The 120087-nt window shown below is 42.2% G+C and overlaps 3 protein-coding genes across 5 annotated transcripts; all 3 read right to left on the bottom strand.

The window, feature by feature from the left end:
- Positions 1-27631: 27631 nt before the first annotated feature.
- Positions 27632-82704, bottom strand: LOC134480535 (uncharacterized). 2 transcript variants are annotated; one of them, XM_063268068.1, is made up of 6 exons: positions 82211-82704; positions 39162-39430; positions 34905-35064; positions 33442-33573; positions 32590-32772; positions 27632-28419 (listed from the first exon to the last, which is right to left on the bottom strand). In XM_063268068.1, the coding sequence occupies exons 2-6, from the start codon at positions 39250-39252 to the stop codon at positions 28254-28256; spliced, it is 732 nt and encodes a 243-aa protein (XP_063124138.1). In that variant the 5' UTR covers positions 39253-39430; positions 82211-82704; the 3' UTR covers positions 27632-28253. The 2 variants fall into 2 exon arrangements, with proteins under 2 accessions (XP_063124138.1, XP_063124137.1); XM_063268067.1 differs by lacking the exons at positions 39162-39430; positions 82211-82704 and adding an exon at positions 35790-36351.
- On the bottom strand, positions 61594-80160 carry LOC134480542 (uncharacterized). 2 transcript variants are annotated; one of them, XM_063268089.1, is made up of 5 exons: positions 72577-80160; positions 68319-68478; positions 67350-67481; positions 66497-66680; positions 61594-62381 (listed from the first exon to the last, which is right to left on the bottom strand). In XM_063268089.1, the coding sequence occupies exons 1-5, from the start codon at positions 72665-72667 to the stop codon at positions 62376-62378; spliced, it is 573 nt and encodes a 190-aa protein (XP_063124159.1). In that variant the 5' UTR covers positions 72668-80160; the 3' UTR covers positions 61594-62375. The 2 variants fall into 2 exon arrangements, with proteins under 2 accessions (XP_063124159.1, XP_063124158.1); XM_063268088.1 differs by lacking the exon at positions 72577-80160 and adding an exon at positions 69207-70382.
- A 10579-nt stretch (positions 82705-93283) lies between the features above and the next one.
- On the bottom strand, positions 93284-101621 carry LOC134478914 (uncharacterized). The gene is made up of 5 exons (XM_063268073.1): positions 101399-101621; positions 100400-100559; positions 99281-99412; positions 98428-98611; positions 93284-94323 (listed from the first exon to the last, which is right to left on the bottom strand). Exons 1-5 carry the CDS (start codon positions 101526-101528, stop codon positions 94318-94320), a joined length of 612 nt encoding a protein of 203 aa, XP_063124143.1. The 5' UTR covers positions 101529-101621; the 3' UTR covers positions 93284-94317.
- Between the last annotated feature and the right edge of the window lie 18466 nt (positions 101622-120087).

The following is a 120087-nucleotide window of genomic DNA, read 5'->3' as shown; positions in this document are numbered from 1 at the left end:
ATGGTACACAAGAGGCAATGGTTTTGTCAATGGGTCCATAAGTTCAGGAGGGAGTCCATTTGGCATTGTGATATGTGGATTCTGTCTTCTTATCCTAGGTGTTATAATTCCACCTGAATGTGTGCTATAATGCCACCCAACCTCACAGATGTAAGAGTGAAAATCATGTTTGACCTTTCTGGGAAGAACTCTGCCTTTTACTACCATCTGGAGTTATACAACATCACTATGCAAAGCTCAGAAGAGAGGGGTGCAGATGTGTGCGTCTTAGAAGTTGAGGATCTTTTCTTCTAATTAAGGCACTTGTTTTTCCTATGTAATTTTCCCCTTGCTCTTTTACTAATGGTGGCTGACTTCTTTCCTGGCCTGAGGTAAACTGGAGTCCAATCTTTTGGATTACCGAACCTTCTAATTTTGAGATGACAGGCCCACCAAGGGTCCTACTGCATACAGAAGGTATGAATAAGTCTCAGGGGCTGGAGTAAGTTAAAAACGTCTGTGACAACAAAGAACTGATTAAGAAAACAAGAGACCAGCTGCTCATGAAGATCACAGTTGTATGATAGTAAGAAAATGTGAATAGGCATCAGGTGAGAAGATAAATTAATTAGGAGGTCATAGGCCTAGAAGGGTTATCCTTTGCTCTCAGTGGAGCTGCCATTCTTTCTGCCATTCCTCGCCCTCTGCCACAGGACCAGAGACTTCCCCAAACAACTGGCTGGCCTTGCCAAAGACCTGGCAGGGCTTCTCCCTGTAGAATAGGAAATGCAGAGTCCATGAGGACTCACCAAGAGGTCTCCTCCACACAGGTTCCTTGTTGTCAAAGGGAAATGTTCCTGCAGAATCCTGCCATGGCAGCAGGAATTTCAACCTGGCTGCTCTTGGTCCAGCTCACTGGGTGCAGGCCTGTGGCCCACGGGTATCTGGGGAAAGAAGCAGCACGCACTACCTCACAGCTCTCTCTTTGTTGGATGCAACTGCTAGGACTGTGGTGGGATTTTTGTTTCTTTGTGTGTTTATTAGAAATACCTACAAAGCTGATTAAAGTTGTAACATGTCTTCATACCCAGCATGCAGAATGTTTTTAAATCGTTGTGGTTCCTGTTTTATGTTTGGATTTTGTTTTTTAATCCCCTCAGGAAATTTCCCTGTGCTTAGAATGTTAAGCATATGCTCGGGAGGGATCGATTATTCAAGTTAGCCAAAGCTTTTGTTCTCTTTTTTTTTTTTTTTTTTTTTTTGGTTCTTTTTTTCGGAGCTGGGGACCGAACCCAGGGCCTTGTGCTTCCTAGGTAAGCGCTCTACCACTGAGCTAAATCCCCAGCCCCGAAAGCTTTTGTTCTCACCATCCACTCCACAGATGATGCCATTTCTTACTTTGAAATAAGAAAACAGTCATAGAGAAGTAAATTAACCTGTAAGTTATCACAGAATAAACACATCATGATTGTGGAGTGGCACCCCAGTATTTTGTATTTCCTAAGTTATTTTTATTTTAAACTTTTTTTCTTTTTCTTTTTTTTTCTTTGTTTTTTTTTTTTTTCTTTTTTTCCTGGAGCTGGGGACCGAACCCAGGGCCTTGCGCTCGCTAGGCAAGCACTCTACTGCTGAGCTAAATCCCCAACCCCTATTTTAAACTTTTTTATTGGATTTTTTGGGTACATTTCATTTTTTTTAAATCCTTAAAGATATCTTTTATTCCTCTCCTCCCATTTACAAGGTGGAATTTCACCTGTGATTGTTAGTCCAGATAGTTTGGTCAATGGCTTAGATATCATCTTGGCCTAGTTTCCTTGGCATGAGCTGTGTTAGAAGCAGGCTCAAAGGTTCAGGACTCAACAAATAATGAATTCCAATACATCTGGTTCCCTAGCCTCACAACCAGGAAGGGACTGTATTTCCATTCACTATTTAAAAAAAGATGCAGTTCATTAACATGTAAAAAAATTACTCAAGTATATTAAAGTGTTTACCATGGTCATACAGTTTTTCAAATACCTGGCATTCATCTTTTTCCAAATCCTAAAATTTCTTTCTTATTCACATTTTCTTTTTTTATTTCTTAGTAGTATTATCATATTTTTAAATTTTAATAGATATATACTTTTTATTTACATTTCAAACCTTATTCCCTTTCCCAGCTTTTGGACCATAAGCCCCCCTCATGTGCCCTCTCATATGTATGGTCCCCCAATCCATGCCCCTTAGAACCCCCTTCCCGGACATTCCCCTGCACTGAGTGTCCAACCTTGTTAAGAACAAGGGCTTCCCCTTCCACAGGTGCCCCAACAAGGATATTCTCTCCTACATATGCAGTTGGACGCCTGCGTCAATCCACGTATAGTCTTTTGCTAGTGGTTTATTTGGTTGGCATGACTGTTCTTATGGGGTTGCAAGCCCTTCAGCTCTTTGAATCCTTCCTCTAATTCCCATAAAGGGGGTCCTGTTCTCAGTTCAGTAGTTTACTGCTAGCACTGACCTCTTTATTTGACATGCTCTGGATGAGTCTCTCAGGGGAGATGTATATCTGGTCCCTTTGACTAAGCACTTTTTAGCTTCATCAATCTTACCTAGTTTTGGTGGCTGTATATATATGGGCCACATGTGGGGCAGGCTCTGAATGGCTGTTCCTTCAGTCTCTGCTTTAGATTTGGCCTCCATATCCCCTCTTATGGATATTTTTGTTCCCCATTTTAAGAAGGAGTGGGGGCATCTGCACTTTGGTCATCCTTTTCTTGAGTTTCCTGAGATCTGCAGATTGCATTGGGTAATTTGAGGTTTTGGTCAATATCCACTTATCAATGAGTGCATACTGTCAATGAGGGGTGCTGAGTACCTGGAAGAGAAAGGGGGACAAGAGTTGTGAAGAAGGACTCCAAGACAAGAGTCTGATCAAGGCGACAATTTTATTTTTCCCCAAGGCTGAATTTGTACCATAAAAAGGGTAACAGAGAGAGGAGAGAATTAAGACACATTTACGCAAGCCAAGGACACAATATTCATGTGGTCAGGGAATTGGCTGATGTTGACAGGATGTCAGAAAGGTCACAGGTTTGTCATATCTATTAGAAAGCAGGATGTTGGTTTTTCAGAAAGGTTACAGGTCATGACATTGGGTATCTTAAGGTCACACGTTATCATATGGTTATTCATATTGACCACCACATTTGTATTAGTCTTCTGCAGCTGGCTGGGGATTTTCCATGAACCCAGTCATACTTAATGCTAACCATAATAATAACATCAATAATGGAGGGCTTCAAGGCCATCGCTCCCAATAGCATACCAAGTGTGTTTTTCTGTGATTGGATTACCTCACTGTGTATGATATTTTCTAGTTCTTTCCATTTGCCTATGAATTGAACGTAGTCATTGTTTTTGATAGCTTAGTGGTGCTCCATTGTGTAGATGTACCACATTTTTCAAATCAATTCCTCTGTTGAAGGGTATCTGGGTTCATTCCAGCTTCTGGCTATTATGAATAAGGCTGCTATGAACTTAGTGCAGCATGTGTGTTTGTTGTATGTTGGAGAATCTTTTGGGTACATGCCCAGGACAGGTATACCTGTGTGCTCAGGTAGTGGAATGTCCAATTTTCTGAGGAACCTTCAGACTGTTTTCCAGAGTGCTTGTACCAGTTTGCCATCCCAGCAACAATGGACGAGTGTTCCTCTTTCTCCACATCCTCGCCAGCATCTGTTGTCACCTGAGTTTTTGATCTTAGCCATCCTGTCTGGTCTGAGGTGGATTCTTAGGGTTGTTTTGATTTGCATTTCCCAGATGACTAAGGATGTTGAGCATTTCTTTAGGTGCTTTTCAGCTGTTCGATATTCCTCAGCTGAGAATGTTTTCTTTAGCTCCGTACCCCATTTATTAACAGGGGTGTTTGGCTCTCTGTACTCTAACTTCTTGTGTTTTGTGTATACTTTGGATATTAGCCCTCCATCAGATGCAGGATTGGGAAAGATTCTTTCCCAATCTGTTGGTTGCCTTTTTGTCCGAATGACACTGTCCTTTTCCTTACAGAAGCTTTTCAGTTTTATGAGGTTCCCCCATTTGTCGATTCTTGATCTTAAAGCATAAGCCATTGGTGTTTTGTTTAGGAAATTTCCTTAGTGCTCATGTCTTCGAGACTCTTCCCTACATTTTTTCTATTAATTTTAGTGTATCTGGTTTGATGTGGAGGCCCTTGATCCACTTGGACTTAAGCTTTGTACAGGGTAATAAGAATGGGTCAACTTGCATGCTTCTACATGCTGACCTCCAGTTGAACTATTTGTTAAAACTGCTATCTTTCTTCCATTGGATGATTTAACTCCTTTGTCAAAGATCAAATAACCATAGGTGTGTGGGTTCATTTCTGTGTCTTCAATTATGTTCCACTGATCTGCCTGTCTGTATGCCAATACCATACAAACTATTGCTCTGTAATACTGCTTGAGGTCAGAGATGGTGATTCCCCCAGAAGGTCTTTTATTGTTGAGTATAGTTTTGCTATCCTGGGTTTTATGGTATACCAAATGACGGCAAATTGCACTTTCTACCTTTATAAAGAATTGAGTAGGAATATTGTTGGTGATGGCATTGAATCTGTAGATTGCTTTTTGCAAAACGGCCATTTTTTACCATATTCATCCTGCCAATCTATGAGCATGGGAGATCTTTCCATCTTCTGAGACCTTCTTCAATTTCTTCAGAGATTTGAAGTTCTTGTCATACAGATTTTTTACTTGCTTGGTTCAAGTAACAGCAAGTTATTTTATATTATTTGGGACTGTTGTGAAGGGTGTCATTTCCCTAATTTCTTTCTCAGCCTGTTTACCCTTTGAGTAGAGGAAGACTACTGAATTGTTTGAGTTAATATTATACTCGGCCAGTTTGCTGAAGTTGTTGATCAGGTTAAGTAGTTCTCTGGTGGAATTTTGGTGTTGCTTAAGTAGACTATCATATCATCTTCAAATATTAGTGTTTTGACTTCATCCCTTCTAATTTTTTCCCTGTGACCTACTTTCATTGTTTGATTGCTATGGCTAGGACGTTAAGTACCATATTGAAAAAGTAGGGAAAGAGTGGGCAGCCTTGTCTAGTCCCTGATTTTAGTGGGATTCCTTCAATTTTCTCAGTTTAGTTTGATGTTACCTACTGGTTTGATGTATTTTGCATTTTCCTATATTTAGATATGGGCCTTGAATTCCTGATATTTCCAGGACTTTATTAATGAAAGGGTATTGAATTTTGTCAAATGATTTCTCAGCATCTAATGAAGTGATCATGTGTTTTTTTTCCTTTGAGTTTGTTTATATGGTGAATTTCGTTCATGGATTTCTGTATATTAAACCATCCCTGCAGCCTTGCCATGAATCCTACTTGATCATGATGGATGATTGTTTGGATGTGTTCTTGGATTCAGTTTGTAAGAATTTTGCATCAATATTCATAAATCAAATAGGTCTGAATTACTCTTTCTTTGTTGTATCTTTGTGTGGTTTAGGTATAAGAGTAATTGTGGCTTCATAGAAGGAATTTGGTAGTGCTCTCTCTGTTTCTATAACTGGTAAGCCTAAAACACCCTGTTCCTGAAAGTAACAGAACTTACAGAAAATACATACTTTCTTATCATTCCTCCTCCCCGATGGTCAGTGATTTATTGAGCACCTACTACGATCCTAGCACTGTGCATCTAAGGGTGTAATGGTGAATAAAAAACTTAATAAAAAGCTTCATTAAGGAATAAAGAAAAATGAAACATAATTTTGAAACTCAGAGTTAAATATAAGCAATACCACCATTTCTTTAACTGGTGATTTCTGAAAAATTCATCATTTTTTCCATGGGCTCCTACAGTAATGACACTAAGCCTTGATTTTGTAAGACACAAATAGGCAACTCACACTTCATTCTTGACTCTCAAAACTGTCAAAGGGAACAACACTGTTGCTGTCCATTGTGCTTCCCTATCAATCCTGCTATGGATGGTAATACATTCCAGTCTTTTTAATGTGTAAACAGGCCACCACTTGAGGGGAAAGGTTATTACAATTACCCAAACCGGTATATTCTCTAAAATTTTCACATAGCATTTTACTGATATCACAATGCAAATTCACCACAGATATTTAACCAATGAAAACAGAAATATTGAATAGCTCTGCAAATAGGATCAATGATTATATACACTTGAAAAGAACTATCATGGAAACAAATGATGTTATAGTAGAAAAGATACATCATTAAAAGGTACAGAAGCAGCAAAAAAGACACTACATTTCTTGGTTTAAAAGTTAGGTGATACACTTGATTTTTAAAGACAGGCAATGTTTTTGATCTTAAAGCCCTTAAACTGTGCCCTGTCCACATAGAAACTGCAGTAGATGACAATCTTTTGTAAGATTTATTTATTTATATGTGAGTCAATGCATCTGTCTTCAGCCACAACAGAAGAGGGCATCAGTACTCATTACAGATGGTTATGAGCCACCATGTGGTCGCGGGCATTTGAACTCAGGACCTCTGGAAGAACACTTGGTGCTCTTACCCACTGAGCCATCTATGCAGCCCTCACAATGGCCTCTTACACAGCATCACAGTGGTCTATTTCACTAGATGGCTCCAGGGTGATAACAGAGAAACTTTCACAGTTCCTGAGCACTTCTGAGTTCAAATACCACCAGTGCCCACTCTGTGCTGTTGGCACATTCTGACCTTCTCCTAAGGGTTGTCAGCCACAAAAGGGACGGGTTAGCCCCAGACAGCATTCACTGCCCAATCCTAAAAACCCCCTCGATTCTGAAAAAGCGACATTTCATGCTTGCTCCATATTTGAGGAAGCCAAATGGTTGATCTGGCTCAAGGCTCTACTTTTCTTAGCTCATCAACTTTCTTTTTCCACTTCTTGTCACAAGAAGTATTTTTTTTTTTGTGGTGCAACTACACTGCAATGAGTGAAGGAAACCACCATCAACTCTGGGTGTCACCTCTTGAAATTTAAAATTCACAAAACAATTCATGGCTTTCTAATCAGCACCATGGAAAATAAACAAAAACAAGCAAAACCATTCCAAAGGAACTTGCTGATCTGGAGGCCTGCTCATAGCAGGCAGGAAAGAATTAAATCATGCAGAACTGTAATCTCTCAGAGCTTTGGAGGCTAAAAAAGAGGAAATCTCTGTTTATGTTCCCTTTCTCCGAGTAATTGAAGGAGGGTATTTTACATCCTCCAAATACAATCTCTTGCAAGGGGCCACCAATTACAAAGTAGATCAGAAGAAATCTATTAAATAATAATTCATTGCCTGAGGTTTTAAGGAAATATTTTCCCATGATCCCTGTCCTTTAACACACAATGGAAACATTACAGGGAGTGTGCCACCAGGCTAAGCTGCCTCTGAAAAGCCTGTCCTGCCCTGGCAGGTACAGGCCATTTAATTCCAAGTCATCTGGAGAGAGGTGACAGCCCCAAGTTGTTCTGGGGATGTCAGAGCACAGCTCTCATGCACACTCCAGAGCACCTCTCCACTCTTTCCCAATGCCATAGGCTTTCCAATCCCTGCTTCAGTTCTCCATCCATCCCTGAACCCTCCCTTCCCCTACCCAATGGGCTCACTTTGCATTGCCTCCTTTGCCACTGCTTTCCCAGGGCGGGGCGCCCAGAAGGAGCCTAAGGAGGGACGCGGGTCTCCTACCTACCCTGATGATGCTGCTCTTAAGGTGCAGCCCGCCCTGCTTGCTGCTTGCTGTCCCTGGGGAGCAGACCAGAGTTCGGGCCAAGGTTCCGCGCGGGCGCCAGGCCTCCAGGTCCCCTGGCAGGACTAGCCTCTGCTTCTTCCCTGGAAACTTCAGGGTGGAGGCGCCATTGGAAACCCCGCCACTGTCTTAGCGCGCCCTCCCTTGGCCGAGGTGACCCCTAACCCCGTTACCGCCCCCTTCTCTGTCGGCTTCTTCTGATTTTTCTTTTCTTTTTTTTCTTTTCTCTTTTTGTTCGCGACGTGGCGCCTGCGAAGAGCTCGTCTCCAGGAAGGAGGACATCGTGCAGGCAGAATCACCTCTGGGCCCTGCCGGGGTTGGAGAGGGAGAGAGAGGAGTCAGCTTGGGCGGCGGCGCCCTGGCTGCCGGCACCCGCGGAAGGAAAACTCGCCCAGGCACACGCGCTGCTGCCGGCGCCAAATATAACGCGCGCGCCCCGTCCCCTCAGGCCTGCGCTCACCCACGAGCTCCGCGTGCCCTGAGGCCCGGCTCGGGCGCGGTCGAGCTGCGGGGTGGGAAGGACACGTGTGCCCACTCCGTGGGGCAGACAACACAGGGAGGCGCGACACGGGGAGGCGCGTGGTGCGGAACTCCGGGCTCCGCTCAAGCCCGTCAGTCCCCTCTCAGGGCTCGGCGGAGGCCGGGGCGGCTTCTTCTGGCCTCCAGGCCCATGGTGACCAACCCGCGGCCATCACCTCTGGAGCTTCCAGGTGCCCCAGGCTGGAGGCTTGGGCATGGCGATTGTGGTTGCCACTCTCCTAGGCTGGCTCAGCAGGGCACAAGCCACCACCTGCTGTCCTCACCTGAAGGCATCCTGATGGGGCTGAGAGCCCACATCCAGCAGGCGAGCCTCAGGGCACGGGCCATGGTCTTGGCTCTGCACCTTGTTGCCAGCCCCTCACACATATGGCAGCATCACACATATGGCTCCTTCTACCAACCGCCACTAATTACCATTTGGACATTCCATTACAGTGTTCTCAAGAAGAAAGATTGCAAACAAACACGAAAAGAATGAAATTTAAAATCTTTTTTATCAGGCTGGAGAGATGGCTTGGTGGTTAAGAGCACTGCTTCTCCAGTGCTCCCAAGTTCAATTCCCAGCAACCACATTGTGACCCACAACTATCTGTAGTGGGATCCAATACCCTCTTCTGTCTGAAGCTCTCTTCTGAGATGCAGGCACACTCGCAAACAGAGTGTTCATGTACATAAATAAATAAATCTTTAAAAATAAAACCTTTTAATCAGTTAATGTATCTACATCTAGAAGCTAGAAAAGGGTCACAGCAATATTAAAAGTAATTCAGAAATGGTAAAGGGGTGTACAAGAGTCACAAAATTCACTGGGCAACATGGTGTATGCCTGGAATCCCAACACTCACAAGGCTGAGGTAGGTGGATTGCCTTGATTTCAAGATTAAAGTGTGAGACCTTATATTAGAAAACAAAACAGTTGCGGAGGGGATGGAGAGAGAGACAGAGAGACAGAGAGACAGAAGAGACAGAGAGAGAGACAGAGATGGAGACAGAGACAGAGAGACAGAGATAGAGAGAGACAGAAACAGAAAGAGAGAGAGAGCTCGATGTCATTTCCTGCACTGATGACAAGCTACTGAAGAATGTGAATGTCTCCTACCAAGCACAGAGAGTGCTAATGACAGAATGGGTTTCTTATTAAGATATCATAAACTATAGATGGAAAAGTAAAGGAATGTATAATAATTAAAAGAGAAATCAGACATTGGAAATCCTAAATTTAGAAGACTGTATATGTTGAAGTCATAGGGGAGGGGATGAGACAATGTGGGGAGAGAAAAATCAGAATAAATTATATATGCGTATAAAAATGTTAACTAAGAGCAACCAATTGAAAGAGAAAAGCAGGTTTATTTTATAATGAAATTGAGTTCCCATATGACATTATGTAACATTTTGTAAATTGATTATATGAATTATCTGCAATAAAAAATCAATTGTTATTAAAGATGTGGTTGTGTTCATATTAATTAGAAATGTTTTAAATTATTTTTATTTATTTGCTTATTTATTGATTGATTTTTTTTAAGATAGGGTTTTCCTATATAGACCAGGTTGACCTCAAAAAACAGATTCACCTGCTTTTGCCTTCAAAGAGTTAGGATCAAAAGTGTATACTCACACATGAAAGTTACATTCTTAAAGTGATAAAAAAGAAAGTACAGTTATCAACTTGGTACAATTATTGAACAGTGATCAAGTGAATGGAAATATCAGAAACACATTTAAGGCATTAGGTCACTGTTGTTAAAAGGATCTCGAGCAGCATATATAATTCAAATCATCCAGGAGACACATTTCGAAATAAAACAAGAAACTGGGTAAAGATGGTTTAAATTTTTTAATCTATTAAAAATTTTAAAGTGCATTCGATATGAAAGCTGTAAGTGATATACTTCACATTTTTGCTTATATACCATCTTCAATTTTATGTGCATTCTGCAAATATTGTCCATGTTTATTCAGGCTCTTAATATTTCCCCATGACTGATAACATTCACAGAAATCATATTGAGCAAAATGTATATGTTGACGTATAATAGAATTGTATTCTACACAGTACAGCATAGAAATATGTATACATAACTTTCCATATGTGTGTATATACATATGTAAATGGCTCAAGAAAATGAGTATCCCTTTATCATTGTGGTATTATTGTCATCAAAATCCTGAGAACATTGAAATGGCATCAAATAGTGACCAGATCGGCAAAAAAATCCACAAAATAAAACTCTTATAAAGAATCTAACAATACTAGCAAAAGATGCAAAAATATTAAAGTCTCAATGTAATAAAAAGCCCAGATGAAATATTGTATAATATTTTCTCAACTCTAGGATAATGTATTTTTGTAAAACTATCAATAAAAGGCCTGAATTTTGAAGAAATCAAAAGTAGTACAGTATAATTATGCAGTGGTCAATATTGATACATACCATTTTTACATAACTGCATAAACTGTCTTTCTTTTGTTCCGTGGTCTACCGTCGAACTCGGATAGATTTATGGGGAACCATTACATTGTAGACTTAAACTGGATTAATTTCGAGGTGAGTAAGTCATATTTTGGTAAAGTTGCTTTAAAAATAAACCTTTTGATATTAGTACCGCAAATAATTCTCCCTGAAGGAAAAACCAGACACCAAGAACCTAGACCACTGCTGTCCAGGAGAAATTTCTAGATGATAGAAATATTCTATATCTGCTGTGCTTCTGGCTATGGATTCTGGCTGGCTGTTTGCCTCCTGGTTTGCCTGCTGTGACTAAAGAGGCAGATTTTAGTTCTAAGTTTAGTTCATCTCAAATAGCCATGTGTGACCAGTGGGTGCCATTTGGACAGTGTAGCCACAGAAAACTGAAGCAGTGTAACCAAAGACTCACCTAGGAGTCAGTTGACCTCCTAGAAGTGACTTGGGAAAACGTTGGCAATGATAGCCTCTTGGGGAGCTCAGCTTCACCAAAATCAAACTGTGAATCCTTTACTCTTCTGCAATACTCATAATGCAACTGGTCTCACACCCACCCCAACTCTCACCAAAGACACTTGAGAGGGAGCTGAACCCACTGTGTGCTTTAGATTTCAGTTTAGAAAGTACTTCCTTCAAAGTGGAGCAGACTTAGATTGCCAAGTCCTTTGTGTGGCTCCAGGGACTTGGGCCTGACCAGTGGTGAGGAGGAAATGAAGAATGACATTGGACACACATACATGGGGAAGGCTGGGTCCGTGGGCTGGAGAAAATGCAGCATCCCAGAAACTCAGCATGTTTATTGTATAGAGCTGGCCAGGAAGCAGGGCTGTTGCTCCAGGCAGCAAGGAGGTGGGCATTACATGCAGATAAACAAGGAGGGGAGGACTATGCATATGCAACTGATAAGGGGCAGATTTAGCTAATCTCAGTAGGAGCAGTCTCTGCAGGGAGCAGTCTTCAGGCTATAAATATCCAGATGGGGCCAGGGAGAAAGGTAGAGTAGACTTTTTCTGCACACACTATCAACACCATCCTGAGAAGGCATTGTCATGTCTCTGAGCCTCAACGGGTATGGGGGCCTTTGCCTTTTCCCCATGGATAAATGGCTTTGGGTCCATGGCATGGTCATATCATGTTTACAGCACACATCCACTTAGGGCTGTACTTCCTCAGGGCTTCCTCTGCTCCCACAGTGAGATCTCAAAAGAAAAACAGAAACCAAACAAAGAAAAAATGTGCTCAGTGAACTGGTTAATTCCCTTAACTGTACAGATCCAGTGTCCTAAGTCTAGGACTTCCTCCAAGGCTACAGAAAATCCTATGGACCTAAAATAAGCAAACAAACAAACAAACAAACAAACAAAAAGAAAACCAAAAAACAAAACAAAAACAAAAACAAACCAAGACCCTTGCGCCCCCCCCCAAAAAAATGAATGGGAGAAAAAATTATTAAAGGTTTTCATAGAAAAATGTCTAAGAAAAACACACGGGAATTTACTTAATATAGTTAGTGTCCTGAGATATGAGGCCCACTCACATCATGCAGCATTTGGAAGTCTCAGACAACTTAACAGAAGAGGACTCCTAAATATTCTTTGTGACCACTCTCCACATACTACTCACAGCTTAATACTAACCTTCATAATTGAGTTGGGGACAGTATTCACCATAGCAGATAATTGAAGCCTTAGTGCACACAGACACAGACACAGACACACACACACTCATACACACACTCACACACGCACACACACACAAAACACACACACTCACACGCATACACACACACTCACACCTGCATACACACTCACACACATACACACACAGACACACAGACACTCACACACACAAGTACACACACATACACACACACTCACACCTGCATACACACTCACACACATACACACACAGACACACAGACACTCACACATACAAGTACACACACATACACACACACTCACACATACACATAAAACACACACAAAACACATACAAAACACACACACTCAGGAGCACACACAAGAGAAATGTATATTCTATGAAGTTTCTTGGCATATTTTTATTTGTAATCCTCAATGCTTTAGTATTCTTGGTTTTGCTTAAAGGGGGGAAAAGTCAGGCTTCATTTTCCCCCTTTTGAAATGACAGATATCTGTGTGTTAAACATACTCTGATGGCTGTCCAGGCTGCCTTGGCCTATTTGACAGCATCCAGGTCACCTTGGTCAGGACAGTGGTTGTTCTTCTTATTGGCAACTGGTTTGCATCACAAGAGTTTTCCACATCCTTACCAATATTAGAAGTTTGGTGACACAAGCAGCTTGACAAACAGTAAAATTATTGTGGTGTTGTCTTTCTGGAGGACATTAAAATTTACATGGTTTGGATATCACTTTTTTTTCTTAGCATTTAGTCCTGCTTTAGTGTTGTTCAAATGTGGCCATGCAGCCAGCATCCCTTTGCTCCAGGCTTTCAGCACCCCATTCCTGTCACTGATCTGATGCATACTTGGTCCCAGAGATGGACAGCAGAGGGATTTGACACACAGCGTCCACTCTGCTCCACTGCTTTGCTTTTTGTAAATTCTTTACAATGGCTATTTCTTGATTTATTATTAAATAATAATAAATCTTGACTTTTCTTGACATTTTGAGATAGGATCTTATTAGGCAGGGTAATTCTGTACCCTAAGGTCTGGTTGCTTCAAACAAGGAGACCCTCATGTATACTAGATTTTTTTTTTTTTTTTGCCTCCTAAGTTATCCCTGATTGGTTAATAAAATCCCTACAACACGGGCTGGGCAGAAGAGAGGGGAGAGAGCAAAGTTGCCCTTGGCTTGGGGGCTCAGGCAGGGTCCACGAGGAGAGGGAAAGGACATGGGAGGAGAAGGAAGGAGACACCACCCCATAGGGTAGTTGGATCATGAGTGTATTGCCATGTGGGCCAGTCTGTTAGAACAGGCGTGGCCCAGGCAGAGCATGGCAAGCAATACCTCAGGGTTATTGACAGGGAAGCAGAAAAAGTAGCACAGAGGGTTGATGTCTGCCCAGTTCTAGTATTTTAAAGCTTATTGTAGATCTAAAAGTTTTGTGTCTTTTATTTGGGAACTAAATGATCTACGGTCGGGTAGAAACCCCCTTATAATATTTACTGTAGCAATGGCCACTCAATTATTGTGGTATTTTAAATATAACACACATTGAATTTTATAATTCAGATGCAAGGTTTTGTATATTTCCAATGTGAATGTACACCTGAGGTCATGTGTAGGTATAGAGACATAACATGGCAGAAATACCTAGTACATTTTAATGTCACCACACCGACCAAATGAAAGCCACAGGCTATAAAGACTATGATGGATGAGGAGAAGGCTTAGTGCTCTCTGGAGTCCCCTTCCCTAGTCTTGGGATAAGACTACCAGTAAGTCAAGACCATATTCCTCTTTCATTTCTCAAGGAGCCAGGGGTAGACCCAGATACATGATTTATTGCCTGCAGGGTTTTTTTTTTTTTTTTCTGCAAGCGCTGCCCTGTTTGAGGACTTGTCAATGGTAAGCACTGTCAGAGGAAGGCCAGCATATGAATTCTGTATAACTCTGCTCTGACAGCATGTAGCACAATCCTATCAAGTACTGGAAGCCTTGCTGGAAAGATTAATCAACCTCTAGGATCAAAAGGAAGCAACCCGAGGGGCACATGGCTGTAAATCAAGTCTGAAACCATAGCCCATTATAGAAGTTCATCTTTGGATCTTATATCAAACAGCGTTAGCCTCTAAAAGAAACACAAAATTAAAATGGCAAGGTGACGGGTAATGACCCCATAGCAAGGATATCTAAGTAATGTGGAAAGATCCCAGTGCAAAGACATCTAGCAAAGATACTGAAAGAGTGTACCCCAAAATGGGGAGCCCCGTCTCTCGCTCCGATCGCGGGCTTGGGTGCCCTCAGGAATCACGAGTAGCCATTCTTGATGTAACAGCAAGAGGTAGCTTTAATTAACGAGATCCCGGGTCTTAGCGGGATCCCGGGTCGAGACATATCTCACACAGGAGACAGAGGAATCGACCCCGAGACTCCAAACTCGGGGGTTTATATAGGGGAGGTTAGGGGCATTCGCAAGGTTACACATGATTGGTCAATTCAAATGGTGCACAGTTACTTTCAGTGTGAAATTACATCAGCAAGGCGTACGTGCTCTCTAGCAGCTCGGCAGGCAGGTAGGGTGGCTCATCTCACTCAGGGGGATGAAGGAAGGGGAGGGGGTGGCTATAGATGGTCAATGTCCTTGGGGCTGATAGCTGGTCCGGCAAGTCCTATCTCTGGCTCTCCCTCAGGCACGTCCGGCCCTGAACATCCGGACTCTGACAATGATTAACCTTTTTAAAACTCTAGTTCTACATTCCCTTCTCCTTTTTTGTTAATAGTCCTAATCTTAGAACTTCATGGAGAACTCAGCTTCATCTAGCATAACAGCTTGGTATTGTGTCTTAACATGAGGATTCTAATCTGGACACTATCTAAGCCTATACACCAAGGTCATGACTAGCTTTTAGAGCTTCTAAGCTTATACAGACTGTGATCCCTGAGGCACGGTCCCAAGAAGTATTAAGAGTAGTAACATATGCATTGTTACATCATTTGTAATGGAAATCAAGCCTATCCCACACCTATCTTGATAGAACCCAGGACAAAGATGACTGAATTTCCCTCTAGGTCCCAGCTCTCAGCCCCAACATATAGTACACGACTGGTGAGGGCTGAGAATTGACAGCTGTCAGGGTGGTCAGCAGCACCAGGTATGGTCCTTTCCAGCGAGGCTCGAGTGTCTGGGCTCAGTGTAGCTGCAGTCTCCGACCTGGAACTGATGGGATGTCTCAGGGGTCTCCAGGACATAGGCTGCTGTCAGCTGTGAGCAGATTTCTTTCTGTATCACCTGTAGGTCTTTTAGCCTTGCACACAAATCATTATTACTATGGCACTATGACGTGTTGGTTCAGTAACATCATCTAATACAGTCAGGGGGGCTGAGGCCCCATATAAGATCTCAAAGGGGGTAAGGCTGAATCTGGAAGGGGTATTTCTTGCTCTGAAGAGAGCAAGAGGGAAGGAGTGTCACCCAGTCTGCGCCAGTCTCCATGGTTAATTTAATTTGGTCAGGGTCTCTTTTAGAGTTTTATTTATTTACTCTACCTGTCCTGAACTTTGAGTTCTGTAGATACAATGTAATTTCCAATCGACCTCTAAATACTTGGCCATACCCTGGCTTACCTTGGCAACGAAAATAGGGCTGTTGTCTGACCAGATCACCTTGGGTACTCCAGACTGGGGGAAGATTTCTTCCAGTATCTTCTTGATGACTATCGAGGCCATCTCTTGCAGTTGTTGGCTTCACCAGGGCATCCAAGAGATGGTAAAGGCATCTGAAGTGTTGATGTGATGGGGGGTAGAAGTTCAGCCATCCCAGATGACATCGTGTTGTCCACCATGGCAGCACCCACTTGTCTCTGACCTTCATTCATGAAGAGAACTGTTCCCGTTTGTGGACAAGGTCCTCGGCTTTCAGCAGGGGTCAATCAGCCAGTTGCAGAGGTCTTTCCTCCACCCATGGGCTTCTGTCAGTGCTTGCACTCGTGCTGTGGTGGCTCCAGGTCTGGATTGGGCAGCAAGGTGACCAAATTGTCCCCAACCGGTGGAGAACCTAGTCCATGGCAGCTGACCGTGGTCCCATCTTTTGGGACACTCTATTTAAAGGCAAAACATCAGCCACTCTATCACAGTTTAAGTCCTGGATTGGGTGATAATTGCCAGTGCCCGGCTGGCAGGAACGGTGTGTTCCAAGCAGAACAGCGCTAAGCCACACACCTCCCAGCATCAGGTACTGGTGCACTGAGACAGGTCTTAAGCTCCACATTCACAGTCTGTAGATATGCATACACATGGCCTCACCCAGCGATTTCAGCCCACGCAAGCCAATTTGGAGAGCAATTTTCTCATGAGCAAGGGATAGGGGCAGTCAGGGATGACCATGAATTAGTGGGTGGGTTACCCGGCCCACGCCAAGGTCCACTGTTCTTCGGGCAGTCCATAAGTATTGTTCGTTGCCAGGAACCCCTTGCACTCAAGGTCTTTGGATATTGGCCCACTGGGGGGCATAGGAGCACAGAGCATTGGGTCCCTGTCCAGCACTCTAGGACCAAGAAACTCTCCAGTGGCCTCTCTTGTTCTTTCTTGGGCAGTCCCTGCCCCAGTGCCCTTTTTCTTGGCATTAGGCACACTGATCTTTAGCCAGGAATTCTCTTCTGTTGCCAGGTACTATCTTCCTAGGTTCCCTAACTACTGTGGCCAGTATATGTTCCTCTCTCATCTTTTATCTAACTTTAGCTCTCTAACTTCTTCTTCTTTTTGTCTCTTTTCTTCCCTAGCTTCCTGCTCTTTTTATCCTCTTTCTTTCTTTCTTTTTTTCAATCTCTCTGTCTGCACCTTCTTCTACAGCTATTTTTCTCTGCAACTTACAATAACTCTCTCAGTGACTTAGCTTAACCCTTCAAGTTTCTGTAACTTTCTCTTCATATCCTTTCCTTATCTTAGCCAAATTGGTGGGGCATTTTCCAGCCCCCCAGAGACCCACCCTTGGAGCCTGGCGGCAGACCTGGAGCACTCCCTACCTTCAGGCGTCTGAAGAGAGCAGGCAGAAGTGAGGGCCTTCTATCCGTGTCTGGAACATTGTTTCTGGCCTCTAGTAGGATCCCGTCTTTCCTCAGTGGTAAAGAAAACCTGTAACAGTTACTAACAAGCATGAAGAGGGCAAACAGCATTTAGTCACACAGCTAAACCAGGAGGCCTTCTTGGACAAAAAGCCATTGTACAAATAAGCACAAGCTTTGTCTATGAAACAGAAAGGTGAGCAGAGAGGCAGCAGATCTGTTATCGACTATCTCTCTAGACTTAGATTTTTCCCTCAAGGAGTATAACCAAAGGATGGAGAGATGGTTAGAACCTGGGTGCTAGATGCCAGGTGGCTGACAAAAGAATCGTAACCAATTCACCTGGGGCTATCAGGACCTCAGTAGCAGCCCTTTACCAAACTGTCTCACTGGGTTTAAAGGCCCATGGAAAAGAAAACATTAATCCTGACCTTGGCCACCGCCTGATAAGGCAGGCTCCCTTAAAGAACTTCTCTAAATGAGCACTCTCCTACTGTGAGCAAATGTCAGAAATTCCTTTCTTGTTCTTGTTTTCCTTATAGTCCTCTCCCACCTCGCTCTCAGCCTTTTCAGATAGTTCCTCCTGTAGCATTTCTAACACAGCCTGTCTCTCTCTTTTTTTTTTTTTTTGATAGCCTGTTGACAGCATTTCTGATCTTTTAGGCAGCTGCGCACTAAGTGTCAAAATGGCTGAAACTCTGCCTTTAAGATTCCTTACTCCCAAGCAAAATTTAAATCTTTCTCTAGCTTATCTCAGCTGGCTGTGAGCACAAGCACAGATAAAACACTGTTTTAACAATTAACTTTGGCTATCAACCAACACACCGCCACTAGAGCAGGGTCCATAAGATTAAGTTTCTTACTCACTAAGCATTAAGGGGACCAAGTAAAACTCTTCGACGAACAAAGCAAAACATGATTTCAAACACAGTCGTCGGTCCAAGATTTTAAACACAGTCAGATCTTTTTGACTGTCAGTTGCCGGGTCCTCCCTGCAAAATTCAGCTCGTGGAACGTTCTCATGCGTCCCAGATCCTGCGCGATTGGGGCGTCCCCCTGTGTGCTTTCTAAAAAGGAAAAAGAAAAAAAAAAGACTATTTGGAGTAGGAATCCTTCATCTACTCACAGGCGCCTATTCGGGGTGGGGAACCTTCTTCCACCCGTGCACAGGGCAGGAATCCTTCATCTGCCCAGACAGTGCACTCTCAAGCTAGCTTTCTACGGGGTGGGAATCCTTCTTCCACCCGTGCACAGGGCAGGAATCCTCCTTCTGCCCAGACAGTGCACTCTCAAGCTAGCTTTCTACGGGGTGGGAATCCTTCTTCCACCCATGCACAGGGCAGGAATCCTTCATCTGCCCAGACAGTGCACCAAGACCTTAAACCGGTACTGAAAAACACAGACTACAAGACTTAATTCACACAAACTCACACACAGCAGCCGCTTTCCAGCACTCACACTAACGTACCTCCAAGTGGCATTGGTGGTTCCGGGGGGGTCACGCTCAGATCCCGGACGAGCCCCCAAATGAAAGAGCATACCCCAAAACGGGGAGCCCCGTCTCTCGCTCCGATCGCGGGCTGGGGTGCCCCCAGGAATCACGAGTAGCCATTCTTGATGTAATAGCAAGAGGTAACTTTAATTAACATGATCCCGGGTCTTAGCGGGATCCCGGGTCGACACGTATCTCACACAGGAGACAGAGGAATCGACCCTGAGCCTCCAACCTCGAGGGTTTATATAGGGGAGGTTAGGGGCATTCGCAAGGTTACACATGATTGGTCAATTCAAATGGTGCACAGTTATGTTCGGCGCGAAATTACATCAGCAAGGAGTACGTGCTCTCTAGCAGCTCGGCAGGCAGGTAGGGTGGCTCATATCACTCAGGGGGGTGAAGGAAGGGGAGGGGGTGGCTATAGATGGTCAATGTCCTTGGGGCTGATAGCTGGTTTGGCAAGTCCTATCTCTGGCTCTCCTTCAGGCATGTCCGGCCCTGCACATCCGGACTCTAACAATGAGTAACCTTTTTAAAACTCTAGTTCTGCAATACATGTCCATGAAGCTTTCACCAAGAATCCCAATTCTGTGTTCTAAAATACTATATATATACACTCACACACACAGTGAATCCTCATTTATGGTCAGCTATGGGGATTGATTCTCTGGGAACCTGACTTTGAGATAGAGATAGATGTATAAATGTGTTTGACAAGTGCTCTTGGGGACCATGGCTGTGACAAAGAGGAGAGAAGAGGATAGGGTGGAGAGCACTCTGGCTCTAATGCAGTCACAAGAGTATGCAGGCAGCCCTGTGTGGGGCTCAGGAGCTGGCCTGACCCTGAAGTCTTAGCCTGCACTGGAACAAGCAGGAGGCCCGGCCTTAAAGTCCCCATTGGCTAAGGACGAGGTTCCTGGTCAGAAACTAGTTACCACATTGTAACCACATAGCCATCCCTTCTCCAATATCATTCTTCCTGAATTTCCAAGTCCTATCATGAGGATATTTGGGGGTCCACTCTGATCTTTTACTCAGAGCAAACATAAAAATCAGGTGGATGGGCAGGGAGTGGAATGGCCTAAGGTTAGGCTAAACCTCAATTTTAATGGGTCCATAAGTTCAGGAGGGAGTCCATTTGGCATTGTCATCTGTGCCTTCTGTGTCCTTATCCCAGGTGTGCTGACTCTGTGATAAGATGCCACCTCAACTCACATATGTCAGGGTGAAAATCATGTATGACTTTTCTGGGAAGAACTCTGCCTTTTCCTACCATCTGGAGTTATACAACATCTCTATGCAAAGCTCAGAAGAGAGGGGTGGAGATTGTGGAGGCCTTAGAAGTTGAGGATCTTTTCTGATTAAGGCACATATTTTTTCCTGTATAATTTTTCCCTTGCTCTTTCACTAATGATGGTTGACTTCATTCCTGGCCTGAAGTAAACTGGATTCTAAGGTTTGGATTAGGGAAGCCCCTCTTTTTGAGATGATAAGCCCAGCAAGGGATCCCACTGCATACAGGTTCCTATTCCCAAGGAAGTTGTTGCTGCAGAATCACAGCATGGGGGCAGCAGCACAGGATATCTCCCAGCTTTCTCTCCTGCACCTGCTGCAACTGTAATAAGGCTGTTTGTTTGTTTGTTTGTTTGCTTTTTATTGGAAATACCTAAAAGGTGGTCAGAGTTAATACATGCCTTTAATACCAGCACCCACAAGGTATTTTTTGTTTTTGCTTTTGTTTTTGTTTTATTTCATTTCATTATTTCTGTAATTGTTGTTAGGATTCTTATTGTTTTCTTTGGTAATTCCCTCTACCTCTTCACTCTGTACCTAGAATGTGAAGCCCATGCTCTGCATGGTCCTATTATTCATGTTAAGAATTTTATTCTTACCACCAACACCACAGATGATCACATTATTTACTTTCAAATCAGGGAAACAGGCATAAAGAAGAGAGCTATGTTGTTTGGTCTCAGGTAAGCAGGCAATCAGGAGTGTAGGATGGCTTCCCAGTGTTTTGGATTAGGTAAGCTTCTGTTATTGAGATGAAAGGCCTCTGTTGAAACCTCCAGTTGAGTAACAGAGAGCCTGGAAAGACTGAAAGAGAGGTTGCACCTTGAAGGTGAAGGCTGGCCCTTCAGTGCCTCTGCAGCCTGAGGCAGAGTTCTGTTGTGAACACAGGAGCACTTGGCCAGAGATCATAGGGGACTGCATTTTGGTTGAGCCCTGAGACCTGGATGAGCAGAGGCCTCCACAGTCCTGATAAAGGGAAGCAGAGGCACATAGATGTGAGGGAACAATGGATCTTTGAACTGCATGTTCTCCACCTCATTTATCTTGTATACATAATATATGTAAATGACAAGGGCATCCTACTTTATCACATCTAGTCTCTCTATCTGTTAAAGCATGTGCAAATGTAAACACAGTAGAGTTAGTTCAGCAATACATTGTATCCCATTTTGTTAAAGAACTTTGTTTTATTTCTATTTATATATTTTTTCTTTTTCACTTTACGTTCTGCTCACTGACTACTGATACTTAATTCCTCTCCCACAATCCTTCCCCAATTCTCCTGGCACAGTCTTCTCTGAGTGTATGAGGGCCAACTGTCTCAGTACCTCCCTTCTTTTACCAAAGCCTTTTCTGGTTGCATTGGTGAGGATGCTGGTTTTGAATGCCTTGGACTTGGCTTTCTTCATGCTCCAATTTGCTGGCTTTGGGAAGTTTGTGAAGAAATGTCTGTGAACTTGGTCCTTCATCCAGATGGTACACAAGAGGCAATGGTTTTGTTAATATTTTTGAGAGTATATTTCAATCAAACCTCTCCTACTAATATCCTAACAATGACAAAGGTAATGGGAGGCTACACATCTATTTCATTAGTTTTCAGTTCTTCTCAGAGCAGCAGTGTAGAAGCCCACAAAGCTGGCAAAGTGAAGTGAGGTCACGCAGGGGTCTTAAGAGCACAGTCCTACATTCTTAGAGTAACTCCTAGGGATTTACCATATCCATACACCCGTAGCTCCATATGCACTGGACCCCAGGGAAGTGCTCAACATTCATTGCTTTTGCCACGCAGTTTGCCACAAATGTTAGAAATCTGAAAAGTTCAGGAAAATTGAGGTGTGAATAAGTCCCAGTGACTGGAGTAAGCTCAAACAGTCTGTGACAACAAAGAACTGATTGAGCATCCAAGAGACAAGACGCTCACCAGGATCATAGTTTTATACCAGTAAGAAAATTTGAATAATAAGTCTTCAGGTGAAAAGATAAATTAGGAGGTCATAGACCTAAAAGTTTTATCCTTTGCCCTCAGGGGAGCAGCCATTCTGTCAGCCTTTCCTGGCCCTTGGTCACAGGATCAGAGTTCTCACCTGGAAGCAGGGTTATCTGGAAGGCACATAATACATATCCACAGACTCCTCTTTGGGTACAAACTGATAGGCAACTTCAAGGCTTAAAGTCATTCTCTCTCTCTCTCTCTCTCTCTCTCTCTCTCTCTCTCTCTCTCAGCTTGAGGCTGCACACACGCTGCATTCTTTTGTACATTCCGGTGTTTTTATTGCAGTTTTCTTTTCTCAAACTCCCACAATCATGTACACGTCTGTTCATTACCCTTTCATTCTCACACACACTCTTCATACACACCTCACACATATCTCACACACACCACATGCACTCTCCTGTCACATACACACACATAATCTTCACACACACCTCACACATATCTCACACACAGCACATGCACTCTCCTGTCACGTACATACACATAATCTTCATACACACCTCACACATATCTCACACACACCACATGCACTCTCCTGTCACTCACACACACAATCTTCACACACACCTCACACATATCTCACACACACCACATGCACTCTCCTGTCACTCACACACACAGTCTTCATACACACCTCATACATATCTCACACACAGCACATGCACTCTCCTGTCATGCACACACACAGTCTTCATACACACCTCATACATATCTCACACACAGCACATGCACTCTCCTGTCATGCACACACACAATCTTCACACACACCTCACACATATCTCACACACACCATATGCACTCTCCTGTCAGGTACACACAATCTTCATACACACCTCATACATATCTCACACACACCACTTGCACTCTCCTGTCATGCACACACACAATCTTCACACACACCTCACACATATCTCACACACAGCACATGCACTCTCCTGTCACGCACACACACAGTCTTCACACATACCTCACACATATCTCACACACAGCACATGCACTCTCCTGTCATGCACACACACAGTCTTCACACTCACCTCAAGTTCTCTCCTCACTCATTCTCAAATGCTCTCCTCATGCTCTCTCCCTGGCTCTCACATTTGTTCTCAGACTTGCTCCCTCATTAGCTCCCTCATTAGCTCCCTCATTCACTCTTCACATTCTCTCTCCTCTCACTCTTCACATGCTCTTCTCATGCTCTCTCATTCGCTCTCACATTTGTTCTCACATTAGCTCTGTCATTTACTCTCTCATTCACTCCCTCATGCTCTCTCTCATTTACTCTTCACATGTTCTGTAGCCTTTCTCTTGCCCCAGTCCTTTATTAATAATCCAAAGGCGGGTAGAAAAACAAGATTTTATAATCATTGCCAAATCAAATGCAAAGAATGACTACATCTCACCAAGAACTAAGAATTACAACTGTTCTCCAAAGTTTCAGGCTTGCCCTATACCCAGGCCTGTGGCCAATATAATAATAATAATTGTAAACTTATCATGATTTAAACTTTAACCATTTACTTTTATACTTCAGAGTCCAAAGCTCCGAGATCAGCTAATTGCATTTTCCTGTGACACTCTAATGATAAATGACATAGGCAAAACTGCCAGGCAGTGGCCAGAAAGAATCAAGGTAACCCTTAGCACAGTAATTCCACTAGCGTTCTGTTCCTTGCACACAATGACTCTCATAAGGGTTCCAGTAGTTAGACTTAGTTTACTAGTATATTATTTTATATATTCTATACTTCCTTAACCAGTCTATAATATTATGTAAAACTTACTTCCTAACTTCAATAACTTTTTCCTTTCTTAGGGTCCCAATGTTGGCTCTAATTCATTTTCTCTTATTTTCTTCAAGCTGTCTTTGCAAGTCAAACCCTAATCTAGACCTACAATTCTGCAGTTATTACATTTTTTCCAAGATGAGAATACACAGTATCCACCTGGGCCACTAGGGCTGTGCTCTGCTGTGCCCCTATGCATCAATTTCCAATTGTCTAAGAATCATAACATCAAGGAACATCTAGTTTCACAGAATTCACCAGAGCAGGAGGAGAAAGAAGTAGGAAAGTCAGATATAATACAATAATTGTGCACACCAAGGCCAACTGATAGGCAGTCACACACAAATGAAATCTATAAAGCCGTTGTCCAGGGCTAAGGTTTTGAGAAATGGAAACAACCAGTTTTTACAAAAAGCTACTGCGGTCTACTGAGATGTCTCCATTGTATGTTGTCCCCAGCATTAGCCAGAACTCAGACAACAAAGGGAGGTCAAAGGGATACAGATTGGAAAGGAAGAAGTCAAAATATCACTGTTGCAGAGGATAGGGTAGTATACATCGGACACCCCAAAAGTTACAACAGAGAACTCCTAAGCCTGATAAACAACTTCAGCAAAGTGGCTGGGTATAAAATTAACTCAAACAAATCAGTAGCCTTCCTCTACACAAAAGATAAACAAGCTGAGAAAGAAATTAGGGAAATGACACCTTTCATAATGGTCCCAAATCATATAAAAATACCTCAGTGTGACTTTTATCAAACAAGTGAAAGATCTGTGTGACAAGAACTTCATGATCTGAAGAAAGAAATTGAAGAAGATCTCAGAAAATGCAAAGATCTCCCATGTTCATGGCTTGGCAGTATGAAGATAGTAAAAATGGCCATTTTCCCAAAGTGACCTACAGTTGCAATGCACTCTCCATCAAAATTCGATTGCAATTCTTCATAGGGTTAGACAGAACAATTTGCAAATTCATTTGGAATAACAAGTAACGCAGGATAGCTAAAACAATCCTCAACAATAAAAGGACTTCCCTGGGAATCACCATCCCTGAACTCAAGCAGTTTACAAAGCATTAGTGATAAAACTGTATGGTATTGGTACAGAGACAGGAAGATAGACCAGTGGAATAGAACTGCAGACCCAGAAATGAACCAGCACACCTATGGTCCCTTGATTTTTGACAAAGGAGACAAAAGCATCCAGTGGAAAAAGGATAGCATTTTTAGCAAAGGGTGCTGGTTCAAATGGAGGTCAGCATATGGAGGAGTACAAATCATCCTCTTCTTATTGCCCTGTGTAAAGCTTAAGTCCAGGTGGATCAAGGACCTCTACATCAAACCAGATCACTCAAACTAATTGAAGCAAAAGCGGGGAAGAATCTTGAACACAAGGACACTGGAAAAAATTTCCTGAACAAAACACGAATGGCTTATGCTCTATGATCAAGAATAGAAAAATGGGACCTCATAAAGGTACAAAGCTTCTGTAAGGCAAAGGACACTGTGGTTAGGACAAACCAGCAACCAACAGATTGGGAAAAGACCTTTACTAATCCTACAACTGATAGAGGGAAAATATCCAAAATATACAAAGAACTCATGAAGTTGGACTGCAGGGAGACTAATAACCCTATTGAAAATTGCAGTTCAGAGCTAAACAAAGAATTCATAGCTGAGGAATATGGAGTGGCTGAGAAGCACCAAAAGAAATGTTCAACATCTTTAGTTATGTGGGAAATGCAAATCAAAACAACCCTGAGATTCCACCTCACACCACTCTGAATGGCTAAGATCAAACACTCAGGCTATAGAAGACGCTTGCAGGGATGTGAGAAAGAGGAACAATCCTCCATTGTTGGTGAGATTGCAGACTGGTACAACCATTCTGGATATCAGTCTAGAGGTTCCTCAGAAAATTAGACATTGCACTAGCGGAGGACCCAGCTATACCTCTCTTACACATATACCCAAAAGATGCTCCAACATACAACAGGGCACATGCTCCACCATGTTCATAGCAGCCTTATTTATATTAGTCAGAAAATGAAAAGATCCCAGATGCCCTTCAACAGAGGAATGGAAACAGAAAGTGTGGTACATCTACACAATGGAGTACTACAGAGATATCAAAAACAATGACTTCATGAAATTCATAGGCAAAGAGAATGAACTAAAACATATCATCCTGAATGAGTTAACCCAATCACAGAAACACACACATGGTATGCACTCATTGATAAGTGGATATTAGCCCAAATGCTCAAATTCTCCAAGATTCACAGACCAAATGAAACTCAGGAAGGATGACCAAAATGCTGATTCTTCACTCCTTCCTTTAAAGGAGAAGAAGAATCCCTATTGAAGGGATAGGGATGCAAAGTTTAAAACAGAGCCTGAAGGAATGTCCATTCAGAGTCTACCCCACATGTGGCCTATACATATACAGCCTTCAAACTAGATAAGGTGGATGAAGCTAAGACGTGCAGGCTGATAGGAACTGGATATAGATGTCTCCTGAGAGGCACAGCCAGATCATGTCAAATACAGCGGTGAATGCTAGCAGCAAACCATTGAACTGAGAACTGGACCTCAGTTGGAGGAATTACAGAAAGATTGAAAGAGCTGAAGGGACTTGCAACCCCATAAGAACAACCATGGCTGCCAAGCAGAGATCCCAGAGACTAAACCAGTACCCAACCACTATACAGGGACTGTGCCATGGCTCCATCTGCATGTGTATCAGAGGATGGTCTTTTTGGGCACAAATGGAATGAGCAGCTCTTGGTCCTGCCTAGGCTGGGAAAGTGGATGCCTGGTGAAGGGAATATTTTATAGCAGAGGTGGAGGGCGATGGTATTCGGACTTATTTCTGGAAAACAAGGAAGGAATAATATTTGAATTCGAAATGAAAAATATCCAACTAAAAATCAACAACAACAAAATGGTATTTTGAGCTTCGAATCAAAAAAAGCCACAGTCAGGAAACAGAGAATTGTATGCCTCTGGTTTTCTTCAAATATGCTTGAGGCCCAGGTAGGTTCTGGGCCTAGGCTGAACCAAGAGGGTTCCTGCCACTGACTGCTCCTCTATTCCTGTTTCCAGAGGCACCATGCAGATTAATATTGGGCCAGAGATGTGGGAAGAGCTGGTCAGAAGTGGCTTTCTGTCCTGTGGTCTCAGGATAATCTGCATTCCAGGGTGTTCAGCATTTTCAGCCCCAGGATTTGGGTGCAGGGTTCCGGATGGCTTTAAACTCCCTTATACCATGTTTATATGTCCTGGGAGGTATTACAGAAAAATTAATGTTTATCCTACTAATTTGGTCAAAACTCTCATCGACAGAGTATAATTTAGAGGTAACTATATATTTGACAGCAAGCATACACAGTGGGTAATGTATGCATGATGAAGTTGAAATTCAGAGTTGGAAACACAGTGCACAGTGACTGTATAAATGCCTGTGAATCTCAGTCTGACTGGGAAGTGATTTGATGCCCAGTCCCCATGAGAATGCAGAGATCCATCCCTCCCTGATAGCTGTGGGACTTCAGATGTTGACACTAATGATCAATAAAGAAGGTTCTTAAGAGTGAAGAGTTTGAGATTACCCCTTTATTGACCAGAATACATCCAATTTACTGGATAGTAACCAGATGCAGGTAGTCAATATATACAGTCTATATCCTTATCAAAATAGAAAAGCAAATGAACAAAACAACAACAGATAAATAACAAATCTTCAAATGAATAGAAGGAAAACCAAATAACCAAAACAATTAAAAATAAACCAAACTTTAAATAGAGGAATTGCACTAAGCATTTTTTGCTGCTCCTTTTGCAGAATAGACTTATAGCCTGTGGCTTGCCTTGGAGACATAGTAGACAAGCAGTTAGTGATGGTAATCATCTTTTCAAGAGGAGTGGAAGTAGGTCTGTTTTGTTGGAGTGGGGGTATTAAGGAAAAAGCCATCCAACATTGAGTATAAATGATATTACAGACTTTGTCACAAAGTCTTTCCAATATTGTGAACTGATCTCCATGAAACTCTTCTGGGTGACCCATCAGGACAAGTACAAATTTACACGTGCACGGTCTTTCTGGATGACCAGCAGCTCTTGATTGATGTGCATCAGCACTTCTCTGAGTCCCTCAAAAAGTGCACACTTGCTGGAGAGAGGCAAGGTGAAAATACAGCGTATTCAATCCAAAGAAGTTAAACTAAAGGAGGAAAATGCAGTCCACAATTGCTATGGACATTACAGATGAGACGCAATAGTGGTGTATTTGCTGTGCACACTTAGTTCTCCTCCTGTAGCTCTTCTCTCCAAGGGAGATCTTGTCCTGGTCTGTGTCATGTTCGAGTTTCTGCTGGAGAATTTCAGACCTAGCAGAGCAAGGGAATAAAGATTTAGTGAGTGGTTGTCAATTCAGCTCTCCCTCTTACATCAGCTCTATTCAGTTGGATAATCCAGCATGACCTGTCAGCTGAGGTCAGTCCCTGCATCCCCAAGTGTCCTAGAGTACCTGCGCTTGGATTTATATCTCACCTTTCAAACTGCTAGAATTTGAACTGTGGACTATGCACTGTACTGGGATTAAGAGAAAAATGAGCATTTTTCCCACTGGTACAGGTATATGACACTGAATAATAACATTGTAGCTATGTCTGAATCTGAGTTCAAGAGAGGTATGAGCAACCTAGAATACCATGTGGATTCCTTCTGGAGAACATGCCCAGAATTGAGGTGAAATTTCTGATTATGTCAGCACTGAAGGAACCCGTCTAGTTTCCATTCGTAACCACTGAATCTGCAAATACACAGAGAAGCCATCTCACTTCAAATTCATGCTCACCGCACAGATCTTGTAATCACTGAGAATGTGCTCCATGCAAATCTTCCCAGCGTACACAGGGAACATTAAAGGTGATTGTGATGTAGAAACAGAACAGCACCCCTGTAAGTCTATGGCTAGTGCAAGGCAGTTTGTGAGAGGACAGAAGAGAAAATGTCCTCAGATCTTTCCGGAGAGATCACAGGAAGAAAGGAGTAGAACATAGCAAGAAATCCAGAGGATCATATATATATTGTTTCATGGGCAAAATTCACATGAACTGTACCAGAACAATACTCTGAGTAGCTCTTTAACTGCCTGAGGCTGAAATCCAGGTGGGTTGGTCATCCACCCAAAAAGGGTATTTATATAGGGAAGGATATTCAAATGGCCTCTTCCAGCCTATGTTCCTACCTGAACATTAATGCTTAATGTAAAGATTCCCCAGGATTCGCTGGAGGCATAAAAAAAAATGTTGAGTGGAATATGTACATAGTGGCCAGAGCCAATAGACAGCTCAGTCAGTGATGTGCTGTCCTCCCATAAACCGTCATAGACTCAGGGTTCTTTCTCCATTAACAATCTGGCTTAGCAAGTCCCAAAGGCTGTGTAGAGCTGTCTTGTTGCTCAGCAAAGGATCATATGTTGGTGGTGGACTAGACTCTTGTTCTTGTTCACTCTTTCAGACTTTCCCCAAAGTGTGCAACTTCTTCTAATCGGAGCTGTCTTTACCATAGCCTGAGTGACTTCATGCCCAAAGCTAGAATCATAGGAAATCTCCATAACCAGGATCCAAATCAACAAATTTTCTCCCCGTAATGTGATTGTTCCACAGATAATTTGAATAAGTAAGTAAAAGCTTGCATGGATTATCTCACACTGAATCAGAATCTATGGAAGGGCTCCATCGTATGTACACTTTTACTCCTTGGCTGATGGACGTCTGGATAGATTCTCCTTCAAGGTTACTCTGGGACCACTACAACACTGATGTGCCCTAGTTGCAATGGCAATACCTACTCCTTGTTGTGGAATCACTGGGTTAACTAAAACTTCTGTTCCACTTTCTGAACATGGCTTCTCATAGGGCTACCTGTTCTTACACTGTCAGACCCATTTGAAGCTCATCATTTCTCCTAACCCACTGAGGCTGAAATTAACTGAGAGAAAATGATGTTGATCGACAGCACTTGCAGAATGCTACACAGATAACATAGAGGAGCGCTTTGGATTATCTGTGCACCTAAAGGGGTTCCTGAAACTGCCCTGTTCTTGCACCACAGCATAGCTATGGGACTTTTTCTGGATGACGATACAATTCCAAGCAACTCAAATTCTCAATGAATAAAATCCAAGCCAAACTCCTAGGGGAAGTTGTAGTGTGCCAAGGTAGCTCGAAAGAAATGGTAGCAGGCAATGTGGAAAGCAACCTTGGAGAAGACACAGTGAGTGACATAACCTTACAGTGGGCTTTCACAATTCACAAAGAACAGAGAAGCAGAATAAACTCATGGATTTTTCTAGAGAAGCCTTGCCCTTACCTCCCAGTACTCCATTCCTTTGATGTGCTCCAAAGGATTTCAATGCAGATCAGTAGTTTTGCCCCTAATCACTTGAAAATCTAACTTTAGAGGTGTTTTTGTGTCCTCTTTTTGGGGGTTGCATATCTAATGGATTTTATTGTCCTGCTTCTACACCATAACAAAAAGGGACCTGCAAGCTCTAGGCCTGTACCATTTGTTACCCCTGTGAAACATGATTCACTTGAACATATTTCCACTCCTCCCCCAGACTTCACACGATAATTCATTCTGAAATTTTTGGAAAGAATAAATTAGTAATTTAAGTGTCCTTTTGCTGTACAGAGCTAGATGGAGAAACCAAATGACTGGGCAGCTCTATTTCATGTTTCATGGATGTAAAGTGAACGCTTAGAGTACTTTTCTCATGAAACTTGGAAATAGAGGGAAACACACGTTCACTACTGCAAACACACACACACACACACACACACACATATACCCACACACACATATACCCACACACACACCACACACACACACACACACACACACACAAACACACACACAAACACAGACACACAGATACACACTTGCATGCACAAATGAAAACTTTGCTCTTATGCAGCACATTTCCTGTTGAGTGAGGAATTAGTGGGAACAATGCTGTGTACAAGTCTCTTAGACACAAGCAAGATGTGCTGCCCTGGCCTGTACTCATTTCCACTTCAGGAAACCTTTCTATACAGATACTTGCTGGTCCGACAAGTAAGTTACATGTTTTGCACAGATAGCCTAAACAACACAACATCAAATCCCCAAGAGAGATTTCTAGGAAAAGACTCCATCAAGCTCTATGCTGACTCATCATAGGCCCCTCACTAAAACTACCCTGTTTCAGTCATAGAAGACTTTGGAAGCATCAGAGAAGGCAGTGACTCATTGTCAGTTCCCAGGAACATTTCATCACATTAGAGTTCCTGTGATATTAAAACAACCTCAATGTCAGTCAGAAAAAGGCTAAATAAATAACATACAGTGAATTTTCTGAAATGCAGCACTGTGTACAATATTGAGAGGGTATCTATCCTGAAAGAATGCAGTGCCCATGATATAGTCAGCAAAGCAATGTCAGCAGAGGGTTGCACTCTAGGATTCCATGCAAGATCATGGTGAAGCCAATAAGACAATCCAGAAACTTCCCGGGGGATAACTCTGTTCAGGTAAAGTGAAGAAATCTAATCCTTATTTTTGAAATAGCTGAATGGTTTAAGAATGTGTTGAGACAAATAAGAGAGGGGGCTCCACCTGGAACTGGACGAATGATGCAAAGACTGCTGGCAGGCACAAAACAGGAAGCTTCATGTTTGTTGAGAGACCTAGGCTTAAAGGATTAAGTTAGATAATGACTGGACAAAACTGCATGTCATGAACTGGCCTCCCCGCATGCTCCCTAAGATGCAGGTCAGCACAGCAATGCAACTTTCTTGGTGAGAATTGGGGGTACATATGGATAACTTTGTTCTTGAAGCCTCAAGTCTCTCATGCCAACCCTCAGCCTTTGAGAAACCTTTTCCACATCCTTGCTCTTCTAACCAGCTTCAGGTTGTAAGGCCCAGTTATGAACTCTCCAGGAGCACTCAAATAAGACAGGACTGACATGCTGATACACAGGCTCTGTAGTTACCCAAGATCTATGAAGCATGAAGTCACCATCTTCATATACAGGGACATGAGGGGAGGAAGAACAAAAGCCACCACAAATGACAATGAGAACCATTTCTTTGGCATTTCCACCAGGCTCTCCTCCTTGAAAACTACTTACTTCCTGAGTCTCACACGATCCCTGTAAAGAAAATGGGCTCTGGGCTTTTGCTTCATCCCTCAAAGCCCTGCTCTATTCTAAAGAGGGGCTCCCACATAGCACCCTCCATACATAATGGCATGTAGTGCTGTGCTGTGTGATCAACCTATCTCCCTTAATGAAGTGCAGATTCTCAAAGAGCAGGAGCATTTGATTTCCAAACATGCAGTTTCTTGAAAAGGGGCTATCTCCACAGAAAGCCTTGTAAACCATCACATGAATGAACACTTGGATGAGACCTAGGTCAGGACATGGATCAGTCAATAGACAGTTACATTGGTTTGCCTATGTTTATGGTAAGACATGAGGACAACCTGACCCTGAGCCCTAACCCTACCTGCTGTTGGTGGCACTGGGGTCACAGATGTTCATTCCGGCCTCTTCCCAGAGCCTCTTTGTCTCCACAGAGTATGCTGGCAGTTCAGTCTGCTCCACCAGCAGTTCTCTCTTCTCATTCATCAAAATCTGTATATTGTTCTTCAATTGAGCTTGTTCACGCAGGAGCTGGGAGTGCCTGATGCTGAACCACAAACAAAAAATGGTAAATCCCAGCCAGCTTCTATTTGCCTGTCACTCCTGCAAGTACAATCATCCCTTCAAGGGTCCTCATCCTCAGAAATCCCCAGAATAGAGCCACACTATGCAGGTTAGCACCAATTAGAGGAGGTCAAATCCAGAATCCACATTCCACATGAATCAAAGTACTTCTGAAAATCCTGACACTAAGACGGTTTATATAAATCAAGGAAGAAGAGATGGTCCATAAGGGAGCTCGTATGTCCATGGTATGGTGAAACCATCTTCATGTTGTGGGGAAAGCCCCTCTGAGGGGTAGTTGAAGACCCAATAGCTATACAATCTTTCCATGTGTTTCTCATGGATCACAGATCTTTAAATCTCCTGTCAGAGTCCTAGAGATTCAGAGTTGATTAATATTCCCATCATGGTCCAAACCTTTTCTATCTAGAGGAACTTTAACTGGGAAAATAACAATTGGAGGGTCTTCTACACCCCTCACATGTACGACAACTGAGTCCAAGAGCTACAAATCTAAGACCCTTGCCAGGAGGCAGCCTTCTTGTTAAGAGTCAGACACTACAGAACCAGAGCCCTGAATTTTGTTCAAAGTCATACAGGACAGAAGCATTCCCTGCCTAGTGCTGTGTTCTCATCTCTGTCAGCGACTCACCGGTAGGAACTGTTCACTTGTATGAGCTCCTTGTACCTCTCCATGGCATCACTTATTGAGTTGGTCATCATTTGCATAGCCATCATTCTCATCTCATGTTCAGATTGAAGGACTGGCAATTCGACATGCAGCCTGGGTTAGGTCATGGCCAAAGGAACAAATAATGTTTTGAACTCACGATTTCAGAATAAGGTGAAATGTAAATAAAAATATATAATAAAAAATTTCAAATTCAAGGAATGGTGGAAGGGAAGAAAATGGCAAACTCAAAAACCAGACCAAAACCCAACAGTGAGACTCAATCCACAGAAAATATTTCTATGTAAATAAGCAAACATTTGTTTTGAAATAAGGACTCCTTGGAATCCTGAGAGATATGGTTCTGCAAAGACTCACTATATAGGAGGGGGCAGAGCCTGAGAGCTGCCTGTTTGGGAATAACAACTGTCAAGACCACAGTTACCATTTCTAGGTCACAATAAACAATCCCTGGATAGTTAAAAAAATAAAAAACTAAAGATCAAAGCAGGTGAAACGAATTAGGTAAAATCAGACTGTTCTCTCTATTACTTAAACTCAGTATGTTCCACATACTTGCTCCTTCAAAGTATTTGTACTGGTTAAGTTTATTATCCTGGGCACAGGAAAACAGAGTCACGGTACCAGTTGGAGGGACCTGACCTTCAAGAGCTGGCCAGGTGAGCATGATGGAATTGACTAGTTTAGGAAGAAGATTCCTCCAGTCTGTGCCACAGCTTTGGGCCCAAGAGAAAGCTGTGATGACATTTCTCTTGTTTTGAAAGCAGGTATACTCAATCCTTGGTTTCTATCATTACATGAATTCCCAGAGGGTATAACTATGTTTGACAGGGAAGAGGATTTATAGCACCTCCTCCCCTCAGGAGAGTCCTGTGTGCCACCAATATATACAGAAGGAGCAAAGTGCTGTGTTGATCAATGTGGGCCTCCACATACTCATCACTATCATGACCTGCAAAGTGTTGATCAAACAAATCCTCAGACCCCATCAAAGGTCCCAGACGTCCTGATCCAGAGTAAACCACCAACAAATACTGCCACATACATACACACCAACCCATATCCAAACACACTTAGAATGCCAACTACATTCATGGAGGTGCCATAGAATCAGTGTATAATGAACAAATTCAGAGGAAAGAGTGATGACGTGCAGGCATTTCATTCACACACACAGTTGCAGCAAGTGTGACCAGGTCCTTCCAGCTGTTGACAGGACCAAGGCTAATCCAAGAGGCTCAGGGTCAAGTACAAAAGAGGTTGACCCTAAACACACAGCACCTAGCTTATCTCCCAAGCTAATGCCTGCCAACTCTACTTAAAATCCAGGATGAGAGGTGAAACTTTCTCGTGCTATGAGGAAATCTTGAGGTAGCAGAGAGAGAGCTCAAGACAGTGAACAGGTTACTGGGCATAATGACTACCTGTGGTCCCACTCATCATAGATATAAAGATCCAGGATTTGATAAAGTTCATCCCTCTCGAATTGACACTTCTGGATTTCGAATTTGAGTTCCTCCAGTTCCTTTAGACACTCCTCTTGCTTACTGATGACATTTTGGGATGATGCCTTCCTACCAAAACCTGTAGACAGATAAACCCAAGTGAATTTGCATATTTGATGGCCCATGGGCAGAATAGATCATTCTGAATCCGAAAATGAGGTTGAGGAAGGGGAAATGGTAGAGACTGGGTGAATCCGTGAAAGAGCAGAAAAGCTTTCTTAAAGGTTGATTCTTAAGCTATGTCCCTGTTCCCAACCTTTAAAGCCATACACGTGCCACACTCACTATTAAACAACCCGCGGCACTGAAAGTTATAATATGACTGAGACATAAACATCTGCGACATTGTTATATCAGATGTGGTGCAGATAATCCTGGAGTTCATAATGACTTCATAATGTTTAGCACCATCAAGCTCTAACCAAGTGTGGTCCAGCCCAAAGTGTCTGAGAACTCAATTCATGACTAGGGGTGCATCCTTCCTTGTTCTCGCCATCACACACTCATGTAACCTACAGTAATTTAGAGGATGAAGTGCTTCAACTCCCAAACATGGATGGTCACATTGTTAATCTCACAGTGCCTCCTCCTGCAAATCATTGACACTCATAGTTAAAAAGCTTCAAGAAAAGACACTGAAGTCTTACAACTTTATGGCTTTCTCTCAAATTAAAGATCAGGAACTCCTGACTCTTGGTTTGCCTTTGAAAAATCCCAAGGCTCCTGATTGTAAGGCCTAGTCTTAGAAGGCACATCTCAAACCTACCTCCTTGAGGATGTTCCCCAACTCTGCCCACGACTCACCAAGCCTTCCCAAGAATGATTTCCTCCTTCCTGTTTCACTAGAGAGGGGGTCAGCTTCCCTCTGACCTGGTGCGGTCTCTCCTTGATCAACACTTTCCTTCCGAAATAGCCTGAGCAGCTGGCGAAACATGCCTGCTTGTGAACCCAAAGGGAACTGAAGTAATATCCCAAAGGCAGTTGGTGTCACCACAACACTGGTGACATCACAGAAGATTCTTGGGATCTCTTAGATACAATAGAGTGTCCAGTGAACGGCTTACTGGTGATGTCACTGGAAAATTCTATGGCCTACCTACTAACCAGCTCTCCCCACACTGATGAATTTCTGTGGGGACCCTTTCCTCCAGTCTCCCATGTGTCACTGGGAATACCATTTGGCAACCTCTATTTCAAAGCTACATATGTCTCTCTGCTTCATTAGAAGTCAACAATGCAATTGCTGGGGAGGGTTTCTTACAACCCTGAATTGGAGAACAGATTTTTCTTAGCACCCAAATCTCTAGGGACCAAGGAGGAGGGAGATTTTTCTTAAAAGTAAATCTACTACTCGAGACAATGCATGTGACATGTTTTTCGATTTCTAAGCTTTTCCCTTTTTGTGGAGGCCAATATATTTCTTCTATACCTCTGAGTGTATAAAACCTGGAAATAATTGCTTACTGTGCAGTCCTTGAAAGCCGACATTGTTTCCATTTACATATCCATGTATTTCACAAAATCAATGGTCTACAATCCTATTTTTTTGCAATAAAAACTCCTTTTCCTTGGGATCATAGGGATCAACTACAGGGCATATATAAAACAATAAATTTCTGTCTGTTTTATATATTATGTAGGACATCCTCCCTTTCTCAAATATAACAAGAGAATTAAATTGGACATCAGTGAGCAAATGTCAACCTGGACCTTGTGTTACTACATTGTAACTACATAACCATCACTTCTCCAATATCCTTCTCCGTGAATAGACAAGTCTAGGCATGAGAATATTGGGGACTACACCATGATCTTTTACTTGTAGCAAACATAAGAATCCGGAGGACGGGAAGGGAGTGGAATGGCCTGAGTTCAGGTTGAACCTCAATTTTAATGGGTCCATACGTTCAGGAGGGAGTCTATTTGGCATTGTGATATATGGATTCTGTCTTCTTATCATAGGTGTTATAATAATTCAACATGAATGTGTGCTATAATGCCAGCCCACCTCAGAGATGTAAGAGTGAAAATCATGTCTGACCTTTCTGGGAAGAACTCTGCCTTTTACTACCATCTGGAGTTATACAACATCACTATACAAAGCTCAGAAGAGAGGGGTGCAGATGTGCGGGCCTTAGAAGTTGAGGATCTTTTCTACTGATTAAGCCACTTGTTTTTCCTATGTAATTTTACCCTTGCTCTTTTACTAATGGTGGCTGACTTCTTTCCTGGCCTGAGGTAAACTGGAGTCCAATCTTTTGGATTACCGAACCTTCTAATTTTTGAGATGACAGTCCCACCAAGGGTCCTACTGCATACAGAAGGTATGAATAAGTCTCAGGGGCTGGAGTAAGTTAAAAACGTCTGTGACAACAAAGAACTGATTAAGAAAACAAGAGCCCAGCTGCTCATCAAGATCACAGTTGTATGATAGTAAGAAAATGTGAATAGGGCTCAGGTGAAAAGATAAATTAATTAGGAGTTCATAGGCCTAGAAGGGTTATCCTTTGCTCTCAGTGGAGCTGCCCTTCTTTCTGCCATTCCTCACCCTCTGCCACATGACCAGAGACTTCCCCAAACAACTGGCTGGCCTTGGTCAAAGACCTGCCAGGGCTTCTCCCTGTAGAATAGGACATGTAGAGTCCTTGAGGACTCACCAAGAGGTCTCCTCCACACAGGTTCCTTGTTGTCAAAGGGAAATGTTCCTGCAGAATCCTGCCATGGCATCAGGAATTTCAACCTGGCTGCTCTTGGTCCAGCTCACTGGGTGCAGGCCTGAGGCCCAGGGGTATCTGGGGAAAGAAGTAGCAGGGACTACCTCACAGCTCTCCTTTGTTGGATGCAACTACTAGGACTGTGATGGGATTTTTGTTTCTTGTGTGTTTATTAGAAATACCTACAAAGCTGATTAAAGTTGTAACATGCCTTCATACCCAGCGTGCAGAATGTTTTTAAATCGTTGTTGTTCCTGTTTTATGTTTGGATTTTGTTTTTTAATCCCCTCAGGAAATTTCCCTGTGCTTAGAATGTTAAGCACATGCTCAGGAGGGATCGATTATTCAAGTTAGGCAAAGCTTTTGTTCTCACCATCACTCCACAGATGATGCCATTACTTAATTTGAAATAAGAAAACAGTTATAGAGAAGTAAATTAACCTGTAAGCTATCACCGAAGAAACACATCATGATTGTGGAATGGCACCCCAGTATTTTGTATTTCCTAAGTTATTTTTATTTTAAACTTTTTTATTGGATTTTTTTGGGTACATTTCATCTTTTTTAAATCCTTAAAGGTATCTTTTATTCCTCTCGTACCATTTACAAGGTGGAATTTCACCTGTAATTGTTAGTCTAGATAGTTTAGTCAATGGCTTAGATATCATCTTGGCCTAGTTTCCTTGGCATAAGCTGAGTTAGAAGCAGACTCAAAGGTTCAGGACTCAACAAATAATGAATTCCACTACATCTGGATACCTAGACTCACAGCCAGGAAGGGACTGTATTTCCATTCACTATTTAAAAAAAAGATGCAGTTCATTAACATGTAAAAAATTTCTCAAGTATAGTAAAGTGTTTACCATGGTCATACAGTTTTTCAAATACCTGGCATTCATCTTTTTCCAAAACCTAAAATATCTTTCTTATTCACATTTTTTGATTATTTTTTGGTACTAGTATCATTTTTTTAAATTTCAGTTTTTTTAATAGATATATATGTTTTATTCAAACGTTATTCCCTTTCCCAGCTTTTGGTACATAAGCCCCCCTGCCGTGCCCTTTCCCATATGTATGCTCCCCCAATCCATGCCACTTAGAAACCCCTTCCCGGACATTTCCCTGCACTTAGGGTCCAACCTTGTTAAGAACAAGGGCTTCCCCTTCCACAGGTGCCCCAGCAAGGCTATTCTCTCCTACATATGCAGTTGGACCCCTGGGTCAGTCCATGTATAGTCTTTTGCTAGTGGTTTATTTGGTTGGCATTGCTGTTCTTATGGGGTTGCAAGCCCTTCAGCTCTTTGAATCCTTCCTCTAATTCCCATAAAGGGTGTCCTGTTCTCAGTTCAGCAGTTTACTGCCAGCACTGACCTCTTTATTTGACATGCCCTGTATGTGTCTCTCAGGGGAGATGTATATCCGGTCCCTTTCAGTAAGCACTTTTTAGCTTCATCAGTCTTACCTAGTTTTGGTGACTGTATATATATGGGCCACATGTGGGGCAGACTCTGAATGGCTGTTCCTTCAGTCTCTGCTTTAGATTTGGCCTCCATATCCCCTCCTATGGATATTTTTGTTCCCCATTTTAAGAAGGAGTAGGAGCATCTGCACTTTGGTCATCCTTCTTCTTGAGTTTCCTGAGATCTGTTGATTGCATCTTGGGTAATTTGAGGTTTTGGTCAATATCCACTTATCAATGAGTGCATACTGTCAATGAGGGGTGCTGAGTACCTGGAAGAGAATGGGGGACAAGAGACGCGAAGAAGGACGCCAAGACAAGAGTCTTATCAAGGTGACAATTTTATTTTTCCCCAAGGCTGAATTTGTACCATAAAAAGGGTAACAGAGAGAGGAGAGAAGTAAGAAAATTTACCCACGCCAAGGACAAAATATTCGTGTGGTCAGGGAATTGGCTGATGTTGACAGGTTGTCAGAAAACTCACAGGTTTGTAATATCTATTAGTCAACAGGATGTTGGTTTTTCAGAAAGGTTACAGGTCATCACATTGGGTATCTTAACGTCACACGTTATCATATGATTATTCATCTTGACCACCACATTTGTATTAGTCTTCTGCAGCTGGCTGGGGTTTTTCCATGAACCCAGTCATACTTAATGCTAACCATAATAATAACATCAATAATGGAGGGCTTCAAGGCCATCGCTCCCAAGAGCATATCAAGTGTGCTTTTCTGTGATTGGATTACCTCACTGTGGATGATATTTTCTAGTTCTTTCCATTTGCCTATGAATTGAACGTAGTCATTGTTTTTGATAGCTGAGTGGTACTCCATTGTGTAGATGTACCACATTTTTCGAATAAATTCCTCTGTTGAAGGACATCTGGGTTCATTCCAGCTTCTGGCTATTATGAATAAGGCTGCTATGAACATAGTGGATCATATGTGTTGTTGTATGTTGGAGCATCTTTTGAGTATATGCCCAGGACAGGTATAGCTGTGTGCTCAGGTAGGGCAATGTCCAATTTTCCAGGAACGTTCAGACTGATTTCCAGAGTTCTTGTACCAGTTTGCAATCCCAGCGACAATGGACGAGTGTTCCTCTTTCTCCACATCCTCGCCAGCGTCTGCTGTCACCTGAGTTTTTGATCTTAGACATCCTGACTGTTGTGAGGTGGATTCTTAGGGTTGTTTTGATTTGCATTTCCCTGATGACTAAGGATATTGAGCATTTCTTTAGGTGCTTTTCAGCTATTCTATATTCCTCAGCTGAGAATGTTTTCTTTAGCTCCGAACCCCATTTATTAACAGGGGTGTTTGGCTCTCTGTACTCTAACTTCTTCTGTTTTGTGTATACTTTGGATATTAGCCCTCCATCCGATGCAGGATTGGTAAAGATTTTTTCCCAATCTCTGGGTTGCCTTTTTGTCCTAATGACACTGTCCTTTGCCTTACAGAAGCTTTTCAGTTTTATGAGGTCCCATTTGTCGATTCTTGATCCTAAAGCATAAGCCATTGGTATTTTGTTCAGGAAATTTTCCTTAGTGCTCATGTCTTCTAGACTCTTCCCTACTTCTTATCCATTACTTTTAGTGTATCTGGTTTGATGTGGAGGTCCTTGATCCACTTGGACTTAAGCTTTGTACAGGGTAATAAGAATGGGTCAACTTGCATTCTTCTACATGTTGACCTCCAGTTGAATCAGCACCATTTGTTAAAAATACTATCTTTCTTCCATTGGATGTTTTACCTCCTTTGTCAAAGATCAAATGACCATAGGTGTGTGGGTTCTTTTCTGTGTCTTCAATTATGTTCCACTGAGCTGCCTGTCTGTATGCCAATACCATACAAACTATTGCTCTGTAATACTGCTTGAGGTAAGAGATGGTGATTCCCCCAGAAGGTCTTTTATTGTTGAGTATAGTTTTGCTATCCTGGGTTTTATGTTAACCAAATGACGGCAAATTGCACTTTCTACCTTTATAAAGAATTATGTAGGAATATTGTTGGTGATGGCATTGAATCTGTAGATTGCCTTTGACAAAATGGTCATTTTTTACCATATTCATCCTGCCAATCTATGAGCATGGGAGATCTTTCAATCTTCTGAGACCTTCTTCAATTTCTTCAGAGATTTGAAGTTTTTGTCATACAGATTTTTTACTTGCTTGGTTCAAGTAACAGCAAGTTATTTTTTATTATTTGGGACTATTGTGAAGGGTGTCATTTCCCTAATTTCTTTCTCAGCCTGTTTACCCTTTGAGTAGAGGAAGACTACTGAATTGTTTGGGTTAATTTTATACTCGGACAGTTTGCTGAAGTTGTTGATCAGGTTAAGTAGTTCTCTGGTAGAATTTTGGTGTTGCTTAAGTAGACTATCATATCATCTTCAAATATTAGTGTTTTGACTTCATCCCTTCTAATTTTTTCCCTTTGACCTACTTTCATTGTTTGATTGCTATGGCTAGGACGTTAAGTACCATATTGTACTTAAGTAGGGAAAGAGTGGGCAGCCTTGTCTAGTCCCTGATTTTAGTGGGATTCCTTCAATACTCTAAGTTTAGTTTGATGTTAGGTACAGGTTTGATGTATTTTGCATTTTCCTATATTTAGATTCAGGCCTTCAATTCCTGATCTTTCCAGGACTTTATTAATGAAAGGGTAATGAATTTTGTCAAATGATTTCTCAGCATCTAATGAAATGATCATGTGGTTTTGACTTTGTTTATATGATGAATTTCGTTGATGGACTTCCGTATATTAAACCATCCCTGCATCCTTGCCATGAGGCCTACTTGACCATGATGGATGATTGTTTGGATGTGTTCTTGGATTCAGTTTGCAAGAATTTTATTGAGCATTTTTGATCAATATTCATAAATCAAATAGGTCTGAATTTCTCTATCTTTGTTGTATCCTTGTGTGGTTTAGGTATAAGAGTAATTGTGGCTTCATAGAAGGAGTTTGGTAGTGCTCTGTCTGTTTCCATTTTGCGGAATAGTTTGGACAGTATTGGTATGAAGTCTTCTATGAAGGTCTGATAGAATTCTGCACTAAATCCATCTGGTCCTGGGCTCTTTTTGGATGGGAGATGTTTAATAGCAGTTTCTATGTCTTTATGAGTTATGGGGTTGTTTCGATGGTTTATTTGTTCCTGATTTAACTGTGGTACCTGGTATCTGTATAGAAAATTGTCCATTTCCTCCACATTTTCCAGTTTTGTTGAATATATGTTTTTGTAGTAGGATCTGATGATCTTTTTAATTTCTTCAGATTTTGTTGTTATGTCTCCCTTTTATTTCTGATTTTATTAATTTGGATACACTCTCTGTGACCTCTGGTTAATATGGCTAAGCGTTTATGTATCTTGTTGATTTTCTCAAAGAACCAGCTCGTGGGTTTGCTGATTCTTTTGATACTCGGTTTTGTTTCTTCTTATTTGATTTCAGCCCTGTGTTTCATTATTTCCTGCCTTCTACCTCCCTAGGGTTTATTTAATTTTTTCTAGAGCTTTTAGGTGTGCTGTCAAGCTGCTGACATATGCTCTCTCTTGTTTCTTTTTGCAGGCATACAGAGCTATGAGTTTTCCTCTTAGCGCTGCTTTTATTGTGTCCCATAAGTTTGGGTATGTTGTATCTTCATTTTCATTAAATTCTAAGAAGTCTTTAATTTCTTTCTTATGTCTGCCATGACCAAGTTGTCATTGACTTCAACTTCCATGTATATGTGGGCTTTTTGTCCTATTTGTTGTTATTGATCAGCAGCCTTAGTCCGTGGTTTTTTGATACGAGGCATGGGATTATTTCTACCTTCCTGTATCTGTTGAGGCCGGTTTTGTGACCGATTATATGGTCAATTTTGGAGAAGGTACAATGGGATGCTGAGAAGAAGGTATATCCTTTGGTTTTAGGGTGGAGTGTTCTATAAATATATGTTAAATCCATTTGTTTCATAACCTGTTAGTCTTTCTGTGTCTCTGTTTAATTTCTATTTCCCTGATCTGTCCATTGATGAAAGTGGCGTGTTTAAATCTCCTACTATTATTGTTTGTGGTGAAATGCATGATTTTTTGAGCTTTAGAAAGGTTTCTTATTGTTTAGAGACACAACTGCTATATACTTGACAAATATAGCAATCGGCCAGAATAGAAAGCATGTGACTGTTGGCCACATGAGGATGAGTTTCTTTCAAAGATCATCATGATTTTTGGTAAGATCTTCCTTGTAATTGGTGGCATGGCTTCTCACAAACATGGTCCAGTTGTCTAGAATCTCCTCCTTGGTCAGCATCTCATCCTTGTTTTTATCTGACTCATACACCAGATGCTGGGCCTCAGCCTGTGCATGGTCATAGTCCTGAGGGAGGATCCAATGGTGAATCTCATCCTAATCCAGTTTCCCATCCTTGTTCAGATCTGGGAAATCATTGAACTGCTCCCCAGACAAAACCCAGTAGGTCTCAGGGCAATTGTCCTCGTGAGAAAAAGATGTCCACAATGTACTCATACTCGTCCACAAAACCATCCCCGTTCTTGTCGATATTCTCCAGTGTTTCCAGAACTACAATCTCCTTCATATGTTCTAAATCCTCTTAGTGCAGAAAAGCAATGAACCCGTCCTGAGTAGCTGTCAGGTCACCGTCAAGGCCTTAAACCTCCTCTCATCTCGTGGAGGCAACTTTTTAAAGTTGTGATGATCAGAGCTATCTTGGAATTCAGCAAGGTTTCCCAGGTAGTAGCCATATGTAGCCTGCTTGTATTCTTCCCAGGAGATTTTTCATCTATGTCCCTATCATAATCCTTCCAGAGTTTAGCCACATTTTGGTTGATGTATCTTTTCTGTACCTGTTTGATCCAAACTTTCAGATCCTCAGTAGTAACAAGGCTGCCTTCATCACTGTCAATTGGATCAACAATTTTCCCCAGCCTCTCCTGCTCTCGTCCAGGATTAGCTATCAAAGGTCTTGGAGTCCTCTTTGCCCAGGAAGACCTCATGATCGTACAGGAAGCTGTGATTATTCTCTGGTGGCCACCCGCCCTGCTCTGAATCGGGACAAACCATGTGCTCCTTGCTCATCATGCTCTTGGCATGAACGCCAGGACCAGTGCCAGCAGCAGCCCATGGAGAGTCCCAGGCTGACACCATGCACCACAGTCGCGATCAAAGGGAGGCAGCAGGGAAGTAGGGGCTCAGAGCAGCTTAACCGCTGTCCCTTCCCCAGAGAGGGCTTTTGTTACATTTCGAATGTTATCCATTTTCCTGGTTTCCACAAAACCCCTTATAAAACCCCCTCCCCCTTCTACTGTGAGGGTGTTACCACACCCACCCAAACACCCAGGCCTATCTGCCTCCCTGTTCTGGTTTCCTCTACACTGGGGCATCAAGCCTTGACAAGACCAAGGGCTTCTCCTCCCATTTGTGCCCAAGAAGGCCATCCTCTTCTACATATGCAGCTGTAGCCATGGGTCTGTCCATGTGTACTCTTTGGATGGTGGTTTCGGTCCTGGGAACTCTGGGTGTTTCTTAGTGTTGTTCTTATGGGACTGTAAACCCCTTCAGCTCCCTCAATCCTTTCTCTTACTCCTCCATTGGGGACCCTGCTCTCAGCTGAATGGTTGGCTGCAAATATCTGCCTCTGTATTTGTCATCCTCTTTACCCCACTCTTTTGAGCAGATCACCACAGAGCAGCGAAGATGTATTGTCTTGGCCTGATGATGTACAGACAAATAGATGATTTCTTAATTCTTATGATGGTTCTATAAGAATTCCTAAAATTAGATTAGTAATTTTAAGCTCCTTTATAATGGGACAGCTATTATGTTTTCTCTGGTAATCAAAATTGCATTGAGAACTCTTCCTTCTTAAACTTTCACGAGTGAATTGCTTCTGCAATACCAAGCAGGCATCTACAAATTAGAACCCAATCTAAGAGGGTATAAAGCAATTAACAAATGTTCATTAAAAGAGAACTAATGATTTACTATAGGTGCAAGGACTGAACGTAAATAATTGACTGGATTTGCCTATAGGCAATTTCACTTATTCTTTTCTCATAAAAATTACAGCTTTTAACTCTCCATGAACATGCAGAGCCAGTGACAGATGGTGACAGTTTATCCTGATGATTACTCTTCATGGATATGCATGTAAACATTCTCTGTCGTAAACTGATTATCCAACTTATGATTTGAATTCCTGTGCAAACTTGTGGTGAACTTTTCACCATGTGATGCTGTGTTCAGAAAGATATACAAATGCTGAGGACAAAGAGACAGAAAGCTTTTTAGACAGAACTGAACTGAAGAGAACAGAACTCAAGAAGAACTTAGAAGTAAAGGCATAGCGTTGAGAGTAAGGCATTGAGAGTAAGGGAATTATTGTGTCATAAGAGCAAGAGGAAAGGAGATAAGAAGAAGAGAGCAAGGAGAACCTTATAAGTCAAACTTTATGGCGGTAAACCTTTGTAGAAATTCTAGGAAAACGGAAGAACTTATAAATAAAGGTTAAAATCACTACTCTTCAGTCTTCAGCCTGGCTCACTGGCTAGCCTCTGCTCTTCAGTCAGGCTCACTGTCTAGCCTCTGCTCTTCAGCCTGGCTCACTGGCTAGCCTCTGCTCTTCAGTCAGACTCACTGGCTAGCCTCTGCTCTTCTGTCAGGGTCACTGGCTAGCCTCTGCTCTTCAGCCTGGCTCACTGGCTAACCTGTGCTCTTCAGTCAGGCTCACTGGCTACCCTCTGTTCTTCAGTCAGCCTCACTGGCTAGCCTCTGCTCTTCAGTCAGGCTCACTGGCTAGCCTGTTCTCTTCAGTCAGGCTCACTGTCTACCCTGTGCTCTTCAGTCAGGTTCCCGGCTAGCCTCTGCTCTTCAGTCAGGCTCACTGGCTAGCCTCTGCTCTTCAATTAGGCTCACTGACTAGCCTCTGCACTTCAGTCAGGCTCACTGGCTAGCCTCTGCTCTTCAGCCTGGCTCACTGGCTAGCCTCTGCTCTTCAGTCAGACTCACAGGCTAGCCTGTGCTCTTCAGCCTGGCTCACTGCCTAGACTCTGCTTTTCAGCTGGGATCACTGGCTAGCCTCTGCTCTTCAGTCAGGCTCACTGGCTAGCCTCTGCTCTTCAGCTAGGCTCACTGGCTAGCCTCTGCTCTTCAGCTTGGCTCACTGGCTAGCCTCTGCTCTTCAGTCAGGTTCACTGTCTAGCCTCTGCTATTCAGTTAGGCTCACTGGCTAGACTCTGCTTCTCAGCTGGGCTCACTGGCCTATGGGGCCCTAGCACATCGCTTAACCATCTGCTCATGACTGCCTGACCACACTGACCACCTGACCCGTCGCCCTGACTTCTTAAAGTCATTCTCTAGAAAGAGCACAAGAAACCAAAGAGAAACACCACAGCAAACTTTTCCCATGGGCTCCTCTTTAACCTTAAGTGCTTTCATTATTTCTTTAAAAGAGTGAAATATAATTTCGGCTATTCATATGGCCAAGAGAGCTGTGCAGTAGTCATTGCTTTAGGGAATTTGGTGCTAAATCAAAAGATTCCTTTATTCTATCACGATGTTATCTGTATGCTGTAAGATGTATGTTTGAAAACACAACACCAAATTCCTAAAATCTAGATGTTTTAAGACATCAGCTCATGGAGAAACATACCTGCTTCCTATCTAGACTGGGCTCTTTTGCTATACTGCAGGTACAATCAATTTTCCACACTACTTCCATGATTTTCAAGAATGATTAAGAGAAAAATAAGTTGAACATAATGGCCAGAAAGGGGGTTCTGTCAAGTTGTCTTATGTGGGACAAGATACCAAAGTATGATGGTAAGCCTAAAACCACCTGTTCCCAAAACTAACAGAACTTACAGAAAATACATACTTTCTTATCATTCCTCCTCCCCAATGATCAGTGATTTAATGAGCACCTACTACGATCCTAGCACTGTGCATCTAAGTGTGTAATGGTGATTAAAAAACTTAATAAAAAGCCTCATTAAGGAATAAAGAAAAATGAAACATAAATTTGAAACTCAGAATTCAATATAAGCAAAACCACCACCATTTCTTCAACTGGTGATTTCTGAAAACTTCATCATTTTTTCCATGGGCTTCTATAGTAATGATACTGAGTCTTGATTTGGTAAATCACAAAAAGCAAGTCACACTTCTTTCTTGGCTCCCACAACTGTCAAAGAGAACAACACTGTCGCTGTCCATTGTGCTTCCCTATCAATCCTGCTATGGATGGTAATGAATTCCAGTCTTTTCAATGTGAAAACAGGCCACCACTTGAGGGCAAAGGTTATTAAAATTACCCAAACCGGTATATTCTCTAAAATTTTCACATAGCATTTTACTGATATCACAATGTAAATTCACCACAAATATTTAACCAATGAAAATATTGAATAGCTCTGCAAATAGGAGCGATAATCATATATACTTGAAAACAACTATTATGGAAACAAAGGACGTACTAGGAGAAAAGATACATCACTAAAAGCTACACAAGCAGCAAAAAAGACACTACATTTCTTGGTTTAAAAGTTAGATGATACACTTGATCTTTAAAGACAGGCAATGTACTTGATCTTTAATCCCTTCAACTGTGCCCTGTCCACATAGAAACTGCAGTAGATGACAATCTTTTGTAAGATTTATTTATTTATATGTGAGACAATGCAGCTGTCTTCAGACACACCAGAAGAGGGCATCAGTACTCCTTACAGATGGTTGTGAGCCACCATGTGGTTGCTGGCATTTGAACTCAGGACCTCTGGAAGAACACTTGGTGCTCTTACCCACTGAGCCATCTCTCCAGCCCTCACAATGGCCTCTTAAACAGCATCACAGTGGTCTATTTCACTAGATGGCTCCAGGGTGATAACAGAGAAACTTTCACAGTTCCTGAGCACTTCTGAGTTCAAACACCACCAGTGCCAACTCTGTGCTGTTGGCACATTCTGACCTTCTCCTAAGGGTTGTCAGCCACAAAAGGGACAGGTTAGCACCACACAGCACTCACTGCCCAATCCTAAAAACCCCCTCGATTCTGAAAAAGCCACATTCCATGCTTGCTCCATATTTGAGGAAGCCAAATGTTGTTCCGGCTCAAGGCTCTTCTTTTCTTAGCTCATCAACTTTCTTTTTCCACTTCTTGTCACAAGAAGTATTTTTTTTTTATGCTGCAACTACACTGCAATGTGTGAAGAAAACCAACATCAACTCTGGGTGTCACCTCTTGAAATTTAAAATTCACAAAACAATTCATGGCTTTCTAATCAGCACCATGGAAAATAAACAAAAATAAGCAAAACCATTCCAAAGGAACTTGCTGATCTGGAGGCCTGCTCATAGCAGGTAGGAAAGAATTAAATTATGCAGAACTGTAATCTCTCAGAGCTTTGGAGGCTAAAAAAGAGGAAATCCCTGTTTATGTTCCCTTTCTCCGAGTAATTGAAGGAGGGTATTTTACATCCTCCCAATACAATCTCTTGCAAGGGGCAACCAATTTCAAAGTAGATCAGAAGAAATCTATTAAATAATACATTCATTGCCTGAGGTTTTAAGAAAATATTTTCCCACGATCCCAGTCCTTTAACAGCATACTCCAGATTACCTCTCCACTCTTTCCCAATGCTATGGGCTTTCCAATCCCTACTTCAGCTCTCCATACATCCCTGAACCCTCCCTTCCCCTACCCAATGGGCTCACTTTGCATTGCCTCCTTCTGCCACTGCTTTCCCAGGACAGGGGGAAGGGGGGCGGGGGGGCAGGGCCAGAACCAGCCAAGGAGGGACGCGGGTCTCCTACCTACCTTGATTCTGCTGCTCTGGCGGTGCAGCCCGCCCTGCTTGCTGCTTGCTGTCCCTGGGGACCAGACCGAGGTCCGGCTAGGGATCCGGGCAAGCGCCAGGCCTCGAGGTCCCCTGGCAGGGCTGGCCTGGGCTTCTTCCCTGGACACTGCGAGGCTGCAGTCTCTGTTGGAAACCCCGCCGCTATCATAGCGCGCCTGCCCCAGGCGGAGCTGACCCCCAAAGCCGCTAAGGTCCCCTTCCCTGGTCTCTTCTTCTGCTTTTTCTTTTCTTTTTTTCTTTCTCTTTTTGTTCGCGACCTGGCGCCTGCGAAGAGCTCGTCTCCAGGAAGGAGGACATCGTGCAGGCAGAATCACCTCTGGACCCTGCCGGGGTTGGAGAGGGAGAGAGAGGAGTCAGCTTGGGCGGCGGCGCCCCGGCTGCTGGCACCTGTGGAAGGAAAACTCGCCCAGGCACACGCGCAGCTGCGGGCGCCAAATATAACGCGCGCGCCCCGCCCCCTCAGGCCCCGCGCTCACCCACGAGCTCCGCGTGCCCTGAGGCCCGGCTCGGGCGCGGTCGAACGGCGGGGTGGGAAGGACACGTGTGCCCACTCCGTGGGGCAGACAACAGGGCGAGGCGCGACACCGGGAGGCCTGTGGTGCGGAGCTCCGGGCTCCGTCCAGGCGGGTCAGTCCCCTCTCAGGGCTCTGAGGAGGCGCAGGGCGGCTTCTGTGGCCCCCAGGCCCAGCGTGACCTAACTGTGGCCATCGCCTCCGGAGCTCCCAGCTGCCCCAGGCTGGAGGCTTGGGCATGGCGATTGTAGTTGCCACTCTCCTAGGCCGGCTCAGCAGGGCGCAAGCCACCACCTGCTGTCCTCACCTGAAGGCATCCTGAGAGCCCACATCCAGCAGGCGAGCCTCAGTGCTCAGGGCCATGGTCTTGGGTCTGCACCTTGTTGCCAGCCCCTCACACATATGGCAGCATCACACATATGGCTCCTTCTACCAACCGCCACTAATCACCATTTGGACATTCCATCACAGTGTTCTCAAGAAGAAAGATGCAAACAAACACGAAAAGAATGAAATTTAAAATCTTTTTTATCAGGCTGGAGAGATGGCTTGGTGGTTAAGAGCGCTGCTTCTCCATTGCTCCCAAGTTCAATTCCCAGCAACTACATGGTGACCGACAACTATCTGTAGTGGGATCCAATGCCCTCTTCTGTCTGAAGTTCTCTTCTGACATGCAGGCACACTCGCAAACAGAGTGCTCATGTACATAAATAAATAAATCTTTAAAAATAAAACCTTCTAATCAGTTAATGTATCTACATCTAGAAGCTAGAAAAGGGTCACAGCAATATTAAAAATAATTCAGAAATGGTAAAGGGATGTACGAGAGTCACAAAATTCACTGGGCAAGATGGTGTATGCCTGGAATCCCAACACTCACAAGGCTGAGGTAGGTGGATTGCCTTGAGTTCAAGGCTAGACTAAAGTGTGAGACCTTGTATTAGAAAACAAAACAATTGGGGAGGGGATGGAGAGAGAGACAGAGAGACAGAGAAAGACGGAGAGGGAGACAGAGACAGAGAGCCAGCGCCAGAGAGAGACAGAGACAGAGAGAGAGAGAGAGAGAGAGAGAGAGAGACCTCGACATCATATCTTGCACTGATGACAAGCTACTGAAGAATGTGAATGTCTCCTACCAAGCACTGAGATAATGCCAATGATAGAATGGGTTTCTTATTAAGATATCATAAAATGTAGATGGAAAAGTAAAGGAATGTACAATAAATAAAAGAGAAATCCTAAATTTGGAAAGCCTAAATTTAGAAGACTGTATAAGTTTAAGTCATAGGGGAGGGGATGAGACGATGTGGGGGAGAGAATAATCAGAATAAATTATATATGTGTATGAAAATGTTAACTAAGAGCAATCAATGAAAAGAGAAAAGCAGGTTTATTTTACGATAAATTGAGTTCCCATATGACACTATATAACATTTTGGATTATATAAATTATCTGCAATAAAAAAATCAATTGTTATTAAAGATGTGGTTGTGTTCATATTAATTTCAAGTGTTTTAAATTCTTTTTTTATTTGCTTATTCATTGATTGATTTTTTTAAGATAGGGTTTTCCTATGTAGACCAGGTTGACTCAAAAAAGAGATGCACCTGCCTATGCCTCCAAAGAGTTAGGATCAAAAGTATATGCACACACATGAAATTTACATTCTTAAAGTGATAAAAAATTAGAGCTATCAACTTGGTACAATTATTGAACAGTGATCAAGTGAATAGAAATATCAGAAACACATGTAAGGCATTAGGTTACTGTTGTTTAAAGGATCTTGAGCAGCATATATAATTCAAATCATCCAGGAGATACATTGTGAAAAAAAATGAAACTGGGTAAAGATGATTTAAATCTTTTTAATCTATTAAAAATTTTAAAGTGCATTCGATATGAAAGCTCTAAGTGATATACTTCACACTTTTGCTTATATACCATCTTCAATTTTATGTGCATTCTGCAAATATTGTCCATGTTTATTCAGGCTCTTATTATTTCCCCATGACTGATAACATTCACAGAAATCATATTGAGCAAACTGTATATGTTGACGTATAATAGAATTGTATTCTACACAGTATAGCATAGAAATATGTATATATAACTTCCCATATATGTGTGTATATACATATGTAAATGGCTCAAGAAAATGAGTATCACTTTATCATTGTGGTATTATTTTCATCAAAATCCTGAGAACATTGAAATGGCATCAAATAGTGACCAGATCGGCAAAAAAATCCACAAAATAAAACTCTTATAAAGAATCTAACAATACTAGCAAAAGATGCAAAAATATTAAAGTCTCAATGAAATATAAAGTCCAGATGAAATTCTGTATAATATTTTCTCAACTCTAGGATAATGTATTTTTGTACAACTATCAATAAAAGGCCTGAATTTGAAGAAATCAAAAGTAGTGCACTATAATTATGCAGTGGTCAATATTGATGCATACCATTTTACAGAACTGCATACACTCTTGTTCTTTTGTTCCGTGGTCTAGCGACGAACTCGGGTAGATTTATGGGGAGCCATTGCATTGTAGACTTGAACTGGATTAATTTGGGGGTGAGTAAGTCATATTTTGGTAACGTTGCTTTAAAAATAAACCGTTGGATATTAGTACAGCAAGTAATTCTCCCTGAAGGAAAAACCAGACACCAAGAACCTAGACCACTGCTGTCCATGAGAAATTTGTAGATGATAGAAATATTCTATATCTGCAGTGTTTCTGGCTATGGATTCTGGCTGGCTGTTTGCCTCCTGGTTTGCCTGATGTGACTAAAGATGCAGATTTTAGTTCTAAGTTCAGTTCATCTCAAATAGCCATGTGTGACCAGTGGATGCCATTTGAACAGTGTAGCCACAGAAAACTGAAGCAGTGTAACCAAAGACTCACCTAGGAGTCAGTTGACCTCCTAGAAGTGACTTGGGAAAACGTTGTCAATGATAGCCACTACTTAACTACTAAATATATTGACTCATCAGTCCCAAAGACAACTCTGTGAATTTAACACTCATTATCATCCTCACTGTGCAGATAAGGGAATAGAGTCACACAAAGGTAAAATAACTTCTCCACCATTGAACATCTAAGCGGTGTGAGAGCCAAGCTTTGAGTCCAACTACAAAGTAGATCGGCCTATAATAGGTTGGTCTGTGCTGCTGTATATTCAAATGCTAAATTCTGTACCCTAACGCCTGGTTGCTCCAAGACAAGGAGAACCTCAGGTATACCAGATTTTTTTTTTTTGCCTCCTATGTTATCCCTGAATGGTTAATAAAATCCCTACAACATGGGCTGGGCAGAAGAGAGGGGACAGAGCAAAGTTTCCCTGGGCCTGGGGACTCAGGCAGGGTCCATGAGGAGAGGGAAAGGACATGGAGGAGAAGGAAGACGACTACACCCCATAGGGTAGGTGGATCATGAGTGTATTACCATGAGGGCCAGCCTGTCAGAACAGGAGTGACCCAGGCAGAGCATGGCAGGCAATACCTCGGTGTTATTGACAGGGAAGCAGAAAAAATAGCACAGAGGGTTGATGTCTGCCCAGCTCGAGTACTTTAAGGCTTATTATAAATCTAAAAGTTTTGTGTCTTTCATTTGGGAACTAAATGATCTACGGTGGGGGAGAAACCCCCTAATAATATTTACTGTAGCAATGGCCACTCATTTATTGTGGTATTTTAAATATAACACACATTGAATTTCACAATTCAGGTGCAAGGCTTTTTATGTTTCCAATGTGACTGTACACCTGAGGTCATGTCTAGGTATAGAGACATAAAATGGCAGAAATGCCTAGAACATTTTAAGGTCATCACACTGACCACATGAAAGCCACAGGCTATACAGACTATGATAGATGAGGAGAAGGCTTAGTGCTCTCTGGAGTCCCCTTCCCTAGTCTTGGGATAAGACTTCCAGTAAGCCAAGACCATATTCCTCTTTCATTTCTCAAGGAGCCAGGGGTAGACCCACATATATGATTTCTTTGCCTGCAGGGTTTTTTCTTCCAAGTGCTGCCCTGTTTAAGGACTTGGCAAAGATAAGCACCATCAGAAGAAGGCCAGCATATGAATTCTGTATAACTCTGCTCTGACAGCATGTACCTATCAAGTACTGGAAGCCTTGCTGGAGATATTAATCAACCTCTAGGATCAAAAGGAAACAACCCGAGGGCCATATGGCTCTAAAGCAAGTCTGAAACCATAGCCCAGTATGGAAGTTCAGCCTTGGATCTTACATCAAACAGCGATAGCATCCAAAAGAAAAATGAAACTGAAATGGCAAGGTGACTGGTAATGACCTCATGGCAAGGATATCTAAGTCATGTGGAAAGATCCCAGTGCAAAGACACATGTCCACGAAGCTTTCACAAAGAATCCCTATTCTGTGTTCTACAACATTATATATACACACACACAAAGAATACTCATTTATGATCAGCTATGGGGATTGATTCTCTGGGAATCTGACTTTGAGATTGACATAGATGTATAAAGGTGTTTGACAAGTGCTCTTGGGTACCATGGCTGTGACAAAGAGGAGAGAAGAGGATGGGGCGGAGAGCACTCTGGCTCTAATGCAGTCAGGGTATGCAGGCAGCCCTGTGTGGGGCTCAGGAGCTGGCCTGACCCTGAAGTCTTAGCCTGCACTGGAACAAGGAGGAGGCCCGGCCTAAAGTCTCCATTGGCTAAGGACGAGGTTCTTGGTCAGAACCCAGTTACCACATTGTAACCACATAGCCATCCCTTGTCCATTATCATTCTTCCTGAATTTCCAAGTCCTATCATGAGGATATTTGGGGCTCCACTCTGATCTTTTATTCATAGCAAACATAAAAATCAGGCGGATGGGCAGGGAGTGGAATGGCCTAAGGTTAGGCTAAACCTCAATTTTAATGGGTCCATACGTTCAGGAGGGAGTCCATTTGGCATTGTCATCTGTGGCTTCTGTGTTCTTATCCCGGGTGAGCTGACTCTGTGATACGATGCCACCTCACCTCACAGTTATCAGGGTGAAAATCATGTATGACTTTTCTGGGAAGAACTCTGCCTTTTCCTACCATCTGGAGTTATACAACATCTCTATGCACAGCTCAGAAGAGAGGGGTGGAGATTGTGGAGGCCTTAGAAGTTGAGGATTGTTTCTGATTAAGGCACATATTTTTTTCCTTTGTAATTTTTCCCTTGCTCTTTCCCTAATGATGGCTGACTTCATTCCTGGCCTGAAGTAAACTGGATTCCAAGGTTTTGGATTAGAGAAGCCCCCATTTTTGAGATGACAGGTCCAGCACGGGATCCCACTGCATACAGGTTCCTATTCCCAAGGAATTTGTTGCTGCAGAATCACAGCATGGGGGCAGCAGCACAGGATATCTCCCAGCTTTCTCTCCTGCACCTGCTGCAACTGTAATAAGGCTGTTTGTTTGTTTGTTTGCTTTTTATTGGAAATACCTAAAAGCTGGTCAGAGTTAATACATGCCTTTAATACCAGCACCCACAAGGTATTTTTGTTTTTGCTTTTGTTTTTGTTTTATTTCATTTCATAATTTCTGTAATTGTTGTTAGGATTCTTATTGTTTTCTTTGGTAATTCCCTCTAGCTATTCAATTTGTATATAGAATGTAAAGCCATGCTCTGCATGGTCCTCTTATTCATGTTAAGGATTTTATTCTTACCACCAATGCCACAGATGAACACAATATTTACTTTCAAATCAGGGAAACAGGCATAAAGAAGAGAGCTATGTTGTTTGGTCTCAGGTAAGCAGGCAATCAGGAGTGTAGGATGGCTTCCCAATGTTTTGGATTAGGTAAGCTTCTGTTATTGAGATGAAAGGCCTCTGCTGAAACCTTCAGTTGAGTAACAGAGAGCCTGGAAAGACTGAAAGAGTGGTTGCACCTTGAAGGTGAAGGCTGGCCCTTCAGTGCCTCTGCAGCCTGAGGCAGAGTAATTTTGGGAACACAAGAGCACTTGGCCAGAGATCATAGGGGACTGCATTTTGCTTGAGCCCTGAGACCTGGATGAGCAGAGGCCTCCACAGTCCTGATAAAGGGAAGCAGAGCCACATAGATGTGAGGGAACAACGGATCTGTGATCTGCATGTTATCCACTTCATTTATCTTTGCAGTATACATAGTATATGTAAACGACAAGGGCATCCTACTTTATCACATCTAGTCTCTCTAGATATAAAGCATGTGCAAGTGTAAACACAGTAGAGTTAGTTCAGCAATACATTGTGTGCCATTTTGTTAAAGACCTTTATTTTATTTCTATTTATATATTTTTTCTTTTTCACTTTACGTTCTGCTCACTGACTACTGATACTTAATTACTCTCTCCCACAATCCTTCCCCAATTCTCCTGGCACAGTCTTCTCTGAGTGTATGAGGGCCAACTGTCTCAGTACCTCCCGTCTTTTACCAAAGCCTTTCCTGGGGGCATTGGTGAGGATGCTGGTTTTGAATGCCTTGGACTTGGCTTTCTTCATGCTCCAGTTTGCTGGCTTTGAGAAGTTTGTGAAGAACTGTCTGTGAACTTGGTACTTCATCCAGATGGTACACAAGAGGCAGTGGTTTTGTTAATATTTTTGAGAGTATATTTCAATCAAACCTCTCCTACTAATATCCTAACAATGACAAAGGTAATGGGAGGCTACACATCTATTTCATTAGTTTTCAGTTCTTCTCAGAGCAGCAGTGTAGAAGCCCACAAAGCTGGCAAAGTGAAGTGAGGTCACGCAGGGGTCCTAAGAGCACAGTCCTACTTTCTTAGAGTAACTCCTAGGGATTTACCATATCCATACCCCCGTAGCTCCATATGCACTGGACCCCAGGGAAGTGCTCAACATTCATTGCTTTTGTCACTCAGTTTGCCACAAACGTTAGAAATCTGAAAAGTTCAGGAAACTTGAAGGTGTGAATAAGTCCCAGTGACTGGAGTAAGCTCAAACAGTCTGTGACAACGAAGAAATGATTAAGTATCCAAGAGAGAAGACCCTCACCAGGATCGTAGTCCTATTCCAGTAAGAAAATTTAATAATAAGGCTTCAGGTGAAAAGATAAATTAGGAGGTCTAGGCCAAATATTTCATCCTCTGCCCTCAGGGTTGCAGCCATTCTGTCAGACTTTCCTGGCCTCTGTCACAGGATCAGAGTTCTCACCTGAAAGCAGGAATATCTGGAAGGCGCATAATACATATCCACAGACTCCTCTTTGGGTACAAACTGACAGGCAACTTCAAGGCTTAAAGTTATTCTCTCTCTCTCTCTCTCTCTCTCTCTCTCTCTCTCTCTCTCTCTCTCAGCTTGAGGCTGCACACACTCTGCATTCTTTTGTGCACTCTGCCTTTTTTATTGCAGTTTTCTTTTCTCAAATCCCACAATCATGCACACGTCTGTTCATTACCCTTTCATTCTTACACACACTCTTCATACACACCTCACACATATCTCACACACACCACATGCACTCTCCTGTCACTCACACACACACTCTTCATACACACCTCACACATATCTCACACACACCACATGCACTCTCCTGTCACTCACACACACACTCTTCATACACACCTCACACATATCTCACACACACCACATGCACTCTCCTGTCACGCACACACAAAATCTTCATACACACCTCACATTCTCTCTTCACTCATTCTCACATGCTCTCCTCATGCTCTCTCCCTGGCTCTCACATTTGTTCTCAGACTCGCTCTCTCATTAGCTCCCTCATTCACTCTTCACATTCTCTCTCCACTCACTCTTCTCATGCTCTCCTCATGCTCTCTCATTCGCTCTCACATTTGTTCTTACATTTGCTGTCATTTACTCTCTCATTCACTCCCTCATGCTCTCTCTCATTTACTCTTCACATGTTCTGTAGCCTTTCTCTTGCCCCAGTCCTTTATTAATAATCCAAAAGCGGGTAGAAAAAAGAGATTTTGTAATCATTGGCAAATCAAATGCAAAGAATGACTACATCCCACCAAGAACTAAGAATTACAACTGTTCTCCAAAGTTTCAGGCTTGCCCTATACCCAGGCCTGTGGCCAATATAATAATAATAATTGTAAACTTATCATTATTTAAACTTTAACTCTTTACTTTTATACTTCAGAGTCCAAAGCTCAGAGACCAGCTAATTGCATTTTCCTGTGACACTCTAATGATAAATGACATAGGCAAAACTGCCAGGCAGTGGCCAGAAAGAATCAAGGTAACTCTTAGCACACTAATTCCACTAGCGTTCTGTTCCTTGCACACAATGACTCTCATAAGGGTTCCAGTAGTTAGACTTAGTTTACTAGTATATAATTTTATATATTCTATACTTCCTTAACCAGTCTATAATATTATGTAAAACTTACTTCCTAACTTCAATAACTTTTTCCTTTCTTAGGGTCCCAATGTTGGCTCTAATTCATTTTCTCTTATTTTCTTCAAGCTGTCTTTGCAAGTCAAACCCTAATCTGGAACTACAATTCTGCAGTTATTACATTTTTTCCAAGATGAGAACACACAGTATCCACCTGGGCCACTAGGGCCGTGCTGTGCTGTGCCCCTATGCATCAATTTCCAATTGTCTAAGAATCATAAAATCAAGGAACATCTAGTTTCACAGAATTCACCAGAGCAGGAGGAGAAAGAAGTAGGAAAGTCAGATATAACACAATAATTGTGCACACCAAGGCCAACTGATAGGCAGTCACACACAAATGAAATCTATACAGCCCTTAGGAAAGTCAGATATAATACAATAATTGTGCACACCAAGGCCAACTGATAGGCAGTCACACACAAATGAAATCTATACAGCCCTTGTCCAGGGCTAAGGTTTGGAGAAATGGAAACAACCAGTTTTTACAAAAAGCTACTGCGGGCTACTGAGATGTCTCCATTGTATGTTGTCCCCAGCATTAGCCAAAACTCAGACAACAAAGGGAGGTCAAAGGGATACAGATTGGAAAGGAAGAAGTCAAAATATCACTGTTGCAGAGGATAGGGTAGTATACATCGGACACCCCAAAAGTTACAACAGAGAACTCCTAAGCCTGATAAACAACTTCAGCAAAGTGGCTGGGTATAAAATTAACTCAAACAAATCAGTAGCCTTCCTCTACACAAAAGATAAACAAGCTGAGAAAGAAATTAGGGAAATGACACCTTTCATAATAGTCCCAGATAATATAAAAATACCTCAGTGTGACTTTTATCAAACAAGTGAAAGATCTGTGTGACAAGAATGCCAGTGTCTGAAGAAAGATATTGAAGAAGGTCTCAGAAAATGGAAAGATCTCCCATGTTCATGGCTTGGCAGTATGAAGATAGTAAAAATGGCCATTTTCCCAAAGTGACCTACAGTTGCAATGCAATCTCCATCAAAATTCGATTCCAATTCTTCATAGGGTTAGACAGAACAATTTGCAAATTCATTTGGAATAACAAGTAACGCAGGATAGCTAAAAATATCCTCAACAATAAAAGGACTTCCCTGGGAATCACCATCCCTGAACTAAAGCAGTTTACAGATCATTAGTGATAAAACTGTATGGTATTGGTACAGAGACAGGAAGATAGACCAGTGGAATAGAATTGCAGATCCAGAAATGAACCCACACACCTATGGGCACTTGATTTTTGACAAAGGAGACAAAAGCATCCAGTGGAAAAAGGATTGCATTTTTAGCAAAGGGTGCTGGTTCAAATGGAGGTCAGCATATGGAGTAGTACAAATCATCCCCTTCTTATTGCCGTGTGTAAAGCTTAAGTCCAGGTGGATCAAACCAGATCACTCAAACTAATAGAAGCAAAAGCGGGGAAGAATCTTGAACACATGGACACTGGAAAAAATTTCCTGAACAAAACACGAATGGCTTATGCTCTAAGATCAAGAATAGAAAAATGGGACCTCATAAAGCTACAAAGCTTCTGTAAGACAAAGGACACTGTGGTTAGGACAAAACAGCAAACAACAGATTGGGAAAAGACCTTTACTAATCCTACAACTGATAGAGGGAAAATATCCAAAATATACAAAGAACTCATGAAGTTGGACTGCAGGGAGACTAATAACCCTATTGAAAATTGCAGTTCAGAGCTAAACAAAGAATTCATAGCTGAGGAATATGGAGTGGCTGAGAAGCACCAAAAGAAATGTTCAACATCTTTAGTTATAAGGGAAATGCAAATCAAAACAACCCTGAGATTCCACCTACACAAGTCTGAATGGCTAAGATCAAACACTCAGGTGACTGAAGATGCTTTTGCGGATTTGAGAAAGAGGAACACTCCTCCATTGTTAGTGAGATTGCAGACTGGTATAACCCTTCTGGATATCAGTCTGGAGGTTCCTCAGAAAATTAGACATTGCACTAGCTGAGGACAAAGCTATACCTCTCTTGCACATATACCCAAAAGATGCTACAACATACAACAGGGCACATGCTCCACCATGTTCATAGCAGCCTTATTTATAATAGTCATAAAATGAAAAGATCCCAGATGCCCTTCAACAGAGGAATGGAAACAGAAATTGTGGTACATCTACACAATGGAGTACTACAGAGATATCAAAAACAATGACTTCATGAAATTCATAGGCAAAGAGAACGAACTAAAACATATCATCGTGAGTGAGTTAACCCAATGACAAAAACACACACATGGTATGCACTCATTGATAAGTGGATATTAGCCCAAATGCTCAAATTCTCCAAGATTCACAGACCAAATGAAATTCAGGAAGGATGACCAAAATGCTGATTCTTCACTCCTTCCTTTAAAGGAGAAGAAGAATCCCTATTGAAGGGATAGGGATGCAAAGTTTAAAACAGAGCCTAGAGGAATGGCCATTCAGAGTCTACCCCACATGTGGCCTATACATATACAGCCTTCAAACTAGATAAGGTGGATGAAGCTAAGAAGTGCAGGCTGATAGGAACTGGATATAGATGTCTCCTGAGATTCACAGCCAGATCATGTCAAATACAGTGGCAAATGCTAGCAGCAAACCATTGAACTGAGAACTGGACCTCAGTTGGAGGAATTACAGAAAGATTGAAAGAGCTGAAGGGACTTGCAACCCCATAAGAACAACCATGGCTGCCAAGCAGAGTTCCCAGAGACTAAACCAGTACCAATCACTATACAGGGACTGTGCCATGGCCTCATCTGCATGTGTATCAGAGGATGGTCTTTTTGGGCACAAATAGAATGAGCAGCCCTTGGTCCTGCCTAGGCTGGGAAAGTGGATGGCTGGTGAAGGGAATACTTTTATAGCAGAGGTGGAGGGCGATGGTATTCAGACTTATTTCTGGAAAACAAGGAAGGAATAACATTTGAATTCGAAATGAAAAATATCCAACTAAAAATCAACAACAACAAAATGGTATTTTGAGCTTCGAATCAAAATAAGCCACAGTCAGGAAACAGAGAATTGTATGCCTATGGTTTTCTTCAAACATGCTCAGGGCCCAGGTAGGTTCTGGGCCCAGGCTGAACCAAGCAGGTTCCTGCCACTGACTGCTCCTCTATTCCTGTTTCCAGAGGCATCATGCAGATTAATATTGGGCCAGAGATGTGGGCAGAGCTGGTCAGAAGTGGCTTTCTTTCCTGTGGTCTCAGGATTATCTGCATTCCTGGGTGTTCAGCATTTTCTGCCCCGGGATTTGGGTGCAGGATTCCCGATGGCTTTAAACTCCCTTATACCATGTTTATATGTCCTGGGAGGTGTTACAGAAAAATCAATGTTTATCCTATTAATTTGGTCAAAACTGTCATCGACAGAGTATAATTTAGAGGTAACTATATATTTGACAGCAAGCATACACAGTGGGTAATGTATGCATGATGAAGTTGAAATTCAGAGTTGGAAACACAGTGCACAGTGACTGTATAAATGCCTGTGAATCTCAGTCTGACTGGGAAGTGATTTGATGCCCAGTCCCCATGAGAAAGCAGAGATCCATCCCTCCCTGATAGCTGTGGGACTTCAGATGTTGACACTAAAGTAGTTGATCAATAAAGAAGGTTCTTAAGAGTGAAGAGTTTGAGATTACTCCTTTATTGACCAGAATACATCCAATTTACTTGATATTAACCAGATGCAGGTAGTCAATATATACAGTCTATATCCTTATCAAAATAGAAAAGCAAATGAACAAAACAACAACAGATAAATAATAAGTCTTCAAATGAATAGAAGGAAAACCAAATAACCAAAACAATTAAAAATTAACCAAACTTTAAATAGAAGAATTGCGCTAAGCATTCTTTTGCTGCTCCTTTTGCAGAATAGACTTATAGCCTGTGGCTTGCCTTGGAGACATAGTAGACAAGCAGTTAGTGATGATAATAATCTTTTCAAGAGGAGTGGAAGTAGGTCTGTTTTGTTGGAGTGGGGGTATTAAGGAAAAAGCCTACCAATACTGAGTATAAATGATATTACAGACTTTGTCACAAAGACTTTCCAATATTGTGAACTGATCTCCATGAAACTCTTCTGGATGACCCATCAGGACAAGTACAAATTTAAACGTGCACAGTCTTTCTGGATGACCAGCAGCTCTTGATTGATGTGCATCAGCACTTCTCTGAGTCCCTCAAAAAGTGCACACTTGTTGGAGAGGCTGAGGTGAAAGTACGGCCTATTCAATCCAAAGAAGTTAAACTAAAGGAGGAAAATGCAGTCCACAATTGCTATGGACACTACAGATGAGACGCAATAGTGGTGTATTTGCTGTGCACACTTAGTTCTCCTCCTGTAGCTCTTCTCTCCAAGGGAGATCTTGTCCTGGTCCGTGTCATGTTCGAGTTTCTGCTGGAGAATTTCAGACCTAGCAGAGCAAGGGAATAAAGATTTATTGAGTGGTTGTCAATTCAGCTCTCCCTCTTACATCAGCTCTATTCAGTTGGACAATCCAGCATGACCCGTCAGCTGAGGTCAGTCCCTGCATCCCCAAGTGACATAGAGTACCTACGCTTGGATTTATATCTCAGCTTTTAACACTGCTAGAATTTGAACTGTGGACTATGCACTGTGCTGGGATTAAGAGAAAAATGAGCATTTTCCCCCACTGGTCCAGGTATATGACATTGAATAATAACATTGTAGCTGGGTCTGAATCTGAGTTCAAGAGGGGTATGAGCAACCTAGAATACAATGTGGATTCCTTCTGGAGAACATGCCCAGAATTGAGGTAAATTTTCTGATTATGTTAGCACTGAAGGAACCCGTCTAGTTTCCATTTGTAACCACTGTATCTGCAAATACACAGAGAAGCCATCTCACATCAAATCCATGCTCACCGCACAGATCTTGAAATCACTGAGAATGTGCTCCATGCAAATCTTCCCAGCGTACACATGGACATTAAAGGTGATTGTGATGTAGAAACAGAACAGCACCCCTGTAAGTCTATGGCCAGTGCAAGGCAGTTTGTGAGAGGACAGAAGAGAAAATGTCCTCAGATCTTTCCGGAGAGATCACAGGAAGAAAGGAGTAGAACATAGCAAGAAATCCAGAGGATCATATATATTGTTTCATGGGCAAAATTCACATGAACTGTACCAGAACTATATTCTGAGTATCTCTTTAACTGCCTGAGGCTGAAATCTATGTGGGTGGTCATTCACCCAAAAAGGGTATTTATATAGGGAAGGATATTCAAATGGCTTCTTCCAGCCTGTGTTCCTACCTGAACATTAATGCTTAATGTAAAGATTCCCCAGGATTCGCTGGAGGCATAAAAACAAATGTTGAGTGGGATATGTACATAGTGGCCAGAGCCTATAGACAGCTCAGTCAGTGATGTGCTGTCCTCCCATAAACCGTCATAGACTCAGGGTTCTTTCTCCATTAACAATCTGGCTTAGCAAGTCCCAAAGGCTGTGTAGAGCTGTCTTGTTGCTCAGCAAAGGATCATATATTGGTGGTGGACTAGACTCTTGTTCTTGTTCACTCTTTCAGACTTTCCCCAAAGTGTGCAACTTCTTCTAATCGGAGCTGTCTTTACCATAGCCTGAGTGACTTCATGCCCAAAGCTAGAATCATAGGAAATCTCCATAACCAGGATCCAAATCAACAAATTTTCTCCCCGTAATGTGATTGTTCCAGAGATAATTTGAATAAGTAAGTAAAAGCTTGCATGGATTACCTCACACTGAATCAGAATCTATGGAAGGGCTCCATCGTATGGTACACTTTTACTCCTTGGCTGATGGACGTCTGGATAGATTCTCCTTCAAGGTTACTCTGGGACCACTACAACATTGATGCTCCCTAGTTGCAATGGCAATACCTACTCCTTGTTGTGGAATCACTGGGTTAACTAAAACTTCTGTTCCACTTTCTGAACATGGCTTCTCATAGGGCTACCTGTTCTTACACTGTCAGACCCATTTGAAGCTCATCATTTCTCCTGACCCATTGAGGCTGAAATTAACTGAAGAGACAATGATGTTGATCGACAGCACTTGCAGAATGCTACACAGATAACATAGGGGAACGCTTTGGATTATCTGTGCACCTAAAGGGGTTCCTGAAACTGCCCTGTTCTTGCACCACAGCATAGCCATGGGACTTTTTCTGGATGACGATACAATTCCAAGCAACTCAAATTCTCAATGAATAAAATCCAAGCCAACTCCCACGGGAAGTTGTAGTGTGCCAAGGTAGCTGGAAAGAAATGGTAGCAGGCAATGTGGAAAGCAACCTTGGAGAAGACACAGTGAGTGACACAACCTTCCAGTGGGCTTTCACAATTCACAAAGAACAGAGAAGCAGAATAAACTCATGAATTTTTCTAGAGAAGCCTTGCCCTTACCTCCCAGTACTCCATTCCTTTGATGTGCTCCAAAGGATTTCAATGCAGATCAGTAGTTTTGCCCGTAATCACTTGAAAATCTAACTTTACAGGTGTTTTTGTGTCCTCTTTTTGGGGGTTGCATTTCTAAAGGATTTTATTGTCCTGCTACTACACCATAACAAAAAGGGACCTGCAAGCTCTAGGCCTATACCATTTGTTACCCCTGTGAAACACGACTCACTTGAACATATTTCCACTCCTCCCCCAGACTTCACAAGATAATTCTCTTCTGAAATTTTTGGAAACAGAATAAATTAGTAATTTAAGTGACATTTTGCTGTACAGAGCTAGATGGAGATGCCAAATGACTGGGCAGCTCTATTTCATGTTTCAGGGATGTAAAGTGAACGCTTAGAGTACTTTTCTCATGAATCTTGGAAAATCAGGGAAACACACGTTCACTACTGCAAACACACACACACACACACACACACACACACAAACACACACACAAACACAGACACACAGATACACACTCGCATGCACAAATGAAAACTTTGCTCTTATGCAGCACATTTCCTGTTGAGTGAGGAATTAGTGGGAACAATGCTGTGTACAAGTCTCTTAGACTTAAGCAATATGTGCTGCCCTGACCTGTACTCATTTCCACTTCAGGAAACCTTTCTATGCAGATACTTGCTGGTCCGACAAGTAAGTTACATGTTCTGCACAGATAGCCTAAACAACACAACATCAAATCCCCAAGAGAGAAATTTCTAGGAAAAGACTCCATCAAGTTCTATGCTGACTCATCATAGGCCCCTCACTAAAACTACCCTGTTTCCTTCATAGAAGACTTTGGAAGCACCAGAGAAGACAGTAACTCATGGTCAGTTCCGAGGAACATTTGATCACATCAGAGTTCCTGTGATATAAAAACAACCTCAATGTCAGTCAGAAAAAGGCTAAATAAATAACATACAGTGAATTTTCTGAAATGCAGCACTGTGTACAATATTGAGAGGGAATCTATCCTGAAAGAATGCAGTGCCCATGATATAGTCAGCAAAGCAATGTCAGCAGAGGGTTGCACTCTAGGATTCAATGCAAGATCATGGTGAAGCCAATAAGACAATCCAGAATCTTCCCGGGGGATAACTCTGTTCAGGTAAAGTGAAGAAATCTAATCCTTATTTTTAAAATAGGTGAATGGTTTAAGAATGTGTTGAGACAAATAGGAGAGGGGGCTCCACTTGGAACTGGACGAATGATGCAAAGACTGCTGGCCAGCATAAAACAGGAAGCTTCATGTTTGTTGAGAGACCTAGGCTTAAAGGACTAAGTTAGATAATGACTGGACAAAACTGCATGTCATGAACTGGCCTCCCCGCATGCTCCCTAAGATGCAGGTCAGCACAGCAATGCACCTTTCTTGGTGAGAATTGGGGGTATATACGGATAACTTTGTTCTTGAAGTCTCAAATCTCTCATGCCTACCCTCAGCCTTTGAGAAACCGTTTCCACATCCTTGCTCTTCTAACCAGCTTCAGGTTGTAAGGCCCAGTTATGAACTCTCAGGGGCACTCAAATAAGACAGGATTGACATACTGATACACAGGCTCTGTAGTTACCCAAGATCTATGAAGCATGAAGTCACCATCTTCATATACAGAGACATGAGGGGAGGAAGAACAAAAGCCACCACAAATGACAATGAGAACTATTTCTTTGGCATTTCCACCAGGCTCTCCTCCTTGAAAACTACTTACTTCCTGAGTCTCACACGATCCTGAAAGTAAAATGAGCTCCAGGCTTTTGCTTCATCCCTCAAAGCCCTGTTCTAGTCTAAAGAGGGGCTCCCACAGAGCACCCTACATACATAATGGCATGTAGTGCTGTGATGTGTGATCAACCTATCTCCCTTAATGAAGTGCAGATTCTCGAAGAGCAGTAGCATTTGCTTTCCAAACATGCAGTTTCTTGAAAAGGGGCTATCTCCACAAAAAGCCTTGTAAACCATTACATGAATGAACACTTGGATGAGACCTAGGTCAGGACATGGATCAGTCAATAGACAGTTACATTGGTTTGTCTATGATTATGGTAAGACATGAGGACAACCTGACCCTGAGGCCTAACCCTACCTGCTGTTGCTTGGCTCTGGGGTCACAGATGTTCATTCCGGCCTCTTCACAGAGCCTCTTTGCCTCCACAGAGGATGCTGGCAGTTCAGTCTGCTCCACCAGCAGTTTTCTCTTCTCATTCAGCAAAATCTGTATATTGTTCTCCAATTGAGCTTGTTCACGCAGGAGCTGGGATTGCCTGATGCTGAACCACAAACAAAAAATGGTAAATCCCAGCCAGCTTCTATTTGCCTGTCACTCCTGCAAGTCCAATCATCCCTTCAAGGGTCCTCATCCTCAGAAATCCCCAGAATAGAGCCACACTATTCAAGTTAGCACCAATTAGAGGAGGTCAAATCCAGAATCCACATTCCACATGAATCAACGTACTTCTGAAAATCCTGACACTAAGACGGTTTATATAAATCAAGGAAGAAGAGATGGTCCATAAGGGAGCTCGTATGTCCATGGTATGGTGAAACCATCTTCACGTTGTGGGGAAAGCCCCTCTGAGGGGTAGTTGAAGACCCAATAGCTATACAATCTTTCCATGTGTTTCTCATGGATCACAGATCTTTAAATCTCCTGTCAGAGTCCTAGAGATTCAGAGTTGATTGCTATTCCCATCATGGTGCAAACCTTTTCTATCTAGAGGATCTTTATCGGGGAAAATAACAATTGGAGTGTCTTCTACACCCTTCACATGTATGACAACTGAGTCCAAGAGCTACAAATCCAAGACCCTTGACAGGAGGCAGGCTTCTTGTTAAGAGTCAGACACTACAGAACCAGAGCCCTGACTTTTGTTCAAAGTCATACAGGACAGAAGCATTCCGTGCCTAGTGCTGGGTTCTCATCTCTGTCAGCGACTCACCGGTAGGAACTGTTCACTTGTATGAGCTCCTTGTACCTCTCCATGGCATCACTTATTGAGTTGGTCATCATTTGCATAGCCATCATTCTCATCTCATGTTCGGATTGAAGGACTGGCAATTCGACATGCAGCCTGGGTTAGGTCATGGCCAAAGGAACAAATAATGTTTTGAACTCACGATTTCAGAATTAGGTGAAATGTAAATAAAAATATATAATAAAATATATAATGTATAATAATATATAAATATAATATAAAAATATATAATAAAAAATTTCAAAAAGATGACATTTCTCTTGTTTTGAAAGCAGGTATACTCAATCCTTGGTTTCTATCGTTACATGAATTCCCAGAGGGCATAACTAAGTTTGACAGGGAAGAGGATTTATAGCACCTCCTCCCCTCAGGAGAGTCCTGGGTGCCACCAAGGTATATAGAAGGAGCAAAGTGCTCTTTTGATCAGTGTGGGCCTCCACGTACTCATCACTATCATGACCTGCAAACTGTTGATCAAACAAATCCTCAGACCACATCAAAGGTCCCAGACGTCCTGATCCTGAGTAAAACACCACATATACTTCCACATATATACATACCAACCCATATCCAAACACATTTAGAATGCCAACTACATGCATGGAGGTGCCATAGAATCAGTGTATAATGAACAAATTCAGAGGAAAGAGTGATGACGTGCAGGCATTTCATTCACACACACACAGTTGCAGCAAGTGTGACCAGGTCCTTCTAGCTGTTGACAGAACCAATGCTAATCCAAGAGGCTCGGGGTCAAGTACAAAAGAGGTTGACCCTAAACACACAGCACCTAGCTTATCTCACAAGCAAATGCCTGCCAAATCTCCTTAAAATCCAGGATGAGAGGTGAAACTTTCTCGTGCTATGTGTAAATCTTGAGGTAGAAGAGAGAGAGCGCAAGACAGTGAACAGGTTACTGGGCATAATGACTACCTGTGGTCCCACTCATCATAGATATAAAGATCCAGGATTTGATAAAGTTCATCCCTCTCGAATTGACACTTCTGGATTTCAAATTTGAGTTCCTCCAGTTCCTTTAGACACTCCTCTTGCTTAATGATGACATTTTGGGATGATGCCTCCCTACCAAAACCTGTAGACAGATAAACCCAAGTGAATTTGCATATTTGAACCAATGGGCAGAATAGATCATTCTGAATCCGAAAAGGAGGTTGAGGAAGGGGAAATGGTAGAGACTGGGTTAATCCCTGAAAGAGCAGAAAAGCTTTCTTAAAGGTTGATTCTTAAGCTATGTCCCTCTTCCCAACCTCTAATGCCATATACGTGCCACACTCACTATTACACAACCCCCGGCAGTGAAAGTTATAATCTGACTGAGACATAAACATCTGCGACATTGTTATCTCATATCAGATGTGGTGCAGATAATCCTGGAGTTCATAATGACTTCATAATGCTTAGCACCATCAAGCTCTAACCAAGTGTGGTCCACCCCAAAGTGTCTGAGTACTCAATTCATGACTAGGTGTGCATCCTTCTTTGTTCTTGCCATCAGAGACTTATATAACCTACAGTAATCTAGAGGATGAAGTGCTTCAACTCCCAAACATGGATGGTCACATTGTTAATCTCACAGTGCCTCCTCCTGCCATTCATTGACACTCACAGTTAAAAAGCTTCAAGAAAAGACACTGAAGTCTTACAACTTTCTGGCTTTCTCTCAAATTAAAGATCAGGAACTCCTGACTCTTGGTTTGCCTTTGAAAAATCCCAAGGCTCCTGATTGTAAGGCCTAGTCTTAGAAGGCACATCTCAAACCTACCTCCTTGAGGATGTTCCCCAACTCTGCCCACGACTCACCAAGCCTTCCCCAGAATGATTTCCTCCTTCCTGTTTCACTAGAGAGGGGGTCAGCTTCCCTCTGACCTGGTGCGGTCTCTCCTTGATCAACACTTTCCTTCCGAAATAGCCTGAGCAGCTGGCGAAACATGCCTGCTTGTGAACCCAAAGGGAACTGAAGTAATATCCCAAAGGCAGTTGGTGTCACCACAACACTGGCGACATCACAGAAGATTCTAGGGATCTCTTAGATACGATAGAGTGTCCAGTGAAGGGCTTACTGGTGATGTCACTGGAAAATTCTATGGCCTACCTACTAACCAGCTCTCCCCACACTGATGAATTTCTGTGGGGACCCTTTCCTCCAGTCTCCCATGTGTCACTGGGAATACCATTTGGCAACCTCTATTTCAAAGGTAGATATGTCTCTCTGCTTCATTAGAAGTCAACAATGCTTTTGCTGGGGAGGGTTGCTTACAACCCTGAATTGGAGAACAGATTTTTCTTAGCACCCAAATCTCTAGGGACCAAGGAGGAGGGAGATTTTTCTTAAAAGTAAATCTACTACTCGAGACAATGCATGTGACACACATTTCGATTCCTAAGCTTTTCCCTTTTTCTGGAGGCCAATATATTTCTTCTATACCTCTGAGTGTATAAAACCTGGAAATATGTGCTTATTGTGCAGTCCTTGAAAGCCGACATTGTTTCCATTTACATATCCATGTATTTCACAAAATCAATGGTCTATAATCCTATTTTTTTGCAATAAAAACTCCTTTTACTTGGGAACATAGGGTCCAACTACAGGGCATATATAAAATAATAAATTTCTGTGCGTTTTATATATTATGTAGGACATCCTCCCTTTCTCAAATATAACAAGAAAATTAAATTGGACATCAGTGAGCAAAGGTCAACCTGGACCTTGTGTTACTACATTGTAACTATATAGCCATCACTTCTCCAATATCATTATTCGTGAATAGACAAGTCTAGGCATGAGAATGTTGGGGACTACACCATGATCTTTTACTTGTAGCAAACATAAGAATCAGGAGGATGGGAAGGGAGTGGAATGGCCTGAGTTCAGGTTGAACCTCAATTTTAATGGGTCCATACGTTCAGGCGGGAGTCTATTTGGCATTGTGATATATGGATTCTGTCTTCTTATCATAGGTGTTATAATAATTCAACATGAATGTGTGCTATAATGCCACCCCACCTCAGAGATGTAAGAGTGAAAATCATGTCTGACCTTTCTGGGAAGAACTCTGCCTTTTACTACCATCTGGAGTTATACAACATCACTATACAAAGCTCAGAAGAGAGGGGTGCAGATGTGCAGGCCTTAGAAGTTGAGGATCTTTTCTTCTAATTAAGGCACTTGTTTTTCCTATGTAATTTTTCCCTTGCTCTTTTACTAATGGTGGCTGACTTCTTTCCTGGCCTGAGGTAAACTGGAGTCCAATCTTTGGATTACCGAACCTTCTATTTTTGAGATGACAGGCCCACCAAGGGTCCTACTGCATAGAGAAGGTATGAATAAGTCTCAGGGGCTGGAGTAAGTTAAAAACGTCTGTTACAACAAAGAACTGATTAAGAAAACAAGAGCCCAGCTGCTCCTCAAGATCACAGTTGTATGATAGTAAGAAAATGTGAATAGGGCATCGGGTGAAAAGATAAATTAATTAGGAGGTCATAGGCCTAGAAGGGGTAGCCTTTGCTCTCAGTGGAGCTGCTATTCTTTCTGCCATTCATCGCCCTCTGCCACAGGACCAGAGACTTCCCCAAACAACTGGGTGGCCTTGCCAAAGACCTGGCAGGGCTTCTCCCTGTAGAATAGGAACGTAGAGTCCTTGATGAGTCACCAAGAGGTCTCCTCCACACAGGTTCCTTGTTGTCAAAGGGAAATGTTCCTGCAGAATCCTGCCATGGCAGCAGGAATTTCAACCTGGCTGCTCTTGGTCCAGCTCACTGGGTGCAGACCTGTGGCCCAGGGGTATCTGGGGAAAGAAGCAGCACGCACTACCTCACAGCTCTCTCTTTGTTGGATGCAACTGCTAGGACTGTGATAGGATTTTTGTTTCTTTGTGTGTTTATTAGAAATACCTACAAAGCTGATTAAAGTTGCAACATGCCTTCATACCCAGAGTGCAGAATGTTTTTACATCGTTGTTGTTCCTGTTTTATGTTTGGATTTTGATTTTTAATCCCCTCAGGAAATTTCCCTGTGCTTAGAATGTTAAGCACATGCTCGGGAGGGATCGATTATTCAAGTTCGGCAAAGCTTTTGTTCTCACCATCACTCCAGAGATGATGCCATTACTTACTTTGAAATAAGAAAACAGTTATAGAGAAGTAAATTAACCTGTAAGCTATCAAAGAAGAAACACATCATGATTGTGGAATGGCACCCCAGTATTTTGTATTTCCTAAGTTATTTTTATTTTAAACTTTTTTATTGGATTTTTTTGGGTACATTTCATCTTTTTCAAATCCTCAAAGGTATCTTTTATTCCTCTCCTCCCATTTACAAGGTGGGATTTCACATGTAATTGTTAGTCCAGATAGTTTGGTCAATGGCTTAGACATCACCTTGGCCTAGTTTCCTTGGCATAAGCTGTGTTAGAAGCAGACTCAAAGATTCAGGACCAACAAATAATAAATTCCACTACATGTGGATACCTAGCCTCACAGCCAGGAAGGGACTGTATTTCCATTCACTATTAAAAAAAAAAGATGCAGTTCATTAACATGTAAAAAATTTCTCAAGTATATTAAAGTGTTTACCATGGTCATACAGTTTTTCAAATACCTGGCATTCATCTTTTTCCAAAACCTAAAATTTCTGTCTTATTCACATTTTTTGATTATTTTTTGGTATTAGTATCATTTTTTTAAATTTCAGTTTTTTTAATAGATATATATGTTTTATTCAAACGTTATTCCCTTTCCCAGCTTTTGGTCCATACGCCCCCCTGCCATGCCCTCTCCCATATGTATGGTCCCCCAATCCATGCCACTTAGAAACCCCTTCCTGGACATTTCCCTGCAGTCAGGGTCCAACCTTGTTAAGAACAAGTGCTTCCCCTTCCACAGGTGCCCCAACAAGGATATTCTCTCCTACATATGCAGTTGGACCCCTGGGTCAGTCCACGTATAGTCTTTTGCTAGTGGTTTATTTGGTTGGCATTGCTGTTCTTATGGGGTTGCAAGCCCTTCAGCTCTTTGAATCCTTCTTCTAATTCCCATAAAGGGCGTCCTGTTCTCAGTTCATAGTTTACTGCCAGCACTGACCTCTTTATTTGACATGCCTTGGATGTGTCTCTCAGGGGAGATGCATATTCTGTCCCTTTCAGTAAGCACTTTTTAGCTTCATCAATCTTACCTAGTTTTGGTGGATGTATATATATGGGCCCCATGTGGGGCAGACTCTGAATGGCTGTTCTTTCGGTCTCTGCTTTAGATTTGGCCTCCATATACCCTCCTATGGATATTTTTGTTTCCCATTTTAAGAAGGAGTGGGAGCATCTGCACTTTGGTCATCCTTCTTCTTGAGTTTCCTGAGATCTGTAGATTGCATCTTGGGTAATTTGAGGTTTTGGTCAATATCCACTTATCAATGAGTACATACTGTCAACGAGGGGTGCTGAGAATCTGGAAGAGAATGAGGGATAAGAGATATGAAGAAGGATGCCAAGAGAAGAGTCTGATCAAGGTGACAATTTTATTTTTCCCCAATGCTGAATTTGTACCATAAAAAGGGTAACAGAGAGGGGAGAGAAGTAAGAAACATTTACCCACGCCAAGGACACAATATTCATGTGGTCAGGGAATCAGCTGATGTTGACAGGTAGTCAAAAAGGTCACAGGTTTGTCATATCTATTAGACAGCATGATGTTGGTTTTTCAGAAAGGTTACAGGTCATGACATTGGGTATATTAACGTCACACGTTATCATATGATTATTCATCTTGACCTCCACATTTGTATTAGTCTTCTGCAGCTGGCTGGGTTTTTCCATGAACCCAGTCATACTTAATGCTAACCATAATAATAACATCAATAATGGAGTGATTCGAGGCCATTGCTCCCAAGAACATACCATGTGTGTTTTTCTGTGATTGGATTGCCTCCCTGTGGATGACATTTTTAGTTCTTTCCATTTGCCTATGAATTGAATGTAGTCATTGTTTTTGATAGCTGAGTGGTACTCCTTTGTGTAGATGTACCACATTTTTCAAATCCATTCCTCTGTTGAAGGGCATCTGGGTTCATTCCAGCTTCTGGCTATTATGAATAAGGCTGCTATGAACATAGTGGATCATATGTGTTTGTTGTATGTTGGAGAATCTTTTGGGTATATGCCCAGGACAGGTATAGCTGTGTGCTCAGGTAGTACAATATCCAATTTTCTGAGGAACCTTCAGACTGATTTCCAGAGTGCTTGTACCAGTTTGCAATCCCAGCAACAATGGACAAGTGTTTCTCTTTCTCCACGTCCTCCCCAGCCTCTGTTGTCACCTGAGTTTTTGATCTTAGCCATCCTGACTGGTGTGAGGTGGATTCTTAGGGTTGTTTTCATTTGCACTTCCCTGATGACTAAGGATGTTGAGCATTTCTTTAGGTGCTTTTCAGCTATTCGATATTCCTCAGCTGAGAATGTTTTCTTTAGCTCCGTACCCCATTTATTAACAGGGGTGTTTGGCTCTCTGTACTCTAACTTCTTGTGTTTTCTGTATACTTTGGATATTAGCCCTCTATCAGATGCAGGAATGGTAAAAATACTTTCCCAATCTGTTGGTTGCCTTTTTGTGTGAATGACACTGTCCTTTGCCTTACAGAAGCTTTTCAGTTTTATGAGGTTCCCCCCATTTGTCGATTCTTGATCTTAAAGCATAAGTCATTGGTATTTTGTTCAGGAAATTTTCCTTAGTGCTCATATCTTCGAGACTCTTCCCTACTTTTTTTCTATTAATTTTAGTGTATCTGGTTTGATGTGGAGGCCCTTGATCCACTTGGATTAAGCTTTGTACAGGGTAATAAGAATGGGTCAACTTGCATTCTTCTACATGCTGACCTCCAGTTGAATCAGCACCATTTGTTAAAAATACTATCTTTCTTCCATTGGATGTTTTACCTCCTTTGTCAAAGATCAAATGACCATAGGTGTGTGGGTTCACTTCTGTGTCTTCAATTATGTTCCACTGATCGGCCTGTCTGTATGCCAATACCATACAAACTATTGCTCTGTAATACTGCTTGAGGTCAGAGATGGTGATTCCCCAGAAGGTCTTTTATTGTTGAGTATAGTTTTGCTATCCTGAGTTTTATGGTATACCAAATGACGGCAAATTGCACTTTCTACCTTTATAAAGAATTGAGTAGGAATATTGATGCTGATGGCATTGAATCTGTAGATTGCCTTTGGCAAAATGGTCATTTTTTACCATATTCATCCTGCCAATCTATGAGCATGGGAGATCTTTCCATCTTCTGAGATCTTCTTCAATTTCTTCAGAGATTTGAAGTTCTTGTCACACAGATTTTTTACTTGCTTGGTTCAAGTAACAGCAAGTTATTTTATAGTATTTGGGACTGTTGTGAAGGGTGTCATTTCCCTAATTTCTTTCTCAGCCTGTTTACCCTTTGAGTAGAGGAAGAGTACTGAATTGTTTGGGTTAATTTTATACTCGGACAGTTTGCTGAAGTTGTTGATCAGGTTAAGTAGTTCTCTGGTAGAATTTTGGTGTTGCTTAAGTGGACTATCATATCATCTTCAAATATTAGTGTTTTGACTTCATCCCTTCTAATTTTTTCCCTTTGACCTACTTTCATTGTTTGATTGCTATGGCTAGGACGTTAAGTACCGTATTGTACTTAATTAGGGAAAGAGTGGGCAGCCTTGTCTAGTCCCTGATTTTAGTGGGATTCCTTCAATATTCTAAGTTTAGTTTGATGTTAGGTACAGGTTTGATGTATTTTGCATTTTCCTATATTTAGATTCAGGCCTTCAATTCCTGATCTTTCCAGGACTTTATTAATGAAAGGGTAATGAATTTTGTCAAATGATTTCTCAGCATCTAATGAAATGATCATGTGGTTTTGACTTTGTTTATATGATGAATTTCATTGATGGACTTCCGTATATCAAACCATCCCTGCATCCTTGCCATGAGGCCTACTTGATCATGATGGATGATTGTTTGGATGTGTTCTTGGATTCAGTTTGCAAGAATTTTATTGAGCATTTTTCATCAATATTCATAAATCAAATAGGTCTGAATTTCTCTATCTTTGTTGTATCTTTGTGTGGTTTAGGTATAAGAGTAATTGTGGCTTCATAGAAGGAATTTGGTAGTGCTCTGTCTGTTTGTATTTTGCGGAATAGTTTGGACAGTAATGGTATGAAGACTTCTATGAAGGTCTGATAGAATTCTGCACTAAATCCATCTGGTCCTGGGCTCTTTTTGGATGGGTGATGTTTAATAGCAGTTTCTATGACTTTATGAGTTATGTGGTTGTTTCAATGGTTTATTTGTTCCTGATTTAACTGTAGTACCTGGTATCTGTATAGAAAATTGTCCATTTCCTCCACATTTTCCAGTTTTGTTGAATATATGTTTTTGTAGTAGGATCTGAGGTCTTTTTAATTTCTTCAGAGTTTGTTGTTATGTCTCCCTTTTATTTCTGATTTTATTAATTTGGATACACTCTCTGTGACCTCTGGTTAATATGGCTAAGCGTTTATGTATCTTGTTGATTTTCTCAAAGAACCAGCTCCTGGGTTTGCTGATTCTTTTGATACTCGGTTTTGTTTCTTCTTGTTTGATTTCAGCCCTGAGTTTGATTATTTCCTGCCTTCTACTCCTCTAGGGTTTATTTAATTTTTTCTAGAGCTTTGAGGTGTGCTGTCAAGCTGCTGACATATGCTCTCTCTTGTTTCTTTTTGCAGGCATACAGAGCTATGAGTTTTCCTCTTAGCGCTGCTTTTATTGTGTCCCATAAGTTTGGGTATGTTTTATCTTCATTTTCATTAAATTCTAAGAAGTCTTTAATTTCTTTCTTATGTCTCCAATGACCAAGTTGTCATTGACTTCAACTTCCATGTATATGTGGGCTTTCTGTCCTATTTGTTGTTATTGATCAGCAGCCTTAGTCCGTGGTTTTTTGATACGAGACATGGGATTATTTCTATCTTCCTGTATCTGTTGAGGCCCGTTTTGTGACCGATTATATGTTCAATTTTGGAGAAGGTACAATGGGATGCTGAGAAGATGGTAAATCCTTTGGTTTAAGGGTGGAGTGTTCTATAAATATATGTTAAATCCATTTGTTTCATAACCTGTTAGTCTCTCTATGTCTCTGTTTAATTTGTTTCCCTGATCTGTCCATTGATGAAAGTGTTGTGTTTAAATCTCCTACTATTATTGTTTGTGGTGCAATGTATGATTTTTTTGAGCGTTAGAAAGGTTTCTTATTGTTTAGGGACACAACTGCTATATACTTGACAAATATAGCAATCACCCAGAATATCCGTAGAAAGCATGTGACTGTTGGCCACATGAGGATGAGTTTCTTTCAAAGATCATCATGATTTTTGGTAAGATCTTCCCTGTAATTGGTGGCATGGCTTCCCAAAAACATGGTCCAGTAGTCTAAAATCTACACCTTGGTAAGCATCTTGTTTTATCTGACTCATACACCAAATGCCGGGCCTCAGCCTGTGCATGGTCATAGTCCTGAGGGAGGATCAAGTGGCGAATCTCATCCTAGTCCAGCTTCCCATCCTTGTTCAGATCTGGGAAATCATTGAACTGCTCCCCAGACAAAACCCAGTCGGTCTCAGGGCAACTGTCCTCGTGAGAAAAAGATGTCCACAATGTACTCATCCTGGTCCACAAAACCATCCCCGTTCTTGTCGATATTCTCCAGCGTTTCCAGAACTACAATATCCTTCATATGTTCTAAATCCTCTTAGTGTAGAAAAGCAATGAACCCGTCCTGAGTAGCTGTCAGGTCACCATCAAGGCCTTAAACCTCCTCTCATCTCGTGGAGGCAACTTGTTACAGTTGTGATGATCAGAGCTATCTTGGAATTCAGCAAGGTTTCCCAGGTAGTAGCCATAGGTAGCCTGCTTGTATTCTTCCCAAGAGATTTTTCATCTATGTCCCCATCATAATCCTTCCAGAGTTTAGCCACATTTTGGTTGATGTATCTTTTCTGTACCTGTTTGATCCAAACTTTCAGGTCCTCAGTAGTAACAAGGCCGCATTCATCACTGTCAATTGGATCAACAATTTTCCCCAGCCTCTCCTGCTCTTGTCCAGGCTTAGCTATCAAAGGTCTTGGAGTCCTCCTTGCCCAGGAAGACCTCATGATCGTACAGGAAGCTGTGCTTATTCCCTGGTGGCCACTCGCCCTGCTCTGAATCAGGACAAACCATGTGCTCCTTGCTCATCATGCTCTTGGCCAGGAACGCCAGGACCAGTGCCAGCAGCAGCCCATGGAGAGTCCCAGGCTGACACCATGCACCGCAGTCGTGATCAAAGGGAGGCAGCAGGGAAGTAGGGGCTCAGAGCACCTTATCCGCTTTCCATTCCCCAGAGAGGGCTTTTGTTACATTTCAAACATTATCCGTTTTCCTGGTTTCCACAAAACCCCTTATAAAACCCCCTCCCCCTTCTACTGTGAGGGTGTTACGACATCCACCCAAACACCCAGGCCTACCTGCCTCCCTGTTCTGGTTTCCCCTACACTGGGGCATCAAGCCTTTACAAGACCAAGGGCTTCTCCTCCCATTTGTGCCCAAGAAGGCCATCCTCTTCTACATATGCAGCTGTAGCCATGGGTCTGTCCATGTGTACTCTTTGGATGGTGGTTTCGGTCCTGGGAGCTCTGGGTCTTTCTTAGTGTTGTTCTTATGGGGCTGTAAACCCCTTCAGCTCCCTCAATCCTTTCTCTTACTCCTCCATTGTGGGGGACCCTGCTCTCAGCTGAATGGTTGGCTGCAAGTATCTGCCTCTGTATTTGTCATGCTCTTTACCCCACTCTTTTGAGCAGATCACCACAGAGCAACGAAGATGTATTGTCTTGGCATGATGATGTACAGACAAATAGATGATTTCTTAATTCTTATGATGGTTCTATAAGAATTCCTAAAATTAGATTAGTAATTTTAAGCTCCTTTATAATGGGACTGCTATTATGTTTTCTCTGGTAATCAAAATTGCATTGAGAACTCTTCCTTCTTAAAGTTTCATGAGTGAATTGCTTCTGCAATACCAAGGAGGCATCTACAAATTAGAACCCATGCTAAGAGGGTATAAACCAATTAACCAAAGTTAATAAAAAGAGAACTAATGATTTACTATAGATGCAAGGACTGAACATAAATAATTGATTGGATTTGCCTATAGGTAATTTCACTTATTCTTTTCTCATAAAAATTACACCTTTTAACTCATCATGAATGTGGAGAGCTAGTGACAGATGGTAACGGTTTATCCTGATGATTACTCTTCATGGATATGCATGTAAACATTCTCTGTCGTAAACTTATTATCCAACTTATGATTTGAATTCCTGTGCAAACTTGTGGTGAACTTTTCACCATGTGATGCTGTTTTCAGAGAGATATACAAATGTTGAGGACAAAGAGAGAGAAAGCTTTTTAGACAGAACTGAACAGAACAGAACAGAACTGAAGAAGAACTTAGAAGTAAAGGCATAGTGTTGAGAGTAAGGCATTGAGAGAAAGGAAATTATTGTGTCATAAGAGCAAGAGGAAAGGAGATAAGAAGAAGAGAGCAAGAAGAACCTTCTAAGTCAAACTTTATGGAGGCAAACTTTTGTCATTTAGGAAAACTGAAGAACTTAGAAATAAATGTTAAAATCACTGCTCTTCAGCCTTCAACCTGGCTCAGTGGCTAGCCTCTGCTCTTCAGCCTGGTTCACTGGCTAGGCTCTGCTCTTCAGTCAGGCTCACTGGCTAGCCTCTGCTCTTCAGTCAGGCTCAGTGGCTAGCCTGTGCTCTTCAGTCAGGCTCACTGGCTAGACTCTGCTCTTCAGTCAGGCTCACTGGCTAGCCTCTGCTCTTCAGTCAGGCTCACTGGCTAGCCTCTGCGCTTCAGTCAGGCTCAGTGGCTAGCCTCTGCTCTTCAGTCAGGCTCACTGGCTAGCCTCTGCTCTTCATTCAGGCTCACTGGCTAGCCTCTGCTCTTCAGTCAGGCTCACTGGCTAGCCTTGCTCTTCATTCAGGCTCACTGGATAGCCTCTGCTCTTCAATCAGGCTCACTGGCTAGCCTCTCCTCTTCAGCTGGGCTCAGTGGCCTATGGGGCCCTAGCACATTGCTTAACCATCTGCTCATGTGTGCCTGACCACACTGACCACCTGACTGTCCTGACTTCTTAAAGTCATTCTCTAGAAAGAGCACAAGAAACCAAAGAGAAACACCACAGCAAACTTTTCCCATGGGCTCTGCTTTAACCTTAAGTGCTTTCATTATTTCTTTAAAAGAGTGAAATATAATTCCGGCTATTCATATGGCCAAGAGAGCTGTGCAGTAGTCATTGCTTTATGGAATTTGGTGCTAAATCAAAAGATTCCTTTATTCTATCACGATGTTATCTGTATGCTGTAAGATGTATGTTTAGAAAACACAACACTAAATTCCTAAAATCTAGATGTTTTAAGACATCAGCTCATGGAGAAACATAACTGCTTACCTATCTAGACTGGGATTTTTTGCTATACTGCAGGTACAATCAATTTTCCACACTACTTCCATGATTTTCAAGAATGATTAAGAGAAAAATAAGTTGAACATAATGGCCAGAAAGAAGGTTCTGTCAAGTTGTCTTATGTGGGACAAGATACCAAGGTATGACTGGTAAACCGAAAACCCCTGTTCCCGAAACTAACAGAACTTACAGAAAATATATATTTTCTTATCATTCCTCCTCCCCGATGGTCAGTGATTTAATGAGCACCTACTATGATCCTAGCACTGTGCATCTAAGTGTGTAATGGTGAATAAAAAACTTAATAAAAAGCCTCATTAAGGAATAAAGAAAAATGAAACATAACTTTGAAACTCAGAATTCAATATAAGCAAAACCACCATTTCTTCAGCTGGTGATTTCTGAAAACTTCATCATTTTTCCATGGGCTTCTATAGTAATGATACTGAGTCTTGATTTTGTAAATCACAAAAAGCAAGTCACACTTCTTTCTTGGCTCCCACAACTATCAAATAGAACAACACTGTCACTGTCCATTTTGCTTCCCTATCAATCCTGCTATGGATGGTAATGAATTCCAGTCTTTTCAATGTGAAAACAGGCCACCACTTGAGGGCAAAGGTTATTAAAATTACCCAAACCGGTATATTCTCTAAAATTTTCACATAGCATTTTACTGATAGCACAATGTAAATTCACAACAAATATTTAACCAATGAAAATATTGAATAGCTCTGCAAATAGGAGCGCTAATCATATATACTTGAAAACAACTATTATGGAAACAAAGGACGTACTAGGAGAAAAGTTACATCACTAAAAGCTACACAAGCAGCAAAAAAGACACTACATTTCTTGGTTTAAAAGTTAGGTGATACACTTGATCTTTAAAGACAGGCAATGTATTTGATCTTAAAGCCCTTAAACTGTGCCCTGTCCACATAGAAACTGCAGTAGATGACAATCTTTTGTAAGATTTATTTATTTACATGTCAGACAATGCAGCTGTCTTCAGACACACCAGAAGAGGGCATCAGTACTCATTACAGATGGTTGTGAGCCACCATGTGGTTGCTGGCATTTGAACTCAGGACCTCTGGAAGAACACTTGGTGCTCTTACCCACTGAGCCATCTCTCCAGCCCTCACAATGGCCTCTTACACAGCATCACAGTGGTCTATTTCACTAGATGGATGCAGGGTGATAACAGAGAAACTTTCACAGTTCCTGAGCACTTCTGAGTTCAAACACCACCAGTGCCCACTCTGTGCTGTTGGCACATTCTGACCTTCTCCTAAGGGTTGTCAGCCACAAAAGGGACGGGTTAGCCCCAGACAGCATTCACTGCCCAATCCTAAAAACCCCCTCGATTCTGAAAAAGCCACATTCCATGCTTGCTCCATATTTGAGGAAGCCAAATGGTTGATCTGGCTCAAGGCTCTACTTTTCTTAGCTCATCAACTTTCTTTTTCCACTTCTTGTCACAAGAAATATTTTTTATGCTGCAACTACACTGCAGTGTTTGAAGGAAACCACCATCAACTCTGGGTGTCACCTCTTGAAATTTAAAATTCACAAAACAATTCATGGCTTTCTAATCAGCACCATGGAAAATAAACAAAAACAAGCAAAACCATTCCAAAGGAACTTGCTGATCTGGAGGCCTGCTCATAGCAGGTAGGAAAGAATTAAATTATGCAGAACTGTAATCTCTCAGAGCTTTGGAGGCTAAAAAAGAGGAAATCTCTGTTTATGTTCCCTTTTCCCGAGTAATTGAAGGAGGGTATTTTACATCTTCCAAATACAATCTCTTGCAAGGGGCAACCAATTACAAAGTAGATCAGAAGAAATCTATTAAATAATAATTCATTGCCTGAGGTTTTAAGGAAATATTTTCCCACGATCCCTGTCCTTTAACATACAATGGAAACATTACAGGGAGTGTGCCACCAGGCTAAGCTGCCTCTGAAAAGCCTGTCCTGCCCTGGCAGGTACAGGCCATTTAATTCCAAGTCATCTGGAGAGATGTGACAGCCCCAGGTTGCTCTGGGGATGTCAGAGCACAGCTCTCATGCACACTCCAGAGCACCTCTCCATTCTTTCCCAATGCCATAGGCTTTCCAATCCCTGCTTCAGCTCTCCATACATCCCTGAACCCTCCCTTCCCCTACCCAGTGGGCTCCCTTTGCATTGCCTCCTTCTGCCACTGCTTTCCCAGGGCGGGGGAGGGGGGCTAGAAGGAGCTTAAGGACCGGCGGGCGCTGGTCTCCTACCTACCTTGATGATGCTGCTCTTAAGGTGCAGCCCGCCCTGCTTGCTGCTTGCTGTCCCTGGGGAGCAGACCGGAGGTCGGGCTAGGGGTCCCCGTGGGCGCCAGGCCTCCAGGTCCCCTGGCAGGACTAGCCTGAGCTTCTTCCCTGGAAACTGCAGGGTGGAGTCGCCGTTGGAAACCCCGCCACTGTCTTAGCGCGCCCTCCCGTGGCGGAGGTGACCCCCAACGCCGTTACCGCCCCCTTCTCTGTCAGCTTCTTCTGATTTTTCTTTTCATTTTTTTCTTTTCTCTTTTTGTTCGCGACGTGGCCCCTGCGAAGAGCTCGTCTCCAGGAAGGAGGACATCGTGCGGACAGAATCACCTCTGGGCCCTGCCGGGGTCGGAGAGGGAGAGAGAGGAGTCAGCTTGGGCGGCGGCGCCCTGGCTGCCGGCACCCGCGGAAGGAAAACTCGCCCAGGCACACGCGCTGCTGCCGGCGCCAAATATAACGCGAGCGCCCCGTCCCCTCAGGCCCTGCGCTCACCCACGAGCTCCGCGTGCCCTGAGGCCCGGCTCGGGCGCGGTCGAGCGACCGGGTGGGAAGGACACGTGTGCCCACTCCGTGGCGCAGACAACACCGGGAGGCAGGACACGGGGAGGCTTGTGGTGTGGAGCTCCGGGCTCCGCTCAGGCCCGTCAGTCCCCTCTCAGGGCCTGCGGAGGCCGTGGCGGCTTCTTCGGGCCTCCAGGCCCACCGTGACCAACCTGAGGCCATCACAGCCAGAGCTTCTTGGTGCCCCAGGCTGGAGGCTTGGACATGGCGATTGTGGTTGCCACTCTCCTAGGCCGGCTCAGCAGGGCACAAGCCACCACCTGATGTCCTCGCCTGAAGGCATCTTGATGGGGCTGAGAGCCCACATCCAGCAGGCGAGCCTCAGGGCAAGGGGCCATGGTCTTGGGTCTGCACCTTGTTGCCAGCCCCTCACACATATGGCAGCATCACACATATGGCTCCTTCTACCAACCGCCACTAATTACCATTTGGACATTCCATCACAGTGTTCTCAAGAAGAAAGATTGCAAACAAACACGAAAAGAATGAAATTTAAAATCTTTTTTATCAGGTTGGAGAGATGGCTTGGTGGTTAAGAGCACTGCTTCTCCAGTGCTCCCAAGTTCAATTCCCAGCAACCACATGGTGACCCACAACTATCTGTAGTGGGATCCAATGCCTCTTCTGTCTGAAGCTCTCTTCTGACATGCAGGCACACTCGCAGAGTATTCATGTACATAAATAAATAAATCTTTAAAAATAAAACCTTCTAATCAGTTAATGTATCTACATCTAGAAGCTAGAAAAGGGTCACAGCAATATTAAAAATAACTCAGAAATAGTAAAGGGATGTACAAGAGTCACAAAATTCACTGGGCAAGATGGTGTATACCTGCAATCCCAACACTCACAAGGCTGAGGTAGGTGGATTGCCTTGAGTTCAAGGCTAGACTAAAGTGTGAGACCTTGTACTAGAAAACAGAACAATTGGGGAGGGGATGGAGAGAGAGACAGAGAGACAGAGAGACAGAAGAGACAGAGAGACAGAGAGACAGAGAGGGAGACAGAGACAGAGAGACAGAGATAGAGAGAGAGAGAGAGAGAGAGAGAGAGAGAGAGCTTGATGTCATTTCCTGCACTGATGACAAGCTACTGAAGAATGTGAATGTCTCCTATCAAGCACAGAGAGTGCTAATGACAGAATGGGTTTCTTATTAAGATATCATAAACTATAGATGGAAAAGTAAAGGGATGTATAATAAATAAAAGAGAAATCAGACATCGGAAACCTAAATTTAGAAGACTGTATATGTTTAAGTTCCAGGGGAGGGAATGGGACGATGTGGGGGAGAGAATAATCAGAATAAATTATATATGTGTATGAATATGGAAACTAAGAGCAATCAATGAAAAGAGAAAAGCAGGTTTATTTTACGATGAAATTGAGTTCCCATATGACACTATGTAACATTTTTTAAATTGATTATATGAATTATCAGCAATAAAAATTAATTGTTATTAAAGATGTGGTTGTGTTCATATTAATGAGAAATGTTTTAAATTCTTTTTATTTATTTGCTTATTTATCGATTGATTTTTTTTAAGATAGGGTTTTCCTATATAGACCAGGTCGACCTCAAAAAACAGATCCACCTGCTTATGCCTTCAAAGTGTTAGGATCAAAAGTGTATACTCACACATGAATGTTACATTCTTAAAGTGATAAAAAAGAAAGTACAGTTATCAACATGGTACAATTATTGAACATTGATCAAGTGAATGGAAATATCAGAAACACATTTAAGGCATTAGGTCACTGTTGTTAAAAGGATCTTAAGCAGCATATATAATTCAAATCATCCAGGAGACACATTTCGAAAAAAAACAAGAAACTGGGTAAAGATGATTTAAATTTTTTAATCTATTAAAAATTTTAAAGTGCATTCGATATGAAAGTCTAAGTGATATACTTAACATTTTTGCTTATATACCATCTTCAATTTTATGTGCATTCTGCAAATATTGTCCATGTTTATTCAGGCTCTTAATATTTCCCCATGACTGATAACATTCACAGAAATCATATTGAGCAAAATGTATATGTTGACGTATAATAGAATTGTATTCTACACAGTATAGCATAGAAATATGTATATATAACTTCCCATATGTGTGTATATACATATGTAAATGGCTCAAGAAAATGAGTATCACTTTATCATTGTAGTATTATTTTCATCAAAATCCTGAGAACATTTAAATGGCATCAAATACTGACCAGATTGGCAAAAAGCAAAAAAAAAAAAACAAAAAACAAAAAGAAAAAAAAACTCCAAAAAATAAAACTCTTATAAAGAATCTAACGATACTAGCAAAAGATGCAAAAATATTAAAGTCTCAATGAAAAAAAAAAGCTCAGATGAAATACTGTATATTTTCTCAACTCTAGGATAATATATTTTTGTACAACTATCAATAATAGGCCTGAATTTTGAAGAATTCAAAAGTAGTGCAGTATAATTATGCAGGGGACAATACTGTTGCATACCATTTTACATAACTGCATACACTCTCGTTCTTTTGTTCCGTGGTCTAGCAACGAACTCCGGTAGATTTATGGGGAACTCGGGTAGATTTATGGGGAACCATTGCACTGTAGACTTAAACTGGATTAATTTGGGGATGAGTAAGTCGTATTTTGTTAAAGTTGCTTTAAAAATAAACCGTTGGATATTAGTATGGCAAGTAATTCTCCCTGAAGGAAAAACCAGACACCAAGAGCCTAGACCACTTTTGTCCAGGAGAAATTTCTAGATGATAGCAATATTCTATATCTGCTGTGTTTCTGGCTATGGATTTCTGGCTGCCTGTTTGCCTCCTGGTTTGCCTGCTGTGACTAAAGAGGCAGATTTTAGTTCTAAGTTTAGTTCATCTCAAATAGCCATGTGTGACCAGTGGGTGCCATTTGGACAGTGTAGCCACAGAAAACTGAAGCAGTGTAACCAAAGACTCACCTAGGAGTCAGTTGACCTCCTAGAAGGTGACTTGGGAAAACGTTGGCAATGATAGCCTCTTGGGGAGCTCACCTTCACCAAAAACAAACTGTGAATCCTTATTCTTCTGCAATAGTCATAATGCAACTGGTCTCACACCCACCCCAACCCTCACCAAAGACACTTGAGAGGGAGCTGAACCCATTGTGTGCTTTAGATTTCAGTGTAGAAAGCACTTCCTTCGAAGTGGAGCAGACTGAGATTGCCAAGTCCTTTGCCTGGCTCCAGGGACTTGGGCCTGACCAGGGATGAGGAGGAAATGAAGAATGACATTGGACACACTTACATGGGGAAGGCTGGGTCCATGAGCTGGAGAAAATGCAGCATCCCAGAAGCTCAGCATGTTTATTATATAGAGTTGGCCAGGAAGCAGGGCTGTTGCTCCAGGCAGCAAGGAGGTGGGCATTACATGCAGATAAACAAGGAGGGGAGGACTATGCATATGTAACTGACAAGGGGCAGATTTAGCTAATCTCAGTGGGAGCAGTCTCTGCAGCTGGCAGTCTTCAGGCTGTAAATATCCTGATGGGGACAGGGGAAAGGTAGAGTAGACTTTATCTGCACACACTATCAACACCATCCTGAGAAGGCTTTGTCATGTCTCTGAGCCTCAACGGGTATGGGGGCCTTTGCCTTTTCCCCATGGATAAATGGCTTTGGGTCCATGGCATGGTCATATCATTTTTAAAACACACACCCTCTTAGGGCTGCAGTTCCTCAGGACTTCCTCTGCTCCCACAGTGAGATCTCAAAAGAAAAACAGAAACCAAACAAAGAAAAAATGTGCTCAGTGAACTGGTTAATTCCCTAAACTATACAGATCCAGTGTCCTAAGTCTAGGACTTCCTCAAAAGCTACAGAAAATCCTGTGGACCTAAAATAAGCAAGAAAAAAAAAAAGAAAAAAGGAAAAAAAAAACAAAACAAAGACCCTTGTCCCCTCCACAAAAAATGAATGGGAGAAAAAATTATTAAAGGTTTTCATAGAAAATTGTTTAAGAAAAACACACGGGAATTGTACTTAATAGAATTAGTGTGCTGAGATGTGAGGCCCACTCACAGCATGCAGCATTTGGAAGTCTCAGACAACTTAACAGAAGAGGACTCCTAATTAGTCTTTGTGACCACTCTCCACATACTACTCACAGCTTAATACTAACCTTCATAATTGAGTTGGGGATAGTATTCACCATAGCAGATAATTGAAGCATTTGTGCACACACACACACACACACACACACACACACACACACACACAAACATGCACACAAAACACACACACTCACACATACACTCACACACATACACACAGACACACACACATGCACACAAAACACACACACACATTCACAAACATACACACAGACATACACTCATGCACACAAAACACACACTCACACACACACTCACACATACACACACACTCACACATACACACACACTCACACATACAAAACAAACAAAACACACACACTCAGGAGCACACACAAGAGAAATGCATATTCTATGAAGTTTCTTGGCATATTTTTATTTGTAAGCCTCAATGCTGGAGTATTCTTGGTTTTGCAAAAAGTGGGGGGAAAAGTGTGGCTTCATTTTCCCCCTTTTGAAATGACAGATATCTGTGTGTTAAACATTCTCTGATGGCTGTCCAGGCTGCCTCGGCCTATTTGACAGCATCCAGGTCACCTTGGTCAGGACAGTGGTTGTTCTTCTTATTGGCAACTGGTTTGCATCACAAGAGTTTTTCACATCCTTACCAATATTAGAAGTTTGGTGACACAAGCAGCTTGACAAACAGTAAAATTATTGTGGTTTTGCCTCTCTGGAGGACATTAAAATTTACATGTTTTGCATATGGCTTTTTTTCTTAGCATTTAGTCCTGCTTTAGCACTGTTCAAATGTGGCCATGCAGCCAGCATCCCTTTGCTCCAGGCTCTCAGCACCCCATTCCTGTCACTGATCTGATGCATACTTGGTCCCAGAGATGGACAGCAGAGGGACTTGACACACAGCGTCCACACTGCTCCACTGCTTTGCTTTTTGTAAATTCTTTACAATGGCTATTTCTTGATTTATTATTACTATGAACCTGACTTTTCTTGATATTTTGAGATACGATCTTATTATGCAGCCCAGGCTAGCCTTGATTTCCCAATTCTCTGCCCTTAGTCTTCCATCATTCCCTGATTCTCAATTTGTTATTAGATGTAGTTGTATGGCCCCATTTCCAAATCAAATGTTCTTCTGGCTTTATGACTTTGCCCTTTCCACAGACTTTTATTAATTATGCAAAGTAGATGGTGTTTAATGTTTAAATACTAGATATATTAACTCGTCAGTCCCCAAGACAACTCTGTGAATTAACACTCGTTATCATCCTCACTGTGCAAATAAGGGAATTGAGTCACACAAAGGTAAAATAACTTCTCCAGGTTGAACATCTAACGGGTGTGAGAGCCAAGCTTTGAGTCCAACTACAAAGTAGATAGGCCTATAATGTGTCTGCTGCTGCTGTATATTCAAATGGTAAATTCTGTACCCTCAGGTCTGGTTGCTCCAAGACAAGGAGATCCTCATGTATACCAGATTTTCTTCCTTCCTTCCTTCCTTCCTTTCTTTCTTTCTTTCTTTCTTTCTTTCTTTCTTTCTTTCTTTCTTTTTTTTTTGCCTCCTAATTTATCCCTGATTGGTTAATAAAATCCCTACAACATGGGCTGGGCAGAAGAGAGGGGACAGAGCAAAGTTTCCCTGGGCATGGGGGCTCAGGCAGGGTCCACAAGGAGAGGGAAAAGACATGGAGGAGAAGGAAGGAGTCACCACCCCATAGGGTAGGTGGATCGTGAGTGTATTGCCATGAGGGCCAGCCTGTCAGAACAGGAGTGGCCCAGGCAGAGCATGGCAAGCAATACCTCGGGGATATGGACAGGGAAGCAGAAAAAATAGCACAGAGGGTTGATGTCTGCCCAGCTCTAGTACTTTAAGGCTTATTCTAAATCTAAAAGTTTTGTGTCTTTTATTTGGGAACTAAATGATCTACGGTGGTGTAGAAACCCCCTAATAATATTTACTGTAGCAATGGCCACTGAATTATTGTGGTATTTTAAATATAACACACATTGAATTTCACAATTCAGGTGCAAGGCTTTTTATGTTTCCAATGTGACTGTACACCTGAGGTCATGTCTAGGTATAGAGACAGAACATGGCAGAAATACGTAGAACATTTTAAGGTCATCACACTGACCACAGGAAAGCCACAGGCTATACAGACTATGATGGATGAGGAGAAGGCTTAGTGCTCTCTGGAGTCCCCTTCCCTAGTCTTGGGATAAGGTTAAGCTAAACCTCAATTTTAATGGGTCCATAAGTTCAGGAGGGAGTCCATTGGCATTGTCATCTGTGGCTTCTGTGTCCTTATCCCGGGTGAGCTGACTCTGTGATACGATGCCACCTCACCTCACAGATGTCAGGGTGAAAATCATGTATGACTTTTCTGGGAAGAACTCTGCCTTTTCCTACCATCTGGAGTTATACAACATCTCTATGCACAGCTCAGAAGAGAGGGGTGGAGATTGTGGAGGCCTTAGAAGTTGAGGATCTTTTCTGATTAAGGCACATATGTTTTCCTATGTAATTTTCCCCTTGCTCTTTCCCTAATGATGGTTGACTTCATTCCTGGCCTGAAGTAAACTGGATTCCAAGGTTTTGGATTAGGGAAGTCCCTATTTTTGAGATGACAGGCCCAGCAAGGGATGCCACTGCATACAGGTTCCTATTCCCAAGGAAGTTGTTGCTGCAGAATCACAGCCTGGGGGCAGCAGCACAGGATATCTCCCAGCTTTCTCTCCTGCACGTGCTGCAAGTGTAATAAGGCTGTTTGTTTGTTTGTTTGTTTGTTTGTTTGCTTTTTATTGGAAATACCTAAAAGCTGGTCAGAGTTAATACATGCCTTTAATACCAGCACCCACAAGGTATTTTTGTTTTTGCTTTTGTTTTTGTTTTATTTCATTTCATAATTTCTGTAATTGTTGTTAGGATTCTTATTGTTTTCTTTGGTAATTCCCTCTAGCTCTTCACTCTGTACCTAGAATGTGAAGCCCATGCTCTGCATGGTCCTGTTATTCATGTAAAGGATTTTATTCTTACCACCGATGCCACAGATGAACACAATATTTACTTTCAAGTCAGGGAAACAGGCATAAAGAGGAGAGCTATGTAGTTTGGTCTCAGGTAAGCAGGCAATCAGGAGTGTAGGATGGCTTCCCAATGTTTTGGATTAGGTAAGCTTCTGTTATTGAGATGAAAGGCCTCTGCTGAAACCTTCAGTTGAGTAACAGAGAGCCTGTAAAGACTGAAAGAGTGGTTGCACCTTGAAGGTGAAGGCTGGCCCTTCAGTGCCTCTGCAGCCTGAAGCAGAGTAATTTTGGGAACAAAAGAGCACTTGGCCAGAGATCATAGGGGACTGCATTTTGCTTGAGCCCTGAGACCTGGATGAGAGGAGGCCTCCACAGTCCTGATAAAGGGAAGCAGAGTCACATAGATGCGAGGGAACAATGGATCTGTGATCTGCATGTTATCCACTTCATTTATCTTTGCTGTGTACATAGTATATGTAAACGACAAGGGCATCCTACATTATCACATCTAGTCTCTCTACATGTTAAAGCAAGTGCAAGTGTAAACACAGTAGAGTTAGTTCAGCAATACATTGTGTCCCATTTTGTTAAAGAACTTTGTTTTATTTATATTTATATATTTTTTCTTTTTCACTTTACGTTCTGCTCACTGACTACTGATACTTAATTACTCTCTCCCACAATCCTTCCCCAATTCTCCTGGCACAGTCTTCTCTGAGTGTATGAGGGCCAACTGTCTCAGTACCTCCCTTCTTTTAACAAAGCCTTTCCTGGGGGCATTGGTGAGGATGCTGGTTTTGAATGCCTTGGACTTGGCTTTCTTCATGCTCCAGTTTGCTGGCTTTGAGAAGTTTGTGAAGAACTGTCTGTGAACTTGGTACTTCATCCAGATGGTACACAAGAGGCAGTGGTTTTGTTAATATTTTTGAGAGTATATTTCAATCAAACCTCTCCTACTAATATCCTAACAATGACAAAGGTAATGGGAGGCTACACATCTATTTCATTAGTTTTCAGTTCTTCTCAGAGCAGCAGTGTAGAAGCCCACAAAGCTGGCAAAGTGAAGTGAGGTCAGGCAGGGGTCCTAAGAGCACAGTTCTACTTTCTTAGAGTAACTCCTAGGGACTTACCATATCCATACACCCGTAGCTCCATATGCACTGGACACCAGTGAAGTGCTCAACATTCATTGCTTTTGTCACTCAGTTTGCCACAAATGTTAGAAATCTGAAAAGTTCAGCAAATTTGAAGGTGTGAATAACTCCCAGTGACTGGAGTAAGCTCAAACAGTCTGTGACAACGAAGAAATGATTAAGTATCCAAGTCCAGGTGGATCAAGGACCTCTACATCAAACCAGATACTCTCAAACTAATAAAAGCAAAAGCGGGGAAGAATCTTGAACACATGGACACTGGAAAAAATTTCCTGAACAAAACACGAATGGCTTATGCTCTATGATCAAGAATAGACAAATGGGACCTCATAAAGGTACAAAGCTTCTGTAAGACAAAGGACACTGTGGTTAGGACAAAACAGCAACCAACAGATTGGGAAAAGACCTTTACTAATCCTACAACTGATAGAGGGCTAATATCCAAAATATACAAGAACTCATGAAGTTGGACTGCAGGGAGACTAATAACACTATTAAAAATTGCAGTTCAGAGCTAAACAAAGAATTCATAGCTGAGGAATATGGAGTGGCTGAGAAGCACCAAAAGAAATGTTCAACATCTTTAGTTATGTGGGAAATGCAAATCAAAACAACCCTGAGATTCCACCTCACACCACTCTGAATGGCTAAGATCAAACACTCAGGCTATAGAAGAGGCTTGCACGGATGTGAGAAAGAGGAACAATCCTCCATTGTTGGTGAGATTGCAGACTGGTACAACCATTCTGGATATCAGTCTGGAGGTTCCTCAGAAAATTAGACATTGCACTAGCGGAGGACCCAGCTATACCTCTCTTGCACATATACCCAAAAGATGCTCCAACATACAACAGGGCACATGCTCCACCATGTTCATAGCAGCCTTATTTATAATAGTCAGAAAATGAAAAGATCCCAGATGCCCATCAACAGAGGAATGGAAACAGAAAGTGTGGTACATCTACACAATAGGATACTACAGAGATATCAAAAACAATGACTTCATGAAATTCATAGGCAAAGAGAATGAACCAGAACATATCATCCTGAGTGAGTTAACCCAATGACAGAAATACACACATGGTATGCACTCATTGATAAGTGGATATTAGCCCAAATGCTCAAATTCTCCAAGATTCACAGACCAAATGAAATTCAGGAAGGATGACCAAAATGCTGGTTCTTCACTCCTTCCTTTAAAGGAGAAGAATCCCTATTGAAGGGATAGGGAGGCAAAGTTTAAAACAGAGCCTAGAGAAATGGCCATTCAGAGTCTACCCCATATGTGACCTATACACATACAGCCTTCAAACTAGATAAGGTGGATGAAGCTAAGAGGTGCAGGCTGACAGGAACTGGATATAGATGTCTCCTGAGAGGCACAGCCAGAGCATGTCAAATACAGTGGCGAATGCTAGCAGCAAACCATTGAACTGAGAACAGGACCTCAGTTGGAGGAATTACAAAAAGATTGAAAGAGTTGAAGGGACTTGCAACCCCATAAGAACAACCATGCCTGCCAAGCAGAGTTCCCAGAGACTAAACCACTACCCAACCACTATACAGGGACTGTGCCATGGCCTCATCTGCATGTGTATCAGAGGATGGTCTTCTTGGGCACAAATGGAATGAGCAGCCCTTGGTCCTGCCTAGGCTGGGAAAGTGGATGGCTGGTGAAGGGAATACTTTTATAGCAGAGGGGGAGGGCGATGGTATTAGGACTTATTTCTGGGAAAAAGGAAAGAATAACATTTGAATTCAAAAAGAAAGATATCCAATTAAAATTCAACAACAAAATGGTGTTTAGAGCTTCGAATCTAAAAAAGCCACAGTCAGGAAACAGAGAATTGTATGCCTCTGGTTTTCTTCAAATATGCTCAGGGCCCAGGTAGGTTCTGGGTCCAGGCTGAACCAAGCAGGTTCCTGCCACTGACTGCTCCTCTATTCCTGTTTCCAGAGGCATCATGCAGATTAATATTGGGCCAGAGATGTGGGCAGAGCTGGTCAGAAGTGGCTTTCTGTCCTGTGGTCTCAGGATTATCTGCATTCCTGGGTGTTCAGCACTCCCCACCATGGGATTTGGGTGCAGGCTTCTGGATTGCTTTAAACTCCCTTATGCCATGTTTATATGTCCTGGGAGATATTACAGAGAAATTAATTTTATCCCATTAATTTGTTCAACACTCTCATCCACAGAGTATAATTAAGAGGTAACTATATATTTGACAGCAAGCATACACAGTGGGTAATATATGCAATATGAAGTTGAAATTCATAGAGTTTGGAACACAGTGAACAGTGACTGTATAATTGCCTTTGAATCTCAGTCTGACTGGGAAGTGATTTTGATGCCCAGTCCCCATAAGAATGCAGAGATCCATCCCTCCCTGATAGCTGTGGGACTTCAGATGTTGACACTAGTGATCAATAAAGAAGGTTCTTAAGAGTGAAGAGTTTGAGATTACTCTTTTTTTCACCAGGATATATCCATTTTATTGATAGTAACCAGATGCAGGTAGTCAATATACACAGTCTATATCCTTATCAAAATAGAAAACAAAATGAACAAAGCAACAACACATAAATAACAAAACTTCAAATGAATAGGAGGAAAACCAAATAACCAAAATAATCAAAACTCAGCCACACTTAAATAGAGGAGCTGCGCTAAGCATTGTTTGCTGCTCCTTCTGCAGAATAGATTTATAGCCTGTGTCTCTCCTTGGAGACATAGTAGACAAGCAGTTACTGATGGTAATAATCTTTCCAAGAGGAGTGGAAGTAGGTCTGTTTTGTTGGAGTGGGGGCATTAAGGACAAAGCCATCCAATACTGAGTATAAATGATATTACAGACTTTGTCTCAAAGACTTTCCAATATTGTGAACTGATCTCCATGAAACTCTTCTGGATGACCCATCAGGACAAGTACAAATTTACACGTGCACAGTCTTTCTGGATGACCAGCAGCCCTTGATTGATGTGCATCAACACTTCTCTGGGTCCCTCCAAAAGTGTACACTTGCTGGAGAGAGCTGAGGTGAAAGTACGGTCTATTCAATCCAAAGAAATCAAAGTGAAGGAGGAAAATGCAGTCCACAATTGCTATGGACATTACAGATGAGACGCAATAGTGGTGTATTTGCTGTGCACACTTAGTTCTCCTCCTGTAGCTCTTCTCTCCAAGGGAGATCTTGTCCTGGTCTGTGTCATGTTCGAGTTTCTGCTGGAGAATTTCAGACCTAGCAGAGCAAGGGAATAAAGGTTTAGTGAGTGGTTTCCAATTCAGCTCTCCCTCTTACATCAGCTCTATTCAGTTGGACAATCCAGCATGACCTGTCAGCTGAGGTCAGTCCCTGCATCCCCAAGTGTCATAGAGTACCTGGGCTTGGATTTATATCTCAGGTTTTCAAACTGCTAGAATTTGAACTGTGGACTATGGACTGTACTGGGATTAAGAGAAAAATGAGCATATTTTGTCACTGGTCCAGGTATATTATATTGAATAATAACATTGTAGCTGGGTCTGAATCTGAGTTCAAGAGACGTATGAGCAACCTAGAATACCATGTGGATTCCTTCTGGAGAACATGCCCAGAATTGAGGTGAAAGTTCTGATTATGTTAGCACTGAAGGAACCCGTGTAGTTTCCATTTGTAACCACTGAATCTGCAAATACACAGAGAAGCCATCTCACTTCAAATCCATGGGAATTGCATAGATCCTGTAATCACTGAGAATGTGCTCCATGCAAATCTTCCTAGCGTACACATGGACATTAAAGGTGATTGTGATGTAGAAACAGAACAGCACCCTGTAAGTCTATGGCTAGTGTAAGGCAATTTGTGAGAGGACAGAAGAGAAAATGTCCTCAGATCTTTCCAGAGAGATCACAGGAAGAAAGGAGTAGAACATAGCAAGAAATCCAGAGGATCATATATATTGTTTCATGGGCAAAATTCACATGAACTGTACCAGAACTATACTCTGAGTAGCTCTTTAGCTGCCTGAGGCTGAAATCCATGTAGGTGGTCATTCACCCAAAACAGGTACTTATATAGGGAAAGGATATTCAAATGGATTCCAGCCTGTGTTCCTACCTGAACATTAATGCTTAATGTAAAGATTCCCCAGGATTCGCTGGAGGCATAAAAACAAATGTTGAGTGGGATATGTACATAGTGAATAGAGCCTATAGATAGCTCACTCAGTGATGTGCTGTCCTCTCATAAACCGACATAGACTCAGGGTTCTTTCCCTATTACCAATCTTGCTTTGCAAGTTCCCGAGGCTGTGTAGAGCAGTCTTGTTCCCCAGCAAAGGATCATATGTTGGTGGTGGACTAGACTCTTGTTCTTGTTCACTGTTTCAGACTTTCCCCAAAGTGTGCAGCTTCTTCTAATCTGAGCTGTCTTTACCATAGACTGAGTGACTTCATGCCCAAAGCTAGAATCATAGGAAATCTACATAACCAGGATCCAAATCAACAATTTTTCTCCCCGTAATGTGATTGTGCCACAGATATTTTGAGTAAGTACGTAAAAGCTTGCATGGATTTTCTCTGACTGAATCAGAATCTATGGAAGGGCTCCACCCTATGGTACACTTTTACTCCTTGGCTGATGGACGTCTGGATAGATTCTCCTTCAAGGTTACTCTGGGACCACTACAACATTGATGCTCCCAGTTGCAATGGCAATACCTACTCCTTGTTGTGGAATCACTGGGTTAACTAAAACTTCTGTTCCACTTTCTGAACATGGCTTCTCATAGGGCTACCTGTTCTTAAACTCCCAGACCCATCTGAAATTCATCATTTCTCCTAACTCCATTGAGGCTGAAATTAACTGAGAGAAAATGATGTTGATTGACAGCACTTGCAGAATGCTACACAGATAACATAGGGGAGCGCTTTAGATTATCTGTGCACCTAAAGGGGCTCCTGACACTGCCCTGTTCTTGCACCACAGCATAGCTATGGGGCTTTTGCTGGATGACAATACAACTCCAAGCAACTCAAATTCTCAATGAATAAAATCCAAGCCAAAGTCCCAGCGGAAGCTGTAGTGTGCCAAGGTAGCTGGAGAGAAATGGTAGCAGGCCATGTGGAAAGCAACCTTGGAGAAGACACAGTGAGTGACACACCCTTCCAGTGGGCTTTCACCATTCACAAAGAACAGAGAAGCCACATAAACTCATGGATTTTAGAGAGAAGCCCCCCTTACCTCCCTGTACTCCTTTCCTTTGATGTGCTCCAAAGGATTTCAATGCAGACCAGTAGTTTTACCCCTAATCACTTGAAAATCTAACTTTACAGGTGTTTTTGTGTCCTCTTTTTGGGGGCCTGCATTTCTTTTTTTTTGGGGGGGGGCTGCATTTCTACAATTTATTGTCCTTCTTTTACACCATAACTAAAAGGGACCTGCAAGCTCCAGGCCTGTACCATTTGTTACCACTGTGAAACACGACTCACTTGAACATATTTCCCACTCCTCCCCCAGACTTCACGAGATAATTCTTTTACGGTATTTTTGAAAACAGATTAAATTAATACCTTAAGTGTCCTTTTGCTGTACAGAGCTGGATGGAGATGCCAAATAACTGGGCAGCTGTATTTCATGTTTCATGGATGTAAAGTGAACTCTTAGAGTACTTTTCTCATGAAACTTGGAAATAGAGGGAAACACATTCACTACTGCAAACACAAACACACACAAACACACAGAAATACACAGATACTCACTTGCACGCACAAATGAAAACTTTGATCTTGTGCAGCACATTTCCTTTTGAGTGAGGAATTAGTGGGAGCTATGCTGTGTACAAGTCTCTTAGACTCAAGCAGGCTGTGCTGCCCTGGCCTGTACTCATTTCCACTTCAGGAAACCTTTCTATGCAGATACTTGTTGGTTTTACAAGTAAGTTACATGTTCTGCACAGATAGCCTAAACAATACAACATCAAATTCCCAAGAGAGAGATTCTAGGAAAAGACTCCATCAAGCTCTATGTTGACTCACATAGGCCCCTCACTAAAACTACCCTGTTTCCTTCATAGAAGACCTTGGAACCATCAGAGAAGACAGGGACTCATGGTCATTTACCAGGAACTTTTCATCACATTAGAGTTCATGTGATGTTAAAACAACCTCAATGTCAGTCAGAAGGAGGCTAAAGAAATAACATACCCTGACTTTTCTGAAATGCAGCACTGTGTACAGTATTGAGAGGGAATCTATCCTTAAAGAATGCCATGCCCATGATATAGTCAGCAAAGCAATGTCAGCAGAGGGATGCACTCTAGGATTCCATGCAAGATCATGGTGAAGCCAATAAGACAATCCAGAATCTTCCCGGGGGATAACTCTGTTCAGGTAAAGTGAAGAAATCTAATCCTTATTTTGAAAATAGTTGAATGGTTTAAGAATGTGTTGAGACAAATAAGAGACAGGGCTCCACCTGGAACTGGACCGGTGATGCAAAGACTGCTGGACAACACAAAAAAATGAAGCTTCATGTTTGTTGAGAGACCTAGGCTTAAAGGACGAAGTTGGATAATGACTGGACAAAACTGCATGTCATGAACTGGCCTCCCCGCAGGCTCCCTAAGATGCAGATCAGTACAGCAATGCACCTTTCTTGGTGAGAATTGGGGGTATATACGGATAACTTTGTTCTTGAAGTCTCAAATCTCTCATGCCAACCCTCAGCCTTTGAGAAACCTTTTCCACATCCTTGTTCTTCTATCCAGCTTCAGATTGTAAGGCCCACATACGAACTCTCCAGGAGCACTCAAATAAGACAGGACTGACATGCTGCTCCTCAGGCTCTGTAGTTATCCAAGATCTATGAAGCATGAAGTCACCATTTTCATATACAGGGACATGAGGGGAGGAAGAACAAAAGCCACCACAAATGAGAACCGGTTCTTTGCCATTTCCACCAGCCTCTCCTCCTTGAAATCTACTTACTTCCTGGAGTCTCACAAGATCCCTGTAATGAAAATGAGCTCCAGGCTTTTGCTTCATCCCTCAAAGCCCTGTTCTAGTCTAAAGAGGGGCTCCCACATAGCACCCTCCACACACATGGCATGTAGTGCTGTGATATGTGATCAACCCATCTCCCTTAATAAACTGCAGAGTCTCAAAGAGCAGGAGCATTCGCTTTCCAAACATGCAGTTTCCTGAAGAGGGGCTATCTCCACAGAAAGCCTTGTAAACCATCACATGAATGAACACTTGGATGAGACCTAGGTCAGGACATGGATCAATCAATAGACAGTTACATTGGTTTGTCTATGTTTATGGAAAGACCTGAGGACAACCTGACCTGGAGGCCTAATCCTACCTGCTGTTCCTTTGCACTGGGGACACAGATGTTCATTCCGGCCTCTTCACAGAGCCTCTTTGCCTCCACACAGGATGCTGGCCGTTCAGTCTGCTCCACCAGCAGTTCTCTGTTCTCATTCAGCAAAATCTGTATATTGTTCTTCAATTGAGTTTGTTCACGCAGAAGCTGGGAGTGCCTGATGCTGAACCACAAACAAAAAATGGTAAACCCAGCCAGCTTCTATTTGCCTGTCACTCTTGCAAGTCCAATCATCCCTTCAAGGAATCCCTCATCCCCAGACATCCCCAGAACAGAGCCACACTATACAAGTTAGCACCAATTAGAGGAGGTCAAATCCAGAATCCACATTCAACATGAATCAAAGTACTTCTGATAATCCTGACACTAAGACGGTTTATATAAATCCAGGAAGAAGAAATGGTCCATATGGGTGCTTATATGTCCATGATATGCTAAAACCATCTTCACATAGTGGGGAAATCCCCTCTGAGGGGTAATTGAAGTCCCAATAGCTATACAATCTTTCCATGTGTTTCTCATGGATCACAGATCTTTAAATCTCCTGTCAGAGTCCTAGAGATTCAGAGTTGATTGATATTCCCATCACGGTACAAAACTTTCTATCTAGAGGATCCTTAATGGGGAAAATAACAATTGGAGGGTCTTCTATAGCCTTCACATGTAGGACAACTGAGTCCAAGAGCTACAAACATAAGACCCTTGCCAGGAGGCAGGCTTCTTGTTAAAAGTCAGACACTACAGAACCAGTGCCCTGACTTTGGTTCAATGTCATACAGGACAGGAGCATTCCCTGCCTAGTGCTGGGTTCTCATCTCTGTCAGCGACTCACCGGTAGGAACTGTTCACTTGTATGAGCTCCTTGTACCTCTCCATGGCCTCACTTATTGAACTGGTCATCATTTGCATAGCCATCATTCTCATCTCATGTGTGGATTGAAGGACTGGCAATTCGACATCCAGCCTGTTGTGGGGCATGGCCCAAGAAAAAAATAACCATCTGAACTCAGGATTTCAGAATTAAGTGAATTGTAAATTAAAAAAACCCAATAAAAAATTGAAATTTAAGAAATGTGGGGGGAGGGAAGAATGTGGCAAACACAAAGACCAGAGCAAAAAACACAACAGTGAGACTCCAACAACAATTCTTTCAAGGAAATATTTCTACGCAAATCAGCAAAGAGTCATTTTGAAATATGGACATTTTCTAAGACTGTGGAGATATGGTTCCCCCAAGACCAACTGTACTGCAGTGGCTTGGGTCTAACAGATAGTTGTGATGATATTTCTTTTGTTTTGAAAACAGGGATTCTCAAACCTTGTTTCCTACTGTTCCATGAATTCCCAGAGGGCATAACTACTTTGACAGGGAAGAGGATTTGTAACCCCTCCTTCCCTCAGGAGGGTCCTATCTACCACCTAAGTAAACAGAAGATGCAAAGTGCTCAGTTGATCCATGTGGGCATCCCCACTATCATGACCTGCAAACTGTCCATCAGACATATCCTAAGATCCCATGAAACTCCCCAGACTCCCTGACCGAGAGCTTAATACCCACAAACACTTTCACATACTTACATACCAATCAATATACAAACACAAGCAGAATCCCAACTACATGCATGGAGGTGCCATAGAATCAGTGTATAATGAAAAAAATTAGAGGAAAAGAGGGATGACGTGCAGGCATTTCGTCCCCTCACTTAGAGGCAGCAAGTGTGACCAGGTCCTTCTAGCTGTTGACAGAACCAATGCTAATCCAAGGAGCTCAGGGTCAAGTACAAAAGAGGTTGACCCTAAACACACAGGACCTAGCTTGTCTCACAAGCAAATGCCTTCCAAATCTCCTTAAAATCCAGGATGAGAGGTAAACCTCTCTTGTGCTAAGAGGAAATCTTGGGTTAGCAGAGAGAAAGCACAAGACAGTGAACAGGTTACTGGCCATGACTACCTGTGGTCCCAATCATCATAGATATAAAGGTCCAGGATTTGATAAAATTCATCCCTCTCGAATTGACACTTCTGGATTTCAAATTTAAGTTCCTCCAGTTCCTTTAAACACTCCTCTTGCTTACTGATGACATTTTGGGATGATGCCTTCCTACCAAAACCTGTAAATAGATAAACCCAAGTGAATTTGCATATTTGGTGGCCCATGGGCAGAAAAGATCATTCTGAATCCGAAAAGGAGGTGAGGAAGGGGAAATGGTAGAGACTGGGTGAATCCCTTAAAGAGCAGAAAAGCTTTCTTAAAGGTGGATTCTTTTTTTTTTTTTTGGTTTTTTTTTTTTTTCTCGGAGCTGGGGACCGAACCCAGGGCCTTGCGCTTCCTAGGCAAGCGCTCTACCACTGAGCTAAATCCCCAACCCCCTTAAAGGTGGATTCTTAAGCTATGTCCCTCTTCCCAACCTCTAATGCCATACACGTGCCACATTCACTTTTACAGGACCCCTCACCCTGAATAGTATAACCTGACTGATACATAAACATCTGGGACGTTGTTATCTCATATCAGATGTGTTTCAGTTAATCCTGGAGTTCATACTGCTTAGCACCATCAGGCTCTAATCATGTGTGTTCCACCCAAAGTGTCTGAGAACTCAATTCATTTCTCGGGGTGCATCCTTCCTTGTTCTCACCATCAGAGACTTATGTAACCTACAGTAATCTAGAGGAAGAAATGCTTCAACTCCCAACCATGGATGGTCACATTTTTAATCTCACTGTGCCTCCTCCTGCCATGCATTGACACTCACAATTAAAAAGCTTCCAGAAAAGAAACTGAAGGCTTACCACTTTCTGGCTTTCTCTCAAATTAAAGATCAGGAACTCCTGACTCTTGGTTTGCCTTTGAGAAATCCCAAGGCTCCTGCTTGTAAGGCCTAATCTTAGAAGGCACATCTCAAACATACCTCCTTGAGGATGTTCCCCAACTCTGCCCAGGACTCACCAAGCCTTCCCCAGAATGATTTCCTTCCTTCCAAGGAAGATGAGAGGAGGTCATCTTCCTTCAGCCTTGGTGTGGTCTCTCCTTGATCAACACTTTCCTTCTGAAATAGCCTGAGCGGCTGGCGAAACATGCCTGTTTGTGAACCCAAAGGGAACTGAAGGAATATCCCAAAGGCAGTTGGTGTCACCACAACACTGGTGACATCACAGAAGATTCTAGGGATCTCTTAGATACAATAGATTGTCCAGTGAAGGGCTTACTGATGATGCTACTGGGAAGTTCTATGACCTACCTGCTAACTAGCTCTCCAAAAATTGATCAATTTCTGTGCGGACCCTTTCCTCCAGTCTCTCATACATCACTGGGAATAGCATTTGGCAACCTCTATTGCTAAGCTAGATGTTTCTCTGTGCATCATTAGAACTCAACAGTGCTTTTGCTGGGGAGGGCTGCTTACAACCTGAATGAGAGAACAGATTTTTCTTAGCACCCAAATCTCTAGGGACCAAGGAAGAGGGAGTTTTTTCTTAAAAGTAAATCTACTACTCGAGACAATGCATGTGACACACATTTCGATTCCTAAGGTTTTCCTTTTTATGGAGGCCAATATGTTTCTTCTAGACCTCTGAGTGTATAAAACCTGGAAATATTTGCTTACTGTGCAGTCCTTGACAGTTGACATTGTTTTTATTTACATATCCATGTATTTCACAAAATCAATGGTCTATTATCTTATTTTTTTAGAATAAAAACTCCTTTTTTCTTGAAACATAGGGATCAACTACAGGGCATATATAAAATAATAAATTTCTGTACCTTTTATATATTAAGTTGGACATCCTCCCTTTCTCAAATATAACAAGACAGTGAAATCGGACATCAGCGAGCAAACGTCAACCTGGACCTTGTGTTACCACATTGTAACCACATAGCCATCCCTTCTCCAATATCGTTCTTCCTGAATTTCCAAGTCCAATCCTGAGGATATTTGGGGCTGCACGCTGATCTTTTATTCAGAGCAAACATAAAAATCAGGCGGATGGGCAGGGAGTGGAATGGCCTAAGGTTAGGCTAAACCTCAATTTTAATGGGTCCATAAGTTCAGGAGGGAGTCCATTGGCATTGTCATCTGTGGCTTCTGTGTCCTTATCCTGGGTGTGCTGACTCTGTGATACGATGCCACCTCACCTCACAGATGTCAGGGTGAAAATCATGTATGACTTTTCTGGGAAGAACTCTGCCTTTTCCTACCATCTGGAGTTATACAACATCACTATGCACAGCTCAGAAGAGAGGGGTGGAGATTGTGGAGGCCTTAGAAGTTGAGGATCTTTTCTGATTAAGGCACATATGTTTTCCTATGTAATTTTCCCCTTGCTCTTTCACTAATGATGGTTGACTTCATTCCTGGCCTGAAGTCAACTGGATTCCAAGGTTTGGGATTAGGGAAGCCCCTCTTTTTGAGATGACAGGCCCAGCAAGGGATCCCACTGCATACAGGTTCCTATTCCCAAGGAAGTTGTTGCTGCAGAATCACAGCATGGGGGCAGCAGCACAGGACATCTCCCAGCTTTCTCTCCTGCACCTGCAGCACTTTTAATAAGGCTGTTTGTTTGTTTGTTTGCTTTTTATTGGAAATACCTACAAAGCTGGTCAAAATTAATACGTGCCTTAAATTCCAGCACCCACAAAGTATTGTTGTTTTTGCTTTTGTTTTTGTTTTATTTCATTTCATTATTTCTGTAATTGTTGTTAGGATTCTTATTGTTTTCTTTGGTAATTCCCTCTAGCTATTCAATTTGCAAGTAGAATGTAAAGCCATGCTCTGCATGGTCCTCTTATTCATGTTAAGGATTTTATTCTTACCACCAAGACCACAGATGAGCACAATATTTACTTTCAAATCAGGAAAACAGGCAGAAAGAAGAGAGCTATGTTGTTTGGTCTCAGGTAACCAAACAATGAGGAGTGTAGGATGGCTTCCCAATGTTTTGGATTAGATAAGATTCTGTTATTGAGATGAAAGGCCTCTGCTGAAGCCTCCAGTTGAGTAACAGAGAGCCTGAAAAGGCTGAAAGAGTGGTTGTACCTTGAAGGTGAAGGCTGGCCCTTCAGTGCCTCTGCAGCCTGAGGCAGAGTTCTACTGGGAACAGAAGAGAACTTGGCCAGAGATCATAGGGGACTGCATTTTGGTTGAGCCCTGAGACCTGGATGAGCAGAGGCCTCCACAGTCCTGATAAGGGAAGCAGAGCCACATAGATGTGAGGGAACAATGGATCTTTGAACTGCATGTTCTCCAATTCATTTATCTTTGCTGTATACATAGTATATGTAAATGACAAAGGCATCCTACTTTATCACATCTAGTCTCTCTAGATCTTAAAGCATGTGCAAGTGTAAACACAGTAGAGTTAGTTCAGCAATACATTGTGTCCCATTTTGTTAAAGACGTTTATTTTATTTCTATTTATATTTTTTTCTTTTTCTTGACTACTGATACCTAATTACTCTCCCACAATCCTTCCCCAATTCTCCTGGCACAGTCTTCTCTGAGTGTATGAGGGCCAACTGTCTCAGTACCTCCCTTCTTTTACCAAAGCCTTTCCTGGGGGCATTCGTGAGGATGCTGGTTTTGAATGCCTTGGACTTGGCTTTCTTCATGCTCCAGTTTGCTGGCTTTGAGAAGTTTGTGAAGAACTGTCTGTGAACTTGGTACTTCATCCAGATGGTACACAAGAGGCAATGGTTTTGTCAATGGGTCCATAAGTTCAGGAGGGAGTCCATTTGGCATTGTGATATGTGGATTCTGTCTTCTTATCCTAGGTGTTATAATTCCACCTGAATGTGTGCTATAATGCCACCCAACCTCACAGATGTAAGAGTGAAAATCATGTTTGACCTTTCTGGGAAGAACTCTGCCTTTTACTACCATCTGGAGTTATACAACATCACTATGCAAAGCTCAGAAGAGAGGGGTGCAGATGTGCGGGCCTTAGAAGTTGAGGATCTTTTCTACTGATTAAGCCACTTCTTTTTCCTATGTAATTTTTCCCTTGCTCTTTTTTACTAATGGTGGCTGACTTCTTTCCTAGCCTGAGGTAAACTGGAGTCCAATCTTTTGGATTACCGAACCTTCTAATTTTGAGATGACAGGCCCACCAAGGGTCCTACTGCATACAGAAGGTATGAATAATTCTCAGGGGCTGGAGTAAGTTAAAAACATCTGTGACAACAAAGAACTGATTAAGAAAACAAGAGACCAACTGCTCATCAAGATCACAGTTGTATGATAGTAAGAAAATGTGAATAGGGCATCAGGTGAGAAGATAAATTAATTAGGAGGTCATAGGCCTAGAAGGGTTATCCTTTGCTCTCAGTGGAGCTGCCATTCTTTCTGTCATTCCTCGCCCTCTGCCACAGGACCAGAGACTTCCCGAAACAACTGGCTGGCCTTGCCAAAGACCTGGCAGGGTCTCCCTGTAGAATAAGACACTTAGAGTCCTTGAGGACTCACCAAGAGGTCTCCTCCACACAGGTTCCTTGTTGTCAAAGGGAAATGTTCCTGCAGAATCCTGCCATGGCAGCAGGAATTTCAACCTGGCTGCTCTTGGTCCAGCTCACTGGATGCAGGCCTGAGGCCCAGGGGTATCTGGGGAAAGAAGTAGCAGGCACTACCTCACAGCTCTCTCTTTGTTGGATGCAACTGCTAGGACTGTGATAGGATTTTTGTTTCTTGTGTGTTTATTAGAAATACCTACAAAGCTGATTAAAGTTGCAACATGCCTTCATACCCAGAGTGCAGAATGTTTTTACATCGTTGTTGTTCCTGTTTTATGTTTGGATTTTGTTTTTTCATCCCCTCAGGAAATTTCCCTGTGCTTAGAATATTAAGCACATGCTCCGGAGGGATCGATTATTCAAGTTCGGCAAATCTTTTGTTCTCACCATCACTCCACAGATGATGCCATTACTTACTTTGAAATAAGAAAACAGTCATAGAGAAGTAAATTAACCTGTAAGCTATCACAGAAGAAACACATCACGATTGTGGAATGGCACCCCAGTATTTTGTATTTCCTAAGTTATTTTTATTTTAAACTTTTTTATTGGATTTTTTTGGGTACATTTCATCTTTTTTAAATCCTTAAAGTTATCTTTTATTCCTCTCCTCCCATTTACAAGGTGGAATTTCACCTGTGATTGTTAGTCCAGATAGTTTGGTCAATGGCTTAGATATCATCCTGGCCTAGTTTCCTTGGCATAAGCTGAGTTAGAAGCAGACTCAAAGGTTCAGGACCAACAAATAATGAATTCCACTACATCTGGATCCCCAGCCTCACAGCCAGGAAGGGACTGGATTTCCATTCACTATTTAAAAAAAAGATGCAGTTCATTAACATGTAAAAAATTTCTCAAGTATATTAAAGTGTTTACCATGGTCATACAGTTTTTCAAATACCTGGCATTCATCTTTTTCCAAAACCTAAAATATCTTTCTTATTCACATTTTTTTGATTATTTTTTGGTATTAGTATCATTTTTTTAAATTTCAGTTTTTTTAATAGATATATATGTTTTATTCAAATTTCATTCCCTTTCCCAGCTTTTGGTCCATAAGCCCCCCTGCCGTGCCCTCTCCCGTATGTATGGTCCCCCAATCCACGCCACTTAGAAACCCCTTCCCGGACATTTCCCTGCACCCAGGGTCCAACCTTGTTAAGAAAAAGGGCTTCCCCTTCCACAGGTGCCCCAACAAGGCTATTCTCTCCTACATATGCAGTTGGACCCTGGGTCACTCCACGTATAGTCTTTTGCTAGTGGTTTATTTGGTTGGCATTGCTGTTCTTATGGGGTTGCAAGCCCTTCAGCTCTTTGAATCCTTCTTCTAATTCCAATAAAGGGCGTCCTGTTCTCAGTTCATTAGTTTACTGCTAGCAATGACCTCTTTATTTGACATGCTCTGGATGTGTCTCTCAGGGGAGATGCAAATTTGGTCCCTTTCAGTAAGCACATTTAGCTTCATCAATCTTACCTAGTTTTGGTGGCTGTATATATATGGGCCACATGTGGGGCAGGCTCTGAATGGCTGTTCCTTTGGTCTCTGCTTTAGATTTGGCCTCCATATCCCCTCCTATGGATATTTTTGTTCCCCATTTTAAGAAGGAGTGGGAGCATCTGCACTTTGGTCATCCTTCTTCTTGAGTTTCCTGAGATCTGTAGATTGCATCTTGGGTAATTTGAGGTTTTGGTCAATATCCACTTATCAATGAGTGCATATTGTCAATGAGGGGTGCTGAGTACCTGGAAGAGAATGAGGGACAAGAGATGTGAAGAAGGACTCCAAGACAAGAGTCTGATCAAGGCGACAATTTTATTTTTCCCCAAGGCTGAATTTGTACCATAAAATGGATAACAGAGAGAGGAGAGAAGTAAGAAACATTTACCCACGCCAAGGACACAATATTCGTGTGGTCAGGGAATCGGCTGATGTTGACAGGTTGTCAGAAAGGTCACAGGTTTGTCATATCTATTAGTCAGCAGGATGTTGGTTTTTCAGAAAGGTTACAGGTCATGACATTGGGTATATTAATGTCAGACGTTATCATATGATTATTCATCTTGACCACCACATTTGTATTAGTCTTCTGCATCTGGCTGGCGATTTTCCATGAACCCAGTCATACTTAATGCTAACCATAATAATAACATCAATAATGGAGGGCTTCAAGGCCATCGCTCCCAACACCATACCAAGTGTGTTTTTCTGTGATTGGATTACCTCACTGTGGATGATATTTTCTAGTTCTTTCCATTTGCCTATGAATTGAACGTAATCATTGTTTTTGATAGCTGAGTGGTAGTCCATTGTGTAGATGTACCACATTTTTCGAATAAATTCCTCTGCTGAAGGGCATCTGGGTTCATTCCAGCTTCTGGCTATTATGAATAAGCCTGCTATGAACATAGTGGATCATATGTTTTATTGTATGTTGGAGCATCTTTTGAGTATATGCCCAGGACTGGTATACCTGTGTGCTCAGGTAGTGGAATTTCCAATTTTCCAGGAATGTTCAGACTGATTTCCAGAGTTCTTGTACCAGTTTGCAATCCCAGCAACAATGGACGAGTGTTCCTCTTTCTCCACATCCTCACCAGCATCTGTTGTCACCTGATTTTTTGATCTTAGACATCCTGACTGGTGTGAGGTGGATTCTTAGGGTTGCTTTGATTTGCATTTCCCTGATGACTAAGGATATTGAGCATTTCTTTAGGTGCTTTTCAGCTATTCTATATTCCTCAGCTGAGAATGTTTTCTTTAGCTCCAAACCCCATTTATTAACAGGGGTGTTTGGCTCTCTGTACTCTAACTTCTTCTGTTTTGTGTATACTTTGTATATAAGCCCTCCATCAGATGCAGGATTGGTAAAGATTTTTTCCCAATCTGTGAGTGTCCGTTTTGTCCTAATGACACTGTCCTTTGCCTTACAGAAGCTTTTCAGTTTTATGAGGTCCCATTTGTCGATTCTCAATCTTAAAGCATAAGCCACTGGTATTTTGTTCAGGAAATTTTCCTTAGTGCTCATGTCTTCTAGACTCTTCCCTACTTTTTATCCATTACTTTTAGTGTATCTGGTTTGATGTGGAGGTCCTTGATCCCCTTGGACTTAAGCTTTGTCCAGGGCAATAAGAATGGGTCAACTTGCATTCTCCTACATGCTGACCTCCAGTTGAATCAGCACCATTTGTTAAAAATACTATCTTTCTTCCATTGGATGTTTTACCTCTTTGTCAAAGATCAAATGACCATAGGTGTGTGGGTTCTTTTCTGTGTCTTCAATTATGTTCCACTGATCTGCCTGTCTGTATGCCAATACCATACAAACTATTGCTCTGTAATACTGCTTGAGGTCAGAGATGGTGATTCCCCCAGAAGGTCTTTTATTGTTGAGTATAGTTTTGCTATCCTGGGTTTTATGTTATACCAAATGACGGCAAATTGCACTTTCTACCTTTATAAAGAATTGAGTAGGAATATTGTTGGTGACGGCATTGAATCTGTAGATTGCTTTTGGCAAAATGGTCATTTTTTACCATATTCATCCTGCCAATCTATGAGCATGGGAGATCTTTCCATCTTCTGAGATCTTCAATTTCTTCAGAGATTTGAAGTTCTTGTCATACAGATTTTTTACTTGCTTGGTTCAAGTAACAGCAAGTTATTTTATATTATTTGGGACTGTTGTGAAGGGTTTCATTTCCTTAATTTCTTTCTCAGCCTGTTTACCCTTTGAGTAGAGGAAGAGTACTGAATTGTTTGGGTTAATTTTATACTCGGACAGTTTGCTGAAGTTGTTGATCAGGTTAAGTAGTTCCCTGGTGGAATTTTGGTGTTGCTTAAGTAGACTATCATATCATCTTCAAATATTAGTGTTTTGACTTCATCCCTTCTATTTTTTTTCCTTTGACCTACTTTCATTGTTTGATTGCTATGGCTAGGACGTTAAGTACCATATTGTACTTAAGTAGGGAAAGAGTGGGCAGCCTTGTCTAGTCCCTGATTTTAGTGGGATTCCTTCAATACTCTAAGTTTAGTTTGATGTTAGGTACAGGTTTGATGTATTTTGCATTTTCCTATATTTAGATTCAGGCCTTCAATTCCTGATCTTTCCAGGACTTTATTAATGAAAGGGTAATGAATTTTGTCAAATGATTTCTCAGCATCTAATGAAATGATCATGTGGTTTTGACTTTGTTTATATGATGAATTTCGTTGATGGACTTCCGTATATTAAACCATCCCTGCATCCTTGCCACGAGGCCTACTTGAACATGATGGATGATTGTTTGGATGTGTTCTTGGATTCAGTTTGCAAGAATTTTATTGAGCATTTTTGATCAATATTCATAAATAAAATAGGTCTGAATTTCTCTATCTTTGTTGTATCTTTGTGTGGTTTAGGTATAAGAGTAATTGTGGCTTCATAGAAGGAGTTTGGTAGTGCTCTGTCTGTTTCTATTTTGCGGAATAATTTGGACAGTATTGGTATGAAGTCTTCTATGAAGGTCTGATAGAATTCTGCACTAAATCCATCTGGTCCTGGGCTCTTTTTGGATGGGAGATGTTTAATAGCAGTTTCTATGTCTTTATGAGTATGGGGTTGTTTCGATGGTTTATTTGTTCCTGATTTAACTGTGGTACCTGGTATCTGTATAGAAAATTGTCCATTTCCTCCACATTTTCCAGTTTTGTTGAATATATGTTTTTGTAGTAGGATCTGATGATCTTTTTAATTTCTTCAGATTTTGTTGTTATGTCTCCCTTTTATTTCTGATTTTATTAATTTGGATACACTCTCTGTGACCTCTGGTTAATATGGCTAAGCGTTTATGTATCTTGTTGATTTTCTCAAAGAACCAGCTCGTGGGTTTGCTGATTCTTTTGATGCTCGGTTTTGTATCTTCTTGTTTGATTTCAGCCCTGAATTTGATTATTTCCTGCCTTCTACTCATCTAGGGCTTATTTAATTTTTTCTAGAGGTTTTAGGTGTGCTGTCAAGCTGCTGACATATGCTCTCTCTTGTTTCTTTTTGCAGGCATACAGAGCTAGGCGTTTTCCTCTTAGCGCTGCTTTTATTGTGTCCCATAAGTTTGGGTATGTTGTATCTTAATTTTCATTAAATTCTAAGAAGTCTTTAATTTCTTTCTTATGTCTCCAATGACCAAGTTGTCATTGACTTCAACTTCCATGTATATGTGGGCTTTCTGTCCTATTTGTTGTTATTGATCAACAGCCTTAGTCCGTGGTTTTTTGATACGAGGCATGGGATATTTCTATCTTCCTGTACCTGTTGAGGCTTGTTTTGTGACCGATTATATGGTCAATTTTGGAGAAGGTACCATGAGATGCTGATAAGAAGGTATATCCTTTGGTTTTAGGGTGGTGTGTTCTATAAATATATGTTAAATCCATTTGTTTCATAACCTCTTAGTCTTTCTGTGTCTCTGTTTAATTTCTGTTTCCCTGATCTGTCCATTGATGAAAGTGGCGTGTTTAAATCTCCTACTATTATTGTTTGTCGTGCAATGTATGATTTTTTTGAGCTTTAGAAAGGTTTCTTATTGTTTAGGGACACAACTGCTATATACTTGACAAATATAGCAATCAACCAGAATATCCGTAGAAAGCAGGTGACTGTTGGCCACATGAGGATGAGTTTCTTTCAAAGATCATCATGATTTTTCGTAAGATCTTCCCTGTAATTGGTGGCATGGCTTCCCACAAACATGGTCCAGTTGTCTACAATCTCCTCCTTGGTCAGCATCTCATCCTTGTTCTTATCTGACTCATACACCAGATGCTGGGCCTCAGCCTGTGCCTGGTCATAGTCCTGAGGGAGGATCCAGTGGTGAATCTCATCCTAATCCACTTTCCCATCCTTGTTCAGATCTGGGAAATCATTGAACTGCTCCCCAGACAAAACCCAGTCGGTCTCAGGGCAATTGTCCTCGTGAGAAAAAGATGTCCACAATGTACTCATCCTGGTCCACAAAACCATCCCTGTTCTTGTAGATATTCTCCAGCGTTTCCAGAACTACAATCTCCTTCATATGTTCTAAATCCTCTTAGTGCAGAAAAGCAATGAACCAGTCCTGAGTAGCTGTCAGGTCACCGTCAAGGCCTTAAACCTCCTCTCATCTCGTGGAGGCAACTTGTTACAGTTGTGATGATCAGAGCTATCTTGGAATTCAGCAAGGTTTCCCAGGTAGTAGCCATAGGTAGCCTGCTTGTATTCTTCCCAAGAGATTTTTCATCTATGTCCCTATCATAATCCTTCCAGAGTTTAGCCACATTTTGGTTGATGTATCTTTTCTGTACCTGTTTGATCCAAACTTTCAGGTCCTCAGTAGTAACAAGGCCGCCTTCATCACTGTCGATTGGATCAACAATTTTCCCCAGCCTCTCCTGCTCTCGTTCAGGATTAGCTATCAAAGGTCTTGGAGTCCTCCTTGCCCAGGAAGACCTCAGGATTGTACAGGAAGCTGTGCTTATTCTCTGGTGGCCATTCGCCCTGCTCTGAATCAGGACAAACCATGTGCTCCTTGCTCATCATGCTCTTGGCCATGAACGCCAGGACCAGTGCCAGCAGCAGCCCATGGAGAGTCCCAGGCTGACACCAAGTACCACAGTCGCGATCAAAGGGAGGCAGCAGGGAAGTAGGGGCTCAGAGCAGCTTATCCGCTGTCCCTTCCCCAGAGAGGGCTTTTGTTACATTTCAAATGTTATCTGTTTTCCTGGTTTCCACAAAACCCCTTATAAAACCCCCTCCCCCTTCTACTGTGAGGGTGTTACCACACCCACCCAAACACCCAGGCCTATCTGCCTCCCTGTTCTGGTTTCCCCTACACTGGGGCATCAAGCCTTGACAAGACCAAGGGCTTCTCCTCCCATTTGTGCCCAAGAAGGCCATCCTCTTCTACATATGCAGCTGTAGCCATGGGTCCGTCCATGTGTACTCTTTGGATGGTGGTTTCGGTCCTGGGAGCTCTGGGTCTTTCTTAGTGTTGTTCTTATGGGGCTGTAAACCCCTTCAGCTCCCTCAATCCTTTCTCTTACTCCTCCATTGGGGACCCGGCTCTCAGCTGAATGGTTGGCTGCAAGTATCTGCCTCTGTATTTGTCATGCTCTTTACCCCACTCTTTTGAGCAGATCACCACAGAGCAACGAAGATGTATTGTCTTGGCGTGATGATGTACAGACAAATAGATGATTTCTTAATTCTTATGATGATTCTATAAGAGTTCCTAAGATTAGATTAGTAATTTTAAGCTCCTTTATAATGGGACAGCTATTATGTTTTCTCTGGTAATCAAAATTGCATTGAGAACTCTTCCTCCTTAAAGTTTCATGAGTGAATTGCTTCTGCAATACCAAGCAGGCATCTACAGATTAGAACCCATGCTAAGAGGGTATAAACCAATTAACCAAAGTTCATAAATAGAGAACTAATGATTTACTATAGGTGCAAGGACTTTACGTAAATAATTGACTGGATTTGCCTATAGGCAATTTCACTTATTCTTTTCTCATAAAAATTACAGCTTTTAACTCTCCATGAACATGCAGAGCCAGTGACAGATGGTGACGGTTTATCCTGATGATTACTCTTGATGGATATGCATGTAAACATTCTCTGTCGTAAACTGATTATCCAACTTATGATTTGAATTCCTGTGCAAACTTGTGGTGAACTTTTCACCATGTGATGCTGTGTTCAGAAAGATACACAAATGTTGAGGACAAAGAGAGAGAAAGCTTTTTAGACAGAACTGAACTGAAGAGAACAGAACTCAAGAAGAACTTAGAAGTAAAGGCCTAGCGTTGAGAGTAAGGCATTGAGAGTAAGGAAATTATTGTCATAAGAGCAAGTGGAAAGGAGATTAGAAGAGAGCAAGGAGAACCTTATAAGTCAAACTTTATGGAGGCAAACCTTTGTAGAAATTTTAGGAAAACGGAAGAACTTATAAATAAAGGTTAAAATCACTGCTCTTCAGTCTTCAGCCTGGCTCACTGGCTAGCCTGTGCTCTTCAGTCAGACTCACTGGCGAGCCTCTGCTCTTCAGTCAGGCTCACTGGCTAGCCTGTGCTCTTCAGCCTGGCTCACTGGCTAGCCTCTGCTCTTCAGTCAGACTCACTGGCTAGCCTCTGCTCTTCAGTCAGGCTCACTGGCTAGCCTCTGCTCTTCAGCCTGGCTCACTGGCTAGCCTCTGCTCTTCAGTCAGGCTCACTGGCTAGCCTGTGCTCTTCAGCCTGGCTCACTGGCTAGCCTGTGCTCTTCAGCCTGGCTCACTGGCTAGCCTCTGCTCTTCAGTCAGGCTCACTGGCTAGCCTCTGTTCTTCAGTCAGCCTCACTGGCTAGCCTCTGTTCTTCAGTCAGGCTCACTGGCTAGCCTCTGCTCTTCAGTTAGGCTCACTGACTAGCCTCTGCTCTTCAGTCAGGCTCACTGGTTAGCCTCTGCTCTTCAGCCTGGCTCACTGGCTAGCCTCTGCTCTTCAGTCAGACTCACTGGCTAGCCTGTGCTCTTCAGCCTGGCTCACTGCCTAGACTCTGCTTTTCAGCTGGGCTCACTGGCTAGCATCTGCTCTTCAGTCAGGCTCACTGGCTAGCCTCTGCTCTTCAGTCAGACTCACTGGCTAGCCTCTGCTCTTCAGCTAGGCTCACTGGCTAGCCTCTGCTCTTCAGCTAGGCTCACTGGCTAGCCTCTGCTCTTCAGCTAGGCTCACTGGCTAGCCTCTCCTCTTCAGCTAGGCTCACTGGCTAGCCTCTGCTCTTCAGTCAGGTTCACTGTCTAGCCTCTGCTATTCAGTTAGGCTCACTGGCTAGACTCTGCTTCTCAGCTGGGCTCACTGGCCTATGGGGCCCTAGCACATCGCTTAACCATCTGCTCATGACTGCCTGACCACACTGACCACCTGACCGGTCGCCCTGACTTCTTAAAGTCATTCCCTAGAAAGAGCACAAGAAACCAAAGAGAAACACCACAGCAAACTTTTCCCATGGGCTCTGCTTTAACCTTAAGTGCTTTCATTATTTCTTTAAAAGAATGAAATATAATTTCGGCTATTCATATGGCCAAGAGAGCTGTGCAGTAGTCATTGCTTTAGGGAATTTGGTGCTAAATCAAAAGATTCCTTTATTCTATCACGATGTTATCTGTATGCTGTAAGATGTATGTTTAGAAAACACAACACCAAATTCCTAAAATCTAGATGTTTTAAGACATCAGCTCATGGAGAAACATAACTGCTTCCTATCTAGACTGGGCTTTTTTGCTATACTGCAGGTACAATCAATTTTCCACACTACTTCCATGATTTTCAAGAATGATTAAGACAAAAATAAGTTGAACATAATGGCCAGAAAGGGGGTTCTGTCAAGTTGTCTTATGTGGGACAAGATACCAAGCTGTAACTGGTCAACCTAAAACCACCTGTTCCCAAAACTAGCAGAACTTACAGAAAATACATACTTTCTTATCATTCCTCCTCCCCAATGATCAGTGATTTAATGAGCACCTACTACGATCCTAGCACTGTGCATCTAAGTGTGTAATGGTGAATAAAAAACTTAATAAAAAGCCTCATTAAGGAATAAAGAAAAATGAAACATAACTTTGAAACTCAGAATTCAATATAAGCAAAACCACCACCATTTCTTCAACTGGTGATTTCTGAAAACTTCATCATTTTTTCCATGGGCTTCTATAGTAATGATACTGAGTCTTGATTTGGTAAATCACAAAAAGCAAGTCACACTTCTTTCTTGGCTCCCACAACTGTCAAAGGGAACAACACTGTTGCTGTCCATTTTGCTTCCCTATCAATCCTGCTATGGATGGTAATGAATTCCAGTCTTTTCAATGTGAAAACAGGCCACCACTTGAGGGCAAAGGTTATTAAAATTACCCAAACCGGTATATTCTCTAAAATTTTCACATAGCATTTTACTGATATCACAATGTAAATTCACCACAAATATTTAACCAATGAAAATATTGAATAGCTCTGCAAATAGGAGCGATAATCATATATACGTGAAAACAACTATCATGGAAACAAACGACGTAATAGGAGAAAAGATACATCACGAAAAGCTACACAAGCAGCAAAAAAGACACTACATTTCTTGGTTTAAAAGTTAGGAGATACACTTGATCTTTAAAGACAGACAATGTACTTGATCTTTAATCCCTTTAACTGTGCCCTGTCCACATAGAAACTGCAGTAGATGACAATCTTTTGTAAGATTTATTTATTTATATGTGAGACAATGCATCTGTCTTCAGACACACCAGAAGAGGGCATCAGTACTCCTTACAGATGGTTGTGAGCCACCATGTGGTTGCTGGCATTTGAATTCAGGACCTCTGGAAGAACACTTGGTGCTCTTACCCACTGAGCCATCTCTCCAGCCCTCACAACTGCCTCTTACACAGCATCACAGTGGTCTATTTCACTAGATGGCTCCAGGATGATAACAGAGAAACTTTCACAGTTCCTGAGCACTTCTGAGTTCAAACACCACCAGTGCCCACTCTGTGCTGTTGGCACATTCTGACCTTCTCCTAAGGGTTGTCAGCCACAAAAGGGACGGGTTAGCCCCAGACAGCATTCACTGCCCAATCCTAAAAACCCCCTCGATTCTGAAAAAGCCACAATCCATGCTTGCTCCATATTTGAGGAAGCCAAATGGTTGATCTGGCTCAAGGCTCTACTTTTCTTAGCTCATCAACTTTCTTTTTCCACTTCTTGTCACAAGAAGTACGTTTTTATGCTGCAACTACACTGCAATGTTTGAAGGAAACCACCATAAACTCTGGGTGCCACCTCTTGAAATTTAAAATTCACAAAACAATTCATGGCTTTCTAATCAGCACCATGGACAATAAACAAAAACAAGCAAAACCATTCCAAAGGAACTTGCTGATCTGGAGGCCTGCTCATAGCAGGCAGGAAAGAATTAAATTAGGCAGAACTGTAATCTGCATAAATTGCCTGAGGTTTTAAGAAAATATATTCCCATGATCCCCATCCTATAACATACAATAGAAACATTACAGGGAGTGTGCCACCAGGATAAGCTGCCTCTGAAAAGCCTGTCCTGCCCTGGCAGGTACAGGTCATTTAATTCTAAGTCAATCTGGAGAGAGGTGACAGCCCCAAGTTGCTCTGGGGATGTCAGAGCACAGCTCTCATGCACACTCCAGAGCACCTCTACACTCTTTCCCAATGCCATAGGCTTTCCAATCCCTGCTTCAGCTCTCCATACATCCCTGAACCCTCCCTCCCCCTACCCAGTGGGCTCACTTTGCATTGCCTCCTTCTGCCACTGCTTTCCCAGGACAGGGGGACCAGGTGGGGGGGGGGGGGCAGAACCAGTCCAAAGAGGGACGCGGGTGTCCTACCTACCTTGATTCTGCTGCTCTGGGGCTGCAGCCCGCCCTGCTTGCTGCTTGCTGCTTGCTGTTCCTGGGGACCAGACCGGAGGTTGGGCTAGGGGTCCCCACGAGCTCCATGCCTCAAGGTCCCCTGGCAGGGCTGGCCTGGGCTTCTTCCTTGGACACTGCGAGGCTGTAGTCTCTGTTGGAAACCCCGCCGCTGTCATAGGGCGCCCTCCCGTGGCCGAGATGATGCCCAACGCCGCTAAGGCCCCCTTCCCTGGCCTGTCCTTCTGCTTTTTCTTTTCTTTTTTTCTTTCTCTTTTTGCTGGCGATGTGGCGCCTGCGAAGAGCTCGCCTCCAGCAAGGAGGACATCGTGGAGGCAGAATCACCTCTGGGCCCTGCCGGGGTCGGAGAGGGAGAGAGAGGAGTCAACTTGGGCGGAGGCGCCCTGGCTGCCGGCGCCTGCGGAAGGAAAACTCGCCCAGGCACACGCGCTGCTGCGGGCTCCAAATATAACGCTAGCGCCCCGCCCCCTCAGGCCCCGCGCTCACCCACGAGCTCCGCGTGCCCTGAGGCCCGGCTGGGGCGAGGTCGAAGGGCGGGGTGGGAAGGACACGTGTGCCCACTCCAAGGTGCAGGCAACAGAGGGAGGCGCGACACCGGGAAGCGCATGGTGCGGAATTCAGGGATCCAACCAGGCGCGTCAGTCCCCTCTCAAGGCTCTGTGGATGCGAGGGCAGCTTCTTCAGGCCTCCAGGTCCACCACGAAAAACCCGCGGGCATCACAGCTCGAGCTTCCAGGTGCCCCAGGCTGGAGGCTTGGACATGGCGATTGTGGTTGCCACTCTCCTAGGCTGGCTCAGCAGGGCACAAGCCACCACCTGCTGTCCTCACCTGAAGGCATCCTGATGGGGCTGAGAGCCCACATCCTGCAGGCGAGCCTCAGTGCTCAGGGCCATGGCCTTGGCTCTGCACCTTGTTGCCAGCCCCTCACACATATGGCAGCATCACACATATGGCTCCTTCTACCAACCGCCACTAATTACCATTTGGACATTCCATTACAGTGTTCTCAAGAAGAAAGATGCAAACAATCACGAAAAGAATGAAATTTAGAATCTTTTTTATCAGGCTGGAGAGATGGCTTGGTGGTTAAGAGCGCTGCTTCTCCAGTGCTCCCAAGTTCAATTCCCAGCAACCACATGGTGACCCACAACTATCTGTAGTGGGATCCAATGCCCTCTTCTGTCTGAAGCTCTCTTCTGACATGCAGGCACACTCGCAAACAGAGTGCTCATGTACATAAATAAATAAATCTTTAAAAATAAAACCTTCTAATCAGTTAATGCATCTACATCTAGAAGCTAGAAAAGGGTCACAGCACTATTAAAAATAACTCAGAAATAGTAAAGGGATGTATGAGAGTCACAAAATTCACTGGGCAAGATGGTGTATACCTGCAATCCCAACACTCACAAGGCTGAGGTAGGTGGATTGCCTTGAGTTCAAGGCTAGACTAAAGTGTGAGTCCTTGTACTAGAAAACAGAACAATTGGGGAGGGGATGGAGAGAGAGACAGAGAGACAGAGAGACAGAAGAGACAGAGAGACAGAGAGACAGAGAGGGAGACAGAGACAGAGAGACAGAGATAGAGAGAGAGAGAGAGAGAGAGAGAGAGAGAGAGAGAGCTTGATGTCATTTCCTGCACTGATGACAAGCTACTGAAGAATGTGAATGTCTCCTACCAAGCACAGAGAGTGCTAATGACAGAATGGGTTTCTTATTAAGATATCATAAAATGTAGATGGAAAAGTAAAGGAATGTATAATAAATAAAAGAGAAATCCTAAATTTGGAAAGCCTAAATTTAGAAGACTGTATAAGTTTATGTCATAGGGAGGGGATGAGACGATGTGGGGGGAGAGAATAATCACAATAAATTATATATGTGTATGAAAATGTTAACTAAGAGCAACCAATGAAAAGAGAAAAGCAGGTTTGTTTACGATGAAATTGAGTTCCCATATGACACTATATAACATTTTGTGAATGGATTATATGAATTATCTGCAATAAAAAATCAATTGTTATTAAAGATGTTGTTGTGTTCATATTAATTTCAAGTGTTTTAAATTTTTTTTATTTGCTTATTTATTGATTGATTTTTTTTAAGATAGGGTTTTCCTATGTAGACCAGGTTGACTCAAAAAAGAGATCAACCTGCCTAAGCCTCCAAAGAGTTAGGATCAAAAGTGTATACACACACATGAAATTTACATTCTTAAAGTCATAAAAAATAATAGCTATCAACTTGGTACAATTTTTGAACAGTGATCAAGTGAATAGAAATATCAGAAACACATGTAAGGCATTAGGTTACTGTTGTTAAAAGGATCTTGAGCAGCATATATAATTCAAATCATCCAGGAGATACATTGTGAAAAAAAACATGAAACTGGGTAAAGATGATTTAAATTTTTTAATCTATTAAAAATTTTAAAGTGCATTCGATATGAAAGCTCTAAGTGATATACTTCACACTTTTGCTTATATACCATCTTCAATTTTATGTGCATTCTGCAAATATTGTCCATGTTTATTCAGGCTCTTATTATTTCCCCATGACTGATAACATTCACAGAAATCATATTGAGCAAACTGTATATGTTGACGTATAATAGAATTGTATTCTACACAGTATAGCATAGAAATATGTATACATAACTTCCCATATGTGTGTATATACATATGTAAATGGCTCAAGAAAATGAGTATCACTTTATCATTGTGGTATTATTTTCATCAAAATCCTGAGAACATTGAAATGGCATCAAATAGTGACCAGATCGGCAAAAAAATCCACAAAATAAAACTCTTATAAAGAATCTAACAATACTAGCAAAAGATGCAAAAATATTAAAGTCTCAATGAAATAAAAAGCCCAGATGAAATATTGTATAATATTTTCTCAACTCTAGGATAATGTATTTTTGTAAAACTATCAATAAAAGGCCTAAATTTTGAAGAAATCAAAAGTAGTACAGTATAATTATGCAGTGGTCAATATTGATGCATACCATTTTTACATAACTGCATAAACTGTCATTCTTTTATTCCGTGGTCTACCGTCGAACTCGGATAGATTTATGGGGAACCATTACATTGTAGACTTAAACTGGATTAATTTCGGGGTGAGTAAGTCATATTTTGGTAAAGTTGCTTTAAAAATAAACCATTTGATATTAGTACAGCAAATAATTCTCCCTAAAGGAAAAACCAGACACCAAGAACCTAGACCACTGCTGTCCAGGAGAAATTTCTAGATGATAGAAATATTCTATATCTGCGGTGTTTCTGGCTATGGATTCTGGCTGGCTGTTTACCTCCTGGTTTGCCTGCTGTGACTAAAGAGGCAGATTTTAGTTCTAAGTTTAGTTCATCTCAAATAGCCATGTGTGACCAGTCGGTGCCATTTGGACAGTGTAGCCACAGAAAACTGAAGCAGTGTAACCAAAGACTCACCTAGGAGTCAGTTGACCTCCTAGAAGTGACTTGGGAAAACGCTGGCAGTGATAGCCTCTTGGGGAGCTCAGCTTCACCAAAAGCAAACTGTGAATCCTTTACTCTTCTGCAGTACTCATAATGCAACTGGTCTCACACCCACCCCAACTCTCACCAAAGACACTTGAGAGGGAGCTGAACCCACTGTGTGCTTAGGATTTCAGTTTAGAAAGCACTTCCTTCAAAGT

Source organism: Rattus norvegicus, chromosome 9 (genome assembly GCF_036323735.1).
Source record: "Rattus norvegicus strain BN/NHsdMcwi chromosome 9, GRCr8, whole genome shotgun sequence".
Taxonomy (NCBI): Eukaryota; Metazoa; Chordata; class Mammalia; order Rodentia; family Muridae; genus Rattus; species Rattus norvegicus.
Note: the sequence above shows the minus strand (reverse complement) of the source record. Positions and strands in the feature narration are given on the sequence as shown.

What these genes read in the sequence shown, in the direction of transcription:
- LOC134480535 (XM_063268067.1), bottom strand. Translation starts at nt 35,919, where the DNA reads ATGTTTCGCCAGCTGCTCAGGCTATTTCGGAAGGAAAGTGTTGATCAA. An exon ending in ATCATTCTTGGGAAGGCTTG is followed by an intron (nt 35,065 to 35,789) that starts GTGAGTCGTGGG and finishes ATCTGTCTACAG; the next exon opens with GTTTTGGTAGGAAGGCATCA. An exon ending in CAAGTGAACAGTTCCTACCG is followed by an intron (nt 32,773 to 33,441) that starts GTGAGTCGCTGA and finishes TTTGTGGTTCAG; the next exon opens with CATCAGGCACTCCCAGCTCC.
- LOC134480542 (XM_063268088.1), bottom strand. Translation starts at nt 69,336, where the DNA reads ATGTTTCGCCAGCTGCTCAGGCTATTTCGGAAGGAAAGTGTTGATCAA. An exon ending in TATGATGAGTGGGACCACAG is followed by an intron (nt 67,482 to 68,318) that starts GTAGTCATTATG and finishes GACCTAACCCAG; the next exon opens with GCTGCATGTCGAATTGCCAG. An exon ending in CAAGTGAACAGTTCCTACCG is followed by an intron (nt 66,681 to 67,349) that starts GTGAGTCGCTGA and finishes TTTGTGGTTCAG; the next exon opens with CATCAGGCAATCCCAGCTCC.
- LOC134478914 (XM_063268073.1), bottom strand. Translation starts at nt 101,528, where the DNA reads ATGTTTCGCCAGCCGCTCAGGCTATTTCAGAAGGAAAGTGTTGATCAA. An exon ending in ATCATTCTGGGGAAGGCTTG is followed by an intron (nt 100,560 to 101,398) that starts GTGAGTCCTGGG and finishes ATCTATTTACAG; the next exon opens with GTTTTGGTAGGAAGGCATCA. An exon ending in TATGATGATTGGGACCACAG is followed by an intron (nt 99,413 to 100,399) that starts GTAGTCATGGCC and finishes GCCCCACAACAG; the next exon opens with GCTGGATGTCGAATTGCCAG.